This window comes from Capsicum annuum, chromosome 3 (assembly GCF_002878395.1).
Source record: "Capsicum annuum cultivar UCD-10X-F1 chromosome 3, UCD10Xv1.1, whole genome shotgun sequence".
Taxonomy (NCBI): Eukaryota; Viridiplantae; Streptophyta; class Magnoliopsida; order Solanales; family Solanaceae; genus Capsicum; species Capsicum annuum.
The window spans coordinates 217,455,262-217,580,855 of record NC_061113.1 but is presented as its reverse complement, the minus strand read 5'-3'; the positions used below and the strand labels follow the sequence as shown (position 1 = coordinate 217,580,855).

Genomic DNA, 125,594 nt, shown 5'->3' with positions numbered 1-125,594 from the left:
TAAAAAAAGGCGGATATGTTTGGCCCGAATATGATTTATCAGGCTATGGAGAAGGTAATGGTAATTTGGGATATGGTTAAGGCTGCCTAAAATCGCCAAAATTCCTATGCAGATGTAAGTCATAGGGACTTGGAATTTGATGTTGGGGATAGGGTATTCCTAAAGGTGTCTCTCATGAAGGGAGTAATTCCGTTTGGGAAAAGGGGAAAGTTTAGTCCCCGATATTTGGTCCTTATGTGGTTTTGAGGAGCGTTGATAAGGTTATGTATGAATTAGAATTGCCTTCTATTTTAAGCTTCATTCATTAGGTATTCCATGTCTCTATGTTGAGAAAGTGTATAGGTGATCCTTCATCAGTTGTTCCTTTAGAAGGATTGGGTATCTTCGATTCTCTGTCTTATGAAGAGATCCTCATTGAGATCTTGGATTGGCCGATTTGTAAGTTGCAGACTAAGGATGTAGCTTCAGTTAAGGTTATATGGTGAAACAACAAGGTGGAAGAAGCTACTTGGGAAGCTGAAGAGGACTTGAAGTACAAGTATCCGTATTTGTTTTCTGTTTCAGATATTCATGCAGAAGGTATGTGTTCTTAATCACATCTTTGTTTTGTAACTTGTTTAAAGAAAGGTTTATTCCTTGCATCCTTGTTTTCTAACTTAGTAAAAGGTTGGAATAGTTATGTTGGGGTGTAATTCATGCTTGTACTACCTTTTTCATCATTCGGGGATAAATGATCCTAGTGGGGAAGACTGAAACACCCTGGGTTTTGACCCTTAGAAAATTTCTCCATTTTTGGATTCTAGGCATCATATGACTTGGGCTACTTATTGTATGAATGGGTACGAGTTAAGTGACCTAGTCGTATGTTGTCCAGTGTTGGTGCTTGATTTTTTAGAATGGGTACGACTAGGTGGGTACGAGTCATATGGTTGGTGATGGGTCATTGGTTTGGGTTTTCCTTCTCTTAATCTGAAACTTAGTAACTTAACTTGGATTTGAGTACGAGTGGCTTACCATAAGTCGTGAGGATGGGGTATGAGTCATACAGTCCTACTCGTATATTAGACAGTAAAGGCATGTTTTATGAACTATCTTCATGGCACAAATGTTGTATGGTTTTGGGTTTTCAAATACATGTTGGGGGTTTTGGTTACAATAGTTGGTTATGGTTTTCTCATATCTTTTACTTATGGTTTTCATATTATTATAGTGGTTTGAACATTTGGTTGCATGTGAATGATTAATTGGTACATGGTTTTGGATTTGGAAATACTATGCCCCAACTTGTTTGATAAAATGCTTATGAGAATGTTTTTAGTTAAATTGTTGGACTTTCGCTGAACTATGCATGGTATAATTTGGTAATGAAACCCTAAATGGTATACATGGTTTAAATGGTTTGGAATGCTTAAATGGTAAGGTCTTGGTGGTTATGGTTGGTATAATTGAAAGCCTTTTGGGGTACAAGCAAATCCCCCAAACAAACATAATAATGGTCACTTGTGGGGTATATGGGATTCCCCCAAGTCAACTTAATAATATAATCTATTGTTACATGGGAATCCCTTTTTCTTAAAAAGGATGATGGCTAAGGACATTTCTTACAAGCTATAGTCGGTATGACGATACCACTACTTATAGCCTTGGTTAATAATAAATGGAATGGTGGTTTGGTTGCATGGTAATGGTTTTAATTGAGCAATAATGGTGGGGTACGATAGATAACCATGAAGGTACGAGTCCAATGGACAGACACTAAAAACTCATATTTGTCGACCTTATGATTGGCCATGGAGACCATATATGATACTTACGGGGTACACGAAAATCCTTTAAGTACACTTGTACATATGTATCATGGAGAGCAAATGGTACTTGGGAATCCCCTACTCCTATGGTATCTCTAGTTCGTGCGGCTACACTTATCGAGTCCCGTTCAGGGGGTTAAACTGGACCCATATAGCCCGTGGGTGGTTCTAGGACGGTGAAGCTACATATATCCATGTTAATGATTTTAAAGGTTTGCTAAACCCCATTCCCTTTTCCAGCATGGTTATATATATGTATGTATGTATGATTGTGAATGCATATGGCTAGCTTACTTTGTTTTAAAGGTTGGCATTATTTTATTCTTATCCTGATTGCATGCTAGTGTCGCACCCTATTTCGAACCATCGAAAAAGCACACAACATCTGGTGGCGTTTATGACTCTTGGGATTTGAAGATTATTTTTTAGAGTCGCCACCTAACTTTTGGGAAAATTAGGAAAAATTATTTTTTATTTGTAGCACTCAGTATTAGTCTATCAAAAATATTTTGAGATTCTGAGTAAGGATTTCGTTACTCGAGGGGAAAGTGTTAGGCACCCTTCAGAGCCTATCCGAATATAATCCTTAAGCTTAGTTTAGGAAAATATTAGAAAAACTTTATTTTGTTGATTGCTTAAAACGATGATAAGAAACTTTATTATTATTATTATTGTTATTATTATTATTATTTTTTTTTTATTCAACAGAGAATTTTAGATATAACAAACGCGCCGCTACCACGTACAAGGAAGTAATGTAATTATTGTATATGTATTATATAGATATTTTAAGATGTGAAAAATAGTCTTTTATTTTCTTATAATTGTGTTAAAGAAAACTTTATTATCTTTAAATGCATAGATTTGAATATGTAAATAAAATTTATAAAAATATTTTAAAGCATGAAGTAATTTATTTAAGACAAATATGAATATATTTGAAATTATGAAAGGATGTAAAATTCACTCAAATAGATTTAGATTGAAAATAAGTGAGAAATAAATGACAATGCATAGGTGTAACGAAGTTGAGATAATAATAATAGTAGTAATATTAATAGTAACAATAACGATAAATAGTGACAATAATTACGATATAAATAATAATGACAATAATAGTAAATATTGGTGATAATAATAAAGATCAATAATAATAACAGAATAATTACTATAGAATAAAATAATATACCTTGTAAGTGGTAGTGCATGAATATATATACCTTGCATTTCTTTCCTGAAAACTCAAGTAATGTAAAAAAAAAAGAGTAAAATGTAGCGCAAAACATTAGAATTATTTATAAAACAAGAAGAAGTTAAAATTGGTATGCAGACCCTTTAAAAAACATAAATTAGGTAATGGATTTTCCTATTGAATTAATTTTATAATTTTTATCTTTTATTGTTATATTCTCAGCGAGGTGTGAATGTCAATTTTATTTAAATGTATGGTGACGAGTTTTCAAGAGAGTTACCCAAGTATGCTAAGATATATATTTTTAGCAATAATCATGTGACTTGCGAAATCTTGTACGCTAAAGCTGCTTCTAAGAAGTCCAATGAATACCAAAGCAACACGGATTCAATAAAGTTATCGTAAATAAAATTAACAACAAGAGTTAGTAATAAAAAATAAAATTCAACATAAAAATTAAATTAAATCGACAGGCAATAGAGAATAGTAAATTCAGTTTAGGAGCTTAGGTTCCTAATTTGCGGGACTCCGAGGCTCTTACAATCCTAGTGACGGTTGACCCGATGCTTGGGTCAACGCGAGTTTCGAATGAAACTTCAATTCTCGAGTTCACATGCAACAAAAAGAAAATAAGGATTAGAGATTTAAAACATGATAACTTAAGAGTAAAATTAAAAAAAAAAAAGCATATACATGCATTAAAGATTTGATACACATTAATTTAAAACGATAGGAATGCGCACATATCTGGGCTTCCACAAAGTCAAGAAGTCATCTTATGTAATTCAAACAGAAACATTGAATAATGGTATAAACAAAATAATTTTGTTACTTCCATGACCATGCGATGAGTTTAAGCCAATAACAAATGGGCATATGAACATTTCCATATTATTTGAATTGTAAGTGAGGAAAAGAATGAGTTCCTATAAATGTTAAAGCAATACAACACATTCTCTGATCAACTTAATCAATACCCATTTGCTGAAATTTTTTACCACGATAATAACCATAGATGCACATCTTATTTTGAAGCAAAGAAAGTTTTAATTTTAAACCAAATTTTACCAATGAGATAAATAACCAAATTTAACTATTTCAAATGTTCCAACTACTGCCACAATATTCTTAAGCAATATTTTGGCTAAAGAACCATTACTGCAAGCAATGTAAGAATATTTGATCGAGCAGCTCAAAACAAGGGACTCTTTTCCTACGCAAATCATTCTTTAAAAAATACACAAAAAAGAAAATTGCATGCCATAGATCCAAATATGGATGACTTTAGATATTTGACCCCAAATAAGAATGTCTTTGAAAGATAGTCTTTCTTACTTTTTAATATACTAAAAGTACCATTTTGCCCCTCTACACCTCAAATATATTTTTAGGCTTTCCATACTCATTTATCTTTCAAATTTTATTTTTTATTATTTTTACTTTTATATTTTTCCTTTACTTCTATTATTCTACTTTTTTTTTTCCAGTTTTTCTTTTTTTCCTTTAAATTTATTATTCTATTTTTTATTATTTTCACTTTTTATATCTTAGGCTTTGCAATTAACTCTTTCGTGATTAATACAATAATTTAGTTGCCAAACTAAAATTAAAAAAATAAGAAGGTAGTAAAAGAAATATTTTTTTTGTTGAAATTTATATTATATATGTTTTATGTTTTTTTTCCTTTATAATAATGAAACAAAGAAGGAAGACCTAACTATTTGTCAGTCAAATTTAAGTTTGAAAATAATCATTAGAATAGTGAAAATATCAATTAATTTAGTATCATTTTGGACATCCAATTATGGGTGACCTTAGATATTTGACCCCATATAAGAAATGTCTTTAAAGAATAACCTTCCTTACTTTTTAAGTATAGTACAAGTACCATTTTGTCTCTCTACACCACAAATATATTTTTTTAACTTTCCATACGTATTTGTCTCTCAAATTTTATTTTTTATTATTTTCACTTTTTATTTTTTTCTTTAGTTTTATTTTCATGTTTTAATTCATTTGTCTCAACCTTTATTTTTTTCTCTTTTTTTTTTGTCAAGCATTATCTATTTCTTTTTTTTTTTTTTAATTCAGTTTTCTTTAACCTTTTTTTTTTTTTTTTTGGTTTTTATCAGTTCTCTCCCCCCCTATTTTTCTCAAACTTTATTTTTATTTTTTCCTCTCATTTTTTTTTATTTTCTCAATTTTTTTAATTCTTTATTTTTTTCTTAATCTTTATTTTTGTTGCCTTTTTTTTTTCTCACTCTTTTTTTATTTCTCTGTATTCTCTTTCCCCCCTCATTTTTCTCAAACTTTATTTTTATTTTTCTCAATTTTTTTAATTCTTCACTTTTTTCTTGATCTTTATTTTTTTCTTTTCTTTTTTTCTCAATTTTTTTTATTTCTCTATTTTGTTTGATCGCTTTTTTTTTTGTCAACTTCTATTATGTTTTTCTAATAAATAAAAAATTGAATAATCCGCAAAAGTATCTTCTTTTTTTTGCTATCATAGCAAATTCAAGGCATGAATTGTTGTTACGAAGTTCTTTGAAAATTCTTGAGATAAGTCGTGTCTCTAAGGAGAGAGTTGTAGAATATCTCATAAATAAAGGCATAATGTAGTAGTGTCAACTCTTGCCTGTGGGGCATAATTTATTATTTAAAAGTCCTTGAGCTAAGTCTGGCCTCTAAGGTAAGAGTTGTAGAACATCTCAGAAATAAAGACATAACGTGTTAGTGTCAACTCTTGCCCGTGGGGTATAATTTGTAGCTAAGGTAAGAGTTGTAGAACATCCCAGAAATAAAGACATAACGTGTTAGTGTCAACTCTTGCCCGTGGGGTATAATTTGTAGTTTGAAAGTCTTTGAGCTAAGTCTTGCCTTTAAGGCAAGAGTTGTAGAACATCTTATAAATGAAAGACATAACACGGTAGAGTCAACTTTTGCCCATGAGGCATAATTTGTAGTTTGAAAATCTTTGAGCTAATTAAGTCTTGCCTCTAAGGCAAGAGTTGTAGAACATCTCATAAATGAAAACATAAAGTGGTAGTGTCAACTCTTGCCCGTGGAGGATAATTTGTAGTTTGAAAGTCCTTGAGCTAAGTCTTGCCTCTAAGGCAATAGTTGTAGAACATCTTATAAATGAAAACATAACATGATAGAGTCAACTTTTACCCATGGGGCATAATTTGTAGTTTGAAAGTCTTTGAACTAATTAAGTCTTGCCTCTAAGGCAAGAGTTGTAGAACATCTCATAAATAAAAACATAACATGGTAGTGTCAACTCTTGCCCGTGGGGCATAATTTATAGTTTGAAAGTCTTTGAGCTAAGTCTTGACTCTAAGACAATAGTTGTAGAACATCTCATAAATGAAAACATAACGTGGTAGAGTCAACTCTTGGCCGTGGGGCATAATTTATAGTTTGAAAGTCCTTGATCTAATTAAGTATTACCTCTAAGGCAATAGTTGTAGGACATCTCATAAATGAAAACATAAAATGGTAAAGTCAACTCTTGCCCGTGGGGCATAATTTGTTGTTTGAAAGTCCTTGAGCCAAGTCTTATCTCTAAGGCAATAGTTGTAGAACATCTCATAAATGAAAATATAATGTGGTAGAGTTAACTCTTGCCCATGGGGCATAATTTGTAGTTTGAAAGTCCTTGAGTCAAGTCTTACCTCTAAGGCAAGCGTTGTAGAACATCTCATAAATGAAAACATAACGTGGTAGAGTCAACTCTTGCCCGTGGGACATAATTTTTTATTTGAAAGTCCTTGAGCTAAGTCTTCCCTCTAAGGCAATAGTTGTAGAACATCTCATAAATGAAAATATAACGTGGTAGAGCCAACTCTTCCTCGTGGTGCATAATTTGTTGTTTGAAAATCCTTGAGCTAAGTCTTGCCTCTAAGGCTATAGTTGTAGAACATTTCATAAATGAAAACAAACGTGATAGAGTCAACTCTTGCCCGTAGGGCATAATTTTTTGTTTGAAAGCCTCTAAGCTAAGTCTTGCCTCTAAGACAATAGTTGTAGAACATCTCATAAATCAAAATACACTGTGGTAGTGTCGACTCTTACCCATGAAACATAACTTTTTGTTTGAAAGTTCTTGAGCTAAGTCTTGCTTCTAAGGCAATAGTTATAGAACATCTCATAAATGAAAACATACCATGGTAGAGTCAACTCTTGCCCGTGGGGTATAATTCGTTGTTTGAAAGTCCTTGAGCTAAGTCTTTCCTCGAATGTAAGAGTTATAAAACATCTCATAAATAAAAATACAATGTGGTAGTATCAATTCTTGCCCGTGAAACATAACTTGTTGTTTGAAAGTCATAAGTCTTGCCTCTAAAATGTAGTAGTATCAACTCTTGCCCATGAAACGTAGCTTATTGTTCGAAAGTCGTAAGTCTTGCCTTTATAATGTGATAGTGTCAACTCTTGCTCATGAGATGTAACTTGAATGGAAGAAATAGAAGAAAAGAAAAAAAATAATAAAAATTACGAAAAAAGAAGAAAAATATTAAAAAAATAAAAATCAAATAAAATGTAGAAGTTGAGAGAAAATAGGAAACAAATAAAGGTTGATAAAAAAATTAAATAAAAATAAAGGTAGAGAAAAAATTTAAAAGAAAAAAATCAAAGAATTTTTTTTATAAAAGTAGACGTTGAAAGGTGTAAACAAAAGTAAGGTTTGAGAAAAACTAAAAAGAACAAAAAAAAAGAGGAAAGAAAAAATAAAAAATAAAAAATAAAAATAATATAAAATAAAAAAGAAAGAAGTTGAGAGGAAAAAAGGAAAAAAGTAAGGGTTGAGAAAAATAAAAACAAAAACGGAGAAGAAAAAAGAAAAATCAAAGTAAAATTAAAAAACGAAAAAAATAAAAGTTGAAAAATATAAATATGGAGTTGTTATCCATTATGAGAATCATTTATGTAATTTACTTCATTGATCAGGGGCAATTTTGTCCAAAAAATATTAGTTAATAGGTAAAGGCTATTTTAAGGAAGCTTTTTTATTTGGTGCTAAAATTTGAAAGCCACTCCAATTTGGGTCTATTTTTGAGATTCACCTAGGGAAGACACGCTTTTGATTTTTTGGGAAAAGGAAGATGAGAAAAAGGGCGTGTATTCTACTGCACTGTTTGACCAATCTTGCTCCGTATGATCTTTTGATCGGACGGTTTTAAAATAAATATCCTAAAAAAATGGTAAAGACATTTATAATTATACATATAGATGAATATACGAAAATGTTGATTTAACATTATTTTTGATCCGTTCGATCTTTGATCGGGACGGTTCGAAATTAATTTAAAAGAAAAAAGTGGGGAAGATAAATACGTAAATAACTAAATAAAATAAATAAATTATATATGTATATATGAATATATGATGATAACTGAAAACTTTGGGATCCTTGGATTAGACAGTAATCCACGAATTGAATTAATTTGCGTATGAATTTTAGTTAATGAAGAAGTGTGATTGGTGAATACTGTGTGGGGTGGATCGATGAAGCAGACATGGATATTGGACTGGGTTTAAGGCTAATCTTCAGGCTCTTAGCTGAAATTTATAGAGAAAATTGGGTTCGGCTTAAAATAAATAAATTGGAGTATTGTTAGCCTAAATACTCTTTTTCTACTGAAACTAAATTTATCAATGCTTCCTGCTACCCTAAAATTATTTTTCGTTTAACGTATACAAATTACAGACATAATTGGTATAAGCGTCCAATTTGATTTTTTTATTTAATATTAATAATATATATATATATATATATGTGTGTGTGTGTGTGTGTGTGTATGTGTGTGTGTGTGTATGTGTGTGTGTGTGTAAAAATAAGAGTATAATAGAATACATGTAAAAATCAAAAATATAATAAAAAATATACATTTTAAAAATAGATTTTATGTAAAAATATACATATATGGTCACAATATTGCCATCCCCTAAAAATAAAGTTTAGAAAGAACGCGAATGCGAATACCAAAAGATATTTATATTTTTTTATTCGTTAAAATAAAATATTTTATATTATGGTAGAAAAATAAATTTCCTTTTATTATTTAAAAAATTATAGAAATAGAGATAAAAATATGAATCTTATTTCTTAATCAATTTTCAAAAATTATTTAGGGCCCAGAAGCATTGGAAAAGCAATTAACGGAAAAAGGGTGAGCCAAAATTGGGTGTCAGCAGCTAGCATTTACTCGCTACCACGTCTTCAGGTGGCTTTATCCACACGTGATGCAGGAACTAACCATTCTAATCCTCCTGCTTAGTAATAGGATTTGAGATCATCTCGGTTGGATTGAAGTGGTGAGCTTTCATATTTCGGAAGGCTCAGTTTCATGTCATGGATGTTTTTACATATTTTGGTCATTATATAGACTATGATTTTTTCTATGGTCGGGGGCATGTCCCGACCAAATATTGTTTTACTTTCGATTAGAGGCTTTGTAGTACTACTATGGGTTGGTACAGGCTGTGTCGGTATTGGTGTCAGCCTTGGTATTAGTATTGGTATTATGACTGATACCGTTTGACTATATTTATGATTGTTCCATCTTATTATGTTATGGTCTGGTACTTGGTTATTCTTTTGGTTTTGGTATGGTTATTTATTGGGTATTGAATAGTTGGACTTTCTTGGGTGGTCACAGTTATGGACCTATCCCAGAGTCTGGAATTGTACAACACACTATCTTGTTATATGTTTGAAATTCATTCGATTCAGGGCACGTGTTTGGAGGTTGGGTTGGATAACGGGGATGGTCCCAGTCCTGGTTAGACTTGGAATGCCCATACGACAAGGCCCTGATTTGGGTCGTGTCAATTGACCCTCGAGATTTCAAGGTGGGGGTCCGGATGGCCCAACACTATTCACTGAACAGTATAAAAACCTTTTTTCATGTTCACCCCATTTTCGGACCTTTGAGCTTCAGATTTGAGCGTTTCTTGAAGATTTCTTCACATTTAAGCTTGGTAAGCTCCAACACCTTGGTCCCATTATTTATTTTTGATTATTTAATCAAAAGTATCTTTAAATTAAAATTTCAAATTGAAAATTTGGGAGGTTTATCGGTAAAGTTTTAAAAAAGTTTTTCTTCGATTTGGAACTTATTTTAAACCATTTTTATATGGGTTTTCTCCTATAGAATCCTATAACCATGAGGAATGTGTTTCTAAAATAAAATTTTGATTTTACCTCTTTCATTTTCAAAATTATTTTTTAAATTCGTTTTTAACCCAACCCAAATATGGCAATATGGGTATCATTAGCTTTGTTTTAACATATGGATGTTATATTCGAATAGTGTAGTTTATTCTGAGGTTGTTCATAATAAAAAGGCTATGTGTTGAAGCAATTTAATTAAAATTTTATTGTTTCAAGGTAGATTATGTCTTAACCTTTTCATATTAAGTAGGGTGGTTAATATATAAGTAAATCATGCTATAGGTTGGAAAAATAGCTATGAGGATTATATTTTGATATTATTATTACTGTTATGTGCTTCTTTGGGGGTTTATATTCTGTTGTTGTTGACTTATGACATCTTATATTGGGTGTTCCCATGTGGGGCTTTATTTGACATTATTGACCTTATTTATGCATTTATATGTCTTCATTTTATATATAATGCCCGTGCGGGGAATTGTTTTGATAATATAGGCCTTACTTGAGCATTGGTTTCCTTCATCATGATAGAAACACCCGATTTAGGGTTTGGTATGATATAAATAATTTCTTGCATGCATATTTATTCTGATGGTGCCTAATTGGAGTTAATGATCATGGATTGTGGACATATTGAGTTAATTTCGGGGGCTTCTTATATATATATATACATTTTGGATGGATTGATATCATCATATTGAGTTTACTGTGAGCATTACATCCTCATTTTATACATTTACATTCATAGATATTGGTACCATTAAGAAATACTATTTTGAAAGAAAATGAGTCACTTTTGAAAAACCCTTGTCCGAGGTCATTAGCGGCAAAGTTGGTTATGGGATTTTGAAAGACCCTTGATCAAGGTCATTGTCAGCAAGGTTGGTTTGGATATACTATATGGGTTGCAAACCTCCCATGGGTCCAACTTGGTATCAACGAGCTTGGTGGATGTATACAGAAAGTCATGCGATGACTTTCTTCATTCATCCTATCTATATTGCATTCCTATCTATATTGCATTGCATTGCATTCACATATACATCTTTCATGTTTTCTTTAGTTACTTTTACTTGTGTTAGTTTCAGTATATTTATTGTGTAAGTTTATATTGTTTTATTTCTTCATATATATTAAAACTGTTAGCGGAGACGATGTGAGCTACCACTTGTGACATCTTTTACTTGTAGGTGACGTGCTTATAGTATATTTTATTTATCTTATTTTTTGCTTTTCTCAATTTACTTGTGATACCTACTGAGTACAATGGACCTTACTCACCCTTACTGTGTCATTTTGATACAGATCTTAGTACGAGCATCTCTTGTGGCGATTGATTTTGTATGGAGTTTCCAAACTTCAAAGTACCGGTTTGCTGAAGTGTTTGGGGTTGATTTGGACCTCATCTAGGCTTATTTGTCTTTATTTTGGTTACTAGAGACATATCTGTATTTTTAGATTTTAGATATTTTATTAGATGCTTTAACACTAGGACACCAGATTTTGGGGACTTATGATATTTATTTCAATTTCTCATTGAATTATGTTTTTTGTGTTTGACTTGACTTTATCCTAGAAGTTTCACCATGGTGTACGTTATTGTAAATTTTATGGGTTTTTATTAGTTTGGTCAATTGGCTGACTTATCAAGGCTGAGTCGTGATAAGTTTAGTCCTGAACCATTTTTAGGATGTGACAAATTAATATTAGAGGAATCAAGTTCGCCGGTCTTATAAGTGTAAGAACATGATGTCTAGTAGATTCTCATGAATTAGTATGTTGATATCCGTATCTATCTTCACGAGGCTATAAGATATTTGTAAGAAAGACTTATATTTTGATTCCTATTTATGGGGGGTTTTTCTTCCCCAATGTTCTAAGTTGTGTTCCACTCTTTTCTATGCAAATGGTGAGGGCTAGATCTCGAGAGGCTATAGATACTGAGCCAGCACCCGAGGATGGAGCCCAGACTAGAGGTAGAGACGGGGGTCATAAATAGCCCAGAGGTAGAGGATGGACATGAGGAGATTCCCCAGTTAGAGGATATTCTTAGGAGGTCTCTTTCGAGTCTTAGGTTGTATATTTCAGGGATGGTTATCGAACCGAGAATGCGGGGCCAGCTCAGGTCCCAGCAGGTTCAGTTGATACCCTTGTACTTCAGGGTCTTTTTGTTTGTCTCTTGAGCTATTTGGAGGTTGTTCCATTTAGTGTATCTGGTATTCCTTTGACTTTGAGTGATATTCCACTGTCAGTGCTGGTATTTGCTTATGGTATTCCTACTTTTGAGGTACAACCATCATCTATGGTACCCCCATGTGTGGATTATTGCTTGTCAGACTTACTATTTCTCTAATTGCTTTGGTGTACAGTTATATCTTCTGATGATTAGAATAGATTTAAGAGGTTTATATTTTTGTGTATGCCCAAGTTTAGAGGAGCTATTAGTGAGAATGCCTATGAGTTTTTAATTGATTGCCAGGAGAAGGTACATAATCTTTGATCCCTTGAGTCTTATGGATTTACTTATGCTACCTAACAATTAACGGATGTGGCTAGGGATTAGTGGTGGTCATTTGCTAGTTGTAGACCTTTGATTTTACTTGCTATGACTTGGACTCAATTTTTCCAGGCTTCTTAGAGAGATTTGTACTGTATATCTTGAGATATCAAATATGTGATGAGTTTGATTACTTGGAGTAGTGGTCCATGACTATTGCTGAGTATGAGGCTCATTTTTATACTTTATATAGGTATTCAACTGCTAGCATCTCCATAGAGTCTGAGAGGATTTAGAATTTTATGACGGGGTTAGATAATACTTATCAGTTGGCTACAACTCAGATGGTAGTTTCAGGGGCTTCTTTCTAGAGATGATTGAGTCTATTATTTAGGATACTCTTAAAGGCACCAAGAAAGTGCATCGTCAGGGTGAGTTTAGTAGACACACCTTTTGAGGTAGATATTTCTCCAGTTGAGGTTCCTATGGTTATCATGGTAGGCTGGTTCAAGATGCTTTGCAAGGATTTGGTGGTAGACCTTTAGGTTCTGTAGTTTCAGGTAGTTAAGCTTCAGGTCATATTAGTGGAGGTTCTAGTCTCAGTTCATCAGGCTAGAGCGGTCTTTCTAGTTTTTTTGGGACCTCTCAGCATGATGCTAGTAGAATCGAGTATTTTGTATGTCATGAGGTTGGACATTACACAAGGGATTACCCTCAGGATTTGTATGGATACACTCGATAGGATTCTCATCTTCAACTTTGCCCTACTCTTATATCTGCAGTCGGAGGTGGTTCACAGAGTGGTAAAGGTAGTGCTAGAGGTAAAGGTAGTAGTGCTTGTGGAGGTGTTCGTGGGGTTACCTAGTCTGGGAGTGGATGTGGTCAGTGTGATGCTATACTTTGGAGAACTAAGGTAGAGGGTTCTGATGCAGTTATTATAGGTATCATCCAAATATTTTTAATAAATCTGATTTTGTGTTCTTTGACCCTAAATCTATGTTCTCTTGTATGTCTAGATATTTTTCTTATGGTTTAGATGGTGTGTGTGAGCCTCTTGCTATGCTTATTCACGTTTCTGTCCTCGTAGGAGATTCTTTAGTGGTGATCAGGCATACTAATCTTGTGTGGTTATCCTTACGGGCTGTGAGACTTAGGTAGACTTGATTGTCCTAGATATAGTTGATTTTGATGTTACTTGGGATGGATTGGTTAGCTACTTATCATGCTATTTTGGACCTTTATGCTAAGACTGTAACCTTAGCTACGCTGGGTGTGTCGAGGTTAGCTTTGAAGTGTACACTTCATTTGATTTTTTTTGGCGTGCTCATCACATAATAGAGAGAGGTGTTTGTCTTATTTAGCCTGATACTAGTGTTGCATCACCTGCTCTATTTGGGTTGTTCACGATTTCTTAGATGTGTTTTCTATAGATTTATCTAGTATGCCTTTGAATCTTAACATTGATTTTGCTATTGATGTGGAGCCAGAAACCAACACTATATCTATTTCTCCCTATAAGATGGCACCAACCGAGTTGAAGAGATTAAAGGAGCAGTTGCAGGATTTGTTAGGTAAGGGGTTCATCAAACCTAGTATATCTCCTTGGGGTGCTTCTATCTTGTTCATGAAAAAAAGGATGGTTCTATGCGTATGTATATTGATTATAGGTAGTTGAACAAAGTGATGATTAAAAACAAGTATCATCTTCCTCGCATTGATGATCTTTTTGACTAGCTTCAGGGTGCTTCAATGTTCAAAATTATTGATTTGAGATCTGGATATCATTAGCTGGAGATTAGGGATTTAGATGCTTTGAAGATGGCTTTTCGGACTCTATACGGTCATTATGAGTTTTTGGTCATGTTATTTGGGTTGTCCAATACCCAAAAAATATTGATGGAGTTGATGAACTAGGTATTTTGATCGTATATAAACTTATTATATTTATGGACGACATCTTGGTCTATTCCAAGAGTGAGGTTGTCATGTACAACATTTGGGGATTGTACTTCAAAGGTTGCGCGATAAGAAGTTGTATGCTCAGTTTTCTAAGCGTGAGTTTTGGTTGGATTTCACCTCTTTCTTGGGTTATATAGTGACAGGATAGTATTATGGTTAATTCGTCTAAGATAGCGACGATTCGTGATTAGACTAGACCTACTTCTCCTATCGAGATTCAAAGTTTCATTGGTTGGTTGATTACCATCAACAGTTTGTAAAGGGTTTCTAATCTATCATGGCTCTTTTGACCAAGTTGACTAAGAAAAATGTTTTATTTTACTGGTTAGATGTGTGTGAGAGAAGCTTCTAAAAGCTCAAGAAGTTGTTGACTTCAACTTTTATCTTGACTTTGCCTAAGAAAGATGTGGGCTTTACCTTATTTTGTGGAACTTTTAGTATTGGTTAGGCTATGATGTTAATGTAAGAGGGTAAGGTGATTACTTATGCCTCTCGTTGGTCAGAGCTTCACGAGAGAAATTACCCTACCTATGATTTGAAGTTGGCAACTGTAGTGTTTGTGTTGAAGTTGTGTTTTCATTACTTGTATGGAGTTCCTTGTGAGATTTTCTCAAAACATCATAAACTTCAATACTTCTTCGAATAAAGATATCTTAATATGAGGTAGCGACGTTGGCTTGAGTTTATTAAGGATTATGTCCTCACTTTTTTGTATCATTCGAGCAAGGCTAGTGTGTTTGCGGATGCCTTAAGCCGAAGTCGACTAGTATAAGGAATTTAGCTCATCTCTCAACTCAAGAATGACCTTTAACCTTGGAGGTTCATTCTTTAGATAACTAGATGGTTAGTGATAGCGGAACCAACCCCCAATACAGAAATAAGACACAAACACAAGAGAAACCGAGAGCTCAACAAGAACACTCTCTCGGTAGTAGCAAAAACACAAGAGAACCGAGAACACCAAGGGGATCACAAAGTGTATTTCTACACCAAAACAGTAGCAATAACATGCGATGAACACAACATAACAAGAACAACAACAAGAGATAACAACAACCCATGATTTTCACTAGAACAACAACAAACAATTACAAGAATGAAAGGGATAGGTAGTGAGACATTAACCTTACAAGAACTAAGAACCTAGGTGTATCTTAAACACTAAAAGAGTTAACTATTGTAAAAGAAACACCAACACTCTTACCATGACACAAGAGTGCGTGGACCACTCAAGCAACAAGGTTTCTAACAATGTTTTGCAATACTAGTGATTCCACACTAGCATCACCCTCATTTTAGTTTGGTGGCTATTCCAAGCCCTACAACTAAGGTATTATACTCTTCATTCTAGAGAGAGTTTGGTTCAAGTGTCACAACTTTTAATATCAATAAACAACTAAAGAACTAAAGACCTAAAACTAGTCTATTTATAGACTTATTACAAACATAAGTGAAATATCTCAAATGCCCTTAATGACAGGAAGACAAAAAGTGCCTATGGAGTGTAGTGATTTCCCGTTCTTGGTGTGTGATATGGTTTTCCTTTGCACTTCACTTGCACACTTCGAGTCTCGGGTTCGACGCGTACTCTCATACGTTCATCTCCGTGATTATTCTTGTATCATCCTCTCCATCTTGAGAGAAATTTTCCCACAAATTCGCGGATTCACCTCGTTCAATTGGCCACTTAAAGGAAGCCACTCAAAAAAGTCCACAAGACATGGAGAACCTGCAAGCTCAATAACAACACATCTCGTCCGACATCTTCATTTTGAATCTTGGCTTCCTCTCCATCTTAAGCTTTACCTTCAATCTCATCCGATTCAAGTCTTCTACTATCATACAAATATTGTCGTAGACCCCATATCCTTCATGTTCCTTTCTACCATTCTCCTTTACATGGACATATTGGTTTTGGTAGCGTGGAGCTTCGGTCAAGAGGGTTGGTTTAGTGAAGTGGAGCTTCGGTTGTGGAGCTTGGACGGAAGGAATTTGAATTGGTAAAAGTTGACGCCTTTGGTTAAGTGGATCTTGGATAGGAGGGTTTGGTTTTAGTGTAGGCATTTGGCGTCCAAGGCCTTGTTAGACTTGATCGAATTATGGGGAAATGGGCCTAGTTATGTCTCGGTTTTGAGGGCTATTTGGAGCTTGGCTTGCGGCATTAGGTGATGGTCTTGGAGGATTTGTCATTTGAAGTAAAGTGTCGGGAGTAAAAGCACGAGAGTTCCTTTGACTCTCCATTTGATTCAAACTCTCACTCATAGTTACCACTTACGAGCCAATTTTTTCAAGACCCGTATTCGCCCTAGCAAGGTCACGGGACATAGTATCAAGGAGGGCTAAAATGGTACTTGTAGCATTGTGGTCCACCATGGGTTGAGGGGATGAGGTCTCGGGTTCCATTGCTCCAAAACAGTCCACAATGTCACAAAACAGCCAACAAAGGACACAAAATAGTCCCAAAACGTCATACACAAAAACACCAACAAACATTCAAGTCTTGAACCTCAAACAACAATACCACACAAATTAAACTCGTATTGTTGTTGAAGTAGGATGTTTTTCAAACTTGAGTTGTTCAATCTCTCTTCTTGATGATGACGTTTCGGTTCAATCTCTCAACAAGAACACTCTCTCAGTAGTAGCAAAAACACAAGAGAATCGAGAACACCAATGGGATCACAAGGTGTATTTCTACACCAAAACAGTAGCGATAACATGTGATGAACACAATATAACAATAATAGCAACAAGAGGTAACAACAACCCACGATTTTCACTAGAACAACAACAAGCAATTACAAGAATGAAAGGGATAGATAGTGAGACATTAAACTTACAAGAACTAAGAACCTGGGTGTATCTTAAATACTAAAACCCTTAACTATTGTAAAGGTAACACCAACACTCTTACTATGACACAAGAGGGCGTGGACCACTCAAGCAACAAGGTTTCTAACAATGTTTTGCAATACTAGTGATTCCACCTAGCATCACCCTCATTTTAGTTTGGTGGCTATTCCAAGCCCTACAACTATGGTATTACACTCCTCATGCTAGAGAGAGTTTGGTTCAAGTGTCACAACTGTCAATATCAATAAACAACTAAAGAACTAAAGACCTAAAACTAGTCTATTTATAGACTTATTACAAACATAAGTGAAATATCTCAAATGCCCTTAATGAAGGGAAGACAAAAGGTGCCTATGGAGTATAGTGTATTTCCCGTTCTTGGTGTGTGATATGGTGTTCCTTTGTACTTCACTTACACACTTTGAGTCTCGGGTTCGACGCACACTCTCATAAGTTCATCTCCGTGATTATTCTTATATCAGTTAGGCTAATATTTCCATGCCTATGTGTGTTTTAGCCATTATTAATTAGATCTTCTTTGATAAAGTAGATTCAAGCTCACCAGTTTGATGATTAGGGTCTTAGGGTGATTTGAGATAAGGTGTTGACTAACGAGGCTAGGGTGCTCTTGATTCCGATGGATTTTTTGCATTGGAAGCTGACTTTGTGTATGGTTGAGATTAATTTTGGAGGAGGTACATTATTTCAGATATTTTATCTATCTAGGTGTGACCAAGATGTATCATAATTTAAAGTAGCTTTACTAGAGGGGTGGTATAAAGAGGGGTTATGGTAAATTTTATAGCTCATTGCTTGTTTTGTTAGTAGGTGAAGGCCGAACATCTAAGACTGGGTGGTTTGTTTCAGAGATTACCTATTCATTAATGGAAGAGAGCAGATCACTATGGACTTCATGAGTGGTTTGCCCCGTACTGCTTGTGTTTTTAATAGTATTTGGGTCATTATGAATCAGTTGACCAAATTAACCCATTTCCATGTGTATTCAGATTTTCTCCAGTGCCGAGAGGTTGGACTGTATCTATGTTTGTGAGATAGTTTATTTTCATGGAGTACTTGTGTCTATTATTTCAAACAGAGGCTCAGTATTCACTTCTATATTCTGGAGGACCTTTCAGGAGAATTCGGATACTCAAGTTGACCTTAGAACAACCTTCCACCCCCATACTAACGGCCAGTCGAAGCAGACTATTTAGGTTTTCGAGAATATACTCCATGCATGTGTATAGACTTTGGAGTCCAGTGGAATCAACATTTGTCTTTGGCGGAGTTTGCTTATAATAATATCTATCTTTCAAGTATTGGGATTACCGTTTTTGAGGTCTTGTATGGTAGGCGTTATCGATCTTCTATTGGTTAGTTAAAGATCTCATAGGTTAGACCCCGTGTTGCCAACTTGCTTTGTGAGTCTTTAGATAGGATTTAGGTAGCCTAGAGTAGGTAAAAGATTTATTCGAATTGTAGGTATTGTTCCTTGAAGTTTGGAATCGATTATCGAGTCTTCCTGCATGTCTCACCTATGATGAATGTGATGAGGTTTGGGAAGAGGGGCAAGCTTAGTCCCAGGTATATTGGAATTTTTGATTACATTTAAATAAGTTGCTTATAAGTTGGCCTTACCTTCATACTTTTTAGTCTTTCATCCAACTTTTCATGTATAAATGCTTCAAGGCTATATTTCGATGAGACTCATGTGCTTCTTTAGGACTCATTTCAGTTAGATGAGAAGTTGACCTTTGCAAAGGAGCTAGTGTTAATTTTAGCAGAGATATTAGACAATTATGTTCTAGAGATATTTCTGTTGTTAAGGTTTAGTGGAGATACCGACCTATTGAGAAGGATACTTGGGAGGTCGATACCGACATGCGTAGTAGTTACCCTTAGTTTTTTTATCAATTTAGGTATTTTTTCCTTTTAGTTTGAGGATAAACTAGAGTTTTAGTGGTGGATGCTGTAATGACCTGAATTTGTGAATTTTCATATTTATGTGTTTTGACCATTTTGTCCTTTTTCATAGTTGCTACATATTGATTTTGGAGTTTGGGGATGGTTGACATGGTTCCCGGTGCGATCGAGAATGATTTCTGTTAGTTTATGGTATTTGAGGCTTGAGAAATCATATAGTGACATTGGTCAAAATTTATTGTTCTGAGTGTCAGATGGAAATTTAGATTTCACTAGTAGATCCGAATTATAAAATTTGGATTAGTAGCATGGTTGATTCGGGTATTAGGCCTTTATATCTCATTTCAAATCTTTGTTTGAAAAAAAGTGAAAATGGGTCTCCGGAAGTATATTTTGTGAAAATAATATTTTGTGAAAATAATATTTTTTTTCAAAAATCAGATATTGCTACTAAGTCCAAATATCGATATTAGTCTAGTAGCATCTATGGTTTATTTTAGTTGGGTCCTAAATGAATTTTGAGTATACATCCGGAGACATTTCTTCACTTGGAAAATCTATTGGTGCTGAATTTTTTGATACATCAGGTCCTCCATCATAATCGCATGGACACGTGTCACGATCGCGGGCCTCGATGACAAAATTATTGTGATCACATGGTGGCGATACCATGATCGCGATGGGTTAATCAATGGATCCGGTTGGGTTGACTCATCGTAATCGCGAGGCCCAGCTACATGACCAAGATGACAAGCTTAATTATCGATCAACGTTGAACCTTGTGATTGCGAGAAGAGGGTTCACGATCGCGAGGCAATGTTCACTGAACAACATAAAAGCATCATCTTTGTGTTCTCCTCCATTTTTAGACCTTTGAGCTTCAGGTTTGGGTGATTCTTGAGAATTTCTTAACCATCTGTTCATTGATAAGATCCAAAACCTTGTTCCCATTACTTTTCATTGATTATATATATTTATATATATATATATATATATATATATATTAAAAACACCTTTAAATCATGATTTCAAAATTAAAAATTTGGAGGTTTTACTAGTAAAGTTTAAAAAGGATTTTTCTTTAATTTGGACCTCATTTTAAACTCGTTTTCATATAGGTTTTATACTATAGACTCAATAGCCTTGGGAAATGTGTTTTAAAATAAAATTACGATTTTACCTCATTTATTTTTGAAATTGTTTTTCAAGTTCTTTTTGAACCCGATCTAAATATGGGCAATATGATTATCATTAGTTTTTTAAATACGTAGATGCTATAATTGAATGTTGTAGTTGATTTTGAGGCTGTTTATAGGAAAGGCTCCATGCTGAAGCACTTAGACTGAAATTTTAACATTTCGAGATAGGTTATGGCTTAACTTCTTTTATATTGAGTTGGGTATTTAATATACAAGTAAATCATGCTATGGGCTAGGAAAAATAGCTAAGGGGATCATATTTCGAGATCATTATCACTTTTGTGCGCCCGTGTAGGGGCTTATATTTTGTTGTTGTTGACTCGTGATATCTGATATTGTTTGTTGCCTATATGGGGGCTTTATTTGATATCATTAGCCTTATTTGTATATTTATATGCCTTCATTCTAGATATAATGCTTATCTGGGAGCTTGTTTTGCTAATATAGGCCTTACTTCAGCATTGGTTGGCTTCATCATGATAGAAATAACCAAATTAGGGGTTGATATAATGTAAATAATGTCGTACATGCATATTTATTCTGATGGTGCCTAACTGGAGTTGATGATCGTGGATTGTAGACATATTAAGTTGATTATGGGGTCACTTATATTTATACGTGTTGGATGGATTGGATAGTATCATATTGTGTTGATTATGAGCATTACATCCTCATTCCATAAATATACATATATGAGATACTGGTACCATTGAGAAACACTATTTTGAAAGAAAATGAGTCACTTTTAAAAAATCCTTGGTCGAGGCCACTGTCGGCAAGGTTAGTTTGAAATATAGTATATGGGTTGCGAACCCCCCCACCCCCATTGGTCCTACCTGGTAGCTACGAGCTCAGTGTGTGTACAAAAAGTCATACGATGACTTTCAACATTCATCCTATCCACATTGCATTCCATTGCATTCACAGACGCATCTTTCATATTTTTGTTAGTTTCCTTAACTTATGTTAGTTTCTATATATTCATTGTGTATGTTTTTATTATATATTTTAGGAGTCTCATTATATTTTAGGAGTCTCATATATTTTAGGAAGTCTTATATATATATATATATATATATATGCCTATACATACATATCTAATATATATTAAAAGTAGAAAAGTGATTTGAACTTTTTCCCCTTCATTAAAAGATTCTTCTTTAGCTAACTATCTTTTCACTATTTTTTAAATTTATTATTTAATTATTTTTTATTATATTGACTAGACTTCCTAAAATATATGAGACTCCTAAAATATATGGTAGTAGAATTAGTTAATATTTTTCTTTCTACTAGACTTCCTAAAATATTTGAGACTCCTAAAATATATGGTAGGAGAATTAATTAATATTTTTTCTACTGTTTAATTAGAAAAATACTACTAAAATAAGAATCTATTGAGGAGATACTTCTATAAATATTGAAATGTACGTTAAACTAGAAAATAAATTGATTTGCCTATTGGGAGAATATGATTGATACCCATCTAACTTGATTCGATTGCATGTCTAGATTGACGGATGCTTGATTTTCTAACCCTCAACTTCTTCACTGTTTTTGTCACTATAATTAAATTCAACATGTATGTATATATATATATATATATATATATATATATATATATATATATATATCTTTTTTGTTTTCATTCAAAATCATTCTTTAGGGTCAAAACTTTTGTCCAGACAAGAATTAGTTGGATCAAAATCAAAGCTTTGTGATCACTATTATAATTTTTTTTTTTATAGTTTACAGGTCGATGAATGTCGGTTGACCTTGAAGAATTTCTTGAGTAAAAATTATGTTTAATCGTATTGTTTTGATATCTTTATTATCTTATTACTTTATTTTAATTTACAGATGCTAGATGAATATGAGTCAGCTCAATTTTTATGTGTAAAAATTTAAGTTTAATTGTATTGTTTTGATATCACTTTTATCATATTATTTTGTTGCAGTTTACAGCTGATAGATAAATGTTGGTCGGCTTTGAGAATTTTTTCTTGTAAAGGTTAGGTTTAGTTGTATTATTTTGATATCTCTATTATCGTATTATTTTGTTATTGTTTACAGGTGGTAGATAAGTGTCAGACGATTTTGAGAAAATTGTTTGGTAAAGATTAGATTTAATAAATAAATCTCCATCTTTACATACTCAAAAGATATTAAATTTAATTATTACATTCATCTTTATTATTTAAACAAATATCCTATTTAGTGTATTGTTTAAACTCATTACAGTAAGGTACACGCGCAAAGCGCATACACCTAAACTAGTGTGTGTGTATACATATATATATATATATATATATATATATATATATATATATATATATATTAAAACTGTGAAGTCCCTTTAAAAGGTGATTTGAACTTTTTACCCTTCATTAAAATACTCTATAATAACAAAAGTTTCATTAACTTTTTCTAAAATTATTATTGAGGTATTTTTGTAATATTTCAAGTGTCCAAAAATAAAAAAATATTATCGCATAAAAAAGTCAAATTACACTAGGAGGCCTAAAAATTATCTAGGTTCCAACAAAATCTACATGAAAATATCTATATTTGGAAAAGGAAAAATAAAAGTTGTCCTTTTTAATCTAGAGGAATCCTTTTTTTTTTTTTAGTGTTTTTTCCTTTCATAATAGTGGTATTCTAATATAAATTAAATAAGTGTCCAAAAAATATTTTTATTTAATTGCTTTTATTATATTTAGAATTGTAATTTAGCTAATTTTCAATCTAGAAGGAAAAAACCTCCTAATTTGAGTCTTTATATATTTATTAAATACAAATACAAAAATGATAATACAAAGTTTCTGCTAAATTCAGTTTATCATTTACATGTAATTTATCTTGTTTTTTTTTGTATTATTTTTGAATTGGGTGTTTGAATCTCTTTTTGTTGTTTACGTTTAAGGTTTTAGCTCATAATACAAAGTTGTTGTATTTTTGGGAGTTATGTTTAGGGATGTCAGATTGGTGGTTGTATAGTTAAGAAGTTTTAATTTTGTTAGTTGTGTTCTACTAAGTGAATTTTGAATAACCCCACATTCTTGATTTCATGGAAATAATAAATCTTGATTGAAATTAAAAGTTTTATGTTACTAGAAAATCTTAGTAGCTCGGTTGATTGACTATTTGAACTTTGTGCTATTGGGAAATCTCAGTAGCTTAGTTGGTTTACCTAAACTTTGTGCTGGCATGAAACCTTAGCAGCTCAATTGGTTGGTTGGCGAAACTTTCACCTTGTTGGTGAGGGTTTGGTTTCCCATCTTGTAATACCCTATCGCCAATTGAACCAAAAAAGTTTTGCGCTCCTAGATTTGAGATTGTTGATAACTTCTACCAGTACTATGTAATTTCTATTGTGTCAAGTTGGAGGTATTGTAATAGGCCTTTACAATGTGGATATCTTTATTTTTCCTCTTAGATGATGGTTCGATTCCTTTTGATGAAATGCACAATTTTGTTTTGATTTTCGCACTTGTGGGATTACACTGGATTTTTTGTTGTTGTTGAAATGCAGATTGTTGTTTTGATTTGTTATCCCATTGCAATTGCTTTCGGTATTTCAGTTTTTAATTAAAGACTTTATGAATTTCTATTAAAGTCAATCATTTGATAGAAAAGACTTAATCGTTTCTACTTATTTAATCCTATGTATAAGTAGTATATGTAATTATACGACATATTTAGTGCTCCTACTAGTTTTATACATAATAATCACGACATTAACAACAGGAGTACTATTCTTATTCAAATAAGCCCTATTAAGTACTATTCTTATTCTAACACAACCTATTCGTTAAATATCAAAAATCAAACCGTCAATAAAAGATAATGTCAACATTACTAGTGCACCCTACTAAACGACCCATGAGTGTATAATTTTTAAGGGAAAACTTGAATGAGGGATCTTAGGCAAAGAAAAGAATAATCTTGTAGCTCACGAAGCCAGACTCAAGGAATAGTCTTTCCCATTCTTTCTCAGTTCTCTGCCTCCCCCCGGCAAGAAGCACCATCATCAGTACATCAAAAAGGATCTTCACTTCAGTCATGTTTGCTTCATCTTCATCTCTATTCAATACTATGTCAATGATAAGGATCTTCCCTTTTCTTCCTTCATCGTTATACGTGCTAGCTTCTCTACATCTCTGCAATAGCTTTACACAATCTTCGTTGCTCCAATTATGCATAACTAGCTGTAAGAAGTCGTGTTTTCTCAAACATCATAATCAGTGACCTGCAGCCTTTAATATACAAACTAGAAATACTCAGCGCTGAAAGATTTCATTAGAAAATTACACTATATATACAAGTTCAAAATCGTATTTTATTTCTATATAGTAGATGTTGAATCACGTTAGCTTTTTCATGTGTTTACTTTTTCTATTTTGAATACCTTTAGCATGAAGCAAAATAGAACTTTAAAGGATATGTTAAGAATAAAACTTTTGTGCATACCTTAAGCAAAATAGCATCAGCATGGGGAATAGACTGAACCATATCCCCTCCTACAAAGCTTAAATTTTCAGTCTGTGGCATGTTTGCAACAACATGTGGAAGATCAAGAACAGTGTATTTCATGTGGAATAGAGGTTGTTGTGTTTGTTTTCAAAGTCTTGTTGTTTGCATGACGACTTTCCCATGTACATTAGTATTTGATCAAGAACACCATCGTTGTTTGGTTTCTGAATAATTGTAAGTGCTGCTGATGAGTTCTGAGGACTCTCAAAAGACTTATGGTAATTCTTCTTCTTGAAGACATGACACACCACCCACCCTTTTTCTTAGTTATTTGATTCTGATGCTTGGATATTAATGAAATAATATAAGTCATATATATTGTCAGTAAACTATACTATAAAGTCGTCTTACTTATGTATGTACTGTAGCAAGCAGGTTACTGCCTTAGTTTCAAAGATGAAAAAGGCATACCGTGCAAAATTTGTTTGCAAAATCAGAACATTCTTTCTATACATATACATTATCGTAACATGGTATGGGTGCTTACATTAATATTGAGGGATGGTGCTTACATGGTATGGGTGCTTACATTCTTTCTATATCATGTGCTTATATTAATGTTGAGGGATCAAACCAAACAATCAGACACCAACTTCACTTACCATACAATGCCTAAAATGAGGCCATCTGAATAGTCAAATGAAAGTTGTTATTATGCCCCAAATCCACCAAGGCTAAAAATTTATCCCCCTAACCTCCAAAATTCAAGACATAAGCACAAACCATATCCTTTAAAACTTTAAAAGTTTGCTCTGACTGCCTATCAATCTGGAGATAAAAGGCGGTGCTAAAGTCAACTTAGGCACCCAACTCCTCCTAAAATGTCATCTAGAAGCTAGAAGTAAATTGAGAACCTCCATCTAAAATAATGGATGTGGGAACTCTGTGCAGGTGAACCACCTCTCAAATATAGATATGTGACAATCTCTCTACAGTTAAGAAATCTAAATATGAAAAAATAGGCAAATTTGGTGAATTGATCCATGATGATTCAATGATATCAAAACCATGAGAATTTATTATTTTACCGTTAAATCATAATTCAATGTTGAGTTTGTAACTTGCTTTAGTAATCTTTCTTTTTTTATTTGCAATTTTCACGCAGAGAGTGACATCTTCTATTAAGACTCATCTTGATACTTCTTTAGATGGGATTATAAGCTGTATTACAGTAATTTTCACATTAGATTTTTTACTCAATAGAAACAACATCATTATATCAATAATTGTGTTGTTAATGTTATTAATTTTTTTTGATATAGTCTCTAGAATCCAAGTGTGATTCTATTGTGGAGCTTATTCAGGGATTACATAAACCATGTGATGAGCGAGGAGTGGGAATTACGAATTTCAAGGGGGTGAATGAAATAAAGGAACAAAATATGCCTATTCTTGAAGATGAAGTCAAGTTTGAAACTGGATCCCAGACTTGTGCCAAGCTTCAAAGTGGAGAAATTGATCTTTCAGCACCTCCTGATGACTTGCTTTCTAGGAAAAGAAAGCAGTGCAAAGTATCAGATAAATATTATGGTACTAGTTTTACTCTAATAACTCCAACGCCACCCGATGTTTCTGATCATATTTCTATAAAAGAAGAATTTTGTACGATTGAAGACGTGGAAAATTCTTAAGAGGATTTAAGTTTGTCTTTTATTTTTTTATGATGTTTAAAGATAGTCACTCAAGTTGTAATTGACGGTGTTTACTTTCAACTAATTTGCCACAGTTTCTGCTTATCCTTTTGTAAATTGTTGCATTATTTTTTCTTGTTTTATTTTTCTTATTAGTTTACTACTTTCTCTTTCGACTTTAGTATCAAATTTTTGATCTTGGTCTTTTTTACTTGTGAGTTTATTTTTTTAAAGTTATATAAATGTCATAATATATTCTTTTTTTTTGAGTTATCAACTTAGTTAGAGTATCTCATTAGTTAGACATAGTGAAATGGTGTAAATTGTTTTATATATATTAATTTTTTGAAAAATTTTGAACTACATTTTCCCCCAAAGGAAATAGTTATATAATACTCAATAAGTTAGATTTTGTGAAATAACATAAATTATTAGCCATTTAAGTATTTGTTAGTTTTTATAAGCCTTGTGTTATGTTTATATCTAAGTCAACAATTACTGCACATTATGCGTCTAAGTCGAGAATTGTATAATGTTCCTTTTGAAGTCCTCGATCTAATGTCTTGCCTTTAGGAAAGGAATTATATATCATTTGCCAAATAAAAACAAGCTATGCTAGTGTCAAATCTTGCCCATGAGGCACAACTTGTTCTTTTGTGATTTGAAAGTCTTGCCTCTAGGGCAAGAGTTATAGATCATCTACCAAATCATTACAGACTTAAGGCAAAGTTAACTCTTACCCATGGGGTACAACTTGTTCTTTTGTGATTTAAAAGTCTTGCCTCTAAGGCAAGAATTATAGATCTTCTGCAAAATTATTACAGACTTAAGACAAAGTCAACTCTTGTCCATGGGGCACAATTTGTTCTTTTGTGATTTAAAAGTCTTGCCTCTAGGGAAAGAGTTATAGATCATTTGTCAAATCATTACAGACTTAATGCAAAGTCAACTCTTGCCCATGAGGCACAACTTGTTCTTTTGTGATTTAAAAGTCTTGCCTCTAGGGCAAGAGCTGTAGATCATCTGCCAAATTATTACAGACTTAAGGCAAAGTCTCTTGCCTATGGGGAACAATTTGTTCTTTTGTGATTTAAAAGTCTTGCCTCTAGAGCAAGATTTATAGATCATTTTTCAAATCATTACAGACTTAAGACAAAGTCAACTCTTGCCTATGGGGCACAACTTGTTCTTTTGTGATTTAAAAGTGTTGCCTTTAGGGCAAGAGTCATAGATTATCTACCAAATCATTACATACTTAAGGCAGAGTCAAATCTTTCCCACGGGGCACAACTTGTTCTTTTGTGATTTAAAAGTCTTGCCTCTAGGGCAAGAGTTATAAATCATTTGTCAAATTATTACAGACTTAAGGCAAAGTCAACTCTTTCCCATGGGGCACAACATGTTCTTTTTTGATTTAAAAGTCTTGCCTCTAGGGAAAGAGTTATAGATCATTTGCCAAATCATTACAACCTTAATTACGGAAAAGTCAACTCTTGCCCATAGGGCACAACTTTTATTTGAGTGGAATCTGTGTTAAACATTATAAAACTAGACATCATAAGTTAGACATTATTAAATTATGTCGATACAAACTAATAATGTCTACTCTTACCCGCGTGACATAACTTATTTTATTGGGTAAAAGTTTTCCTTTTGAAGAATATTAGCTAATTTAATATAGATTAATAGTGTTAACGTTTGCCTATGAGGCACAATTTAAGATATATTATTTTATTAAAAATTAATTATTTTTTAAATGACATAATTTATTTGCACCAAGTTTAAGTTAAAAATACATTTTTGTACCAAAAAAATATTTAAAAATACATTTACCCTCCGCACAAAGTTAAAGGCAAGACAATTTCATCTCAAAGCTCGAAAGCGGCAGATTATAGTACATTTTGTACCAAAAAAATAAAGTTAGAAATATATTTACCCTTTGCAAAGCTTGAGCTTTGAATTTACGATAAATTTCATAAAGCTACAAAAAATTTTTATTTCGAAGTTTGAGCTTCAAATTTACGATAAATTTCTTTAAGCTAAAAAATTTTTTTATTTCAAAGCTTGAGCTTCGAATTTATGACACATTTCACAAAACTAAAATTTTATTTATCTCAAAGCTTAAGCTACAGATTTATGACACATTTTATAAAGCTATAAAATATTTTTATTTGGGGTTAAAATTTGAAAGCCACCCTGATTTGGGTTTATTTTCGAGATTCCCCCTTCACTGTCTTCGTTCATTAAAAAGTTGATAAAATTTGATGGTTCAGTTCATACTTTAAAACAACTACTTGGAGTCAACTTCTGCCCATGCTTCGCAAGCTTATCAGCTACACTGTTGTGTCTCCTAGATTCATGCAACATCATTAGGCTCCTCAGACTGAGGAGAAGATCCCTACAAGAGAGGGTTAAGTTATTGTTAGTTTGTGTGAGTAGATCCAAAGAGTTGATTACCTCTAGGGAATCCATGTAAATTTCCAGATAAGAGACCTGCATATTAGTAGCAATAATAAGGCCAAAGAATAAACTGGGCATTCGGCTTCTAGAGGTGAATGGACATTAATTCTAGCGCTCTAACCATTCACCCAAGATCCAAGTGAGTCACGAAACCCCCCCCCCCCCCAATACCCCCAACCTTAGTTAAGTGATTATATGAACCATCAAAATTTAGGTTTAGACCTTTATAAGGGGTTTTTCAAGTTGTGTGACGTTTTGGGCCTACATGAGGAGGGTTCGTAGCCAGGAAGATGAATTCCACAACTTGTGCAAGTGGGGTGGAAAGAGAAATATTAATTTTTGAGTTGTTGTAAAGGTTGTGGTTTCTAATGAGCCATATATTCCACATATAAAAGGGAAAGACATCTTTCCAAGCTATTAAATTATTTACTAGAGGTGCATGGATTTTGCTACACATTTATGACCAGTCTGCGCGGTCAGAGGTCGCGATTGACTGGATATGTGGGAGAAGGTGCATTTGATTTCAGAACTTTTAGACGCTAGGACATTAAAGAAAGATATGTTGCATGGTTTCAGGAGTATTGCATAGAGCTTAGTTAGACTAGGCATATTTCAGACTGGTCAATACTTGACATACAAAATGTTGTAAAACATACCAATGAGCAAGTATCTCTGGCACATTCAACATTAATCAACACTGCCCTATTATTTCATTGTAGGACTAATTCAAACAATCTTACAGAATTATGGAGTCTAATTTACAAACTGACAAATCTCCTGGAGAAAGAAATACATAATTTAGATCAACTCTAATTACATGTCATTACACGTCGATTGAATGATGATCAATCTATAAAGGAACTTTATTTTTCTATGTTCAGAAATCCTATAGCATTAAAGATGGTGAAAATATTAAAATTATTTTCACACGTTGAAGTGAATTGGGGTTAGTGAAATGAAGATGTCTCTTTATTAATCTCTAATGTTGAGCCATTATCTGTTAAGCAACTGATCCTGTCAAGAAGAGACACAGAGAACAATAAGTTCTACACTAGAATCAGATGACTAACCAGAAATATGATGCTACTAGTACGTGGCAAAGTTGAGCATTCATGACAGCTAAAAGTGGCAAAGATCAAAACTTTTTCAATAGATTAAACTACTGGAGTTTCAGAACAACAAAGAAACTAGGATATACTTATGAATTACCCCAATTGGAGTATCAAAAACATCGTTATTATTAATTTGAATGTGGCTCGCTTCCAGGCAGAAGCCGATGAAAGAGCAAAGCTCAAGTCCAACTGGATGACTATTGGTTTCTTAAAAAAATACATCCCTAATATAAACAACATATTGCATAATGAAATCTCACCATTGGATCTTGCTTGCTTGCATATAATGGCTACTTTTTGAAAAAAATCCTTGCTAGCATTTGACTTCTAAGCAATGAGCAGTTAACTTCTAAGCAAAAGGTATGGCGAATCCAATAAGTTTACTATTGGTAGCTCATGCAATCAAATAGTTATACAACAAAATTTATATTTTTTTGCAAATCGCTGTATACTACAAAGGAATGTGAAATTTTCAGTATAACAGTCCGTATGAGCCACCAGGATATTAGACTAGTGAGAATTTACTGGTCTAATATGTCAACTCTTACTTATTCAAAGAAATTAGAAACAATTGTAGGAAAAAATTCTTCTCATAATGACTTTTACTTCAACTTTACTAAACATCACCATAATTTGATGTTGTAAAGCCATTACCTTTCGTTTTCTTTTCACTTTCAATCATATTCCACCTTTATGTTTATGTTTAAAACATTCATCTAGGATCCCATTTGTTTTAATTCACGAGATCTTCTGACTTCCTCATGTTTTGACATTTTTTCTGTTTCTTTATAGTAAAAAGGATAACATCAATCTGTTCAATAGCTACTCTAGAGCATTCCTACCTCCCACGTATTTCCAAACCTATGTTGTTTTGCTCACTTAAAACTAAAATGGGCTCTAATCGAATATTTCTCTACCTTTCTAGGAAAGGGATTAAATGTTTAATCTCTTTTCTCCTCCTTATTGTTCTCCATATTCATGTGGACAAGCATATGTAATTTAAACAAAGCAACTCCAATCAGATATTCCAAGAAAAACTTTTTCATAGTCAGAATCCTCCCTTTTAGAATCCTTCAATATGCAAAACAACCTAATAAAGATCTATCCTATTGTTTCTTCTCATTCCTTGAGTAAATACAAAAAAGCTAACTATTGCAAGAGAGTTCAACATTTCTTTTTTCCTCTTCTTCACAAACAAACCAGTTTTTACTTCGGTATACATGCATATATAACATTATATCATAACAAAACTAAATGCAATAGAGCCAGTTTCAAAAGAAAAGACTATACTGCTACTAAAGCAAAACATACCATGCTTCATATTTAAAGATGGATCTTGATCATCTACATAACCAATCACCTTTGCTGGTATTCCTGTCACCATACTGTAAACCAAAAGAAAGGCATATCACAACCAGTATTCCATGTAGTATCAGAACTCCTTTATAGATAAACCAGAAGTTTGAAATATATAGTACTCAACTTGTGAAGAGGAACATCCTTCATTACAAGAGAATCTGCACTAACTATTGCATCTTTCCCTACTTTTATATTTCCAAGTATAGTTACACTACCTCCAATAAGTGCACCTTGACCTATTTTGGGATGTCTATCACCAGTTTCTTTCTCAGTTCCTACTAAGGTTACACCCTGAACAAAATATATTTAGGTGGATAAGAAATTCATATTATCTTCAAGGATTGAGGGAGTACATATGAACTTCCATATGAGAGTCAAGTTGTCTAGCTTATATAGCATATTTTGATAACAGTCCAAGTGATGGAATGAATTATTTAGGTAATAGATGCATAATGCTTCCTTCTCCTTTCACGTAGAAGGATCCCATTAGTTACCACCTCTGTACATCGCTAGAGATCACTACACAAAAACTATACTATTGTCCTTCGGTGCAGAACTTTGTGACAGGCTTCCCACCGTGCCGATGACAATATTTTCTTTTGGGTGGGTGTATAAACTGATTCTTATATATGCATTTTGGCATGAGAGAAATGCAAGACTGTTCAACAAATTGAGCCAACCAGAGAAGTTTGCAAGCAAGGTAGCTTTGTAGTTTGTGTTCAAGCTATAGAAATAATCAAACTTATTTTTGTACCACCTTGACCTTATATATTTGGCCTTCCCTAAAAAAAATTTCAATCAATGTTAACTCCTATATTAACAGCCTTTCTATCCAAGATCAAACCCCCGCAACTAATCAAATATAATTATAATCGCAATAACAAACTTCCCACAACCTGTTCGACATAATACCTCATCATCTTCAAATGCTAATTATACCACTAGTTTGAAATACTTTGGAACTAATTTCTTGTACCACCTTGACCTTATTCGTTTGGCCTTACCAAAAAATGTTGCGATCAATGTTAAATCTCATATTAACGGGCTTTCCCTCCAAGACCGACCCCCCGCAACTACTCAAACACAATTATAACTACAGTAACAAACTCTTCAAAATATGTTCGACACAATTCCTTAATGGAAATATATTACTACAACAACAGCATAGCCCAACTTCAGCTTGTGTTCACCTCCCCAAAAATCAAATCAATATGTTAATTATATAACGAGCTAAAATTTACCGCAATGCATTAATAAGCTAAAATTACCACAATGAATTTTGATGATGAAATTCATACCTGAAGAAACCTTACGGCTAAAGTCAATTCTGCGAATTTGTTAGAAAGTTGATTTTGCAAATTTGGAAGAAAGAGCGGAAGAAAGAGATTTAACAATGAATATATTGGAGTAGGGGTAATTTCGTCCAAAAAATATGAGTTAACAAGTTAAGGCTATTTTAACAAAGGCTTTTTATTTGGAGCTAAAATTTTGAAGTCACCTTAATTTGGGTCTATTTTTGGGAATAACCCTAATTCTTTCTCTATATATCCATTTTTTATTAGCTTAATCCTAAATGAGCTTTCATTTTATTGCATAGATTTATTTTTTATTTCATCAATTTGTTTATTTTTAATCAAAAGGTTAGAGTTTTTTCATTTTCGTTCTGTTTCTTGAATATTGTGTAAATATGAAGATTGATAGTGTATGCGTTGGTCTAAGTCATATAAACTAAATACTGTGTATTGAGTGATAGTGCATTAAAATTAAAAATTTAATGTGTAAGTGATTTTATAAAATTGAACTCATGAAAGTGTGGTACACGCGCGGAGCGCGTTTCCTAAACTATATATATATATATATATACATATACATATACATATACATATACATATACATATACATATACATATACATATACATATACATATATTTTGGTTGGTTTGCTCAGCCGCTACAGTTGAAGGTTGTTTTGATGCAACAACAATTTTTTGTTTTGGGGAACAACTTTTGGTTATTTTCTTGTGGGGATGGAAGAGCCGGAATTTGTGGTGGTGCAATGGTTTCTTTCTTTTTTCTGATCATTTTATCTTCCCTGCAAGAATTCCCTTGTAAGGAAGTCTAGGATAGAGTTGGAGTTCCCTTTAATATATTTAATATCAAAATCAAAAATAGATAAAATTGCTTGCCATCTAGCAAATATATTCTTAGAGGATATGTTTGCACATCTTTTTGTAAAATAGATTTTGTAGCCTTACAATCTATCCTTAATAAAAAATTTTGATTTAATAAATCAGCTTGAAATTTAGAAATACATAATAAAATTGCTAAAATTTCCTTTTTAATAGTTGAATAGTTTTGTTGAGTTTTATTCCAATGCTTAGAAGCAAATGCAACAATATATTCTTTATTATTCTTTTTTTTTTTGCATTAAAATGCCACCATAACCTATGTCTGATGCATCTATTTTGACTATTTTTAATGCATAAGGGTCAATGAGGGATAGGCCAGGGAGATCTTTTACCTTCAATTTGATTTCTTTAACAACGTTGGTGTGGACGTTAGTCCATGGAGGAGGAGGCTTTTTCAACCTGTTATGGAGAGGTTTTAACAGATTACTAAGTCCAGGAATAAAATATGCTATAGAATTAACACATCCTAAAAATCTTTAGAGTTGTATTTTATCTAGAATCTGACCAGAAAATTTATTAGTAAATTGAATGGACCATTGAATGAGAGTAATAGTATGTTGATAGATATTGTGCCCGAGGAATCTAATGTTGACTTGAAAAAGACTATACTTAGTTTTGAATAAAACTAAGCCATTTTTCCTGATGACATTGAAGAAAACTCTCAAGTTTTTAAAATGTTAGTCAATGTTAATGGAAACACTAAAGCATCATCAATATAGACTATTATGAATTTTGAAAAAGGATTCAAGATATCATTCATTATTTTCTGAAATTCTGAAGGGACATTTTTTCTAGCCAAAGGGTATTACATTCCATTCATGTTGACCAAATAGTACCATAAAGGCAGTTTCATATCGATCTCTAGGATCAATTTGAATTTGCGAGAACCCTGATTTTCGATCAAATTTTGAGAAAATTGTGGCAGCATAAAGTTGCTGGAGTAGATCCTTTTTGTTTGAAATTGAATACCTAATCCACCCAAGAGAAACATTTAAAGACTTAAAATTGATGACCAAATGAGGGACTCCTTGTTCGATTTTAGAACTTTTATTAACATAAAAAGCAACACAACTCCAGGGGGATTTACTTGGAGAGATAATCTGTTTTTTAAGAAGATCATCGATTTTCGTTTGGCAGTGGATTGTAAGTTCATGATTCATATAAATGGGTTGGGCTTGGGTGGGGATGGTTTCTTTATCAAAGTCAGGCTCATAAGGAAGTCTAAACATGTATTTTTTGCGGTTCTAGAATACCGTGGGTAAATTAGTAAATAATTATTTTTCAATTTTTGCTTCTAAGGCCTTAATCTTAGATTGAAAGAAAGATTCCAGAAGTTGTTGTTGCAGCCTTCAAAATGCTATTTCTTCTTTAAAGAAATTGATTTGAGCCTTTTTGTTTTTTTAAAAAGGACAAAAAATTTTGAATGAGAGCTTTGTCAATTGGGGGAAACATATTTTTGTCTTCAATAGTTATTCCCACTTGAGTAACCCTGAATGGGATGAGTGTTTTCAATGAAAAGAGTGCCTAGTATTACAGGACTGGTTATATAATTTACTAGGACAAAGGAGCTAGAGGATGACAAAAGCGAATTTCCTAGGGAATTATATATTTATCAAAATTTCTTTTGTTATTCTGCTGGAATTTGGGGTAAAGGGAATTATATATTTATAAATTCCCCCCAACCTTTACCCCAAATCCCAACTATAAAAGTTGGGAACTTTTGACCATTTTCTCATTTTCTCAATTCAAAAATATTTGTTTCTTTTAAAATTTTGTGCTAAGTCTAAATCAGACAAATAAATTGAAATAGTGGGTGTAAATTTCTTAAGTTACACAAATTTTTTTTCAAACAAATACACGTGTTTAAACTCTTTTCCTTTTTATTTTACTGAAGTTTTTTGAATGAAAGTCTTTAACGATCTAAATTGAGTTATTCCTTAGGCTGAATTAACTTTATTTGTTTTCTTAGTTAAATATATATTGGCTAGCACATTTTTTAATAAAAAAGTATTATATTTAAAAAATATAAACTAATATTTGATGTTATAAATTATTGTATGATCACATTAGTAAAGTTAATTTATAAATAAATATAGCATTTAAATTAAATTATTTATAAATCTAATTCAACAAAATACTTTTGTAGATGTTCCTTCAATTGGTGAAAGCTTATAAGGTTATTAAAGCTCTTTGTTTTTTGATTTTCCATTCGGTGTCTGGTACTCGCATTGGAGTCCGACTTATTCAAATTCGCGCCGCATAGGGCTCCATTCGAGGGGGAAGCGCTCCATACCAAGAATTTTTCCATATCCAGGGCTCGAACCCGAGACCTCTGGTTAAGGGAGAAACAACCCCATCCGCTGCACCACATCCTTTGGTGGCCAGATTATTAAAGCTTCAATTAGGGGTAAAAAGGCAAAATAGAATTCCTTGTGAGGATTAAAAAATTAGGTATTCTCTCTTGTTATTATTTCCACATAAAAGAACACTACAAAATTTTAAATTTAATTTTTGATTTGGGTGGATAAATAGATATTTTGTGGTGTCACTGTCGCTTTTTTTAAATGACTCATCACTTGTAGAATATTTAAAAAGCTCATATAATTAATCAAATTTATCAAAATGTTTAAGAATTTGCAAAGTCATTAAACATTTATTTAAGGATAAAATGGATCCAAAAAATTATGTGAGGACTACTAAAGTTAGAGATCCTCCCTTATATATATTAGTACTATATTAGAACTGTTAGTGGTATATATATATATATATATATATATATATATATATATATATATAGAATCGTTAGTGGAGACGATGTGAGCTACAGTTTGGGATATTTTCTGCTTGCAGGTGATGTGCTCATAGTATATTTTACTTATCTTATTTTTTGATTTATTCAGCCAACCTATGATACCTCCCGAGTACAAGTTGACCATACTCACTCCTACTGTGCCCTTTCGGTGCAGATCCTAGTAGAGCACCTCCTGTGGTGGTTGATTTCGTGTGGAAATTCCATACTTTGAGGTGCTGATTTTCTCCAGAGTTGAAGGTTGATTCAGACCTCGTCTATCCTTATTTGTCCTTATTTTGGTTATCAGAGATAAATGTGTATTTTTAATTTTCGGATATTGTATTAGATGTTTTTACATTATAACATCAGTTTTTGGAGACTTATGAGATTTCTTTCGTATTTTCGTTTAATTATATTTCTTGTTTGACTTGACTTTATTTTAGAAGTCTCACCCTGGTGTATTTTATTGTCAATTTTGTGTTTTCTTTGTCTGTTTGGATGATTGACTTATTTATCAAGGTTGAGCCACGATAAGTGTCATCATGACCTATTTTTGGATCATGATAGTTCTTGTTTATGTGTCACGCCTTTGAGCTGCTTCCCCTGATTGTGCCATGTATCTCATGGGATTTTACCCTATATATATATACACACATGTCCGATTATATGTTGCCTTGAATTCTCGTGGAACATGGCATAAGGAATTTACTATGCGTTTTATTTGGAACCATTTAACTTACCGCAATTGGATAGTCTTTTATCCATGTTTAGTAGACCCCTCACTGGCCTTGACAGTCCATCAAATTCTTGAATCTCATTCTGTAGATTATGGCTCGAGAACGCAAGCTCATTTACCAGGCTTCTCTAAAACATCTAGGATAGACCAATTGATGCTAATCATATTCCCTCTTCTCCTGCTCCACATTTAACATCTCTAGCACTTCCATCACTATTGAGCTTACAGGAAGAAGCAAAAGGTTTATTCCAGAATTTTTTTGGGAAAAGGCATCATTTCCACCCCATACTATACAAGAAAAGTCTAAGCCACACCTAAATTTTATAAGTGACCTATTGCACACCTTAACTCTATAAAAGTGATATTATTACCTCCCCGCGACCCCCATTCTAAGGCGTGTGTGTTACACTTATTTTAGGCGCGTCCAGCCTATTAAATAACAAAAGTAAATGGCTAAAAACATTAAGGGAAAAGGCATCGTTTCCACCCCAAACTATAGTCGAAAAGTCGAATCCACATCTAAACTATATAAGTGACTTATTACACACCTTAACTACAAAAAATGATACTTTTTACTGACGTGGTGCTGACGTGGCAGCGCGTGTAAAGCACTACACCACATGCAAGTGGTGGTAGCCTGACAGGGTGTAAATAGTTTCACTTTTTTATAGTTTAGGTGTGTAATAGGTCACTAGTATAGTTTAGGTGTGGCTTCGACTTTTCGGGTATAGTTTGGGGTGGAAACGATGCCTTTTCTCAATTTTTTTTTGTAGATCTTAAAGACCATATACATGTATGTCAAAGCTGGGAAGATATGCTTTCTATTGCCATATCTGCTCATGCATCTATCTTTCCACAATTCCCAAATAATCACTACAAGTATAATCATCACAATCACATGATTGCAAGGATTATGATCCCACCAGGATGTAATAGTAGGACAAAGGGACACAAAAGATTGTATTGCAACACCAAACAAATTACCGAAGGGACAGTTACAGAAAGAGCCTATGTTTCAACAAAATGAAAATGTCCCTAGCCTACCTCGCTTTTCTTTTATCTTTGTTTCTTTTTAGGCTCTTTTTATTTCTTTTCTCTCTCTAACTTCTATTTCTCTCTTCTATCCCTAGTCGCCAGTCTCTACTTCTCAATGTCTTGTTTCTTCTTCTTTTTTTTCCCCTTTTTTCCTTTTCAGTTTTTCTCTTTTTTTTTTCTTTCTCATTTTTTTTCATTTTGATTGTATTTTATATTTTATATTTTTTGTATTTTCAAAAAATATGGTTACGCCAAGTACAAGTCATGAATGATGACAAAAACATCATAACAGATCATTCTATTTGTATTCACCATCCTTTTTTTAAAAAAAAAAAAATTTCTAACTTTTTAATTTTTTTCTATTTTTGTCTTCTTTCCTTTCTCTCTTCTATCTAAAACTTTTATTTCTCTTTCTTCTTCTTTTTTCCTTTTCTATTTTTTTTTTGTTTTTTGTATTTTTTTATTTCTCTTTTTTTTGTGTTTTTTCCTTTTTTTTTCTTTTTGGTCTTTTCTATTTTTTAATTATTTTTGTCTTTTTTTTGTTTTTTGTTTTTTTTTTCATTTCTTTCTTTTTGTATGTTTTCTTTCTCATTTTTTTTGTTTATTTTATATTTTTGAAAAATATGACTACGTTGAGCATAAGTCATGGAGATAATAAAAATACCTCAATCACTTATTACATTTATATTTGCACCATCATTTATATTTTTGTATTCGTTGCTACAATTATATTTATATTTGTATGTTATAGTTCATGCTTCTATTTGTATTTTATATTTTATAGTTCGCATTTTTATATGTATTTTACAGTTCACACTTGTATTCGTATTTTATATATGGTTCACACCATCATTTATATTTTACACAATTTACACTTGTATTTTAACGAACTGATTTGTATTTGAATTTTATTATTTACTACATGTTGTACTTGTATTTTATTATTTCATTTTATTTGTATTTGTATCAATATTATATTTTCGTCCATGCACTTGTATTTTTAAAGAATCATTTTGTATTTGTAAGTTGACCGCATATTGTATTTGTATTTGTAATTTCACTTATTTGTGTTTAAATTTGTAGTTGACAACATGATTTGTATTTTTAAAAAATTAAAAAAGAACTATCATTTTTCTTTCTATTAATACTTGTATTTATATTCATTGATACGAATTGTATTTTATTGATAGAAAATGAACAACACAAACATATGATAACACAAATACAAATGCTATATTTGCATAAATTGATATAAATTTATACAACTTGAACTATATGCACACAAATTTTACTTGTCTATATCCCAAGACACATGATAAATTTGACATACAAATATTAACAATACATTTGCATTGAATAACATATTGCATATTTATATATTATTGACTCAGGCAAATACAGTTAATTCATATACTTGTCTAAATACAAATATAAATGATAAATTATATATTTACGGCTAAACTATTCAAATAAAAATAATAAACTTCTTTGAAATATATAGTGGGGAAAAATGTGTGAAAAATATTTATACTTTGGCAAAATTTGCAGTTACGCATCCTGAATTTTGCGGGGGTTCTATGACCCCCTAAACTATTTTTTACCGTATTTAACTAGCATCTATTTGACACTTGAACCACTGCATGTATTTCATGCACATTGAGCGCATAAGAAAAAAATATTTGAAAAGGAGCAAATATATTCCAGTTAAATACGGTAAAAAATAGTCTAAGGGGGTCATAGAACCCCCAAAGAGTTCAGGACGTGTAACTACAAATTTCGCCTAAGTACATATATTTTCGCACATTTTTCCTATATAGTATGATACAAATAAATATACAATACAAAAAATATATAAAATATAAAAGACAATAACAACAACAACAAATGAGGAAAAAAAAAAAGAAAATATGAAAAAAATGGAAAAAATGACAAAAAAATAAATGAAACAAGAACGGTAACAAAAGAATATACAAAAAATTTGCAAAGAGAAAGAAATAAAAAAAGATAAAAGACAAAAAACAACAAAGAAAAAAAGAAAATATATAAAAACGAGAACAAAATGAAAAGAAAAAAAGAAAGAAAAAAATGAACAAAATGGAAAAGAAAAAAAAAGGAAAAAGAAAAAAGAAAGAGAAAATGAAATAAAAGGGAAAGAAATAAAGAAGAAAAAAATTGTAAAAGAAAAAAAGAAGAAAAAAAGGAACAGAAGTTAGAGAAAGAGAAACAATAAAGGAAAGGGACTATGGATTGTATTTAATTGGCAAGATATAATATGAATTGTAATTAATTGCAACTTAAACTAAATATGATAATTAAGAGCTTATGTTCTCAAACCATGTAGTTATTCCGTTATTGAAATAATTTCTGACTATTGTAGCTAGAATACAATTGAAAAACACATGGGAAATATCTTCAGGGTTGTGGGATCCTACAAGGACCAGTAACTTCAAATCTACAAATGATATCAACAATGGAGATTTTCTTGTAGAGATCACTCTCTGTGCTAAGAAAGACATTTTAAGAGGAATAACTTTATGCCATAATTTAGAAGCTAAGTGTCTCTTCGATCTTGGAGTTATCTCAAAGATTTCGCTTTATGCATAGCTAAGTTGTACAAGTAGCATCCATGCAGCAAGTCTTATACAAATGACAAGCACAACCTACTTTCAAACCTTCGTCACTACCAAAATTTTGTATAGAACCTTTGTCACTACCTGGTACAATAAAAACAACGAAAGGACGAAACACACCCTAAGACAGTTCACAAATCACAAGATCCGAGGACCCATTGGAGACCAACTCTCGAATTCAACAAATAAAATAAGAATACAAGATACAAGAGTGTATTTTAACACCAAAATGGTTACAAAATGTGATGAACAAGATGAACAACAATAATACAAGTTTTGGATTCAACGAAGGGCTCAAAACAGTCCACTACACAACACATACACGAATTGCAAAAAAGTAAATGATAGATAGTGAGACCAAGATTATTACAAGATTAAGAACCAAGTATATTTCAACATTAATCCCTAATGAATGTAATAATCAAAACCATACTCTTACGGTGACCATCAAGGGAATCAACTCACCTCAAGATCCACCGTTTTCAAGCAAAGAACAATGTTAGCTTTTCCAAGCCATATACTAAAACTACACTAAGTTGGTCTACTCTCAAGAGAGAGGATTTTAAGTATTTCAATATTTCATCTTTCATAAACTAAAGAGAAAAGACCTAAAATGTACTACTTATAGTATATTACAAAAGTAGACAAAAAGACCACATTACCCTTAATGACCAAGGGTGGCCTTGGTATGTTGGAAGACAATATGAATTGTCCAAAATGCCCTTAAGGTTAAGTGACCAAAATGCCTTAGTAAAGGGAACCAAAACCGTAAACCAACAAAGGTGGTCCAAACCGAGATTCCTTAAGTCTTCAAGTCTCCAAGCAATTTTCCATGCTCGGGTTTGATCAATGGTAGGCTCAAAACGTCCCCTCCAAGTATGATCCCATACCCTCCATGCGACCAAAGCTTGATTCTTCACATAGTGACTTTGAATGATGTCGTCAAAAGCTAAGACGGCCATTATTCTTGTATCATCCTCCTCTTCTTGAAAAGGATTCGACCTCGAATCCAAACCTTGCAAAATCGAAGAGAGGGCAAACAAATACAAACTCCACATGGAATAAGGGTTAGGGTTAGCACAACAAATCATCTCAACATGCCAAGTTGCACATCTTTGCAATATAACCAAGGATCCTTTAAATTAAATATAAAAATTTCAATAAAAGGTGCACAAAGGATTTGGTTACGGGAATCACCAAGAGATAAAGAACCTACATAGGTCCTAATGGCATCAAATCATCTACAAGGTAGAACTTCTTTCATCTTATGAGCCATAAGACACCGTTGCTTCTTTATCTTGTCAAAAGACCACACTAAGGGAGGGGGGTGTTTCGATTGGTTCTAAAGTCCATAAAATCTATATAGCATTATCACACACACACATGTATATACCAACAAACTTCCTACCTCGACATAAAAAAAATCCAAAACTAGCATGGACATCATCATAGGCAAAGAGGTAGTATAGGAAAGAATCACATGCAAAGAAATTCACGGGTGAAAAATAAGTATTTAAACCATACAGATTCTTTACTTCAAACAACTAGACAACTTGGCATCCACAAGTTGGAATTCATGCAATTTAGGCACAAGTATGTCAAATAAGGATGCACATTTAGGAACATTACCCTAAGGAGTCAATGACACATTTGTCCTCGGGTTTTCAAGAAGGATTACACATTCCTTATCCATAAGAGTACTCTCGTCTTTCAAAAAGAGATTTTCATCTTTAGGAGGAATGTTGTCACACCATAGTGGGTTAGCATATCGGCTATAGCTTCCAAGGCAAGCTATACCTTCATTTTCACCACTACGCTCATTAGGAGTGTTTATATCATCTTCAAATAAGACATTATAACTAAAGAGAGCATGATCTATTTCACAGAAAGATTCAGAACAAACACATTCAGCACTCTCTAAAAGCTCAATATCACGTTTTAAAGAGATTTCAAGTACAAGATTATCCCAAGAATAGCTCTCGGGTTCACTCCCCTTTTGTTGACCAACTTTTTCAAATACTTCACTCACTTAATTTCGATTAATCATATAACACACATACTCAAGTGGTGGACAATTTTCACAAATAGGTTGATCAACACCAATTACACAAGACAATGTACTTCCATTCAACATAAAGGCTCCAACACTAGGTGGACATAAATCGATCTTACAAGAAGAGTTAATTTGGTCATCTATAGGATCAACTAGTGTATCCACACTCACAACATGTACATCATTAACAAAAGGCAAAGAATCATTAGACTCACAAGTAAGTCATCTACTACTCACACTTAATGGGATACTAGCCACACAATTATCATTCACATGAGCAAAAGTTTAAGAGTTAGCTATTTTACCTTGAAGTTCTTGAGTCAAATCTTCTTTTTCGTGTTGTGACGGTCCTTCATAAGCTTGGGCAACAACTTTACTTTGGCATTGATCTTCATCACTTGCCATGTCGGTACCTACACAAATGTCCTTAGAAATAGGAGGGCAAACAATGTTAGCTCAGTTTAGTGGAACCCCCTCGCTTCGCTCCACATAACCTCTCCTTTTTTCTCTCTCAGATTACCACCTTGCACACCCTTACTCCTCTCAATATTTTTTCTCTCATAAGTATTTAGATTGGAGTAAGCATTCACTTCTCTTTGCAGCTCGAGAAGCATGTATGTTATGAGGTGATTTTCACACCGGTATCTTACAATATTAGGCCAATTTTGCAAATTTGGAACTCTATGTTGTGCAAACCAATCGATGCCTAAGCATACATGACCTTTTGTTAATGGAAGAATATCACACCATACCTCCTCATGGTACTCATATTGGGAGAAGAAAACTTTGACCCTCTCGGTAACCTTAAACCCGTCCAAAAAGTATGGAACAAGTAAAGGCTCACAAAACAACCCCAAGTAGTCAACCATGGATAGAACTATGTGGTTTCTATAGTACCTATCATTTAACACAATGAGGTACCCTGGTATCCCATAAATGGTCACCTTTCTGGAGCGTATACTTCTTCTTGGATCAACATTGTAAAGGACATGAGTACTCCTTAATTTTGGAGATGCATACCCTCTTCTTCTTATTGAACAACCTCTACTAGAGCTAGTATAACCATTCACACTATATCGATCTTGATAAGAAGTACTACAAGGTGGAGAATATGAATCTTTACACTCCTCACATGTACTCTCATCATATCTTTCATAAGCTTTGCAAACGAAAGAATTATACCTAACACCAAATCTAGGCTTGGAGTGAGAAGTGTAGGACTCCTCATATGCCCCAACGTCATCATAAGATTCATCACAAGGTCCTACATCATCTCCAAAGTCACCATAAGCACTAGGCACTCCATTCACCTAATTTTCTCCCTCAAAACAATAACTTTCAAATCTGTCCAAGTTTCGATCATGGCTATTTTCATAGCCTCTACAATCTCCCTCAACTTCATAGCCATGAAACCCCTCACTACAACCATAGTCTCCCATGTTGTAGTCACAATAATCCCTGACTATCAAAGACATATTCCCCTTATATCACCTTTTGAACCTACAAAATAAACAAACAAGATTAATAGTAAAAGCTCCTCACCAACACTCGTATTAACTCACTTTTGTGATCCTCACAATTAGAGCGACAAATATTGAAAGTTTCTTATACTTTGGTAGTCAATAAGATGTCAATTCTACTTGGCGGCCGAAATGAATTCTTGCTTGATTGACTCAAGAAACAAAATAAAATTTACTTACGAACTTGAAACAAAGAAGTTACTACGAGTTAAAAATGAGAAAAGCCCACAAATAACGAAGACACGAAGAAACGGATTCAATAATTAATCTACAACTAAGTAGGTGATTACTAGTTGTTAATTAATTCTAGAATCAAGACATGAAACTAATGAAAAAATAAGATGAAACTAAGAATCTAAAATTTTGAGCTTGAAAATATTGTGTGAACAGTAGCAGTGATGATGTGGCAGCCACGTATTGGTTCAGTTTTATCAAGTGGTTATTCTCAAAGGTTCAAGTCTTGGTCAAAAATTAATTTAGATTGGTGGAATTTATTTTAGGAGGGAAAATAAGTCTTGTAGCCTTTTTCAATTTTCAAGACTTGCCTTTTTCTTGTACTTCTCCTTAAAACATGGACCCTTATTTCATGAAAAGTGGTTGAGATGTGATGTAAAGTGTTTTGGTGGTTGGGGGTCTTTCAAGACTAACAATTCTTCACCTTTTCCCCTTCACCTTTATAGATCTAGCATTCACTTTATTTTTGCTCTGGAAGGTGTCAAAAATTCTATGAATTTTCAAAATAATATGTATGTACTACAAATTTTGATAAATGCTTCAATGTGGAACATACCTGTTGAATGGTTTTATAGAAAACCATTCCAAACTTGTATATAAGACCTGTACCGCACAGAAAAGATAGCATAAGTTCAGTAAAAGAAACATAAAGGAATACTTCATGTTTATTTTCAGGCAACACACGAAACAAACATTACACGTAAAATATTCAACTATGGCTAGGACTGTCTGATGATATGTCAGAAGTCTATAAATCAAAATGCGTCTGCCATTTGCTTACTATGCCATTAATTAGTACTATTACTAGTGAGAACCTTTAAGGATTTGTTTCATACACAAAGAAGATTACTAACTCGCTACGCATAGCATTCATATTAACTAGACATTATAGAAAGAGGAAGAATCTTATTATTACCATAAAAACACCCATATGATGAAACACATTGGTTTTGATTGTTCTAGGATGAAGTGAATTTGCTGTTATATTCACTCCTTCTTCCTATTGAAATAAAGGCACTCAATTAAATCAGCGATTTCTCGATGAATAAAATAGAATACACAAATATTAACTCCACGAAATATGTGTATTTGTCACGAGGAAAGGAGGTATGTTATGACTACACAAGAACTACCAAAACAAAATTATTAGAACAAAAAGCATCACGTAAAGATTAATTTTTACAAAAACACCTTTAAGCATCTTGTGAGCCCATAAGCATGTGGTAGAGTTGTAACCCAAATTTTGTTGATCCAGCCCAGAAAGTTTCATGGTGTGACCCATGTTGGTGATTTTCAATGGGGTCTGTGGTGGTAGCATAGGGATCAGGCCGACAGGCCCAATATGGACCTTTATGTTTTTGGGCCTAGGACTTATTTTTACGTACATATTATTTAAGTGCATTTATTGGGTTGTTTTGGGTATTCAGAAAATTCAGCCTTCTCCACATTGTACTCTCTCTCCATTATAGTGAAATCTTCTTTGCCTCTGCCCATGGTTTTTCCTGCAAGGGTTTCTACGTAAATGTGCGTGTTCTTGTTTACTTTCTACTTGTGGTTTGCTTTATTTTTGATTTATTCCTAACAAACTGGTATCAAAGCATGTTCGATTATTTTCTTAGAGATGGAAACCATGAAGTATGATATTCAATTATTGGATCACAACACTAGATTTTTGTTATGGCAGGTTAAGATACGGGCTATACTCATGCAGATGGATTCGGATGATGCTCTATTAGGGTTTTAGAAGATGCCCTTATCGTGGATGAATAAGGACAAATGACATAAGAATTAAAAGGCTCTATCTCAGATCCACCTTCATTTATCTAATCAGATTCTACAGGATGTTTTAAAGGAGACCACAACCACTGCCTTATGGTTAAAACTGGAATTATTGTGTATGATGAAGATCCTAAAAAGTAAGTTGCATCTCAAGAAATGACTTTATTCCTATCGCATGTATGAGGGTGAATCCTTGAAGGATCACCTATCTGTATTTAAGAAAATCATCTCTGATTTAGAGACTTTTGAGGTTAAGTATGATGAGAAAGATTTAGGGTTGATTTTGTTGTGTTCTCTATCTGCATCATACATAACTTTTAGGAATACAATTTTATATAGTTGTGATACCCTGTCGATTGATGAAGTCTATGATGCATTGTTCTCTAAGGATAAGATGAAACATCTTGTGAATAGGTCGGAGACTCAAGGAGATAGTGTCATTATTTGAGGAGGAAAGACTCGTGAGAGGAATTCTAGGGTGATGACAGGATTAGGTCAAAATTCAGAAATAGAAACAAAACTTATAATTATTGTAAGAAGAAGGGCCATATCAAATCCGAGTGTTGGAAGTTACAGAATAGAGAGAAAAGAGAAGCTCCAAACCAAAGGGAAACCAACTAGAGAAGTCCAGTGAAGCCAGTTTTGTTGAAGATGGCAGTAGTGATGGAGAACTCTTGGTAGTTTTTTATGGTAACTCCAAGCCTTGTGAGGATTGGATTCTTGATTCATCTTGTATGTTTCATATGTGTCATAATCGGGATTGGTTTATAACATATGAAACAGTCTCTAAAGGTGCTGTGTTGATGGTAAATAACACACCTTATAAGATAGCTGGTATTGGAACAATCAAGATTAAGATGTTTGATGGGGTTGTGAGGACACTTGGTGTTATATGGTATGTCCCAGACCCAAAGAAAAATCTTATTTCCTTGAGTACCCTTGATTCAAATGGTTGTAGGTACACTGGAGAAGGTGGAGTCCTGAAGGTTACTAAAGGTGCTCTTGTTGTAATGAAAGGACAGAGAAGGTTTGCAAATTTATATGTCCTGCAAGGCTCTACTATTATAGGTGATGCAGTTATTTCTACCTTTTCTCTATTAGAAAGTGATATTGCTAAACTTTGGCATATACGCTTAGGGCATATGAGTGAAAATGACATGTCTGAACTAAGCAGGAGAGGACTTCTTGATGAATAGAGTATAACCAAATTGGAGTTCTATGAGCATTGCATTTTTGGGAAGCAGAAGAGAGTCAGATTCACTAAAGGCATCCACTTAACTAAGGGCACACTTGATTAAATTTATTCTGATCTCTGGGGTCCTGCTAGAGTACCTTCTAGAGGAGGCGCTAATTACTTATCGACTATTATTGATGACTATTCTAGAAAAGTTTGGGTGTTCTTTCTGAAGTAAAAGAATGATGTGTTGCCTACTTTCAAGGAGTGCAAGACTATGATTGAAACGAAGAAGAGGAAGCAAGTAAAACATCTTCAGACCAATAATGGTTTAGAGTTCTGTTCTAATGAATTTAATGCTCAGTGCAAGTCCAAAGGAATTATGAGGCACTTGACAGCTCGTCATACTCCGCAGCAGAATGGTGTGGTTGAACGAATAAATAAGACGATAATGGAGAAGGTGCATTGTATGCTCTTTAATGATGGTTTACCCAAGTCTTTTTGGGCTGAAGCTTCTTCCACAACTTGGCTTTTTATTAACCGCTCTCCCTCAATCGCAATTGATAAAAGACTCTACAAGATGTATGGTCTGGTACTCCTGCTAGTTATTATGATTTTAGGATATTTTCATGTCCTGTGTATGATCATATTGATAATGAAAAGTTGAAACCTAGATCTGTCAAGTGCTTATTTATGGGTTATAAGCTTGGTGTTAAAGCTTATAAAATTTGGTGTCCAGAAAGCAGAAAGGTTAAAATTAGCAGGGATGTTGTGTTTGATGAATCTGCCATACTTCGGATCCATCCGAATCTAGTGCTTTTCCTCCAGGTGAGCTTAGTGACATGAATCAGCAAAAGTCAAGCACCCATGTCGAATTACAGATTGGAGCAGAGTCTACACTAGTGCCTACTTCTCAGTTTAGCCCGGAGATATAGAGTGATACTATTTCTCCTTCACCATCAATGATGCCACAATATTTTATTGCTAAAGATAGGACTAGAAGAGATATTATACCTTCTCAGAAGTATGCTGAAGCTGATTTGGTTTCTTATGCATTGAATGTAGCAGAAGGTATTGATTTTGGTAAAGAACCTTTTTCTTACTCAAAGGCAGTTAGTTGTGATGATTTCGACCGATGTATGATTGTTATGCAGGAGAAAATAGAATCACTTCATAAGAATGACATATGGGATTTGGTGAGATTACCTAAAGATAAGAAAGCTATCCATTACAAGTGGGTATTCAAAAAAAAAGAAGGAACATCGAGAGTTAAAAATGCTAGGTACAAAGCAAGACTAGTTGCTAAAGGTTACAGTCAGGTTCCAGGTGTTGACTTTACAGATATGTTTTCTCCAGTTGTAAAGCATAGTTCAATTCGATACTTGCTTGGCATTGTGGCCATACATGATCTTGATCTTGAGCAGTTGGATATCAGAACTACATTCTTACATGGAGGACTTGAAGAGGATATCTATATGCAGCAACCAGATGGTTTTGTAGTCTAAGGAAATGAGGACTATGTATACTTGCTGAAAAAGTCTCTTTATGACTTAAAACAGTTTTTCAGGTAGTGGTATAAGAGGTTTGACTCTTTTATGACTTCTCATATGTTTTGGAGGAGTAGTTATGATAGTTATGTCTACTTCAAGGAGGTAAGTGATAGTTCATTTGTGTATCTTCTCTTGTATGTTGTTGATATGTTGATTACAACAAAGGATATGAGAGAGATAATAAAAGTCAAATCCCAGCTCAACAAGAAGTTTGAGATGAAAGATCTAGAGGAAGCAAAGAAGATTCTTGGCTTGTAAATTATGAGGAATAGAGAGAAGTGTAATTTATACTTGAATCAGAAAAGGTATATTGAGAAAGTGCTTCACAAGTTCAATATGTAAAATACCAAACCTATAAGTACTCCATTGGCATCTCACTTCAAACTCTCGACCACTTTATCTCCAAAGACAGATAATGAGCATGATTATATGTCTCGATTTCTATACTCTAGTGCCATCGGGTCTCTTATATATGCTATGGTCTATTCCCGACTAGATTTATCTTATGTCGTCAGTGCAGTTAGTAGATACATGGCAAATCCTGGCAAAGAATATTGGAAAGCATTTCAGTGGATTTTTAGATACTTGCATGGATCTGCTGATGTTTGTTTGCAGTTTGGGTAAAGTAGAGATGGAGTAATCGGGTATGTTGATTCTGATTTTGTAGGAGATCATAATAAAAGGAGGTCCCTTACAGACTATGTTTTCACCATTGGTGGTTGTGCTATTAGATGAAAAGCTACCTTACAGACTACGACTGCTTTGTCAACTATTGAGGCAGAGTATATGGCTATTATAGAGGCTTTTAAGGAAGTTATTTGGTTGAAGGGTCTATTCGGTAAACTTTGCAAAGACTTACAGTTTACTACGATTTTTTTCGATAGTCAGAGTGCTTTCTTCCTTATGAAAGATCAGATGTTTCATGAGAGGACAAAACACATCGATGTTTGGTATCATTTTGAGCATGAAATTATTGCTCGTGGTGATATTATGGTGAGCAAGATTATTACTCATGATAATACTATTGATATGATGACCAAGACACTACCAAGTGCCAAGTTTGAGCATTATTTGGACTTGGTTAGTGTTAGCTGTTAAGATGTGCCCTTAGGGGATTTTGTGGAAGAGGTGGAGAGTATATCTTGAAATGAATTTGAGTTCTAAATTAGTATTCGTGTCAAGGTAGAGATTGTTAGAGTTGTGACCCAAATTTTGTTGATTCAGTCAAGAAAGTTTTGCTGTGCGACCCATGTTGGTGATTTTCAATAGGGCCTATGGTGGTAGCATAGGGATCCGACCGATAGGCCCGATATAGACCTTTATATTTTTGGGCCTAGGACTTATTTGTATGCATATATTATATAAGCGCATTTAGTGGGTTGTTTTGGGTATTCAAAAAAGTTAGCCTTCTCCACATTGTACTCTCTCTCCATTATAGTGAAAACTCCTTTGCCTCTACCCATGTTTTTTCCTACAAATGTTTCCAGATAAATCCGTGCATTCTTATTTTCTTTCTACTTGTGGTTTGCTTTATTTCTACCCAATTCCTAACAGTGTGCAGTATGTTGGCCAGCTTTGATTGGGCGTATGCACCAAATTTGTGGTAGCTGCAGATAAAATAGCAAACAACATAGACAATGAAAAATCAATTTTCTAGGAAGAAAACTCATTTTCATTTTGTAAATCTAATCATGGTTATGCTGCTTGAAGTGAAAAAGACCACATCAAATCGTCAATTTTGAGCATGTAAAGCTTGTCATCTTGATTAATTCAATAGTAGCAATGAGCAACTATCGATATTGAAGGAAACCAAAAAAGATTATTGATCAATTAAATGACATGATTGGCACGAACACCTTATATTAAGATAATTCTAGAAATTCAACATAAAAAAATTAATTAGATTACTTTTTGGGATCATTAAATTTGTCAAAGCAAATTCCCTCGCGATATCCCACTGTCCAATAAGCCTCTGAAGAAACATTGACAATCCTTCGATCTCTCTTTGTTTTAAGTGTTGGCTCCTTCATCATTTCCAACAACAAATTTATCAACAGGAAATGACCTACAAATACAGAAAAAAAGAATAATTATGGCCAAGATAAACTAACAGGAACTACGAAGTGAACGTTGCTCTTGATTGTTTACAATAGAAGTATCGGCCGACAACTATCATCTACCTACAATGTACTACCAACTCGAGTAAGGACAAAGTAAGTGGATATGAATTGTGCCTTACCAGAGTGTTTTCTGAATCACACTTTATATCCATTGTTTCAATGTTACATGTACAAGTTAATTCACTTGGGAATGGTAAGGGTACAAACCCAACAGGGTAGCAGTGGAAAATATCCAAATAAACTTTCCCTTTCAATTTGAACCAAGAGGAGATAAACAAATCCAAGAAAAATAAAAAATATGTTGGCAAATAAATCAACCACACAAGTACGATAAGACAAAAATAAATCAATCACAGAGAACACCAAATTTATGTGGAAAACCCTTCAATGTGAAGAGTAAAAACCTATGGGACCAAAACCTCCACTACAATCAACAAGAGTTACAATATTTTCCTCCAAAATGGCCACCAAATAAGTGCCAAAAAATAAGCAACAACACAATAAAATACCACCTAAACAAGAGAATAAAAAGGAGCACAAACACTAAAAACTCAGCTACTATTCGAGAATGAAGAACAGGGGATACAGGCCACCAAATCCACCTCTATTAGTTCTTAATCAATATTAAAATGAGAGGAATAAGCTGTCCAAAAATCAGCTCAATCTGACAAGAAACGAAGTGGAAATCGCAATTTGAAGTTGCCAGTTGTGGCTGAAATTTAGGGTGTGAAAATCTGCACTATTTTTCTCTCTTTGGCTGCTAAAAACTCTTTTTTGTCATAGTGAATAAAACCTAAAAAAGATCAATATATATGTCCCATAGTAATGGGCCTATGGGCAAAAGTGGGTTGGTCCAAATTGGACTTTATTTATCCACATAGGAAGGAAAAAGATCCAATAACCCAACAATTCTCCCTCTCCCGACTATGTGGAGGAGATCACCATCCCGACGATCATGCAACAATCTTGAAACTCTCCTCTTCGAAAAGCTTTAGTCATCATGTCAGAACCATTATCATCAGTATGAATCTTCTCAAGTTCAAGCAACTTAGAATCTAACACATCCCGAAACCAATGATATCTCCCATCAATGTGCTTAGACCGACCATGAAATGTAGAATTCTTGACAAGATGTATGACACTTTGACTATTGCAATAAAACACATACCTCTCTTGAGAAATACCAAGTTCCCCCAAGAATCTCTTCTTCCAAAGCAATTCTTTACAAGCTTCAACAATATTAATAAGCTCAGCTTCTTTAGTAGATAGAGCAACATATTTTTACAACCTAGATTGCTAAGACACAGCCCCCCCTGCAATAGTAACCAAATACCCTGAAGTAGACTTGCGAGTATCGATATCACCATCCATATCTAAATTAGTATAACCACAAAGAATAGTCTTCCTTGTACCAAAATACAAAATCAGACTAAAAGTGACACAAAGATATCTCATAATCCACTTCACAACATTCCAATGTTCTCTTCTCAGATTAGAAAGAAAATGGCTAACAATACAAATAGCATGAGCAATATCCGGTCTTGTACAAATCATTGCATACATCAAGCTACCAACGATTGAAGCATAAGGAACTTTCTTCATATCTTCCTTCTTATCATCAATGGAAGGACACTGCTTCGTGCATAATTTAAAGTACATTGTTAAAGGTGTACTGACAACCTTAGCCTTATGCATGTTGAAACTTTGAAGTACTTTCTAAATGTACTTCTTTTATGATAACCACAACTTCTTGGCCTTTTTGTCATAGACAATCTGGATGCCAAGAATCTTCCTTACTGTTCCTAAGTCTTTCATAGAAAATGACTTACTCAACTCTTACTTCAACTTTTGAATCCTGCAAGCATTATGACCAACAACAAGTATGTCATCAACATAAAGCAACACAATAATAAAGTCACCATCAGAGAATTTCTGCATAAAAACACAATGGTCTGAAGTAGTCTTCTTAAAGCCCTACAGACTCATAAAGGAACCAAACTTCCTGTACCACTGCCTAGGAGCTTGTTTCAAACCATACAAGCTCTTCTTTAATTTGCAACATAATTCTCTTTTCCCTTGACTTCAAAACCTTTGGGTTGCTCCATATAAATTTTTTCATCTAAGTCACCATGGAGAAAAACAGTTTTAGCATTTATTTGCTCAATCTTTAAATCTAGATTAGCAGCTAAGCCTAGAACCACACAAATGGATGACATCTTCATAACTGGAGATAATATCTCATCAAAATCAACTCTTTTTTTTGGTTAAATCCCTTCACAACCAATCTAACCTTGTACCATGGAATTGGGTTACCATCTTCCACCTGTTTTTCAAAGTTTTTCTGTCTTTAGGCAGCTTAATCAAATCAAAGGTATGATTATCATGCAAAGATTTAATTTCATCTTCCATAGAATCAAACCACTTTTTTTTCTTCATTTTCCATGGCCTCATCAAGACTCTCAAGTTCTCCCCACGTCAGTCAAGAGTACATACTCATTGGGAGAATAACGAGATAAAGGTATTCTCTCTCTAGTAGATCATCTGAGAGAGCTCTCTGGAGCATCAACAACTGGTTGTTGATCAACCATATCAACTTGCACTGGAGCCTCAATAACATCTTGGTGGTCATTCTAAACATAATCATCATTTTCATTATCAACTTAATTTTCATCATCATGAAGATTTTCTTCAGGAGCAGTAGTCAAAGGAACTAGATCAACATCAACTATACTGTCACTACTCTGAGGATCAACCTTCTTAGTTTTGTTAGAATCTTCAATTGTTTGGTCTTCAAAGAACACAACATCACAACTTCTAACAAGTTTCTTCCCAACTGGACCATAGAAACGATAGCCAAATTTATCTTGACCATATCTAATGAAGATACACTACCTAGTTTTAATATCCAACTTTGACCTCTCATCCTTAGGAACATGCACAAAGGCTTTACACCCAAAGACTCTAAGATGATTATAAGAAATATTCTTACCAAACCAAACTCTGTCAGGAACGTCACTATCCAAAGAAATAGTAGGAGATAAATTGATAAAATAAGCAGCGGTATTAAGTATTTCTGCCCAAAAAGAGTCTGGCAACTTAGCATCCGAAAGCATACATCTAACCCTCTCAACTAGAGTTCTATTCATCCTCTTTGCTAAACCATTCAATTGAGGAGTTTTTTCTGATGTCAAATACCCTGCTCTCTACAATATCTATCAAAAGGACAAATATACTCACCATCATTATTTGAGTAGATGTATTTTAATTTCTTCCCTGTTTGCCTGTCAACTAAGGCCTAAAAATCCTTAAACACATCAACTACTTGATCTTTGGACTTCAAAGGAAATACCCAGAGTTTGTGAGAATGATCATCAATAAAAATCACAAAATAAAGTGCACCACTATCAGACCTTACTTTAAAAGGACCACATAAATCAGAATGTACCAACTCCAGCAAATCAAGCTTTCTAGAAAATGGATGACTCTGAAAAGAAACTCTTTTCTATTTATGGTGTAATCAATGAACACACTTCTTCAACTTTGCTTGTTTCAGTCCAGAAAGCAAATTTTTCTTAGCCAAACTATCAATCCCCTTCTCACTCATATGACTCATCTTTCTATGCCACAACTTTAATGAAGTATCATTCTCCATTAAGTTTATCAAGCCTCTAGAAGTAGAGCTCTGAAATACGTACAAGTTAGACAACTTATCACCTCGAGCCATAATTATCAACCTCTAGTAATCTTCCATTAGCCAGCACTAAGGATGTTAACATAATCCCCATCATCAAGGTTTCCTATATAAATCAAATTCAAGAGAACATCTAGAGCATGCTTGACATTATTGAGAACTAATTTGAAACCATTGTTACTTTCCAAATAAATAGTAACAATGCCAAGTACTTTAACTTTATTATTATTTCCCATTTTCAACATCCCAAATTACCTGGAGTATACGAAGAAAATAATTCCTTCTTTGGCTTAACATGAGAAGTAAAACCAGAATCCACAAACCAGCTAGTCTCTCTCTTATGCTTGTAGCAATATTCATGATATGCCCCTTTTGGTTGCAATAGTCACATGTAACATTCTTGAATTTGGACCTTGACTTGCTTCTAGTTTTATCTCTATTATCCAAACCTCTGGACTTATTTCTCCCCTTCTTTTTAGTAACCAAAACGTCAGAATTTGAAGATGAGGCCTGAGATCTTCTTATCATTACTTATTCAAGACATCACTCTTAACATATTCCATAGTTACAATACCACCAGGAGCAAAATTAGTCAAAGAAACTCGAAGAGTTTCCCAAGAGTTAGGCAAAGTATTAAGAAGCCAAAGTCCCTGAATTTCTTCATCGAATTTACACCCATTCTGGATAGCTGATCAAGGACACCCTGAAAATCATCAATATGATCAGAAATAGGAATTCCCTCTTTATACATGATATTCATCAATTACTTAAGCAAATATAACTTTTTATTGCCAGTTTTCGAAGCATAAAGTATCTCGAGTTTGTCCCACAAACTTCTAGTATATGTCTCATTCACAACATGATTTCTAATATTATCTTCAACCCACTGTCTGATATAGTCAAAAACCTGTAGGTTCTTAAATTCTCAATCCTCATCTGTCATGGATTGAGGTTTAGTAGACGCAAACACAGGTAAATGCATTTTCTTGACAAAGAGAAGATCTTTCATCTTGCCTTTCCAGGTGTGATAGTTACTACCATTCAAACACACCATATTGCTCATATTTGCTTCCATCATTCAAATCAACAATCAGTAATAACCAACTCTCTGATACCATTTTGTTAGGTAAGGCAAGGGCACAATCAAAGAGCCCGACGGGGTAGCAGCGGAAAATACCCAAGTAAACTTTTACTTTCAATTTGAACCAAGAGAAGATAAGAAAATTCAATCAAAACAAAGAATATGGTAGAAAATAAATCAACCACACAAGTACGATAAGACAAGAATAAACCAATCACAGAGAACACCAAATTTAAGTGGAAAATCCTTCAATGTGAAGAATAAAAAACCACGGAATCAAAACCTCCACTATAATCACCAAGAGTTAAAATATTTTACTTCAAAATGGAAACCAAAAAAGTATCAAACAATGAGGAACAACACAATAAAATAGCACCACAACAAGAGAATAAAAAGGAGCACAAATACTAAAAACTCAGTTACTGTTTGAGAATAAAGAACAGGAGATACAGGCCACCAAATCTACCTCCATTAGTTCCTAATCAAATATTGAGATGATAAGAACAAGATTTCCAAAAATGAACTCAATCGGACAAGAAACGAAGCAGGAATCGCAATTTAAAGTTGCCAGATGTGGCTGAAATTTGGGGCACAAAAATCTGCACTATTTTTCTCTATTTGGTCGCTAAAAACTCTTTTTTGTGATAGTGAATAAGACCTAAAAAAGATTAATATATATTACCCATAGTAATGGGCCTATGGGCAAAAGTGGTTTGGTCCAAATTGGGCTTTATTTATCTACATAGGAAGGGAAAAGACCCAATAACCCAACAATTTCAGGTCTCGTACGATCTACTAATATATATGTGCTCTTTATGATTTTCCTCATCCTAATTCCTATGATCAATATATGTAATCATGGGCAGCTTTCCAGATGTTCCCCAAGGTACCTTTGCAAGCCTCCCAATGCTAGTGCTACGAATGACCTCATGGTCTTGGCATCACCAACTAATAATTGTGTGTCCATGTCATACCATCGATAGCTTGCATCCGCACCCAGAAGGAAGATATTTTTAGGTTCAATATGTATGAAAAGTGTGAACGAAAAATAAAGAGAAAATAGTAGAGGGAAAGAAAGACACTAAAATGGAAAGTGTACTCTTTTAAGGGAAAGTTCACTAATTCTCCCACATTGGTGAGAGTAGGGAACTTTGAGGTTTTTATAATAAGAAGCACTTACTCCACATGGATAGTGAGGAAAGAAAAAGGTAGTGCCTCATGCCAGCGTCATCGCTCAGCTTCGGTTTTGAATTTGACAAATGATCGATCGATGAGATTTATCTTTTTGAACAAAATTTATTTGACAGAAATTTAATCCAAAAATACCAAAGAGAAAATGCAATACAGAAGCGAAATGATGCTTCGAAAGGGATGCAAACCTTTAACAAAATGACACACAAATTTATGAAAAGGAATATCTGTTAAAAAAAGATGCACTCTTTTGACAAACAAACATGATTTTTTCAGAAGAGGCTCCTGATGGATATATAAACCTTCTTTTAACCACAGGTTTAGGAATGAAAAATTTTCTGAATATACAAAGTCTTGTCTTCAAAAACATTTCATGTGATCAATCAAATTGTTATGTGAGGTCGAAGAGATTCCAATTGTTTAAGGTACAACTACAGTTGGTTGGGTTAGCCATTCTATCCTGGGAGGAAACTTCTGCAACCTCGGGTACTTGAGGGGAATTATTTCCTTATGGAGACTTTGTGAATTTGGAGGACTTGGCCATTTCTGTTTCATCTTATTTTTTGAAAACACATACATCTTAGAAAGATCACTTTGATCTTGTGTTGAGGGCATTGCTATACTTCATAGTGTTTTTGTTCTATACTTGAACTAGTGTTGAAGTTATTCTGTCAAATTTCAAATTTTGTGTACCAAAAACATTGAACAACAACAATCTTAAGGAAATAACTAACTTTACAAAATCTGAAAGTTTTTATTCTATTGGTTTTTGGAGATTAAAGCTATAAGATTTCTACTCCATTTGAACTTAACTAGTGGTTTGAAGAAATAAAATCTTTATCACAAGTTAAAGATCACTTGGTTGTTGATTGAAAGTCATAAAAACTTCATCGTTAAACTAGAAACAATAGGTGTTTAAAGTTGCTGCAACTTTATTGATAGTATTTTGATATACTAAAGTTACTGTCTTATTGTGACAGGAAAATGACTACCATAGTCAAATGCATGATGTTGGAACGACTATGGCGGTAACTAGTATTTCCATGACGAGTCGTACTAATGCTCCACAAGTTATGGTACCAGCGGAGAAACCCAAAAAATTTGTGGGTATTGACTTCAAAAGGTGTCAGCAAAAAATATTTTTCTACCGCACAACTCTGTCTTCAAAGGTTCAAGTTTGAGGAAGCTCTGGAGGTGCTCGAGGGAACCTCTGAACAAGAGCGATTCATGATTATGGAGGCTTGGAAACACTCAGATTTCCTTTGCAGGAATTACATCTTGAGTGGTCTCCAAGATGACCTTTAAAATGTGTATAGTGGAACAAAGACAACAAAAGAGTTATAGGGAACGCTTGAACGGAAGTACAAGATGGAGAATACAAGAACTAAAAAGTTTTTCATTGCAAGATTCCTAGAATATAAAATGATAGATATCAAGTCTGTTGTTTCCCAAGTGTAAGAACTGCAAGTGATCATCCGTGATCTCCTTGCGGAAGGTATGATTTTGACAAATAACTTTGTTGAGTAATTTAAAAATGTTCTTAATATTCACATAACCTTTATTGTAGGTTTGATCGTGAATGAAATGTTTCAAGTAGCAGCAATAATAGAGAATCTACCACCTATATGGAAGGACTTCAAGAACAATTTAAAACACAAACGTAAGGAAATTTCAATTGAAGATCTAATTGTACGACTGCACATTGAAGAAGATAATAAGGCTGTGGAAAAAAGATCAAGAGGAAATTCTATAATGAATAGAGCAAATATTGTAGAAGATGACTATAACTCCAAAAAGTGAAAGAAGGATAGAAAATGAAAGCAATAAACCTAAGAAGAAATTCAAGAGAATGTGCTTCAATTGTGGCAAGATTTGTCATAAATCAACAGATTTTCGGGCCCCTAAGAAAGGCAAGAAAAAGGACCAAGCAAATGTGGCTGAGACCAAAAAAGAAATAGATGATCTATGTGCTATGCTTTTCAAATGCAACTTGGTGGGAAATCCTCGTGAATGGTGGATGGATTCTGGTGTCACCCACCATATTTGGGCTAATAAATAGTTGTTTTCAATATTTGGTCTGTCTTAAGGAGAAGAAAATATCTTCATGGCTAACTCCGTTACTGCAAAAGTGGAAGGAACAAGAAAAGTATGCTTGAAAATGAGTTCAGGCAAAGTGTTGACATTCAATAATGTCCTGTACGTACCGGAGTTAAGAAAGAATTTGATTTTTGTATCACTTCTTGTTATAAACGGATTCAAATGTGTAACTATTTTTGAAAAAAATTGTAATTAGCAAAGGAGAAGTGTATGTAGGAAAAAGCTATCTCACTGAGGGCCTATATGAGATGAATGTAATGACTATTTTAATCAATAAAAATTCTGTTTCTTTTTACTTGCTTGAGTCTAATGAATTGTGGCATGAACATTTAGGACATGTCAATTATAAAACTTTGCGAAAACTAATTAACTTAGAAGTTTTGCCAAACTTTGAGTGCAATAAATGAAAGTGTCAAACGCGTGTGGAATCAAATTATACTAAGCATCCGTATAAGTCCGTTGAAAGGAATTCCAATCTCTTAGTCTTAATACACACTGACATTTATGATATGAAGTCAACACCATCACGTGGTGGGAAAAAGTATTTTATAACTTTTATTGATGATTGCACTAGATATTGTTATGTCTAATTGCTAAATAGTATGGATGAAGTAATAGATGCGTTTAGGCAATGCAAAACTAAAGTTGAAAAATTAGTTAGATAAACAGATCAAAACTCTAAGAAGCGATAGGGGCGAAGAATATGAATCTCCCTTCGCCTAAATATGTGTAGAAAGGAATTGTCCATCAAAATACGGGCCCGTATTCACCTCAATCTATTGAAATTGCGGAAAGAATAAAATCAAACTTTGAAGGAAATGATGAATGCCTTACTTAGAAGTTCAGGTTTACCACAAAACTTGTGGGGGGAGGCTATCCTTACAGCTAATTGAATACTCAATAGAATTCCCCATAGTACGACACAATTAATTCCTTATGAAAAATGAAAAAAAAGGAAACCCCACTTGAAATATTTCAAAGTGTGGGGTGTCTAGCGAAGGTCCAAATTCCTATTCCTAAAAAGGTTAAGAAAGGACCTAAGATGGTGGACTACATGTTCATAGGATATGCTAAAATTAGTAAAGCATGTCAGTTTTTGGTTCATAAATCCAAACATCCAGATATTAATGAAAATATAATAATTGAATTAGATAATATTGAATTCTTTGAAAATAGTTATCCGTATAAAACTAGACATGAACAGTTTAGTTGAGGGTCTAAACGACCTCTAGATGAACCAAGTGAGAATATATATAATGATGAAAATACAAGATGCAGTACACTTCAAAAAACGTCAACTTTATTTGGATCATATTTTGTAACATTTCTCTTAGAAAATAAGCCTCAAATTTTTAAGGAAGCGATGTCATCGTCGGAGTCACCCTTTTGGAAAGATAGTCAATAGTAAGATTGATTCAATCTTAAGCAACCATACATGGGAGTTGGTTGATCTTCCACCAGGAAATAAACCTTTAGGTTCTAAATGGATATTCAAAAGAAAAATGAAAGCAGATGGTACTACTGACAAATACAAGGCAAGACTTGTAGTAAAAAGGTTCAAATAGAAAAAAGGCCTTAATTACTTTGATGGATACTCGCCAGTAATAAGGATAATGTCTATTCAAATGTTAATTGCCTTGGCGGCAATATATGATCTTGAAATCCATCAAACAGATGTAAAAACAACATTCCTGAATGGAGAATTGGAGATAAAAATCTATATGGAAATACCCGAGGGTGTTGTTATTCCAGGAAAAGAGAATAAGGTGTGTAAACTTATTAAGTCACTATATGGACTAAAGAAATCACCTAAACAATGACTTGAGAAGTTTGATCAAACCATGTCTGCAAATGGGTTTAAGATAAATGAATGTGATAAATGTGTTTATATTAAAGACACTCCAAATCACCAAGTCATTGTTTGTTTATATATGGATGATATGTTGATCATCAGTAGAGACATTTTTGACATAAATGCAACAAAATGAATATTCGAGAGTAATTTCAATATGAAAGACCTTGGAGTTGTGGATGTGATCTTAGGAATAAGAATTCATAGAACTCCACAAGGGTTGACATTATCACAGTCTCATTATATTGAAAAGGTACTTGATAAATTCAATATTTGGAATTTGGTATTTCTAAGACTCCATTGGACGTGAGCTTTTCACTTCAAAAGAATGAAGGTAAAAGTGACTCACAGTCGGAGTACATAAGAGTGTTGGGATGTTTAATGTATATCATGAATTGTACACGACCAGACATAGCATATGCTATTAGTAAATATAGTCAGTACACAAGTGATCCTATTAAAACTCATTGGATGGTAATGAAAAGAGTTTTGGGGTATCTTAAATACACTCAAGACTATGCTTTGCATTATAATAAATATAATGAGGTACTTGAAGGATAGAGTAATGCAAATTGGATCACCCGATCGAATGAAGTAAAATCCATGAGTGGATATGTATTTACTATTAGTGATGGAGAAGTCTCTTGGAAATCATCCAAACAGACATGTATTGCTCACTCTACAATGGAATCTGAGTTTATCGTATTGGATAAAGTCGGTAAAGAAGCAAAATGGCTCCAAATTTTTTTGAAAGATATTCCTTATTGGCCCAAACTAGTGGCACCAGTATGTATACACTGCGATAGCCAAGCAACAATAGGTAGGGTAGAGAGACTGTTAGAGAACTTCTCTCTAGTGGAATTATCACTATTGACTATGTAAATTCAAAAGATAATGTGTCTGATTAACTTACAAAAGGCCTATCTAGAGAAGGAGTTGAGAGGACATCTAAGGGAATGGATTTAAGGCCTAGGATAAGTCAGCATGGTGGTAACTCTACCTAGCAGACTGGAGATCCCAAGAGCTAGGTTCAAGGAGATCAAACAGAGTTGTGTCTGATAGGTTCAACATTGTCAAATACCCAACCCATTCTCATGATGTAGACAATGTTTAATAAATGAGGATAAGACTTATGGTGTAAAGTCTTTTAATAATTATCTAAATTTGGCAGATTTTACCCTATAGTTTAGTCTATAGGATTAAACGTTTAAAAATCACCTATGTGAGGGAAAATTCAAAGCCGCTTCAAGGAGAATGTTAGCAAAGGCCTATTCTCTAATATCTCATAAGATCGGGACATGTTCATGGATAAAACAAACAAAACTATGAGAACCATAAATGGTAAAAGGCTGGTTGTGTGACATGTGTTGTCTAGGTATATATCAAAGCTTGACGATTCAAAGATATCAAATCTACCAATTGACCGAGTGCATCCAATGCATGTTCACTATGGAAAGTTCAAAGGGAAACCTACTTATCCAGATGCAATCAGTCTTTACTTGATGATCACATACTTGTCCGTAAAATTTTATGAAAAAGTAACCATTTCCCATTTATGTGGGGGATTGCTGGGTTCAATATGTATGAAAAGTTTGAATGGAAAATAGAGAGAAAATAGTGGAGGGAAAGAGAGACACTAAAATGGAAAGTGTACTCTTTTAAGGGAAAGTTCACTAATTCTCCCACATTGGTGGGAGAAGGGAACTTTGAAGTGTTTATATTAATAAGCACTTGCTTCACATGGATAGTAAGCCAAGAACAAGGTGGTACCTCGCGCTGTTGTCATCTTCGCTCGGCTCGGCTTCGACTTTGGCTTTGACTTTGGATTTGGATTTGTCAAATGATCGATCGATGAGATCTATTTTTTAGAAAAAAATTTAATTTGAAAATACCAAGGGGAAAATACAACATGTGATAGAAAAACTACTTCAAAATGCAGAAGTAAAATGATGCTTCAAAAAGGATGCGACCCTTCAGCGAAATGACATACTGATTCATGAAATGGTATGCCCGTTTGGAAAAGACACACTCTTTGGATGAACAAACATGATATTTCTAAAAAGGTTACACCTTTTAAGTGAACCATTTCTACCTTTTAAGAGGCAACTGATGGCTATATAAACCTGCTTTTATCCACAGGTTTAGGGACGAAATTTTTTCTGAATATACAAACTCTTCTTGTCTTCAAAAATATTTTGTGTGATAAATTAAATCGTTGAGTGAGTTCGAAGAGATTCCACTTGTTTGATGTACCACTGCAGTTGGTTTGTTTGGCCATTTTATCCTGAGAGTAGGGGTGGTAAACGGGTGGATTGGATTGGATTTGGACGGGTTAAATATGGATAGAGCAAAAATGGTTTGGATTACAATCCGCCCATATAAATATTGGTAAATATGGATTTGGTCAACTATGGATTGGGTAAAAATGGTTTCAACCACTTTAACTCCTAAAGTCAAAAACTTAAAACTTCTATAGCATATCAACTTGACTTTTTTTTCGTTTATTTTTTTTTCCAGTTTTTTTTCTCTCTCTCTCTTCTATATGTAGCCTCTAGTTTTATTTTTTTATTTTTTTATTTCTTTTTTTTCTCTTCTATCTCTACCCTTTGCTTCTCTTTCTTTCTTTTTTTTTCCTTTTTAGTCTCCTTTTTTTCTATTATTTTATTTTATTTTTTTTCTTCTTTCTAATTTTTTTTCATTTTGGATTGTATTTTATGTTTTATATATTTTTATTTTCAAAGAACATGGTTAAACCAATACAAATTATGAATGATGACTGAAATATCATAACCGCTTAGTATATTTGTATTTACCATCATTTTTTATTTTTCCTTTTCTCCTTTTTCATTACTTTTCTCTTTTTTATTTTTTTGTATTTTTTTTCAATTATTTCTTTATGCTTTTTCTCTCTCTTCTATATCTAACTTCTACCTCTCTTTCTTCTTCTTTTTTTGTCTTTTTTGTTTTTTTCTATTTTTGGATTTTTTTTATGATAACGAAATTACCTTAAGCACATATTGATTTATATTCGCCCAACATTTATAATTTACGTAAGTACACTCAAGTGGACTCCACCTAATGGACAGATATAGAGATAGTATCCTGAAAGATCTTGGGATTACATTCGTCAAACCAAATATCATTAGCAGTCACAAGAAGTAAACAAATCAAGGTTTCTACGTACTTCCTGCCTTGCCTGACCCTAAGCTCTTATACAAATATAAATGTTACATTTGTATCATATGATACATGTTTATACAACTTGAACCATACTCATACTAATGATACTTGTATATATACAAATATAAATGATAAATTTGATATACAAATACTAATGACACATTTGCATTGAATGATATATTGTATATTTATATATTTTAGTCTCAAGAAAATACAATTAATTCATACACTTATTTGTATATAAATACAAATGATAAATTATACATATTGACAACTAAGCTATTCAAATAATAAAATTATTTGAAACATATAGTACGATACAAATAAATTTAAAGTTTAAAAATAAATTAAAATATAAAATGCAATGAAAAAAAATGAGGAAAAAATATAAAAAAGAAGAAAATGACGAACCAAGAATGAAAAAGGGGAAAACGGAAATACAGAAAAAAGAATGCGAAGAAAAAAGAAATAAAATTGAAAAAGGAAAAAATTGATGAAATAGAAGAAAAAAAAGAGTGCAAGAAATGAGTAAAAAATAAGTGGAAAAAAACAAAAAACTGAAAAAGAAAAAAAAAATTAAAGGAAAAAAGAAAGAAAAAATAGTAAATTAAAGGAAAAAGACAGAAAAAAACTGAAAAAGAAAAAAAAAAGAGAAATAAAAGATAGAAAAAAAAAATAATAATAAAGGAGAGAGACTATGGATTATATTTAATTGATAAGACATTCTATAAATTGTATAGGCTAAATGGAATAATTAGAAGCTTAAATTAATTAATCCATGTAGGTCTCAAGCGAATATGAATGATCAAATAAGAATGAGAAAGGGGAAAACGAAAAAAAATATAAAGAAAAAAAGAAAAAAAAAATAGATGAAAAATGAGAAAGAAAAAAATAAATTATAAGAAACAAGTAAAAAATTAAAAAGCAAAATAGTAAATTAAAGGAAAAAAGAAAGAAAAAACAAAAAAAGAAGAAGAAAAGAAACTAGAAAATTAAAAAAAAAAAATTTAAACATAGGTGGGTGATCTCTGTGTTTAAATGGGTGCCCATATTTTACCCATTTTATCCATATTTGTATGAGCTTTTAAAATGAGTTGAAGTCTATATTTACCCATTTGAAATATGAGTGATCCAATTCAATAAATATGGGTTAAATAAACACTTTTCACAAATATGGGATGTAATTGCCAGCCCTACCTGGTAGGAAAATTCCACAACCTCGGGTACTTGAGGAAAATTATTTCCTTAAGGACACTCCATGAATTCGGAGGACTTGGCCATTTTTGTTTTATCTTATTTTCTGAAGACACTACTTCTGAGAAAGATCACTTTGATCTTGTGTTGAGGGTGTTGTTGTACTTCATAGTGTTGTTTTATACTTGAACTAGTGTTGAAGTTATTCTGTCAAATTTCAAATTTTGTGTACCCGAAAACATTGAACTATAATAGATATGCCAACAATCAGCACCCACTTGCAGCCAACCTCAACAAGCAGATACCGCACAACTAGTGTTTATGCTGTCAAGCCCTGTATGCAGTTTGCGTAAAAAGAAGCTAAAGACGGGTACGCAGTTTCTCCAAGTTCTGTCCACTGTACTAACGTATCCCTTACATAAGTTTTGGTCTTTTTCCATGTAAACGTATAGTACCTTTACCTTTGTATTTGTATTATATTTCTAGTTTATTTATGTCATGTCCTGTAACTTAGGCTTTTCTTTTTTAAGGCATATATAAGGAGATAGTATAATAGTCAAAGTTTAGAGCAAGCAATTCAATTGTCTGTATTGGTAGTGTCACGATCCGAACTAGGGCCCTAGCCGTGACGAGCATTCCGAACCATGAAGGCCCGAAACACCTCTGTCTATCTGGTAATCATGCACATAATTCATATGATAAAAGAAATGCGAAAGATACACAATATTACGGAAACATGATCATAAGTCTAATAAAATCAATAATGGGAAACAAAGTCCCACAACATCTATCAACATCTGAAATCCATCTGCAAAATCTCTACTATATAACTAATAGCAACAGTCTGAAATCTGGGACAAGGCCCCCAATAGATCAAAACATGACTAAATATAAATATCTGAAAGTAAACAGGCCTTCTGGAATATTGAAGGCTCACCACTGCATAATCCGATCTGAAATCTAAAATATCTATATTCATCTGGACCCCTAGACTGAGTCTCAAAACCTGGAAGGAGGGGGGGTCAGCACAAAAGTACTGGCATGCAAAGCAATCCAAAATAGAGTAATTGAACATATATATATAATACGTGAAAGCAAATTTTCATCTAAACATCATACAAAAAATAGTTTCTGAAAAACACATGGGCACTTTCTGGAAACATGTAACCTGTCTGTAAATTTCAAATTTTGATCTGTGTATTACTTCTGAGTTAGGTGGTATCCCCTACAAATCTGATATTCCACGGGCGATATGGAATCTTCCATTGACTCGGCGGGGAAGCCTTCAACCCGAGTATGCTGCAAGGGTTGGATTTCCTGAATATGATACGCCACACGATACTTAAGTCAGCGTATAATAATATACTCGGGTCGGCAAATCACGATTTTAGGAAATGAGTTTCTTGAACTCAAGCCCTCTTCAGGGAACCACCTAACATCTCTGTATGCCCTATTTTAGCCTTTTCTGAACATGCATCATTCTGAAGTTCTAAAATGTAAATCTGATAAAGTCTGATTTCTGTATTCGTCTATGTTCTTTATGGCATTTTCTGAGTTTGGTATCGTCATACCAAGACTTGCAAGTCATGATTTCTGAGCCATAATACATTAAGATAAATCTTTCATTTAAAGCAAAGCTTAGACCACCCAAAAATATGCAACTGATATAGAAGATTTCGTGTTCAGAAATTCAAGTCAAAATTATACAAAAATTTCATCAAACATATGGTGGTCTAGTGCCTTTAGCAAATCATACACTCTTTTATTACATGCATTATGAACATTAAACATTTATGCTAAATTCCCTCTTTTGTGATTTAAAAACCACCTTTAAATCATAACAAGAGTTCAACCATTTCATATAGTGCTTTTCAAGAATGCATTGCAAAACAATTCATATGCTATGAAAAATCTAAAAATTCATAATAAGAGGGAATTCACCAAAAGTCACGCTCTCAACAAGAATTCATTCTTAAATACATGTTTTCATACATACATATTCTCAAATTACTTTGGGGAAGGTCAAAGGACCAAAACAATCATGTTAAAACATCTAATACGTGAATATATACATGGTTTCAAAAATCCCATTCTAAGATATGATTTTTCTATGCCCATGAGAATTTAGGAAAACCCCGCGTACCTCTATTTCAGAAAATAATGGGTGCTTCTTGAAGCCTGTGGATTGGGGATTCCAGATCTCTAATCAATTTTGAAAACCCACGGTTGAATCTTAATTTATTTGGATTTTTAGTTTGAAACCCTTGGGAGTGTTCTTGAGAATTTTTAGATGAATGTGGATGTATTTTGAAGAATTGGGGACTGAATTTTGTGTTTATGGCTGAATAAGGGTGGGAAAAGGACAATTTTGCCCCAAAAACGGAGTGTTTAAGTCACTTAAAACCATTACATAGGCACCGCATATGATATCGCCTATATTTACATAGGTTCCGCCTATGCTATCGCCTATATTTACATAGGCTCCACCTATGCTATCGCCTATATTTACATAGGCGCCGCTTATGCTATCGCCTATGCTTTCTAGTGGCCATGTGCGACTGGTTAGGTGACGCATACTACTTTGAAATGCCATAACTTCTTGCTTGGGTGTCGGATTTTAGTAAAATTGGTATCATTGGAAAGTTAACTCGAAGACCTATCATTTGACACATAGTAGGATCTCTAATTCGACATATACAGAGAGTTATAATCGATGGAAGCTGACACAAATTACAACATCCACTAAAACTTAATCGATCGAAATAGTTTCAACTCATCCTTGAGTCAAAGGACCTTTATGGTCTAAATTTAAGCTTGAATGGATTCACATACTACGCAAATAATTAACATGCCATATTGGCATAGGATTTATGGATTCGGGATTATCAACGCATCAGAATCTTGGTCTATATTGTAGCCCAAAATACGGGGCGTTACATTATCTCGTTCTTGGGATCATTCATCCCCAAATGATGGATAGAATGTCGAAGTCTTAAGGGTATGGGATAATGCGGACATGATATATTCCCTAAGAAAGAATACACTGATCGGAAACATGACTATAAGATTTGAACTACTGTTGTTTTAAATGCTTATGCCGGACATGCATATCCGAGGCATGGAATAAACAACTGAAGCGACTCATAGGCTGAATTCTCATAATGAATCATGCATATCTGATGCATGGATCTGTGACCAAGTTTTTCTCATGAATACAAAACTAAATACACTGATAAGCTGAACTTTTTCTATTGGACATGCATTTCTAATACATGCATATCTGACTGAACTGACGTATGACGTATGATTGAATACGCAATAATAACTGGTGCGAAGCTTGTAATAAGAATCTATGCATGAAGCTAAATGGGGTATCTCCCCCTTGGGAACCTATGTCCCTCTATGAATGCTCAATTCACTAAGATACTCGGAAAACTGAGGCGATGCACAGGGCACCTACGAATTGAATCATAACTGAACATTTGGAATATGAATTTAATGCATGATGCATGAACTGGGATATACTCGTAACTACTGGTATACTCTATCTTGGAATAGTATCATGTCTGAGATTTTGGATACCATGAATAAATGAAAAGATGAGAAAACAAGTCATGCGAATCTGACTGTTAAACTGACTTACTGACTTACTGGCTATACAGACTGAATTTGGCTGGACCCTCATACTTAACTGGAGCATCTCATCAACGCTCTCTCTAAGGGAGTTATAATAGTAATAGGGAGCCATGAATCTTGGGTATCGATTACACAAGACATCCAACTGAGGAAATTACAACATTGACGCTACTCTGCAATCTAGAATATAGACATATAACTCCTAAATTAGGATAGAATTTTCAGACCTTTGGCAATACAACTTCTTACTATCAGGCTTAGCACATTTCCCGAATATCCCTTAACTATACTATTCCCTATAAATATGATACTCATTCAATTCAGCTTAAATTTCTCATATGAGCATTGACAAATTTTTTTACTAATGTCTAAAATAGATTAATCCTTACTCCGCGATCAAGCCTAACTCTAAGTCAAAAAAAAATACAACATGCTACACCACGCTATTATTCTAAACCATATGATGCCACCTTCTATACCTCTTTTAAAGATCACATTCTAAGCATAACATGTCTTACCACTTTAATGACTACTCTGAACTCTTAATATGAAGTCGCTAATGCATATTGTGACCTTCCACTACAATCCCAAAACGTCATTCAAGCCTAATTTATAACCACATGTTAACTTCAAGGCAACTACCCATAAATACATACTTCACATAGTTTCTAAACTATTATCAATATAACTCCCACGCGCTATCCTAAAAACATACACACACAAACTTTTCCACTAACCATCACATATAGCAAAGACTTGGCCCCAAATCTTTCTTCATACTTATGGCCTTATCTAAAAAAGCACACTATGATCTTCCATCAACAAGAACATTTACATCATCATCACTATTATTGCATAGGAAGGGTTACTAAAAGGTTAAAACATAAGACCCTCAAGTGTGAAAAGATCTTTATACGGGACTGAGCACACTATAAAGAGTGAGTACATGCATCATGAGTTGCATCACCTCAACTAGAGTTCATAACATTATGGAATATGATTTTAACTGCTAAATAAATTGAAGTTCCTCATTTAGGAATCTGGAAGAACACATGATTCTCTATCATGTACATGAACATGAACTATGATCAGGGGACTGAAATGTGAGGTATGAGTAGGTATTGAGATAACTGAAAAATACTGAGATAGGAATGGGTTGAGGCTCACCCTTCCCTTCTGATGTTCTATGTCATACTAATGTCACTACTAGAATCTGAGGGCCGAACTTGGTTACCTGTTCTATCATCTCCCCCTTAGCTCCAAGTCATCATCGAGAGTTTGGAGATCCTTTACCAGATTCTAACTGAACTACACTTACTGCACTCTAGGGTCTGGAAAATGATAATACATGCATATCATAGAACTTAACTCGAATGACTACCTTCCGGGATACCTCTATCTTTCCCTAGCAACCAATAGTCATAGTATAATGCTTGCACACTTATTTCTATCGGTTCAACCTTCAAAAGTCAAGCTTAGATGCTAAAACTTAGCATGGATATCACCAAGCCTTTGATGTACCATATCTCTTTCGACGTAGCCTACCACCATTGCGACTCCAAATTTATATCCCTCTACTGTGAGAATCAAGATCATCGTAAAAGGCCCAACACTATCAATCAAAACACCTTAACAAGGCTATTTAGATCACCATATACCATCTAACTAGTCTTTATCCACTCAATAATTCAATGGTACCACTAGCCACGCGCAACAAGTAATAGCCTTAGAAAGAATGCCGCAACCTCATATCACCTTAGGCATGCTTCTACATCACACGTACAATATCATACATCACTACGAATCAAATAAACCTAATCTCTTGCGTACACCATTCAAGTCTATTAGATCACTTTCATAAAACCGGTATCATTACCCAATCAATCATCACAACTATCTTAATGGGCATCAACTGTTCAAACTTAGTGTCTAGTGCTGAATGTTTAGTGTCTAGTGCTGAATGTAAACATGATCTACAACCCAACCTTACGCACAATTCTCACTTGAAAACTATGAAATAACCATCAAGAAACACTAGTACATTAGAACTTCATAGCTACACAAAAAAAATCGATCATGACCTTACGGTCTTCCTTATCATAACTCATTAGCACGTACTATATCAACACATCAAGCCTAATAATTTAATTCCACAAAACATGCATCATCGATCACATGCCACTATTTTTTTTACCACCACATCCTTCACTTTAATTCAAACCTATAGTTTAGCATCCATTATCTACCACCAATGACGAGTGCAAAATAATATGCTAGTCCATAAAATTGACACGTCCTATTCAAATACCTTAAAATCCACTACCTACCTTCTCACAAGTTGTACTAGTTTACAACTACCAACGTAAAGAAGGTAAAGGGGTAAAGTCATATAATAGACATGATCAACCTTAATCTGATATTATAACCCCATACAATCTTCTCTACTTATGCAGATTTCTCACCTTATACTTACTTACTTAAGCATACATTTAGACTGCCTTCAAATTCCTCAAACAACCATGAGTCTATAATCATAACTTACTCGCTAATATAGCCATTTTCATATTCAAGAAACTAACAAATCACCCTGACTAAAAACTCTTTCTCTACCTTCTACTAATAACACACAAGGAGGAATCATCTCTTTACCGGCTCAATCTCATGCAACCAGATTCAGCTATACATACATTAAACCTACACAAGAACAACAAGTTGGACAACAAGTTGCTAGTGAATCAAAATAGGACTTACACGGCTTCACTAGACTTTGAATTTGTATCTTGAACAAGAAAATGGGATAAATGACAAGTCAACTATTGCTAGTGAATCGAAAGAGCCCTACACGGCTTCACTAGACTTTATTTTTCAACAACACTTTGATGACAATATTTCATGAGATAGAGATTTAATACGCAATATTCAATGAACTAAGAATACACATCTTACTCTGTAGAAATAAAATCGGAGTCAAACACTTCCTCCATGGACTACCATACTATCCACACATGCTGCTAGCTACCAAATTAGTTTATCACTATAAAGGGGTAAAGCATCCTCACTCTGACTTCTAACTTTGTGACTTAACATCACCAACTTCTTGGTCTAATTTCATAACCAATAGGTCATGACAACAACACTTTAACACATACTACTATTCGGGTGGAAATACAGTTCCAATATTCTGCTACACCTTATTACCTCGAAAGCATGACACTAGCAACATAAGTTCTGAAAAGAACTGAATACACTTAATATTGCAGGCTGAAAAGCATAATTTTAGCAAAATCAAGGTTCACACTAGAACCAACACACTCTGAAGCACTAACGGACTCTTCTCAAGTCCTTGCAAAAATCTTATATGATTCGATCAAAATGAACCATACCATTTAGAATCTAAAATTCTGTATTTGAATCAGCCCAATGATGAGACATGTCTTAGAATGTCTGAGTAAGGAAAGAATTAGGATGACTGTTACTTTTGTATGGGCGACACCATAGCACGAATTTGAGTATGAAAGAGGAAAATTCTGACTCTATTGCACGAACTAGAACATGAAGAAAGAGAGACATTCCTAAATACCTAGTAGCCTTACGCTTATAAGTGTGGCGCGCTACAGACCCATAAATAAGACTCTACCCGACGCAATTTTGCAGACAACCTGGGACCATGAACCATGCTCTGATACTAAGTTTTTCACGACTGAACTGGGGCCCTAGCCGTGACGAGCATCCCAAATCATGAAGGTCCAAAACACCCCTATATATCTGGTAATCATGCACATAATTCATATGATAAAAGAAATGCGAAAGATACATAATATTACGAAAATATAGTCATAAGTCTAATAAAATCAATAATGGAAAATAAAGTCCCACAACATCTATCAACATCTAAAATCCGTCTGCAAAATCTCTACTACATGACTAACAGCAACAGTCTGAAATCTGGGATAGGGCCCCCAATAGACCAAAACATGACTAAAGATAAATATCTGAAAGTAAACAGGCCTTCTGGAATATTGAAGGCTCACCACTGCATAATCCGATCTGAAATCTAAAATATCTATATTCATCTGGACCCCTAGACTGAGTCTCAAAACCTGGAAGGAGGGGGGGTCAGCACAAAAGTACTGGCATGCAAAGCAATCCAAAATAGAGTAATTGAACATTTATATATAATACGTGAAAGCAAATTTTCATCTAAACATCATGCAAAAAATAGTTTCTGAAAAACACATGGGCACTTTCTGGAAACATGTAACCTGTCTGTAAATTTCAAATTTTGATCTGTGTATTACTTCTGAGTTAGGTGGTATCCCCTACAAATCTAATATTCCACGGGCGATATGGAATCTTCCATTGACTCGGCGGGGAATCCTTCAACCCAAGTATGTCGCAAGGGTTGGAGTTCCTGAATATGATACGCCACACGATACTTAAGTCAGCATATAATAATATACTCGGGTCGGCAAATCACGATTTTAGGAAATGAGTTTCTTGAACTTATGCCCTCTTTAGGGAACCACCTAACATCTCTGTATGCCCTATTTTAGCCTTTTCTGAACATGCATCATTCTGAAGTTCTAAAATGCAAATCTGATAAAGTTTGATTTCTATATTCGTCTGTGTCCGTTATGGTATATTTTGAGTTTGGTATCGTCATACCAAGACTTGAAAGTCCTGATTTTGGAGCCATAATACATTAAGATAAATCTTTTATTTAAAGCAACGCTTAGATCACCCAAAAACATACAACTGATATAGAAGATTTTGTGTTTCGAAACTCAAGTCAAAATCATGCAAAAACTTCATCAAACATATGGTGGTCTAGTGCCTTTAGCAAATCATACACTCTTTTATTACATGTATTATGAACATTAAACATTCATGCTAAATTCCCTCTTTAGTGATTTAAAAACCACCTTTAAATCATAACAAGAGTTCAACCATTTCATATAGTGCTTTTCAAGAATGCATTGCAAAACAATTCATATGCTATGAAAAATCTAAAAATTTATAATAAGAGAGAATTCACAAAAAGTCATGCTCTCAACAAGAATTCATTCTTAAATACATGTTTTCATACATACATATTCTCAAATCACTTTGGGGAAGGTCAATAGACCAAAACAACGATGTTAAAACATCTAATACATGAATATATACATAGTTTCAAAAACCCCATTCTAAAACATGATTTTTCTATGCCTATGAGAATTTAGGAAAACCCCGCGTACCTCTATTTCAAAAAATAATGGGTGCTTCTTGTAGGCTGTGGATTGGGAATTTTGGATCTCTAATCAATTTTGAAAACCCACGGTTGAATCTTGATTTATTTGGGTTTTTAGTTTGAAACCCTTTGGAGTGTTCTTGAGAATTTTTAGATGAATGTGGATGTATTTTGGAGAATTGGGGACTGAATATCGTGTTTATGGCTGAATAAGGGTGGGAAATGGACCATTTTGCTCCCAAAACAGAGTGTTTAAGTCACTTGAAACCATTACATAGGCGCCGCATATGATATCGCCTATATTTACATAGGTTCCGCCTATGCTATCACCTATATTTACATAGGCGCCGCCTATGCTTTCCAGTGGCCATGTGCGATTAGTTAGGCGACACATACTACTTTGAAATGCCATAACTTCTTGCTCTGGTGTCAGATTTTAGAAAAATTGGTATCGTTGGAAAGTTAACTCGGAGACCTATCATTTGACACATAGTAGGATCTCTAATTCGACATATACGGAGAGTTATGGTTGATAGAAGCTGACACAAATTACAACATCCACTAAAACTTAATCGATCGAAATAGTTTCAACTCGTCCTTGAGTCAAAGGACCTCTATGGTTTAAATTCAAGCTTGAATGGATTCACATACTATGCAAATAATTAACATGTCATATTGGCATAGGATTTATGGATTCGATATTATCAACGCATCAGAATCATGGTCTATATTGTAGCCCAAAATGCGGGGCATTACAGGTATCTCCTTCCTCCCCCTTGACCTACATTGGAATTCTCTTATAAACATTGATATCTTTATATAACCAAGTTTTCATTTGATTCTCTCTTTGTAAATTTATACGATGATATGATCTTGATATTGGCTTTCTGTACTACAGACAGTCTAGTCTGTTTTACGAGGGAGAAAAGGCAGTTGGAAGAAAATAATCATACAGAAATCAATCACTGTATCGACCGTCTTCCTTTCAAGATATCTCAGGGAGGCGTCGAATGACAAATATATGGCACGAAAACATACACCTAACAAATAACCCTACCTAGATAATTTGTAGCAAATTGCAACTCTATGTTGTCTTTGGAAAGCATAAAGGGAACTCCTGATACACCTGTATTATTACTGACAGAAGACAAGTAACATTACAGATATATAAAGATTCTTGTAGAACTTAAATAGGGAGAAAAAGTGCAACTTCATCTTTTAGTACTATGTGATTACCACTCTTATTCATCACTTACATTAGCATGTTCAATGAGTGGCCTAATGATAGAAAGTCAGCGACAAATTTCTTTACTGATGCCAATGAGCTAAGATCTAACTCAATTATTTCAACTTTAGTTGTAATGCCCCGAATTCTGAACCTCGGATGCCACACGGTGCTTGTGACCCTAAAGGACCACAAGCTAACCCATGATAATATCTGTAACTGAGCACTGAATAATATACTGTAAAATTTTGTAAAAAACTGGCAAAAACTTTCCATAAGGTTCAATACTTAGATAAAACTGAATAAGGTATAATAATACTAAAACTAAAACAACTGTTTGAAAATACTCTAGTTTGAAAAAGCCTCTAAACTGTCTTACTAAGGAGTTGATGGGACAATCCCCCAACTAACTCCGTCTACTAAAAATACTGAATCTAATGCAATACAGAAAGAAGGAACATCCTCGAATGATGAGGACTCACTGCTAAGTCTACTACTGCTAGCTGAATCTGAACTGCTAAGGGTGCTTTAGATCCCGTGCTTCTGAACCTATGGTAAAAAATACCATAGCGTAAGAGAAAAAATTCATCAGTACGTGATAATGTACTGGTACGCTAGATGATGTAAAGCTAAATGGAAGGGTTTGTATGTATGAACAATACTGACTAAATATCATGAAACTACTGAATGACGATACATGCAAGAATGCATAAACTATAACTAAAGTCAAGGAAATACTAAATAATGAATTCTACTAACTGGACTTCTGATAACTGAGCCTACTGATACTGATATCTGATTGACTAAAACTAAGATCAGTCCTATTTAGCGGGTGATCTCTGAATCTTCTTCTAATGAAAATGATTGACTTAATCTGAGATTAGTCCTATCTAGCTGGTGATCTATGGATATATGGAACTATCTAAGTTCTTTTACTGATCTGAGTGACTGTATCTGATAGTCCTAATTTCTATAATACTAATCTGAGTTCTATTCTGAAGATTAAGACTGAAACTGAGACTGTGGGAAGTAGTCATCTAACCAACATGCCCCAAATCTATACTGATGGGGTACAACCTATAATCCTAGATGGAAGGGTGTCAGTACCATGCCACGGGTAAAAACAACAGCTATGGAGTCAGTCCTAATCTAGTGGGTGACCCCTGAGATTAGTCCTGTACTAGCGGGTGATCCCTGAGTATGCCAGTCCTATTTAACGGGTGACATCTCATAATCTACACTGGCTACGTAGTTCTGGAACTTAGGGATTGCTTCGAGGGATCTTAGTCCTATCTAATGGGTGAGCCCCTATCCCTAGGCTCGCTCGGTGCTGAATTCTACTCCCAAATGAAAGACTTTGAACTGATTCTTAGACTGTACTAGCATAAGCTGAATCTGTTACTGATCATACTGATTAACTGAGCTAAGCTAAGTTCACTGAGTTTTGTTGACGGATAGAATACTATTGAGTTCTGAATTGATTACTAAACTAAAGATGGAATTCTACTGATACTGAGATTACTGAGATTTCTTAAGTTCTATAACTGTCCGAGTTCTACTGAGTTCTGTAATTGACTGAGAGTACTATTGATCATGGCATGACTGAGGTTATCATAAAACTGACACTGGCTCTAGACAATCATCTAAGTGGTTGGGTATTAAATACCCCCAGGTCTCGATAACATAAATAATACAAGACAGGACAACTCGTACATAACATGGCAATAGTCCATTATTCACAATACAATCAATGATGCATCTTTTCAAGCACTTGAAAATCACAACTATGCAATCGTATAGGGAGGCATATTATTGTCTCATAACTCATTCAATAAGGAATACACATGAATAGGAATGCATGTAAGATATCATAATTGATTCACTAAGGTTTTTCAACAAACACTTGGCATGCATGAACTTATACATAATTGGGGTTTCTTGTCGACATGCTATAATGGCCCTATTTCCTTCACACAAGCATTTTATCAAACATATGGGGAGCATACTTTGGTCATACAATATTCAATACACCCAATTAACATGGTTACATTAATCAACACACATCTTGTAGGGTTTATTATGAGTATCATGAAATTCACCTCATACTAGGACCAAAGTTTGGAACTTTGTAACCAAAATATGAATTAAAACTCAACAACATCATAAACTTCAATCTCAATTCACATAAATCATGAAAACTCATAAATAACAATCTTTATAATTTAAAAAGGGATTATTGAACTTCTTGGGTGGAAGGAACCCAAGAATCAACATCTAACATACCTGAAAATCTAGATTCTTGAAGTTCTTGAAGATTCTTGAAGGGATTCTTGAGATTGCTTTTGAAACTTGAGGTCTAGGGTTTTCTATTTTTGAGAGAGAATGCTTTTGTTCTTGAGGAATAGTGAAAATAAATGAGCAATTTTGGCTATTAAGGGTTTAAATCCCATATATAGGTTGATTAGGGACTTTAGGAAATTACCAATTGGTCTTTGGGATTAAATAATGGAATCTAAAATTTCAATTTTTTTTATGCTGGCACGACACAGTGAAATTGCACCAGCTCACTAGAAACTGGACAACTGGAAAACTGATTGGTGGCGCGACGCAGTGGAAATCGCGTTGCCACCTTGGTTGCGAATTGGAAAGGCACCGTGATGCGGTGAAATCGCGTTGGTGCACTGGAAATTGATAACTCTAAAATTGAGACTTGGTGCGATGCGCCATAATTGCGGAGGCTCACTGTATTTTGATGATTGCCATTTTGGCTGGCTCCGCGATGCACTAAAGTACCAGATGGTACACTGTCTTACTAAAATCGCTCTAACTCTTCGCCCGAGTGTTAGATTTGGAAAAATTTGGTATCGATGGAAAGATTATTCAATTTCCCACATGATAAAAAGTCAAAATCTTGAAAATACCATAAGTAATAAAAATCTATTCATCTATGAAACAAGATCTTTGATGTTCTAGGGACGAATCAAAGCTAGGTAGAAGTACGGGGTATTACATTAGCAGTTGGGATTTCCTTTACTATTGTTTATTTAACATATTCTGCAGCAGCTATATTCCTGATAGCCATGATAACATAGACTCCATGCAGACCAAAAACATGGCTAGTTTCAGCACCAATATCGCTTGATGCTCCTGCAAACGGATCCATGCATGTTTGTATATAAGTAAAAAAAAATGCTGCTAAGTCTTAAAACACCCAATATTCTGTACCTGATCTATATTAACAAATTTCGAGATGTAATTTCAACTATTTATAAGCAGCTAAATTATTTATAATTCAGTAATCATGGTAGGGATATTATAAGAAAAATAAACCTAAGATATATCTCCCAACTCACACACTTAAATAAGATCTAGTATTTGATAGGTGGAAAAATAGGATAATCCTTAATGCTATAGAATCTAAAGTTATCTAATGAGATAAATTATTGAGTATCACATATGTGCTCCTGGTTAGGGTTGAAGTCGAGACCGGATTTGAGTGTTAGGTCGGGGCATGATAGGGAGTTAGGTCATGGGTATCGAGTAAGGGTCGAGGGTCGGGCTCGTGGTCAAGAGACAGATCCTTTATCAGGTTCAGTTCATACGTCAGAAGTCAGGTCTTGAGTTGGGAATTAAGATAAAGACTTGGGTCTCAGTTGTGGGTCGGGAATGATGTCTAGAGTTGGGGTCTGATCATGGCCAAAAGTGAAATAATGGTTAGAGTTAAGGTTATGAGTGACGTCTTGGGTTGGGGTCAAGGTTAGGCTGGGATTCGGGTCCCCATCCCCAGCTAGGACCCGACTCTTGAACAAACCTAAGACTTCTCTCTCGACCTACACCCGTGATCGACTCTTGACCCAAACTTAGAATTCAACTCCTAAATTGAGATCACACCCCGACACTAGATCTGAGACCTGACCTACCAACCCTGATCAAGGATAGAACTCTCGACCTCAACCTTAACCCTTACTCCAAATCTGACTCCTAATCTTACCCCGACCAAGACTCCTGTAATACCCCGAGAAATTTTTTGCTGAAATTTTATGCGTAAATGTGTTGGGCTCTATCTTCTAGAATAAATTATAAATTTTTCATGTGGAATGTCTTAGATTATGACCCACCATTGCGTAGAGTATCAAATAATCTTTCCAACAATATGTGGATCATCCAAAACGAACACCCGAACGACGAATTATGAACATTCCGATCGAATTGTGAATAGTAGTGAACAGGAAAGCGTGTAGGAAAAAGTACTGAGGGCTGACATATTTTTTCTCCAACTTTAAAAGATCATAAATCCTTGTACATAATGATCTGGGTAATCTACTATATATCAACAGAAAGATCTGCGAGTCCTCTTTCCAATGAAATTGGTTTCATCCAATTTGTCTATCAGAATAAAAAGTTATGGTCGATCTACTTCAGCCTATCAAAAGTGAATTTTTGGGTTAATTTCAAATGGTCATAACTCCTCGTACACAATAATCTGGGTGATATACTATATATAAATAGATATATATGAGAGTCCTCTTTCTAATGAAATTAGTTTTATCCAATTTGGATATTGGAGTAAAACGTTATGGTTGATCTACTTCAGACTATAAAAATAGTCCACCAAAGGACAGATTCCAGAATTATTTGATTTTTTAGGGGCATTTTGGTCATTCTCCCTCATTCAAAATTCGTTCAAACCCTATATTAAAGCCTATTAGAAGCATTATATGTTATATTTCATCAAATTCCCTCATAAAGAAAACCCTAAGCTCTTATATCCAACTTCAAGAACCTCCAAAGTTTACTATTAATTCTGCAAATTTATTCAAGATTCCAAGTTCCTAGTTCAAGAACTCCAAGAACCATCATTCAAAGGCACTATTAACATCTCAAAAATGAGTATCGATCTAAAGTTCATCATTCAAGGTATGTGGGGTTTTTCAACAAGAACTCTCTTTCGTTCTTGTGCCCAAAAGTAATTTTCTTTACAAAGGCATGATTTTTATTTGATTTTTATGAATTTTAAGCATGAACCCATATCTTATGATGATTATTATAAAATCTTGATGTTTATGATTTTGAAAGATGAATTTACATGTGTGGAGATATAAAGTATGAATCTTGAACGATATTTATCATGATTTTGATATTTGGGTCGTGAATCCCCATTGGAAATTTTGTTTTTTTGAGAAAGTGTGTGTTATAAGTACGTTGATGTTGAATATTTGAGATATTTTGAATGATTTAACCTTTTGGTCTTAATGGAGTTGTTTTGAACTCGAGTGTGAAAGAAATCCACAACGTAGTTGATTTTGATAAATGGGAAGAATGATGGCTCTCGATGTATATTTATATATTACTGAAATTGTTTTGTTATGGATTATCTTTGAAATGATTTGAGCTAAGTCCGAAAGAAATATTTAGCAGCGAGCCGGAGGTATAAAGCGACCTTACTTCCCTAGAACTACATGCCCCCATAGGAGTGAGCCTGAGGTTGATTTATATGGTGATCACTAGTTTATGTGGATTTGATATCGATAGTCCTACTCTGATGGCAAGGATAGGATGGCTCTCCCCAACGTGGGTTGTATGTTGGACTCCATGTAGCTCACATGGTTTATGTCGGTTATAGGATCTCCCAGTGTGTGTGTGTTTCCTTGTGTCTATGGTGAATGGTGAAGTGATTTAAAAGTGGAATTGTGAAAGTTATTCTTTCAAAAGATTCAAATGATATTTACATTATGAGAATTGATATTCTTGATGAACTGAAAGTGATTGACAAATTATATGATGACTCACGTGTGTTATTGTACTTATTTCATCCACTCATGATTATGATGATTTTCTTTGGGCTATGTGAGTCTTTCATACATTCTGCATATTTTTATAAATATTTATGACGATGATGTTTATACAACTACATACACCCCCATATACTCGGTTCCTTTCCATGGTACTGACCTACATCTTTGGATGTGGGATGCATTTTCTTAGAATGTGGGTTTAGGTGCTCAGTTCCAGGTTCGATAGTGATTCTTTGGGCATGCTGTTCTACATCCTTGTTGTGATGAGTCCTCATGTTCTGAGGACGTGATGTCTGATTTTGGTTTCATGGAATTGTTTACATTTGATAACTGAGTATGAGTTAGTTAGGGCATGTCTCAATGGCTCACTGGTTTTATTGATTTTCTTAGAGGCTTGTCAGACTAGTATAGATATTGGAAGTTGACTAATAAGTCGTATTTTATTATCTTTCTAACTTTTATTCTTGGATGATGATTACTCTATTGATATTTGAGGGTTATTTATGGAAACCCCATTGATTCACGTTGAACTGAATAAAAATAGCTCAAAGGGTTAGCTTGGGGCTATTCGTAGCCTCAAGCACCATGTGATGCTCCAGGTCCCATTTTTGGGGCATTACAAACTTGGTATCAGAGCCTACGTTAAGTTGAGTCTTGATCATCAGTGTATAGCGCACCACATCTATGAGCAAGGGCTACAAGACATTTTAGGAAAAAATGTGATTCTTTCTTTTATAAGTCTATCGTGCTTAAAGTGTCTCTCTCTACTATTGATTCGTGCTCTCCTCTTTCAAAAATATGCCTCCACATCGAGCGAGAAGAAATAATGATGGTCAGCAACCTTAACCCGCTGACCCATTGAATGAAAATATGTCTCATGCTGAATTTGGGGTAGCCTTTTAGGTGCTGGCCCAAGCTGTTACTGCAAATGTTTAGGCCAACCCGGCCCCAGCTCCACAGCAGTAGGGAGGTGATTCAGCTGCAGCTAGGATTCATGACTTCATGCGGATAAATCTGCCAGAATTCTATGGGTCCAAGTTTAATGAGGATCCATGGTTGTCTTTAGAGGAGGTGTGGAAGATTACTCAGGTGATGTATGTATTTGAGGAACATACAGTGGAGTTGGCTGTGTATAGGTTGAAAGACCTTGCTTATGACCGGGTTGTTGCTTAGAGGAAAGGTAGAGGTGAGGGAGCTGTCCCTACAACTTGGCAAGAGTTCCAGGATGCATTCCTGGATAAGTTTTTCCCTTTGGAGATGAGGGAAGCGAAGGTGAAAAATTTTATGAACCTGTGACAGGGCTCTATGACTGTTAGGGAGTACTGTCTAAAGTTCAATCAGTTGGCCAAGTATGCTCCTGACTTAGTGGCTGATATTCGGGCTAGTATGAGTAAATTTGTGACTAGAGTGTCTAGTTATGTGGTTAAGGAGTGTGGGTATGCTATGCTGAATAGTGAGATGAATCTTTCTAGGTTGATGACTCATGCCCAAAAGATTAAGGTAGACAAGATTACGGAGAGAGATAGAATGAGAGAAAATAAGAGAGCTAGGTCCGAGTAGCACGGACAAGGTCAGACTAGATCGCAGGGAGGGAGTCGCCCTCAGTATTAGGATAGTTTGACTATGCTAGCACCATTATCTTCTAGTTCTCCTGTGCCTAGAGGTAGGTAGGAGCAAGGTAATAGGTCATATGCATCCAGGTCCCAATAGAGTGCTGGCAGTAAGCCAAATCGTCCTCTGTGTCCTAAGTGTGGTAGGGCTCATTCGGGTGAGTGTTGGGGTGAGAAGAGGGGTTGTTTTCGGTGTGGTTACATGGGTCACAGAGTTAGAGATTGTCCATAGGATGGACAAGGGCGTCATGACTATCACTCTCAGACCCAGACTCAAACTGTTAGTGCTCCAGTTCTAGCGACTCGCCCAGCCCCAGCTCAGGGGCAGGCAACGCCAGAATAGATTCTATGCTTTACCATCGCGCCAAGAACAGGAGTACTCTCCCGATGTTGTTACTGGTATGCTTCGTATATTTTAGTTTGATGTATATGCTTTGTTGGATCCTAGATCCAGTTTCTCATATGTTACACCTTTGATTGTTGTGAATTTTGAAATGAGTCCTGAGATTATTCCTGAGTCTATCCTAGTTTCTACCCTAGTGGGTGATTCAATTGTTGCCCAAAAAGTGTATAAAAAGTGTCCTGTTACCATTCTTCATAGAGTCTTGTTGGCTGATCTGATTGAGTTAGACATGGTAGATTTTGATGTAATTCTGGGTATGGACTAGCTGTATTCTTCTTATGTCTCTATTGATTGTCGGACACAAGTAGTCAAGTTTTAGTTTTTGGGTGCATTTGTGTTTGAGTGGTCTGGGAATTCTGTGTCACCCAAGAGTCATTTTATCTCTTACCTAAAACATAGAAAGCTTATTTCCAAGGGGTGTATTTACCATTTGGTTAGAGTCAAAGACACTACGTCTGAGACTCCAACTCTCTAGTCTGTTAACATCGTCAATGAGTTTTCTGATGTTTTTTTGGATGATCTTCCAAGGATACCTCCTGATAGAGAGATAGAGTTTGGGATTGATCTTCTTCCTGATACTCAACCCATTTCTATTCTTCCTTACCGTATGGCCCCTGCAGAACTTAAGGAGTTGAAAAAGCAACTCAAAGATCTACTAGATAAAGGTTTCATAAGGCCCAGTGTTTCTCCTTGGGGTGCTCTTGTTGTTTGTGAGAAAGAAAGATGGCTCTTTGAGTATGTGCATTGATTACCGCTAACTGAATAAAGTCACCGTAAAAAATAAGTACCCCCTTCCGATAATAGATGATTTGTTTGACCAATTGCAAGGTGCAAGTTATTTCTCAAAGATAGACCTCATTCCATCTATCATCAACTCAAAGTTAGAGAGTGTGACATCCCGAAAACCATTTTTTAAACTCGTTATGGCTATTTTGAGTTTCTTATTATGTCTTTCGGGTTAACTAATGCCCCAGCAGCTTTTATGGACCTCATGAATCGAATGTTCAGACCATATCTGGATATGTTTGTCATAGTGTTCATCGATGATATACTGGTGTACTCTCGTAGTGAGGATGAACATTCTGATCATCTCTAAACTATTTTTCAAACCCTTAGAGATCACAAGTTGTTTGCCAAGTTCAGTAAGTGTGAGTTTTGGCTAAGGTCAGTTGCTTTTCTGGGTCATATCATTTCTTGTTAGAGTTGATCCCCAAAAGACCGAAGCTATTAGAAATTAGCCTAGACCTATTTCTCCGACTAATATCTGAAGTTTCTTGGGTTTAGCTGGCTATTATCGCCGTTTTGTTGACGGTTTCTCCTCTATAGAGTCTCCTATAACTCGGTTGATCCAAAAGAAAGTGAAGTTCTTGTGGTCCAAATCTTGTGAGAAGAGTTTTCAGGTGTTGAAGACTCGACTCACTTCAGCCCCTATTTTGACTTTGCCTGATGGTGTTGATGGTTTTGTGGTGTATTGTGATACTTCGAGAGTTGGGTTGGGTTGTGTATTGATGCAGAAGGGTAAGGTGATAGCTTATGCTTCTAGACAGTTGAAATCCTATGAGAAAAATTACCCCACCCATGACCTTGAGTTGGCTACTGTTGTGTTTTCTTTGAAAATCTGGAGACACTATTTGTATGGTGTCCATGTTGATGTTTCACTGATTATAAGAGTCTGCAGTATGTGTTTACCCAGAGAGAATTGAATCTTAGGCAGAGACGATGGTTAGAATTATTAAAGGACTATGATATGAGAGTGATGTACCATCCAGGCAAGGCCAATATTGTGGTGGATGCCCAAAGTAGAGTGTTCATAGGTAGTGTTTCGCATGTGGTAGAAGGTAAGAAAGAGTTAGCTCGTGATGTACATAGTTTGGCTAGATTGGGGGTTAAGTTGTTTGACCCTGCTGAAGGTAGTATAGGGGTTCAGAGTAGTTCCGAATCCTCCTTGGTTTCGAAAGTGAAGGAAAAGTTATACTTAGATGCTAGTTTGGTCAGACTGAAGGATTCAGTCAAGGACCAAAAAGTAGAGGTTTTCTCCCAAGGGGGAGATGGTGTGTTGAGATTGCAGGGTAGATTGTGTGTCCTAAATGTTGATGATCTGAGACAGAGGATTATGGCTGAAGTGCACAGGGCATGATATTCTATTCATCCTGGTGCCACCCAAACGTACCGAGACTTGCGGGAAATCTATTGGTGGAGTGGCATAAATAAAGATATAGCACCATTTGTAGATAAGTGTGCAACATGCCAATAGGCTAAGGTTGAACACCAAAGACCTGGTGGTATGATGCAAGAGTTTAGTATTCCCACCTGAAAGTAGGAAGAGATAAATATGCACTTCGTGATTGGTTTACCTCCTTCCCGACGCCATCATGATTCCATTTGGGTTGTGGTTGATAGATTGACTAAGTCTGCTCATTTCTTGCCTGTTCATACTTCATATACTACTGAGGATTATGCTAGATTGTATATCCGAGAGCTAGTCAGACTGCATGGAGTTCCCTTGTCTATCATTTTGGATAGGGGTACTCAGTACACTTTGCAATTTTGGAAAGCTTTTTAGAAGGATCTTGGTACCTAAGTGCTTTTGAGTTCTATTTTTCATCCGCAGATCGATGGTCAGGCTGAGCGGACTATCCAAACCTTAGAGGATATGTTGAGAGCTTGTGCACTTGACTTTAAGGGAAGTTGGGATGATCACTTACTGTTGATAGAATTTGCTTATAATAACAGCTTTCACTTTAGTATTGGCATGACTCCATTTGAAGCCTTGTATGGGAGAAAGTGTAGATCACCCATAGGTTGGTTTGAGGTGGGTGAAGCGGCTGTGAGTGGTCCTGATTCAGTATTCGAGGCTATGGAAAAAGTTAAGTTGATTAGGGAAAGGTTGAAAACTGCGCAGAGTCGTCAGAAATCATATGCGGATGTTAGAAGGAGAGACCTTGAGTTTGAAGTTGGTGACCTAGTGTATCTGAAAATTTCACCCATGAGGGGGGTGAAGAGATTCGAAAAGAAGGGGAAGCTTAGTCCCCGTTATGCTGGTCCTTAAAAAATTCTTAGCAGTGTTGGTAAGGTAGCTTATCAGGTCGAGTTACCTTCCGAGTTATCCTCTCTTCATCCAATATTCCATGTCTCCATGCTTAGAAAGCATATTAGCGATGTTGTGGTAGTGGATTCCTCTGTGAGTGCTGACATTCAAGAAAATCTTTCTTTTGATGAGATTCCTTTTGAGATTCTTAATTTCAGTGTCTGAAGACTAAGGAACAAAGAAGTTCCCTTGGTCAAGGTGTTGTGGCGAAACCAATCTGTTGAGGGTGCAACTTGGGAAGCTGAGGCGGATATGCGATCCAAGTACCCGCACCTATTTTTCGCGAATTCCAATCAAGCTGAAGGTACCGTTCTTTCCTAAATCATTCACTTTTGATAAAAGTTGCAGCAGTTCAGCAGTCATTTATTATGTGTTCAACTGTAGTTTCTTGAATTTATGCATTCTATGTTGCATTCGGAGTGAGAAATGATATGGTGATGAGTCTAACTAATGGTTTCAGCTGTATTCTCTATCCTCTATCTAATCTTGGTATATCTAGCGTCATTCGAGGATGAATGTTTCCAAGGGGGGGATGATGTAATACCCCGAGAAATTTTTGTTGAAATTTTGTGCATTAACGTGTTGGGTTCTATCTTCTAGAATGAATTATAAATTTTTCATGCGGAATGTCTAATATTATGACCCACCATTATGTAGAATATCGAATAATCTTTCTAACGATGTGTGGATCATCCAAAATGGACACCCGAGCGACGGGTTATGAACATTCAGATCTAACCGTGAATAGTAGTGAACAGTAAAACGTGCAGGAAAAAATACTGAGGCCTAGCATATTTTTGCTCCAACTTTAAATGATCATAACTCCTTGTACATAAAGATCTGGGTGATCTACTATATATCAACAGAAAGCTCTGTGAGTCCTCTTTCCAATGAAATTGGTTTCATCCAATTTTTCTAACGGAGCAAAACGTTATGGTCGATCTACTTCAGCCTATCAAAATGAATTTTTGGGTTAATTTCAAACAATCATAACTCCTCGTACACAATGATCTGGGTGAGATACTATATATCAACGGAAATATATGAGAGTTGTCTTCCTAATGAAATTAGTTTCATTCAATTTGGATAACGGAGTAAAACGTTATGGTTGATCTACTTCAGACTATCAAAACAGTCCACCAAAGGACAGATTCGAGAATTATTTAATTTTTTAGGGGCGTTTTGGTCATTCCCCCTCATCCAAAATCTGTCCAAACCCTATATTAAAGCCTATTAGAAGCATTATATGTTATATTTCATCAAATTCCCTCAAAAAAAAATCCTAAGCTCTTATATCCAACTTCAAGAACCTCCAAAGTTCACCATTAATTCTGTAAATTTATTCAAGATTCCAAGTTCCTAGTTCAAGAACTCCAAGAACCATCATTCAAAGGCACGATTAATATCTCAAAAATGAGCATCGATCTAAATTTCATCATTCAAGGTATGTGGGGTTTTTCAACAAGAACTCTCTTTCGTGCTTGTGCCCAAAAGTAATTTTCTTTACAAAGGCATGATTTTTATTTGATTTTTACGAATTTTAAGCATGAAGTCATATCTTATGATGATTATTATAAAATCTTGATGTTTATGATTTTGAAAGATGAATTTACATGTGTGGAGATATAAAGCATGAATCTTGAACGATATTTATCATGATTTTGATATTTGGGTCGTGAATCCCCATTGAAAATTGTGTTTTTTTGATAAAGTGTGTGTTATAAGCACGTTGATGTTGAATATTTGAGATATTTTGAATGATTTGACCTTTTGGTCTTAATGGAGTTGTTTTGAACTCGAGTGTGAAAGAAATCCACAACGTGGTTGATTTTGATAGATGGGAAGCATGATGGCTCCCGATGTATATTTATATATTACTGAAATTATTTTTTTGTGGATTGTCTTTGAAATGATCTGAGCTAAGTCCGAGAGAAATATTTAGCACCGAGTGGGAGGTATAAAGCCACCTTACTTCCCTAGAACTACGTGCCCCCATAGGAGTGAGCCTGAGGCTGATTTATGTAGTGATCACTAGTTTGTGTGGATTTGATATCGATAGTCCTACTCCGATGGCAAGGATAGGACGGCTCTCCCCAATGTGGGTTGTATGTTGGACTCCATGTAGCTCACATGGTTTATGTCGGTTATAGGATCTCCCAGTGTGTGTGTGTTTCCTTGTGTCTATGGTGAATGGTGAAGTGATTTGAAAGTGGTATTGTGAAAGTTATTCTTTCGAAAGATTTAAATGATATTTACATTATGAGAATTGATATTCTTGATGAACTGAAAGTGATTGACAAATTATATGACGACTCACATGTGTTATTGTACTTATTTCATCCTCTTATGATTATGATGATTTTCTTCGGGCTATGTGAGTCTTTCATACATCCTGAATATTTCTTATAAATATTTATGATGATGATGTGTATACAACTGCATACACCCCCATATACTCGGTTTCTTTCCATAGTATTGACCCACATCTTTGGATGTGGGCTGCATTTTCTCGGAATGTAGGTTCAGGTGCTCAGTTCCAGGTTCGACAGTGATTCTTCGGGCATGCTGTTCTACATCCTCTATCGTGGTGAGTCCTCATGTTCCAAGGATGTGATGTCTGATGTTGGTTTCACGGAATTGTTTATATTTGATAACTGAGTATGAGTCGGTTGGGGTATGTTTCAATGGGTTGCTGGTTTTATTGATTTTCTTAGAAGCTTGTCAGACTAGTATAGATGTTGGGAGTTGACTAATAAGTCGTATTTTGTTATCTTTCTAAAATTCTTTTATTCTTGAATGATGATTACTCTGTTGATATTTGAGAGTTATTTATGGAAACCCCGTTGATTCGCATTGAACTGAATGAAAATGGCTCAAAGGGTTAGCTTGGGGCTACTCGTAGCCTTAAGCACCGTGTGATGCTCCGGGACCCATTTTCGGGGTGTTACAACTCCCCTCTCAATCTCAACCCTAACATAGGACCTAACTTTCAATCGCGACTCCTGACTCCTAACCCCTAACTCTAATGGGACCCAACTACTTGAATGCTTACTTGAGACTTGAACCTGACACCACCTCGAGATCAAGCTTGGGTGTCTAATCTTAGTTTGGGATCAGGGTCAGGGTTCAGTCTCACGTCAGGGCTGGATCCATGGTCGTGGCTAAGGTCAGTTACTTTTTTGGTTCTCATGTTAGGGCTAGACTAGATTCAAGTCAAGGATCATTTACTATCTTAAATTGACTACTTTTTCTAAATTCTTCACTATTTGGAATTCCTGATCCTAACAAATTTGTATCAAGGCCTAGTTAATCTTGGTTTTTACCTAGTAGTAACCATGATGATAACAAAGATTTATGTAGAAATTTGACAGAAGTGCAAACTTTAAAATATAGTAGCTTAAAATGGAAGTTATCCTTGTTCATGATGGTTCATATACGGTGCTACAAGAAAAGGAGAAAATTCAAAAAAAAATGACGGATGAGGAGTTTGATAGCCTTGATAAAAAGGCCAGATCTAGTATATACTAAATTTCTCTGATGATGCTCTACGTGAAGTGGCTTCTGAAAGTAATGCTAAAGGCATGTGGAAAAAGTTGAAAGGCCTGTATATGAAAAGGACGTTAGAGAATGAACTCTACTTGAAGCAAAAGATTTACACTGTTGAAGCCAGTGTTGTTGATGATAAGATTGAAGGAGAAATATTTTAGTAACTGAAAATATTTTTTGTTTTAACAATGAGTGGATTTTAGATTTGGATTCTTCATTTCATATGTGTCCTAATAGGGACTTGTTTTCTACATATGAATCTATTAAAGGTGGAGTTGTCCTGGTGGGCAACAATATTGCAGGCAAAATTGGTTGAAAAGGTGCAGCCCCGAATCAAATTGCATGATGGTGTGGTGAGAACTCTCACAAATATTAGATATGTTCCCGAGTTAAAAAATAATCTCATCTCTTTGGGCACTCTAGAATCTCATGACTCTTGAGTGCAAATACACAGCTGATGGTGGCATTCTTGAAGTCTCTCGAGGTAATTTTGTGGTTATGAAGGCACGTAAGCCTGAGTCGTTGTACACTTTGTTGGGATCTATTGTTATAGGGGTTTCTACTGTTTCGATTTCAAAGGAATCTATCTGCTTCTGACATTTCAAAAATTTTAAATGCCTCTTGAGTCTTTTTCAAAAAAGGTGGCGCATATAACTATATCAGCCAAAATAAGTCCTAGGTGGAGATTGCCAATCTCCATATTTTTGGTCAATATCTTTGTAATAGGCTCATGCCTAGTTGAAAATCTCTTGCAAAGATTTTTACTTGGGGCCAAAGTTTATGATGTGTGATTGGAAACATTTGTGTATGACATCATAAACTTGGAGTCCAAGAGCCTACACCTATAAATAGAGGAAAGTTCTTTCTCTTTAAACACATCAATTTGAAAAAAAAAATTAGTTGTGTTTGTTTTCTTCTTCAATGAGAGTGTTTGTGATAAGAGTTGCGTTGGAAAATACATGTGTGAACCCTTCTTTGGAGTGATTTTGTGAGATTATTATCTTAGGGTATTTAGAATATTAGAGTATTTAATTACTCTAATTTTGTACACTCTTTTATGCGTTTGTATTCTCTTTTGTATCAGTTGGTGTTAGTAAATTGCTCCTCCTTTTTGGTTGTGGGCGTAGGTCAGGTTGACAGAATCACATTAAATTTGTGCCTCATTTATTTTCTCAACCTATCATTAGTATCTGAGTTTGTCTATACTAATTTGTATATAACATTATTGACTTATTCAAGATCTTTATTATTAGAAATAGTCATACAAACACCATGTTTGCTTTATGGAAAAGAAAGGAAGTGATGAAATGGAGGAAATGAAGGACCTGTAACAATGTAAGTAAGACCGGAATCGTCAATTCCATGGGTGACTTCCTCAGCTGTGGAAGAAGACGAAAATCCAGATGTCCCATCTGCTCTCTTGAAAAGCCACATAATACGTACTTACGTAATTGTTTATTTACTTGTGTTTCAAAAAATGTTCCTTGTGTTCTTTATAGAGGACTCACCAGCCCATTTAAACACGTTCCATTACATAAATAAAGCATTTTAAGTGGCCGTCGCTATTAGTTTATTTCTCTGGATTCTCATGAAAAACATCAGTATCAGATGTTAGTTTCACTTTATCGGACAGAATATTCAGCTTTTAACTGTACAGAATCACACATCTGATATCGTGCAAGATATGATCTGATATTAAGCCTGGCATTAGTGCTGTTGTAATTATAGATCTTTGTATATAAGGAATTTTTTACTCCGTTTGTACAGGTCCGACGGTGTTTGCCATGTTAGGATACCAGAATTTCATTAACAACTCTAAGAATATATAGTAGCATGCATGTGATTAATCTTTTTATTTGCTTAAATTATCAAGTACCTGTTTGGATATATCTCAAATTCGGAGCTGCATTCAGATGCTGACAACCTACTCATGTTATGAAACCAATAATTTCCTTAACTCTAAGAATATATAGTAGTATGTGATTATTATTCGATCTGCTCAAATGATTAAGTAGGTGTTACGATCAGAGCCAAGGCCCTTGCCGCGACCACGGAATTTCTAGACCAATGAAGGCCCGAGAAGACTCATTAACTTTACATCATAAGTATAGTTATAATCAAATGCGGAAAAAATTAGACCCAAAAGAAGTCGTTCAATTTAAATGAAACAATAATTTAAGGCTCAGAAAATACGATGTAGTAACATCCAACTAAACCATTCTACGAAGTCTCTAACATGATGAAATCTATCTAAGACGGGACAAGGCCCCAACAATACCATAGTATGAAAGAAAATATCAAACATCTGAACTAGTTTACCTTCCGAAAGATGGAGGACTCACCAACTCTGATGATGTCTGAACAAATCTAATGTTGCACCAAACCATCTAACTTTCTTTAAGCCTATTTTTAGTTTCTTTAAATCATTCGACATTCTTACAAATTCATCTCTTTCTCTCTAAGGGTATTCTCTAATTTTTTATCATCATACCAAGACTTGCAGATCATATAAATCATATCATCTCTACTCTTTAGCCCTTCTTTAAAAAATATATATCATTGACCACCAAAATAATTCAAATATCAAATAAGAGTTCTCTTTCAAAATTGACATACAAGTGTAATACCCCAAAAATTCCAAATCAATATTAGCGCCATGTTTCAAGCTCATGAATAGTATATCATGGTTATTTTATAGTTTTATGAGTAATTATATGTATATTAAGGCTTCAAATAACTCCCAGCTATCAGATGAATCAAAACATTCCTTACCGATTGAATTCTTGGGAAGGATATTGTTTTAGTCAGTTTCAAATGAGCATATCTCTCATTATACTACAAATTTCTAAGCTCATTACCTACAAACAGATAGATAATTGAATTATCTTTCCAACGATACCAATTTCGTCCAAATTCGATATCGGAGCAAAAAGTTATACCCATTTTACTCCGACATGTCCGCCTGGCAAATGAGTGACGACATGAGCTGACGACTTATCACAAGTCTGACGGCTTATCAGCACATGTCGTCAGGCTTAGATAGAAATCCAAAAATTCCAGCTCCCAGGTGACGACCTGGGCTGATGGGCTATCACAGATTTGATGGCTTATTAGCCTTGGTCGTCAGCTGATAATTTCAGCAACTGAGAAGTGATTTCATAGGGGTATTTTGGTCTTTTTCCCTCACTCTAAACACGGTATTAAAGTCCTGAGAAGGCTATTATCCCATTATTTTCTATTCTCCTCAAGAATAAGAACATTCTCTCCCAAAGGGGTTAAACCCTAGTCAAGAAAAATCAAGAACAAGCCTAAGGATTTCTTCAAGAACCTTTAAGAAACATTAGATCTCTTTCAAGATTCAAGCCAATTTCACCACTAGTTTTCACGAATCTTCAATCTAAGGTATGCATAGTGTTCATCCATGGATCCCTTTCATCCATGAAGCTCAAGAACCATGTTTTAAATAATAAAATTATGATTTGTATGATGTTGTATAACTGTTCATGATGATGGTTGTTAATTGTATTTCGATGGTATCTTAATGTGTTTCCATGAAGTATATGAGCATATTAGTTGAAAAACCATGAATGTGGGTGTTTTAAGATTGTTAAGTTGATAAGTACACCTATGCCCAAAGTTGTGCATGTAAGGTATTTGATGAAATGCCTAGAATGATAAAAATCATGCTTTCGTGACTCAATAGTACCTAAATGACAAGTCCATGTCATTCCTTATGATTCAACATAAATTCCATGCTATGGCTATGTGTGGTTGTTGTGTTATGAAATATTCTTGCTTTTGAAGTCATGCAAGTACCCATATATTATATGCACTCCCTACCATGTACAAGATGTGGAGAACTATTCTTAGTATAAAATCCCCTATTTATGGTATTATGAATTATGCACTCTATTCCTATGATCAAGAGGTGTTATGGTTGTGTCAGTTTCCTTCCATCAAGTCCTGGTGTAACACCCCACATTTTGGGCTAGAATAAAAACCATGACTCTGATGTGTTGATAATCCTAGAGCCTTAAATCCTATGCCAATTTGGCATGTTTATGTAGTATGTGAATCCATTTGAGCATGAATTTAGACCATAGAGGTCCTTCAACTCAAGGATGAGTTGAAACTATTTCGATCGATTAAGTTTTAGTGGACGTTGTAATTTGTGTCAGCTTCCATAGACCATAACTCTCTATATTTGTCGAATTAGAGAGCCTACTATATGTCAAATGATAGGTCTTCGAGTTAACTTTCCAACGATACCAATTTTGCTAAAATCCGACATCCGAGCAAGAAGTTATGGTCTTTCAAAGTAGTATGTGTCGCCTAACCAATCGTACATGGCCACTGGAAAGCATATGCGATAGCATATGCGGCGCCTATGTAAATATAGGCGATATCATATGCGGCGCCTATGTAAATATAGGCGATATCATATGCAGCGCATATCTTATGGTTTCAAGTGACTTAAACACTCCGTTTTGGGGGGCAAAATGGTCCTTTTTCCACCCTTATTCAGCCATAAACACAAAATTCAGTCCCCAATTCTCCAAAATACATCCACATTCATCTAAAAATTCTCTTTTACTTCAACTGAACAATATGAATATAAGTTCATAAATATTCAAAAACACATGACACTGGTCTGCGAAATCTCTAACAATATGAAAATGACTTCAATCTGAAAACTGGGACAAGAACCTCAGTCGGACCATAAACTAAAATCAGATGACAATATTCCATGAACAAGGCCTTCCAAAATAAGGGAGGCTCACCGACTGCAAACTTCTGATAGACCAATCTACTGCTTAGCGGAACTCCAGTACTGAGCCTCGGATTTTGAAATATAGGGGTCAATACAAATGTAATGGTACATAGAACAATCCAAAAATAAAATACATTTTTATACAACATAGGTGAGAGCATTTCATAAAAACATGTCGGCATAAAGCATTTGAAAACACATGGGCATAATATGATACTTTTCAAAACATCTTTCTGGAATTATGACTCTACTCTTTATTTCTCTTCTGAGCTAGATGGTATAACCTACAATCTGTAATTCCACGGGTTATATGGAATCCACCTTTTACTAGGCGGCCAAGCCCCCAACCCAAGTTTGCCACAAGGGTTGGAGTCTCTGCATCTCTACTACGCCACAGGGTTGTCGCCAGCGTACAATTCTTCTTTCGGGCAACATGAACCCGTGTCAGTAAATCACGATTTTGGGCAATGAGTCATCTAACTCGTGTCTTCTTTGGGTAACCATCTAACTCTCTTAAGCCCAATTTTAGACTCTTTAAAACATATCTTCTTCTTATAATTGTCTCTCTCTTATTCTATTTTGAGCACATTAAAAAGGGCATCATACCCAGACTTGTAAGCCATATCTCAACATCTTTATTGCCCTTTTCTTTTTATTTCAAAAATGCATTGTTGACCACCTAAAAGATCTAATAATCAACGAAAATTCATCTTTCAACATATATGAAAACAAAACATTCTCTCTTCAACACTTTCTCTACGGTGGTCATCTTCTTATATTAAACATTTGTAATCTTCATTGGAAACATGAATGCTTATAAACCAAGTAAAACACTCTTCCATTATATGATCAAAATTTTACCATATGTATGTAATGCTAAACCTTCAAATTCAAGATTTTGACAACGTGTAAAATCTACTCACAACCTGTGAAAACAATGAACTCCATAGTAAGAGAAGGACTTACATAAAACATGCTCTCATTTATCTTCACAACTTAGTGTCATAAGAACTCATAAAAATGTCTCAACCTTAGGGTATTAAGCCGCAAATCTCTATGAGACTATGTTAAAACATAAAGTTTTCAATGCATGTCCATCAAAGATCTTGAAATCAATGCCTTTTCACTTTCATACATACATACATACATACATATATATATATATATACATATATATATATATACATATATATATATATATATATTCTTTAAACCTTGTTTAAAATCAGCCAATCCATGCCCATGTAACTTAGGACAGTCCCACGTACCTTAATGACGAAGAAATCGTGAAAAGATCGACCCTTTAAGCTTGAATGTGCAAATCCTAAGTTGGTTTCTCTCCACTTGTTCTTTAGAAGATTAATTAGGGATTTGATTGAGTTAAAACATATTTGGGAGCCTTAATTCCGTGTAATGATGTTTAGGGACAGTTATGTGATGTCAAAAGACTTTGTTACCCTTGAAATAACTTAAAAAAAGAGCCCCTATACCGTAAAACATCAGGTAGGGGATGCCCAATCTATGTCCTAACACCAAGTGAGCGGCGCTTAGCCCATGGCACAGACATAACGTGTGCGGTGTCTTGCTCATCGCCTAGCTTAACAGTGCCTCAATCAAACACTCATAACTTTTGACTCAGGACTCGGATTGACGAACGGTCGGAGGCGTTGGAAAGAAGACTCGAAGGACTTTAACTTGATATATAGTGGGTCACATGAATCTTTATACATTAGGAGAAACATTCGGTGGAAGTTGGCCCATGCAAAATCGTCAACTAAAAATCAATCGATAGGAAAGTGCTCAACTTAACTTTTTAGCTAGGAGATTCTTATGGTATATATTCATCTCCAGGGATGTTTCTATACTAAGGAAATATAATTCACACTTATTTCTAACTAGAGACCATTGAAGTCGGGTCCATATACGTCGGAAAGACGGTTCAACTTTAACCCAAAAGTGTGGGGTGTTACATAATGATAATTAAACAATAATCATGAAACATTAAAAGAAAATAGTCTATAGAAAATCTTTAAAGAATAAAAAGAAATGGTAGTCGAAAAGAGAAAAAAACGTGCCTTTACTTTTTTTTCTTTATTTATTGACTGATTTTTAAGGTAAAACATAGAAATGAGAAGAAGTATGGACATTTTTATTTGATGCGCATTTATTTAATATAAAAACTAAAATAAAAAAATATTGTTAATATTTCTAAAATTAAAACAATAATTGGTAGGATATAATAAGAAAATAGGTATGTAGTATTAGTAAATATGGCCCAGCAATCCTCATGTCAGGCTGTCAGCCTTGTCATATAAAAATGAAAAAAAAAACTTGCTAGGAGTGGGAAACAAACATCAGAAGTTTAGGTTTCAAATGCACACCCTGGCAGCTGGACTAACGCCTTCATTACATTTAAAGGGTGTTTATTTAACTATATTGTCACAGGAACAGAATATTTTATTGATGAAGAATATTAATCTGACCATCCTTAATCTTGACGGGACTTGCTTGATGTATCTGATTAAGTTGTTTTCCTACCGTCTGCACATGAAATGTGACTGCCTTAGCTCATTATGCCATGATTTAGTATTGGTGGGAGCACTAGAGGCTTTCTTCAAGATATGAATAAAATGTTATTTATTTGGATTTAGTAAAATCTATATTTTTTCAACAATAACTTCAAACACATGTTTAAATTAACATATGAATAATCAAATAAAGTTTAAACTCTGTATTTACAACTTTAAACTTTTAAGTTTTAAGAGTAAGTTTAACCAACTTATGAACAATCAAAAATGAAGTTCAAACTATTTTTCTTGAAAATAGAAAAATCAAATGTTAAGAACTTCAACACAAGTTCAATCACCTTATAAACTATCAAAATGAAGTTAAAGATTCAAGTCCACCGAATTCACGAGCTAAACAGAAAGATTAGCTAACACAAAATAGCTAATCTCAAACAAGCCCATTCATATTAATCAGACACACCAAATATAAAAAGGAAGAAAAGAGTTAAGTTTACACCCGGCCCTGTTTCGATATTACTATTTAAAGTTCAGCTAATCGTATCCTAACATGAAGCAGCAGAATACTTATTGATATTGTTCAATACGAATGATTTTTCAACAAGAACCAACGTCAAGGAAACATATTACATCCTCAAGAAAATACATAATGCAGCAGTCCATTTTATCCAAATTATATCGCGAATCAAATGCTATTTTTCAAAGCATAAGAGGACAAAATGTCAGGAATATTTCTCTCTAATTCAGCTATGTCATCCTCCTTCAAACTAATCCATGCTTCTATTCCATCACCGTCCTTTGTGTCCATCAAAATAATCACTTCAAGACTTCTACAAGCACTGCTCACCCAGAATGGCTTTCCCCAACCAAAGTCTGCTTCATACCACGGGAATCTGCACCAACTACTGCTGAGATAAATGTCCTCATCTTTTTGACCAAATGCATTTACATATTCTCTGCTTTGATCAATAACCATAGAGGCAATATCATCGATGCTCGCCTTACCAATACTTATCAATGTCTTCCTTAATGCGATTCCTACAGAATTAACAAAGTCTTGTAACTCCTGTCTATGATTTGCCTCAAGAGTAGGAATACCAATTAGGGTACAATTACCAAGAGCATGTTCTAAAGATGGTAACTTTGATTTTGCCCTCACATTAATAGGAATTATTAACCAAGAGTCCCTTGAATGTCCACGTTTGGCTGAGGAAATTCCCAGAAGAACCTTCCATATCAATGACAGAACGGCCATCACTCGAGTAGGTTTCACGAATGGAGCACTTGAATTGATTCTGTCTTTGAGATTTGCTATTACTGAAGCATCAAATACAAACCTCCTTGTGACAATCTTAGGGCTGACGATGTCGGGAGCAGGCGTTGAAGAAAATTGATGATGTTCTAGTGGCACTACTCTTGGGGGAAAGAGGGACGGCAAATGACCAAAACTAGGGAGACAATCTTTTGTTGCTGTCCCTGTTTGGCTAACCCGCGCCCATTCCTTGATAAATGTTGCTATCGTATAACTATCTGATATGCTATGTGAAATTTGTATACCGATGACTAGGCCACCACAATTGAATATATTAACTTGGATCGCAAGTAATGGAAGCAGCAGTGTACTTTCCATAGGAACAATATTACACCATGGAAGAAGATGATCCAAAAGCTCAACCTTGGGTCCTAATTGATGGAGGAATTCAGCAAGATCCGCATTGACTCGGGTTTCAACATACTCAGCACCTTCGTCATTACAGTGAATTGAGAGGTCGTTTCTACTAAATCTTCCTGCTAGAGGGTAAAAATTGACTAAGGTGTCAGCCAATGATTTCTTCAGCTTATCAGATTTTTCTGCTGTATTGTTCTGTTCACTACTCGGTAAATAGTGAAACAACATTGGTACATAGTTACTAGCATCTGGTTGATCGAACATTGAAAGCTTAAGGGTACGAAGATGATTCGGAGTAGGAGTCGAGGGCTTTAACATTTCCGTTATCTGGATTTGAATCTCCAAATTGGACATTAGAGCAAACAAATAACAGAAAAACAGAAAATGTATGGAGATATTTCTAGAAATGAAAAGGAACAAACAAAGTTTCTGAAAGTTCCCTTTTCTTTTTGTTGATTTCAAACATATTTTCTTAGATAGATTTATAGGTTGATAGAGAGGCAAGTTACGTTGGCTGGCATTAGTTTATTTCCAATGAAAAATTAAACATGCACTGGTAGGCGCATTAGTTTATCGTCATAAATAAATTTCACAAAGGTGCTTTATCTGTAACCAATATTGCCCTTGATTCCCATGAACATTGTAACCACTTAGTACAGATCAGATCGACATTATATTGCCTCTTTGTTTTATCCACTGATGGTCATTATGTTATGATACCAATAATTTCATTAACAACTCTAACAATATCGCATGTTTGATTTGCCTAGTTAATTAAATCTATATATAATCAATTTAGAGATAATTTCAAATATATACAATAAAATAATTAGCTTACGATAAATAGTCATGTTTTTAATAAAAAAAAAAAAGCCGAAAAATAAAAAAAAACTCCCCTATCAGCCACAGTCAAACTGTGGCTAAATGGTATAAAAACCGCGATTAGTGACCCATAACTAATAATTTTATCAATTACCAAGGAAAATTGGGGTCCGAATCCCCTCCAGTAGCAAATCCTTCAGCATAAAAGTCACGCGTCTACCTAAACAAAATCAAAGGATGAGACTGGATTATATTCCCCTTCATTGCAAATTAACCCAACATGCAACAAGTGTAACACGAACATAACTCACTTCATAAGCATAACCAGAAAAGAAATTTGTTGTGTGGGTTTACCACACCCTCACTCCTCGCAACTCTTTTTCATTTCTAAAACATCATCCCCTCTCTAAGATTGAGAGATACTACTAAACTTCGGTAAAAAAAATTCCAATGCAAAACAAACTAGAGATCACTTGACCCTAACCCAATAAATATTATAGTACAAGAAAAAGGGCCACATCTATGGTGCTACAAGCAGAAAATGAAAGAGCTTTGGGTTGTCATCCATACCCCTCTACAATACCCGAGTAGATATTCACATATCCCAATTTCTACCAAAAACACCCCCACACTGGTTAATCTTAACCAATAAAATACTAAACTATCAACCAAGTCATAAATACCTAACATAATACTATACTAATACCATAATAGCTCAGTCTATGAGGAAAGTAAGTCTAGCCTATCTGGAAGTCGCCGAGAGCTCAAGAAAGTCCACTACTCCAGAGCTTTTTTCCTTTCGAGAAGCTTTCGACTGCTGCCACACTATCAAAATAGTAGTCTAAGCATTAAGACGGGAACATTGATACCCATATTACATATAAATGCTCCAGATCAAAAATTAAACTAAAAATCTCATGTGGGATCCGCTTGTGACATCACGAATTCAAAATCGTCAATACATCCTCTAAGCTCAAGGATCATTAACCTCACAAATGGGTAGAATCCGAGCATAAGTAAGCCCCAAATCGGCCCCAACACTATTCTAGGGATTTAATGTTAACCGGAGATGGAGACTTATGGAAATAACAACGAGAAAATTAGCACAACGACTTCTTCAACTCACCCCCAACACCCAATGATTGATCTTCACAATTTCTTAGCTCCTCTAGGGTTTTATGAAGTTGGGACTTGAAATAAATAAGGAAAAAGTCGGGTCCCAACAAATTGCACCAGGGGTCCCTTCATCGCGAATGCGAGGACCACACTGTGAACGCAACCCTTGACTCGACCTTCACAAACGAAGTCCGATCCACCGCAATCAAAAAGAAGAAAGTCTGGACCGATCGACAACTGACTCTTTTTGAACGCGAAGGCTGGCTCACGAATGTCAAGGCCATTTTTGGCCTGCACCACAAAATGTTGCACTAGCAAACTTGGCTAAGTGTCAAGTTTCTAATCGAACCCTCGAAATTAGTTTGAAATCTCGTGAACACAAATGAACTATGCTAACCTACCAAATTTGATATTTCAGACTCAGCAACACCATCTATATGAGGTAGTTTTGGTCGAAAGTGGGCCCCACATACAAAGAATCATTTTAACCAAAGTCTACCCAATAGCCAAAAATGAGTTTGAAAGTCTTGAGACCTGAATCAAGAGTCCCCCAACCTAAAATCAACATTCCAGAGCTAAAGAAACTATCAGAATTAGCATCCAGGATCGTTTACGTAAATTTGAGGTTCGGTACCCATTTCTTAACATCGAAAGCTCCAAAATAGAAAATTGACTCTAAAAATAAAATAAACCACCCGATAATCGAACTTCAGTCCTAGCAAATCATAACTGACTTGGGACAATTAAGGTCATTATAGTTTCTCTATGGCTTACTTCATTATCAAAAAAAAAAACAAGAAATTTAAAGTTAAGTTACTTCTAATTAAAGAAAAGATGACAATCTTTGGGACAAACAAGAAGGAAATTGTATCACATAAATAGAGACACAAATAACATTATTATGTCACCTAAATAGTATTTGGTTTGCAATTTTAAAACTTGCATAACTAATATATTATAAGTTATTAGAGAATCTATGCATTATTTTATGTATGATAAAAGGTGGATTAACCAATATATGAATAACTAAACTTTATGGAGTCGTTTGATAGTTAGTAAGAGTTATACATGTACTAATAATGTTGGGATTAATTATGAGAAAATCTATATATTATTTTATAAACATATTAGTTATGCAAGGAGCAGTTATCTCAAGTATTAGTTATACATGTATGAGTTACTCCATCTTCTATTCTGCATAAAATTATATATGAATTTTCTCATAATTTATTCATAAATTAGTTATGTGGATTTTTAAATTGAAAATCAAACATTGAGTTAATTTTAAGAAAAAATATTAAAAATATTTCTTGAGTTTTTTACACAAAAAATAGTTATGTAGTGTATATGTAATGTATCAATATTATATAAATAGTTGTTTAGTGTATATATAATGTAACAATATTGTATAAATGATATATACATATGTATTGATATTGTATAAATGGTGTATGAACATGTATACATGATGTATAAATAGTTATGCAATGTATTGACATTGTATACATAGTTATGCAGTGTATATGTAAAGTATAAATATTGTATAAATGATGTAAAACGTGTATTGATATCATATAAATAGTTATGTAATATATATATATATATATATATATATATATATATATATATATATATATATATATATATAATGTAACAATAACGATATTTATTTTACGTTCTAACCTAATAAATAAAAGTATAAACAAAAATAAAAATAAAAGTTGCAACAAGAAACGTTTAAAAGCACAGCAAAAAAGTTTTTTTTTTTTAAAACAAAATCTATAAGGCAGCAAAAAAAAAAACAAAAAAAAAAGTCTTTTTTACCAAAAAGGTTAATGCCTACAAAAAACTACTTAATTTTCACCTAAAAGTGCTATTATTATACTAAGCGTACATAGGGTGGCAAATGGGTGGATCAGATCGGATTTGGATGGATTGAGCTAAAATGGATTGAATTGCAATCCACTCATATAATATATGGATAAATATAGATCTAATTAAATATAAATTTGGTAAAAATAATTTCAACCCATTTTAACTTCTAAAGCCAAAAACTTAAAACTTCTATATGCATCTCAACTTGATGTCTTGATTTTTTTATTCCCTACCCCCCCCCCCTCCCCCCCCCCCCCTAAAAAAAACATACGGAGTAATTTTTTTTAAAAAAAAAAGTTATCCCACCCCACCCTCTTACCTCAATGACCGCTCACACCCCCTACCTCGACCCCCACCCCTTAAAAAAAATTCTTTTTAAAAAACTAATTTTTGGTTTGAAAAATAATTTCTTACCCCCATCCCTAGGGGTGTGCATCGGTCGGTTCGCTTCGATTTCATATGTTATTGGTTCGGTTTATCGATTTTTGATTTTTAAATATGTAAAATCAATAACTAGCCAATACGATATTTTCTTATCGGTTTCGGTTTATCGATTTTGGTCCTTAACGGTTCGATTTTCGATTTAACCAATAAAAAAATACTTATAAAATAGAAATAGTAACAACTAACATAAAAAAATAAAATCTTAATTACCGCCAAAACCTACGCAATGCATTTTAGTTTACAAGAATCTTCAAACTTGAACTGAATATTAGTTAGGAAAAAAATTGAATTCTAATTGTTGGAAACTATAAATGCTTCAAGCTTTTTATTACGATAATAATCGAACTTTATATTGTGCCTTTGCTGCCCTGAATAGGTTAATACTTTGTGAATCACTGAATTATGAATTAGTAGTGCATATAATCTATATACATACGCATATCTCTCTCTCTCTCACTATATATATATATATATATATATATATAAAACATAAATAGGGATAAAACAATAACTTAGTGTATCCTTATTGGGTTATCGGTTAAACCGATAACCCAATAAGCTAAAATCGATACCGAACCGTTTACCCAATAAAATTTTTTGTAAAACCAATAAAAAACTGTTAATTTGATAACCCAATAACATTTTTAACGGTTCGGTTTATCAATCGGTTCAATTTTTTTTTATACCCCCCCCCCCCCCCACATATCCCCCCCCCCCCCGCTAACCCCCCTATCCCCAAACCCCCAAATTTAAAAAAAAAAAAAATTAAAAAAATTCTACTCCTACCATACCCTCACCCCTAGCTCCACCAACCCCACCCACCCTACCCTACCAAAAAATATTTTTAAAAAAAATAAAAATAAAATTCAGAAAGAGAAAAAAAAAAAGATTGCATCCCACCGCCACTACCCAACCCCTCACCCCCAATTTTATTTTAAATCAAATGAAATTTTTTTAAAATAACAAAATTTAAAAGAAATCAAAAAAAAAAAAAAATTACCTCTCCCTCTTCCCCGCCCTACCCCCTTCAACGCAACCAGTAATTTTCTATTTAAAAAAAAATTAAAAACAAAATTAAATTTTTTTCAAAAAAATAATTTTTTTCTTTTTCCCCCAACCCCAACCCCAACCATCCCAGGCCACCCCAACTCTATTCCTATTTTTTTTTCCTTAAAAGAAGATTAAATTTTTGTTGTGCAATTAGAAAAGCATAAGTGGGTAATCTCTGTGTGTAAATGGATATTCATATTTTACTCATGTTATTCATATTTGTATGAGCTTTTAAAATAAGTTGAAATTCATATTTATCCATTTAAAATATAAGTGATCTAACTCAATAAATATGAATTAAATGAACTCATTTCATTAATATGAACTCAAATTGTCACCCATAGGCCATAAGTGTAGAAAATCCTCAGACCTTCTCAACATATACAACTGTGTACATCTACAACATACTAATTTCATACAACATTTTTTTTGGTGATAGCACCAAATTCCACTTGAATCCAACACTCAAAATTATCAACTCACTGATCACCAAGAAATGATGATCATTTTAGGTAGGAAATGATAAGTGTGGCTATTTTTGAGTAAGAAATTTAATTCAAAAAATATTTTGTTTAATTTTTCTTTATTTTATCGCAAAATTCGTTTGCTTAATTAATTAACTCTATAGGTAGCAGATAAACGAAGAGACAATATAATGTCGATTTGTACAAGTACTATTTCATCTTCGTGGCCTTAACCTTTCAATGTTCGATCAGCCAGATGCTAGTAACTATGCACCAATTCTGTTTCACTATTTTCCGAGTAATGAACAGAACAATACAGCAGAAAGATGTGATAAGCTGAAGAAATCATTGGCCGACACCTTAGTCAATTTTTACCCTCTAGCAGGAAGATTTAATAGAAACGACCTATCAATTCAGTTTAATGACCAAGATGCTGAGTATGTTGGAACCCGAGTAAATGCAGATCTTGCTGAATTCCTCCATCAATTAGGACCCAAGGTTGAGATTTTCGATCATCATCTTCCATGGTGTAATATTGTGTCTATGGAAAGTGTTGGAAAAAATTACTAATGATATTGGATAGGAATTAATAATAGTAAGAGAGTTGTCACAAACACTGTGTCATGGCAAGTCACGGTCTTGAAAGCGATTTCGGCCCGACTCCGGTGCAAATCCTTCTAGCCAGTCGCTCCCCAAGGTTCCACAGCTACTTCCAAACACGTGCACTTATGGCTGGAAGTTTGGAGGTTTTCCAAACCAATTGCCCAAAAATTATCAAAGAATAGGAAGCCAAGATTACGGTAGAGAATTGATAAAGGGAAGAGAGTATTTTGTTTCCGATGTTTTCTTCATGTTTAGCTCACAAATGATTCACGTTAAATAGGTATATCATTTACGTTTTATCCATCACAAGAGTTAAAGAAGAGAACAGAGTTAATGTACGTAATGTAACATTACTCTTGAATTAATGACAAAGTCATAAAGTAACTTTTAAGACTTCTGAATGCCTCTTCTTTCACAAAGTAGCATTTATAAGAAACCGCCATTTGTATCACATTTAAGAGTAGTAACTCTCCCATCCTATAGATTCTTATAACTTACGGATGTTTACAAATATTTATTACAGAGAGTTTAAAGAGTTTTTAATCTTTGCATTAATTAAGAAGGAATTATCCTTCAATCCCCCACTAATGCAAAGATAAAGAATGGAATAATTTTTGGGCAAAAGAAAGGAACATGTACTTAAGTGTCAATATCTTTCAATTTGAATTGACATGTAGTGATATGAGGTAACAAAATATCCAAAAAGTGAAGTGTTCTTGAACTAGATGGACATAAGTTGAGACCCCCACAACACATACCATATTCTTGATTTTGAGCAACTTCCGCGATACTACAAAGTGCTTTTATAGTCATGCACACAAACCTTGGATCTCATGAGTGCTCTAGAAAGACGACCCAAGTCTTTCATTAAAAGGTGACCAACCTTTTACACTCACATAGGTAATCCATCAAGTCTATCTTATGGACCACCTTAAAGCTATGGATCATTAAGAGCAAAAATAAGCTCAACCTCATAATACACTACCTCACGCCATAGGGATAGGATATGTAGTGTTTATTGAAGGCCTATATGGCTTCGTTTGACCACAAATGGATATCCACCATATTACCTCAATCCATGGGCTTTAGCCCCATCCCTCTCGACGATTCAAAGATCATTTTTCTTGTCAAATCCTTGGTCATAGGATCCGTCAATTTTTTTTTGGGTCTTACATATTTCAAGAAAATAACATCATATTTCAATAATTGTTTAACTACACCATGTCTGATGTGAATATATCTATTTTTACCATTGTATACACTATTTTTAGCAATCCCAATTACCTCCTAGGAGTCACAATGTAAAGAGACTGGTGACATTTGTCTTCCCTATAAAGTCACATCTATCAAAAGATTTCTTAGCCACTCAGCTTCTTTCCCTGCCAACTCGAGATTAATGAATTTAGATTCCATGGTAGAACGTGCTACACAAGTCTGCTTTGAAGACTTCCACGAAATAGCATCTGTACCCAAAGTAAACACATAGTCACTGGTCGAGCTAACTTCATCATTGCCAGTCACCCAGTTTGCATAACAAAAACCTTCTAAAACAACAGGACATTTATTAAAATGCAAAAACCAATCCATAGTACCTCTCAAGTACCTTAACAAGCGATGAAGAGTATGCTAATGTCACTACTGGGATTATGAGTATATCTACTAACAGCATACGCTATATCAGGCCAATTATAGTTCATGAGAAACATTACGCTCTCAATTATTTTTGCATATTCAGTTTGAGAAACACTAGAATCTCTATTCTTTTTCAAGTGTATGCTAGGATCATAAGGAGTTCTCACTGAAACTACATCAAACCAATCAAACTTTTTAAACATAATGAGATTGACACAAAGAGAAACCATTAACAGTTCTTTTGATTTTTATCTCTAAAATCACATCAGCTTCTCTAAGGTCTTTCATATCAAATTTAGAAAATAAAAATTTCTTAGTCTCTTTTATAACATTCACATTAAGACCAAAGATTAACATGTCATCCACATATAAACATATAATCACACAATATGATCCTATCATTTTAGTATAAACACAGGTATCAGATGAATTAACAACAAAGTCATTATTCATTAATGTGAAATTAAATATTTCATACCACTGCTTAGGTGCTTGCTTCTGTCCATATAAGAACTTTCTCAATTTGCATACTTTATCCTCTTATCATAGAACCACAAAACCCTTAGGTTGAATCATATAGAAGTATTATTTTACACATCATTAGGCATATCATTTTTTAAAGGAAAAACATGCTCAAAAAAATTTTGCAACTTCAGATTCACAAATAGAATAATCATTTAATGACATAAATCTATATGCAGTACTATTTTGAGCATAACTAATAAAAATAGTGTCAAAGGTCATAGAACCTACATTTACTCATTTAAAATCAGGTAGACCAACCTTAGCCAAACACCCCTGCACTTTCAAAAATTTAAAGTTAGGAGCAAATCCTTTACACAATTCATATGAGGTCCTGTCTAACTTTTTATGAGGGACTCTATTAAGAATATAACATACAGATAAGACAACTTTCTCCCACATATAGTCAGGTAGACCCAAGCTTAAAAGCATAGAATTCATCATTTTCTTAAGTGTTCTATTCTTTCGTTCGATTACATCATTCTGTTGGGGTGTATAGGGAGCACAAAACTCATGGATAATACCATTTTTCTCACAAAAATCTTCTAGAGTTTTAGTACTATAGTCACCGCCTCTATTAGATCTAAATCTCTTGATTTTCCTATCTAATTGATTTTCTACTTCTGCTTTGAATTTTAAAAACATGATTTCGGCCTCATCTTTAGACTTAAGAAGGTATACCTTAGTGTACCTAGAAAATCCATCAACAAAAGTAATATAATACTTCTTTCCAACTTTACTAATAGTGTTCTTAAAATCTGCTAAGTCTGAATGTACTAGTTCAAGAAATTCAGTCTTTTTACTAGTAACATATTTAAAAAGGTTTCTTGGTATGCTTTGCTTCTACACCCAGAGGACATTTAGAAATATCATTAATATTTACTATAGGAATTAATCACATTTTCTAAGTCTTTTAATAGAAGCAATATTAACATGACCTAGTCTACCATGCCACAAATTAATAGACTCAGCAGTATAAGCAGAATTAAAAATATCTGGACTATTCACTGTCTTTTGAACAGTGTTCAGTATAAATAAACCCCCACTGAGATATTCCTTCCCAACAAAGTCTTTTTTCACAAGAAATAATAATTTTATCAGATTCAAAAATAAGTTTAAAGCCTACTTTATTGAGAAGTGCTCCAAAAACTAAGTTTCTACGAGGGAGAAAACATTTAGAACATTGTTCAAGACTAATATTTTATCAAAAGTTAATTTAAGAGAATTTTTCCTTTACCCAAAACTTTAGCAGTAGTGGAGTTACCCACGTAGACACACTCGTCATTGGTGGATTCCTCAAAGTCATGGAATAACTCTATGTTGGCTCAGAAATGCCTTGAATCCCCTGTGTCCAACATCCACTCAGTCTTGTTATACACCAAGTTCGTCTCGACGACTACTGCCGCAATCACTTCATCACCCTCAGCAAGATAAACTTGGACATCATTATGTCACCCCTGTTTTGAGTTTTGAAAACTATCTCACATTGCTTTAGTAGATTTGTAAGTAACAAGTAAATAAAAAAAAAGTATTAGTAATATGACTCAATAAATGCTCTCAAGCATTTATGTTATCCTTTTTAACCTTCTTTTTAGCAAATTCACCAAAAATCATAACAGTGTTAGAACCAATAATAATGTCATCATTAAACAAAATATAATCAACTTCTAATTGTTTGAAGAAAATCAGAAGTTTTTGTGACCAACATTTAAAATTTTTCGTCCAATGGCTCAAGTTTTGATAAATCAAAAAAAGTTTTGTTCAAAGAAATAGCCATTTATCAATATTGTATGTAAGAAAATCCCTTTCAAATTGTTAGAAAAAATTACTACAATATTGATATTGGGTAGCAATTAATGATAGTAAGAGAGCTGTCACAAACATTGTGTCGTGGCAAGCCAATGCCTTAAAAGCAATTTCGGCCCGACTCCGGTGCAAATCCTTCTAGCCGGTTGCTCCCCAAGGTTCCACAGCTACTTCCAAACATGTGCACTTATGGCTGGAAGTTTTAAAGGTTCCCAAACTAATTGCCCAAAAATTTTCAAAGAATAGGAAGCCAAGATTACGGTAGAGAATTGATAAAGGGGAGAGAGTATTTTGTTTCCTATGTTTTCTTCATGTTTAGCTCACAAATGATTCACCTTAAATAGGTATATCATTTACGTTTTATCCATCACAAGAGTTAAAGAAGAGAGCAGAGCTAATGTACGTAATGTAACATTACTCTTGAATTAATGACAAAGTCATAAAGTAACTTTTAAGACTTCTGAATGTCTCTTCTTTCATAAAGTAGCATATATAAGAAACCTTCATTTGTATCATATTTAAGAGTAGTAACTCTCCCATCCTATAGATTCTTATGACTTACAGATTGTAGATATTGAAATTTTATGGACTCTACAAAAAGAGTTCAATTTTGGTTAGATTTCTTGGGGGCTACTTTACCCTAAATCTAGCATAGTGGCTACTCTACCTTAAACCCTAAATTACGTCTATATAAAGGTGGCAAATATCCTTTAAAGAGGCATCTCCAAGAGATCCCAAATATGCCATAAATTCATGAGGTATTCATATCTCGAATATCTCAAAGGATCAAAACCACCGTCTCTTCTTGATTAATCAAATAAATCAAAAAGATCGACAAATCCTTCTTTCATGGAGATCAAATCCAAATATTCCTATGTTCGATAAATACGCCACTAACGGCCCTTGGATTACGGAGAAATTCAAATATTCCTATATTCGAGAAATACACCACTAACGACCCTCAAATTACGAAGAAATTCATATCTAAATCTTCCTACATTTGAGAAATACGCTACTGACGGTCCTCGAATCAAAGAGAAATCAAGAGAGAAGAATCAAGGGAGGAACAGATTTGTACCCACATCATTGATCAATAAAAAATTATTGTTTCTTCATATTTTTATTTGTGGTTGAATTTAATTTTTCATGAATTAAATTATGCTGGAAACACGAATGTTTGCAAATATTTATTACAGAGAGTTTTAAGAGTTTTTAATCTTTGCATTAATTAAGAAGGAATTATCCTTCAGAATGTACACTGCTGCTTCCATTACTTGCGATCCAAGTTAATATATTCAATTGTGGTGGCATAGTCATTGGTATACAAATTTCACATATCATAACAGATGGTTTTACTATAGGAACATTTATCACGGAATGGCCATACATTAGCCGAACGGAGATGGCAACAAAAGATTGTAGTTATGGTCATTTGTCGTCCCTCTTTCCCACAAGAGTAGTGCCATTAGCACATCATGAATTTTCTTCACTGCCATCTTCTTACACATTCAGTTCTAAGATTGTCACGAGAAGATTTGTGTTTGATGCTCAGGCAATAGTAAATCTCAAACATAGAATCAATTCAAGGGCTCCATTCTCGAAACCTAATTAATCAAGTGATGACGGTTCTGTCATTAATATGGAAGGTTCTTGTGGGAATTTCCTCAGCCCAACGTGGACATTCAAGGGACTCTTGCATAATAATTCCTATTAACGTGAGGGAAAAATCAAAGTTATTGTCTTTACAACATGCTCTTGGAAATTGTACCTTAATTAGTATTACTTAAGGAAATGGAGCAATCCCCATAGGTAGGGGTGTTCATGGGTCAGTTTGGGTCAGTTATTGATCAAAATCATAACCAAACCAACTTAGTCGGTTTTTAAATTTCTAAAACCAAACCAAAACAAACAAAAAAATAATCATCATTTTGGTTCTTGTCGATTTAGTTCGGTTTGGTTCGGTTTTTTTGGTTTATAACTTTAGCTAATGATAAAAGTTGAAGATTTAAAAAAACAAATCCAATCTAACATATAAGATGTCAATCGAGTGTTGTATCTCAACCTTGAAACTAAGATGTCAACTGTGTGTTATACTTCGGCAAAACCATGAACAACACCATATGAATGCTTCTAAAAAAATATTTAAAAACTACATTTAATAGAATGAAATGATAAACCCCGCAAAAGGTGAACACATAAACTTCTTGCTCGATATGGCTCAAAAAGAAAGTTAAAATTAGTGATTGTCTATAGTCTAATGAATCTTAGCTGTAAATTTCAATATACAACAAGATATTATTATCAAAATTGGTATCATTTGTCATTCAAAGTGCAAAATTCATTTAGAATCTCATAAGGGACTGTCAACTGGATGAAGACATATGACTGAATGTATTACGACTAAAGTTAAATCATGATTAATAAAATATAAAATGTAACAAATATTTATATTGTATTTATGAATAATATATAAATGATTATAATATATATATATATATATATATCGGTTCGGTTTGGTTATTTTGTCGGTTATTTTAGAGTAAAATCAAACCAAACTAAATTAGTATCGGTTTTTTAAAATTCAAAATCAAATCAAACGAAACTTAATCAAATATCGAATTTTTTAATCGATTTAGTTTGGATCGCGGTTCGATTTGATTTTTAACCAAACTGTGAACACCCCTACCCATAGGTGACTTTCTAGATTTTTCATGAAAAGATTATTATGTTGTCAGCAATAAGAAAATGTGAAATCAATTCAGAATACTTTTGAATCTCATTTCTCCATATTGCTGCTGCAGAATGTCATGATCGGTGATATTTTCTCCACATAAATTTAACTGTGATTTAATTCTACATATGAAAGAATTATATGCAGTTATATTTTTAAAATCTTGTAATCTCAAAAGAGTCCATTCATAATGTGTCTGTGGTTAGGTGGTCATATCTTTCTTTTAGGGATCGTTTGGTTTGAACACAAGTTATACCAAGATTAGTTATGCTGGAATAAGTTATGCTGAGATTAGTTGTCCCAGGATAAGTTATCTTGATTGTAGACACCTAATTTGTCTCTCTCCGATAACACTTTTACCATTTTACCCCCGTCTTTCTGCGTGCCCTCACCCGTATGATTATATCTCACAAAAATACAAAAAATAACAACCCTTAACAAAATCTCTAACAAATTAAATCCCTAACCTTATCCTAACAAACTTTATCCTAACAACCAACCCCACTACCCTACCCCACCTAACCTCTATCCCCTTCCACTCACGTTTTCCATATATTCTCAACATACAGTGACATATGGACACCTGCAAGATAAAAAAATTGAAAGAAAAAAGAAGGGGGACCCACGTCACAACAACTTGGGGGCCCACAAAGAATAAAAAACTACATCCTCTTCCATTTTTTTTCCATATACACAGTTTCTTCTCCATAAAAACTGGGACCTCCATACGACCATCTTCCATATTCACATAGAAAATCACCCTCACTCTCAACAACAGTCACACACACGTATGCTTGGAGGTTGAGAGAGAGCATAGAGAGGGAATTCGAAAGAGAAGGGAATTAGAAGAGGTAAATCGAGATTGAGCGAGAGGGAGAGAGATCGAGAAAAGAAGAGAAAAGGGGAAAAGTGGACTATTTTCATCGGAAATCCGGTGGAAGCTCCCTGGATTAGCCACTGGAAAAGCATCTCGATCATTGTTGTTATTGTTTTTAGCGATTTAACATCGAGGAACGTCGTTGGTCGCCCGAAGTCGTCCAAAACTGATTGTTTCTGCTATAACTCACCTGAAATTCCAAAGATCTACCCAAAACTTCTCTTTTTCCTCGTCGCTGGATCTCACGAAACTCTCGCGATACAAAAATGACATCCCAGTTTCAATTCCGATGAGGCTTCATTAAGTTAGGTCGAAAATCCACAATCTAAAATTCTTCTGTTGGTTTCTGATCTGTTTGGTTAGAGATTCTCGATACCGAGTTGAGTTCGTCGGTTAGGGCTCGATGTTGAGGGTCTGTTTGAATGAGGTTCTATTCGAAAAGATCAATTAATTGAAATAAAGCATCAAATTGAGGTCCAATTTTACTCTCTTTCTCTTTTTATCTCATTATTTATGATATTTTGTGCGTTGAACGAAATATTATGTGTTGTTTGATCCTTGTTGGTGGTGAATAGTCGCTTTGTGATGATTCATTGTTGTTTCCCTAATTAGGGATTGTATGGTGAAATGGTACCTCATTTGAGAATTAAAATTGGTTGTTTGGGACGGAATTGAAAAATTGACAAAAAGGGTGAATTTAGATTTTCTTTTGGTTTATTGTTGTTTTGTTTAAATAAGCTTGAATGTCGTTGGAATGTGATAGATTTATGACATAGTAAAATGGGTAGGCAAACGTAGGTTGGGTAGGCCAAGTTTAGAATTTGCGGTTTTGTTGAATGCTTGAAATTTTGTTGAATGATTTGGTTGTCTCACATTGAAAATATGTATTCATTTTACCGGGGAATGCCTCGAGGTCTTTTGTACTTCTTTACCAGGGAATGCCCCGATGTATCATGTACGCAAAGGAGGTTCGTGATAAAGGCCCGAGCCATCGGGTAAAGTATTGGAGAGTAGTATAGGTTAGAATAGGATTTACATTATTTGCAATTTTCTACTTTGGGTTTGTAATAATTGGACTGGACATTAACTTTTAGATTTATCATTTGTTTGGTTTGGTTGTTTTATGTGTTCTGTGGTTTATACATTCATAGTGTTAAATTAGCTGATATGCTCCACCAAGCGACCGAGGTCGAACCATGAGATCGAGGGGTGCCTAACACCTTCCTCTCGGTCAACAGAATCCCTTAATCGGAATCTCTATTCACAGATAAGTTTAAAAGAGTCAAAAACAGTTTTGAAAAAAGATTTCCAAAGGTGACTTGGCACACCCAATTATGCCAAGTGGCGACTCTGAATTTAAAAGTAAATAGTCCTTTTCGAAACAAATCTTCTTCTTTTGTCACTTAGTAATAAAAACCCTTTTGAAACTTAAAATTTATGCTTTTGGAGTTGAAAAGGGGGTGACAGCTTTGGCGACTCTGCTGGAGATTTTTCAGAATTTGAGCTTATTTTGGAGTTCTATCAGCTTAGTTTGACACTATAGATGTATAGACATTTTGTTTATGTTGTTTTGTGTTATTGTTTACGATTGTTGAGTGTCTACGTGCTCTTTGTTTATAGTTTTTACTTTATGTGTTACCGCTTTATATCTGGCATCATGTGCATAACCCGAGTCTTTCTTTCTGCAACAAGTCCGTAGTATACATGTGTACATGATCTATAGTTGAGTCACCCTTATTTTAAAAGGGGGAGCCATTGGGTTGTATAGATTAGGTGGACAGCTAAAGCAATCCACTATCGACCATACGCTCCCCTGAACAACCTTGTTAGTGGATCCCAATGTAGGTTAGCCTCTAGGTCATGCTTATCTACATCATATAGAGACCTAGCGGGACCCACGTGGCCCTTTGTAGGAGACTCACCTCTAAAGCATCCGTACGTGCTAAATGTTGTATCTTTGAGGGTAATGTGGTCATTTGATGAATTGATTTGGAGAAAATATGTGTTAGAAGTAAAGTGCGTAGGCAAGAAATGTTGAGAAAGAAATAGAAAAAAAAAGTGAAAAGTGAGTGGAAAAGAAGAAAAAAAAAAGAGTTTTGTAGTTTTTAGAGTTCTTTATGGCTTTTGTTTTCCACGATTCAAAAATTCAAAAAAAAAAGATTTTTTTTACTTTTGCACTCATTTTTCAAAAATCAAAAAAACATCAAAAAGATTTTCCTTTTGTTTCATTTAGCAAGCATTCACAATTCGAAAACTTCAAAATAAATTTTAAGAGCTTTTTATAAAAGAAAAATTCAAAAAAAAGGTGGTAGAAGTTTCGTACATTTCATATAACGAAAATACCAAAAAGATTTTCTTTCATAGCTGTTGATGTCTTTTTTTATGTGAAGTGTCAAATTGAAAACTAAAAAAAAAAAGATTTTGTTATGTTGTTCATCGTGTGTCTTTGGTCGTGTCTCAAGTCAGGGTGCAATAATCTATTTAATCATTAATTGTCCAATCTGGACGAACTACACACCCCTGATTCTCCTCTCTCGGGAGTGAGATATGTAGGAAGCCTATTGTTGGTTCGGGGATCTTATTTAAAAAATTCAAAAAGATTTTCTTTACTGTTTATTTAGAGTAGGTGTTTCACATATGCCTCGAAAAGAAAACTGCAAAAAGATTTTCCTTAATAGTCATAGGTTTCATTTTTGGTTGATCTTATTTGAAAAATTCAAAAAAGATTTTATTCACTCTCCATTTAGAGTAGGTGTTTCATGTACAATCTTTAAAAGAAAACAACAAAAAAAAAATATTTTCCTTTAATAGGTTCAAGTTTCATTTTCGTATGAAATTTAAAATCAAAAATCCAAAAATATTTTCTTCGGTAATCATAGATTTCATTTTGTACAGGAATCTGAAAAATTCAAAAAGATTTTTTCACTCTTCACTTAGAGTAGGTGTTTTATATACATCTCTAAAAGAAAACTACAAAAAGATTTTTCTTTAATAGTTTCAAGTTTCAAGTTTCATTTTCCTATGAAATTCAAAATCGAAAACCCAAAAAAGATTTTTCTTTGGTAATCACAGATTTCATTTTTGTATAGGGATGTTAAAGATGAAAAAATTCAAAAATATTTTCGTCAATTCTTTTGGCAAATTGTTATTTTCTTTTCTTCTTAAAGTTCCAAGGAATAGAAAAAGAGTTTAATTGGCCATTTTGATAAGACTTCATGAACTACGCACACCTGATTCTCCTCTCTCGGAAGTGAGATACGTAGGCGCCCTTATTGGGTTGGTGATCCTTTAAAAAAAAGGAAAAATAAAAAGGTTTTGAGAAAGTATTGAACTCTAACGCATTTGCTCTCTCTTGTCCAGTTAGTTTAAGGTGGTTGGTTTGTGGCATTTTGGCTGGTCCTTCATATTGCACCAAGTCAAAGAGAAAGTTATGGCCAACAGGAATACTGAGTTTGTTGTCACTGATCAGATAGGGAGTTCGGGCAATGAGAATTTAGGAGCTAATGAAGAGATTCAAAAATTAAGGCAACAAATGATAAAAATGCATCGAGCTTGGGCTAATGGGTTGCCACCTCCTCCATTTCCCGTTGATAATCTGGAATATCTTTCTAGCTTGCCTTCAGTGTCACATACACAATTTCCTATTTTTGTTGACACACCACAACATGCATCAGGACCTGCTCCGGGGCAACACTATCCAAACACATCCAATATTCATTTCCTCACTCCTCAACACAAAGCTATCACATGCTCAGCTTCACCCACTGTTTATGTTTTTGCAGCACCACCCCCACTCAAATCTCCTACTTTTGAGGTTTATCCATAAGTTGTGCCTCCCCACTCTGCGAGAGAGCCTGTATTGAATATTTTTCCTGATTAACATTATGCTATTGAGCCCATATTTAAGTCGACTAATCCTTATGGCTATACTCACCCGCCTGAATTTCCTCTTAACACTGAGAAACCTGTTATAATAGAAGAACAAGAGAAAATGATCACAAAATTGAGAAGTTTGGAACTGGCTATGAAAGACCTCCAGGGACTTGGGGGGACAAAAGTGTCTCATATAAAGATCTGTGCATGTTTCCTGGGTTCATCTTCCTTTTGGTTTTAAAATGCCGAAGTTTGAGAAGTATGATGGACATGGCGATCCTGTAGCACATTTGAGACGTTATTACAACCAACTAAGGGGTGCTGGGGGAAGGAAGAATTACCCATGGCATATTTTGGTGAGAGTCTTTCAGGCCTAGCTTCGCAATAGTTTGTTGACCAAGACATCGACAAGTAGATTAATTGGGATGACCTAGCTAATGAATTTGTGCAGCAATCCTAATATAATGTGGAGTTGATTCCTAATGAGAAATCCCTAACTAACATGAAGAAAAAGAGTACTGAGACTTTCAGAGAGTATGCGATTAGATGGCGCGAACAAGTTGCTAGGGTGAAACTATCAATGAAAGAAAGTAAGATAGTGGAGGTATTTATTCAAGCGCAGGATGAAACATATTATCAACACTTGTTACCTGCATTACGCAAGCCATTTATAGAGGTCCTCAAAATAGGGGAGATGATAGAGGATGGAATTAAGACCGGCTGCATTGTGAGTTTTACAACATTGAAAGCGACTACTCAAGTAATTCAAAAAGGTTTGAGAAGTGTCGGAGGGAAGAAGTATGAGGAAGATACATCTGCCATTGTAGTTGGACAACAAGCACGGGCAAGAAGACCACACCATCATTACCCACAGGCTCAAACCCAAGCTTATGCCCAAGCTCCACAGAATCTTTCCCAAAATTCATTATAGTGTATTCCCCCACTTACATATCCTAATATACAATGAACAACCCTATAGTTAATTCCCTCCTTAACCACAATGGCGTCCACCAACTCTTCAGAGTCATCCTCAAACTCCACAGACATACCAAAGCCCTTGTAGATCCAATTTTTGATCCAAGACAAACAATGAAATAAGGTAGAAGTCAAGAGATAGCTTTACACCAATTGGAGAGTCGTATGCCAGTTTATTCCAGAGATTGGTACAACAGGGCATGATCACTCCTCTCCTTGGGTATACTCCTAACCCGCATTCAAGAAGTTTTAATGCTAATGTATGATGTGCATATCATTCTGATGTTCAAGGTCACAGTATTAAAGATTGTCGTTCTTTGAAAAGAGAAATAGAAAAGATGATTCAAGAAAAATCAATTATGGTGCAGACCATTGACAGTGAGAAAAGCTCTAGTCATGCTGATATGCAAACCAGTGGCTAAGATGTTAGGCTGAGCAATTAAGAAGTCACCCCTCTCCTTACTAGGAAGAGGTCTGGTAGTGTGTTTTGTTTTATTTTCTATCGTCCGAATTATTTCAGGGTTGTATTTAGAGATCTATCTTGTTTTGTCCTTTTGTCGTTTATGTTCAAACCCTTCCATCTTTTATTTTAACTAAATGAAGTTTCCCATTTTTCTTTGTGTTTTAAATATGTGTTGTTTGTTTGTTTTCTTTACATATTACATTTTATGTTGACTCTAACGATATGACATGCTAGTGAAATTTTCAGCTAGATCTTGAAATCCAGTTTAAGCATGAACATTGAATCTGAGGGCTAAAGTTAGAAAAAGTATCTGAGAAAATAGGTGGAGTGCTGAGACATTTGGTGAAAAGTTGAAGCCTTCTTCAAAAATTAAGGCAATTATTTTGAGAATCACAAGAATAACTTGGTGATCAATTGAAAAACCTAGCTCAATTAGGTCAAATAGCATATGTGTGCTCCCGAGGAATAGAACCAAAACAAACTCCACGAAAACATGAGTTATTCAATGTAAGGGATGTACAACAAAAGTGGAGTTGTATGTTTGACAAGTGTAGAAGAAGATATGGCACATATGCTCGGGGAAAGTTAGTGTTGTAAAATATATCACAAGTGATGTTGATCGTGCACTTTCACATTGCATGCTATGTACTAGTATTTTCAATGATTGATATGATGAAGGCATTTTATTCTGTAACCCAAACATTGTATCATCCTTTGTTTACACCATTTGAGCCTTAGTGTTATTTTCTTTCATACCCCTCTTTTGGAATCAAGATAGAGTCAGCAAAGCTCAAAATAAAAGTGTCGAGCAAAAAATAGTGTCAAAAAAAAAGAAGAGAAAAATGTGTCCAAAAAAGAAAGAAAAGAGAAGACTGTCAAGAAAAATAGAGTCAAAAAGAAAAAGAAAAAAGAGTCAATAAAAGAAAGAAACAAAAATCAGAATCAATCAAAAGAACAAGCTGCCAGAACTACGCATGACCTGATTCTCCTCTCGAGGGGTGAGATACGTAGGTTGCCCTACTCCTGGCTCGGTCCAACTAAATAAATAATTTCGAGTCACCCAGTCAAAAGAAACAGGGGCATGAGTTAATCCTCATTGTTTGAGTCGATTCCAAAAGTTGTAAGTCCTACCCCACTTCAAGTGTTTTTGGGCCTCATGTCATCCTTTTTTTCTATCCTTATCCAAAATCCAAGCTACAACCAAAGAAAGACCTTCAGATCAATCTTTGAGAATTCTAAGGCTAAGCATGCAATGGATATGATGACATATTTTGGGAACTACTCGTCTTCCTCAGTATAAGAAATCAGGAGAGAAATAAAAATGAGAGTCTTATTGGTGAAAACCCTCACGGGAACCATAAGGCGGTGGTAAGTTGAGAGAGATAAAATAAGAGAGTCTTATTGGTGAAAACCTCACGGGCAGCATAAGGCGATGGTGAGTTGAGATAAAAATGAGAGAGGCTTGTTGGCAAAAATCCTTTAATGTGCCACTAGCCCAATAAGCTCTTCGAATGCAATGGGTCCAAGCAAGTAACTTAGTTTCAGAGCCATTAACTCAAGAACAATTAGTAGAAAGCTTGAATGGAAAGATCAGGCAGCTTGATCCAAAATGCATGGCATAATCATTATAGTTGACTGTTATTTCTAGATAATTTTTTCATTTCTTTATTTCAAATGGGGACATTCATTGTCTTTTCTTTCTTCTCTTTATTTTTTTATTTTATTTTCTTTAGTCATTGTCTAAATAAAAATCATTGTCAGTTTTTTTTCTCTTGTCTTTGAGTCAAGTCCATGTCAAAAGAAGTGAGAAAAGATTTCAAAATTGGCTACCAGCTTTTTCAATTGCGCAAAGCAAGACAACATATAAAAGAGACATGATTATGAGATGAAATAAGGCAAAAGTCTGGAAACTTATAGAAATACCAAGGTTCAAAGGGTTTATCTGAGAAGCATGACAAAGAAGAGATACTGTATCTGTTTCAGAGTCACTCTTAATAATATGAGTTCGGGTTAATAATGTAGCAAGCCAGTGACACATGCTAATGGTTGAAAGTAAGATTAAATATGATAGGGGCAAGAGCGATTTCCACGAAAGCCAAAGCCACAAACTAGCTACAATATTTTTAAACTAACAAGTTTTCTTTGTATGAAACAGGAACACATGCTACCTTTGAATCAAGGATTTCAAAGCCTAAACATCCAAGGCCGTAATATTCTCACTTCTACAAATGCAAGAGGCAATGTTGCTGCACAGATTTGGTATTCAAAATCATGGTAAAACTCATAATCCAATATCTCTAAGAGACACACTTCCTTATTTGGGTAATTCAAGCAACATTTGTAAGGAGACACACTTTCTTGTTTGGGTGATTCAAGCAACATTTGTAAGGGGACGCACTTCCTTGTTTGGACAATTTAAGAAACATTTATAAGGAGACGCACTTCCTTATTTGGGTAATTCAAGCTGCATTGGTAAGAAGATGCACTTTCTTATTTTGGTAATTCAAGCGGCATTTGTAAGGAGACGCACTTCCTTGTTTGGGTAATTCAATCGGCATTTGTAAGGAGACACACTTTCTTGTTTGGTGAATTCAATCAAACATTTGTGAGGAGACGCACTTCCTTGTCTAGACAATTCAAGCAATATTTGTAAGGAGACACACTTCCTTGTTTGGTAATTTAAGTGGTATTTGTAAGGATACACACTTCCTGGCTTGGTAATTCAGGCGGCGTTTGTAAGGAGACGCACTTCCTTGTTTGGGTAATTCTAGTAATATTTGTGAGGAAACGTACTTCCTTATTTAGTAATTCAAGCAACATTTGTAAGGATATGCACTTCCTTATTTAGTAATTCTAGCAACATTTGTAAGAAGACACACTTTCTTGTTTAGGTAAGTCAAGTGACATTTGTGAGGAAACACACTTCCTTGTTTGGGTAATTCAAGCGACATTGGTGAGGAGACACACTTTCTTGTTTGGATAATTCAAGAGACATTTTTTAGGAGACACACTTTCTTGTTTTGGTAATTCAAGCGGCATTGGTAAGGAGATGCACTTCCTTGTTTGGTAATTCAAGTGGTATCATAAGGAGACACACTTCCTTGTTTAGGTAATTCAAGCGGCGTTGGTAAGGAGATGCACTTTCTTGTTTTGGTAATTTAAGCGGAATTTGTGAGAAGACACATTTCCTTTTTTGGTAATTCAAGCAACATTTTTAAGAAGATATACTTCCTTATCTAGGTAATTCAAGCAACATTGGTAAGGAGACGCACTTCCTTGTTTCGTAATTCAAGCGGTATTTGTAAGGAGATGCACTTCGTTATGTGGGAAATTAAAGCAACATTTGTAGGGAGATGGACTTCCTTGTTTGGGTAATTCAAGCATTTGTAAGGAGACGCATTTACTTGGGTAATTCAAGTGGCATTTGTTGGGAGACGTACTTCCTTGTCAGTTTTCATTTGTCAGGAGCCCTTTTGAAGAACACAGTGAATGCATGAAAGTCAAGCAATAAGGTAAATAAGTTGAAAGTCAAGCAACAAGGTGAAAAAGTGAAAGTCAACAGATTGATAAAATTGCAAGTCAGGAGCCCACCTGAAGAATAGGGTGATGAAACTCAAGTCAGGAGTCCAAAAGCAACTGCATAGATAGGTATTTTTTTGTAATTTCATTTATATTTTAACTTGTAATTTTCATTTTGATGTAATAACAGAACCGCAGACCGAAACCTCGATGGGACCTCACTTGACTTTCCAACTCGGTATTGTCCATCTCTTTCCAATCCTTTAAGATACCTGCGACTTGACTTCCTCACAACTTGGGTAGGTAGGATGTCCTAAGTCAGGACTCAGTTGTCCTTCTTCCTTCGAATAATGATCGGGACAAAATTCTATCTCGTTTTCTACTTCTTTGTATGAAAACACTCTGTGTTTACATTCAAAGGGGGCATAATGTAGACACCTAATTTTGTTCCTCCCCGATAACACTTTTACCATTTTACCCCCATCTTACTACGTGCCCTCACCCGTATGATTATATCTCACAAAAATACAAAAAATAACAACCCTTAACAAAATCTATAGTAAATTCAATCCCTAACCTTATCCTAACAAACTTTATCCTAACAACCTACCCCACTACCCTACCCCACCTAACCCCTATCCCCTTCCACTTACATTTTCTACATATTCTCAACATACAGTGACATATGGACACCCTCAAGATTAAAAAAATTGAAAGAAAAAAGAAGGGGGACCCACGTCACAACAACTTGGGGGCCCACGAAGAATAAAAAACTCTATCCTCTTCTATTTTTTTTCATATACACAGCTTCTTCTCCACAAAAATAGGGATCTCCATACGACCATCTTCCATATTCATACAGAAACTCACTCTCACTCTCAACAACAGTCATACACACGTATGCTTGGAGGTTGAGAGAGAGCATAGAGAGGGAATTCGAAAGAGAGATGAATTAGGAGAGGGAAATTGAGATTGAGTGAGAGGGAGAGAGATCAAGAAAAGAAGACAAAAAGGGGCGAAGTGGACTATTTTGGCCAGAAATCTGGCGGAAGTTCCCCGTATTAGCTACCAAAAAAGTATCCCAATCATTGTTGTTGTTGTTTCCGGTGATTTAACATCGGGGAACGTTGTTGGTCGCCCGAAGTTGTCCAAAACTGATTGTTTCTGCTAAAAATCACCTGAAATTCCAAAGATCCACCCAAAACTTCTCTTTTTCCTCGTCGCTGGATCTCATCGGAACTCTGGTGATACAAAAATGACATCCCAGTTTCAATTCCGATGAGGCTTCATTAAGTTAGGTCGAAAATCCATAATCTAAAATTCTTCTGTTGGTTTCTGATCTGTTTGGTTAGAGATTCTCGATACCAAGTTGAGTTTGTTGGTTAGGGCTCGATGTTGAGGTTCTGTTTGAATGCGGTTCTATTTGGAAAGATCAATTAATTGAAATAAAGCATCAAATTGAGGTCCAATTTTACTCTCTTTCTCTTTTTATCTCATTATTTATGATATTTTGTGCATTGAACGAAATATTATGTGTTGTTTGATCCTTGTTGGTGGTGAATAGTCGCTTTGTGTTGATACATTGTTGTTCCCCTGATTATGGATTGTATGGTGAAATGGTACCTTGTTTGAGAATTAAAATTGGTTGTTTGGGACAGAATTGAAAAATTAATAAAAAGGGTGAATTTAGATTTTCTTTTGGTTTGTTGTTGTCTTGTTTAAATAAGCTTGAATATCGTTGGAACGTGATAGATTTATGACATATTGAATTGGGTAGGCAAACGTAGGTTGGGTAGGACAGGTTTAGAATTTGAGGTTTTGTTGAATGCTTGAAATTTTGTTTAATGGTTTGGTTGTTTCTCATTGAAAATATGTATTCATTTCGCCGGGGAATGTCTCGAGGTCTTTTGTACTTCTTCACCGGGAAATGCTCCGACGTATCATGTACACAAAGGAGGTTCGTGGTGAAGGTCCAAGGCATCGGGTAAAGCATTGGAGAGTAGTATAGGTTAGAATAGGATTTACATTATTTGCAATTTTCTACTTTGAGTTTGTAATAATTGGAATGAACGTTAACTTTTGGATTTTTCGTGTGTTTGGTTTGGTTATTTTATGTGTTTTGTGGTTTATACATTCATAGTGTTAAATTAGCCGATATGCTCCGCCAAGCGACCATGGTCGAACCATGGGATCGAGGGGTTCCTAACACCTTCCCCTTGATCAACAGAATTCCTTAATCAGAATCTCTGTTCGCAGATCAGTTTAAAAGAGTCAAATACAGTTTTGAAAAAGAATTCCCAAAGGTGACTTGGTACACCCAATTATGCCAAGTGGTGACCCTGAGTTTAAAAGTAAATAGTCCTTTTCGAAATAAATCTTCTTCTTTTGTCACTTAGTAATAAAAACCCTTTCAAAACTTAAAATCTATTCTTTTAGAGTTGAAAAAAAGGTGTGACACTGATATTATTTTTAGTGGTTGTTTGGTTTGTGGCACTAAATATAATATGTAGTACAATATTTGTAAAAATATATCATTTGTTTATTAAAATATCCTTTACAATATTTAGCTTAATTATTTTCCTTCATATTAAATCATACAAAAAAATTAAAAAGTTACTAATTTTTTTTTCTAAAAATATATGTTAAGAATTTTATGTTGATATTTCTTAAATATGTATGAAGCTCTAATATTTAATGTTAAATTATTTATTTTGTTCTAAATTCCATAAAATAGATAATCTCATTTTTTGTCAAAAAATTTCATCATCAAAAAATGTGAAAAAGAATTTCTCTCATTTTTAATTATTTAGTATCATTAATATTTGGAGAGACAAATTGTCTTTTAAAAAAATAAATTTTCAAATATTTTTAACTAAATATAAAAATATTTTTTTATATAATAATCAAGCAAGTATTAAGTTAGAAAGAGAATGTCAACATACTTTAATAACTTGTCCATGAAAAATTTATTAGGAAAAATAAAAATTTATGTCCATGATAAATTTGTTAGGAAAATGAAAATCTAAAGTACGATTAATAAACATTTCTAAAATAGAAAGACAACAAATCTTTGTGTCAATCTTGAACTTGATTGTATAAATAGTTTCTATGGTATCACTATTATTTTTCCATTACTCATCACTTTTGTAGCATTTAATAAGCTCATATAATTGTTCAAATTTATCAAAATGAATGAAAATTTGTAGAGTAATTAAAATTTAAATTATGAATAAAATGATAAAAAAATTTGTTGCGAAGACTACTAAAATCTTACATTCTCTCTTATATATAGTAGTAAAGTAAAGTAATTTATATATATATATATATATATATATATATATATATATATATATATATGTATGTATGTATATGTATATGTATGTATATATATATGTATATGTATATCAGTAAAATTATTTGAAAAAATGTTATTAGCTATAGTTTTGAAAAATGTTTTAAAATAATAGCTAGCTAGATTCTCCATTACTCAACATAAAAAAATTATTTATTTGATTCATATGATT

The 125,594-nt window shown here is 34.3% G+C and overlaps 2 protein-coding genes and 2 pseudogenes across 2 annotated transcripts; 1 reads left to right on the top strand and 3 right to left on the bottom strand.

The window, feature by feature from the left end:
* Positions 1 to 24,531: 24,531 nt before the first annotated feature.
* On the bottom strand, positions 24,532 to 25,201 carry LOC107865082 (isoflavone-7-O-methyltransferase 9-like). Its single transcript, XM_016711437.1, has 2 exons — positions 25,079 to 25,201; positions 24,532 to 24,816 (listed from the first exon to the last, which is right to left on the bottom strand). Exons 1-2 carry the CDS (start codon positions 25,199 to 25,201, stop codon positions 24,532 to 24,534), a joined length of 408 nt encoding a protein of 135 aa, XP_016566923.1.
* A 5,031-nt stretch (positions 25,202 to 30,232) lies between these two features.
* LOC107865083 lies at positions 30,233 to 91,767 on the bottom strand (annotated as a pseudogene).
* Positions 91,768 to 98,002: 6,235 nt separating this feature from the next.
* Positions 98,003 to 99,733, bottom strand: LOC107866160 (acetyl-CoA-benzylalcohol acetyltransferase-like). Its single transcript, XM_016712333.2, has one exon. The coding sequence runs from the start codon at positions 99,650 to 99,652 to the stop codon at positions 98,315 to 98,317; it is 1,338 nt and encodes a 445-aa protein (XP_016567819.1). The 5' UTR covers positions 99,653 to 99,733; the 3' UTR covers positions 98,003 to 98,314.
* Positions 99,734 to 105,309: 5,576 nt separating this feature from the next.
* LOC124896812 lies at positions 105,310 to 111,419 on the top strand (annotated as a pseudogene).
* Positions 111,420 to 125,594: the final 14,175 nt, after the last annotated feature.

Coding starts and splice junctions, on each gene's coding strand:
- LOC107865082 (XM_016711437.1), bottom strand. CDS start 25,201: ATGAAATACACTGTTCTTGATCTTCCACATGTTGTTGCAAACATGCCA. Junction 24,817..25,078: donor CTGATGCTATTTTGCTTAAG/GTATGCACAAAA, acceptor GACTTCTTACAG/CTAGTTATGCATAATTGGAG.
- LOC107866160 (XM_016712333.2), bottom strand. CDS start 99,652: ATGTCCAATTTGGAGATTCAAATCCAGATAACGGAAATGTTAAAGCCC.